Here is a 144,179-nt window from a genome sequence, read left to right on the forward strand (position 1 = left end):
GGGCGCGAGGAACTCAATGTTCCACGGGTCGATATCGCTGTTGATCTTCGTTGGGCGGCGGGTCGGTGTTGAAGAGATTCAAAAATCGAATAACGGCAATCGACGGACAAAGAAATCGAAATTGGACGATGGGATCGGTTAATCAGAGCAACAACAATTAAAAAAAATAATTGAGGCGTGCACTTCTAATCCAGCAACGGTTTATTCAACAACAAATATATTCTGTCGGCAATGTCGCATTAATAACAAAAATTATTTTAACGCAAAAATAATTCTAACGCAAAACTAGTGCTAACGCAATGATTCAGCATTTCAAAATAAAACAAATTACAAAAAAAAAGTATTCGAGTAACCAAAAAAAATTACAAAGTCTTTTCTTTAAAAAAAAATATTAATTAATTCAACTCGCCAAATTTATTCAAAAATTTTTAAAACAAATAATTAATTCAACTCGCCAAATTTATTCAAAAATTTTCAAAACAAATAATTAATTCAACTCGCCAAATTTATTCAAAAATTGAAAAGGAAATAATTATTTCAATCGCAAAATTTTATCAAAAATTTCAATCGCCAAATTTAATAACAAAATCTCAATCGCAAAACTTTATCAAAAATCGCAACCGCAAAATTTATTTAAGAAGTTTTCTTTTTTTTTTTTTTTTTTTAAAAATAATAATTTCAATCGCAAAATTCAGCCAATAATTTCAATCGCAAAATTTTTAATACACAAATTTCTAGAGAATATAATAAATTCAATCGCAAAAACCTAATAAAGATCTCAAAATTATCCAAAAATAATTCAAATCGCCAAATTGTTCAACAATGACAAGAAAAAAAAATCAAATTATGCGAAGTCTTCAAATTAGTCAACTTATTTTCCAAAGCAATTTACTAAGCCGCTTTGTCGGGTATTTGAAGCTCGAGGTAGGTAAACAGTACTTATAATCCCGACCAAAAATTCCACACACACAAACACGTGACTCAACGGTACCGTGCCGCAAAGTGTCGTCACTAAGCTTCAAAAATACCGCACGGAATTTATTTAATTCCGTGCAACTCGAATTATAAACAAATTATTTTAACACGACGAAATTCGCGGTGATGACACCCTGGGGCTAATAAAGACAGCGACCAGACTTACCCTGCAGCTACCGTAGACGTCTCGGGCGATGCTGGCTAAGTAGGCGAAGTTGGCGGCAAAACTGACGGAAGAGCGTCGATATTTCGGCGGTGGCGTGTCCGGGGTCGTAGTGTCCAAAACAATTCGGCGAAATATTGCACAATAATGTACACAATTGTACTCACGTCAGCGACAAATTTTAAAAAAAAAATTAAACAGCAAAAAATAACCAAAAGAGAACTGCACGATGCCACAGTCACGGCGTCCAGATCAGAATTGCATGTTAATATGGCTGCCTCCTCGGCAACACATGCTCTTTTTCTTTTCGGTTCGTTCCAAAAACTCGCATCCAATCAGCTCACAGCTTCTTCTAGCCGGCCGTTGTATTACGGGATGCGTCCAGTATTCCGTTGCGATCGATGATTGGTCGATACTTCGATTAGTGATCAGCCTCGTGTTCAGATGGCGCCTCGCATACTTGTTGTTGATCGCTCTCCGTCGTCATTGGTCCATTCAAATTTTTTCGTCGTTCCATCCTCGCGGCCAGATGTCGCGTTGATCGTCGATGGCTCGTAGAAATTCGCGAGTCATCTGATCGCTATAGTCTAGTCTCACTCACTCATGCATTCAACAATAGTTCACACTCATTCCGGTATTCTTTTTATTCAAATTTTTAATTTAAATTCGGCGCGTTTTCTTTTACTAATTTTACCTCGAGCTTGTCATTCTGATCGGGAGGCTGCTTGGGGCGACACAGGCGCGTCGAATCTCTGCTTTTCCTCAGCTTAGCCAACCTAATAATTTTTAAACTCGGAATTTCAAATTTTGAAAAGTTTTTCCCATGTCACAATATACATATATATATATATATATATATATATATATATATATATATATATATATATATATATATGATATATATATATATATATATATATATATATATATTAGGGTGGGTCAAAAAAATCAACTATTTTTTTTTTACAATTAATACGGAAAAATGGGTTACTAGGCACCTTAAAAAAATTCTCACCAAATATGAACTCTTAATTATAATAGGAAGATCCTCCGCGTCGCAGTTTTTCATTTTTTTCTCAGTCCAATAGAAAAAAATTCATTCCTCATCATTAATTGGTCGTACAGAAAAAATTTTTTTAAGAATTTTGTAGGAAATTTAATGCTCTACAAAAAAGGTATCTTATGTTTTTTCCGTAAACCTCACCATTTCACTAATATTGAAGATTTAAGATTGATTATTTTAAGTCAAATGTCACTTTTGTTTATGAATTTTATAACTCGACAAGAAATGGCTATTATTGAATGGGCAATAAAAATTTTTGTAGCAAATTAACTGCTCTATAAAAATGGTATCTTATGTTTTGGCGATTAAATTAAGCGTTCAAAAGATATTCATCATCAAACTTTCATGTATACCGATTTTAAGAGTTTTTGATTAAATAATCGAAAAATTTCAATTTAATCTATCAGTTTTGAGAAAATTTAAACGAAAAAAATTTTTTTTTATCAACTGAGAAACTTCAAAATGTTTTTCAAGCTTTTTTTTATGTGTAAGTATTTTTATCTACATTTAAAAAAATAAATTGTACATTATTTATCGCTTAGTTAATCATTTATAAATAAAAAAAGCAAAGATTTCATTATAAATATATTTTGATTTCAGTTTTAGAGAAAAAATGTCCAATTAGTTATAAGAAAGTTTTTATTTCAATTTTCAACTGAGCTATTTATTTTCAAACAATTTTTTGTTGCAAGTAGGGTAGTTTTTTCGATGCTCTTTCACAACTTGCAATAAAAATTGAAATTGCTCTTCGTCTTTCGTTAAGCATTGGTTATATTCACTTACTAATGCGACACCTCGCTCTGCCACATCATTAACAACTTTCAATTGTGCGAAAAATTCTTTATTTTCATTATAACTCTCATCAGTAGACCATAAATCAATATTTTTGTCAAGAAAACCATACGGCAGATCAAAGATCTCAAAAAGTTTTAATGACTTCTTAGAAACAAAGTCACTTATATTTTTTTGCAGAATTAAATGTAAATTTTTTCTATCAATAATAAATCTTCTTGCTTTAGAATCTGTACCTTCGCGAGTCTTAACAGCTTCGACAATATTCTTCTTTATGTTTAATGGAACGGTATCATCAAAAAGTGATAAAATAGCAAGTTCATCACTTAAGTACCATAAATGTGAAGTCATTTTTTCACATGTAGCCGAGGAAATTAAAGAATTAATTTTACTGTACTCAATTAAATTTTTCATAAACTCTAAGTCGTAATTAGCAGCAGAAGTCGCAGAAGTTGATGAAAACCAAGCTTTTACATACACCATAACTATAAAAATACAAAATTGTCGGACCATCCAATTCTTTCTTAGAAAGGTCAAATTCATCTCTAAAAATAAACATTTTTAGGCAATAAATTGCCTTTGCCATCCATCTTGCATGATGAACTGCACCAGGACGCTTGAAGAAAACTTGCTCTCGTGGCATTTCTCCCAGAAAAATTAATGACAATTCCAATATTTCTTTATAGTCATCTCGGGGTTGCGATAACTACCAAAAGTAATCAATTATTCGTAAAAAATCAAAAATTATCCTCTACACTTAAAATTGTATTTAAATAATACCTGTAAGTATCGCTTAATAAATGAAGATAGATTATTTTTTTCATTCGTAATAATATTAGCAACAATACTATCTTCAACACCAGATTTATACTTCGTTTTATCGAATGTGTCCCAAAATTTTTTGAATCTGCCAAATATTGGAACATTTGGTCCGGATGATACTGGCCAATAGACTTCGAATGCACTCCTTAAAATGATCTCATAAATATGATGGCGACATGGTAACCAAATTAATTCTTTTCCTAAGGCCTTTTCAATTTCTTTACATGTACCATGATGGATTCCTGTATAGTAAAAATAGATAATTACACTTTAAGTTCTGTATTTAATAAAAATTGTAACGCATATTTAAAATCTATAAATAAATAAAGAATTATAACTAATGGGCACGTGTCGAAAATTTAATTAATGTATGAAAACAATTCAACTAGAACGATGAAAATAAAATTTTCTTTTAAATATTTTATCATTGATTAGTTACCCGTATTAACCGCAGTCGTGTCAAAACACATCGCCTTGATGTAACTAATAATACCCCATTGATTTAACGTTGACAAGATGGTTGCTGTTTGATTTTCTGCCGATCCACTATTCATTTTTGGAACTCCAAGTAACTGCTCAGTACCAAAAGCAGTCAAAATAATCGGTAATCGATCCACAAATTTCGATTCAGAAATGTCATTCAGTATTTTCCCATCCCAATGCACGACGTATTTATCATGAGCTTTGAAGTTATCTTTTAGTCCTATAGCAATGTCTTTTCGTAAGAGCATGCGAGTTCGTTGAATTGTTCGTTAACTAAGAGTTGTATCTTCTACATTAACACCAACACTTGATAGAACTGGAGCAATAATGAACATCGCATTTCTACTACTAACATTAGCTCTGACGAGTGCTGAGATAAGCTCTGGAGTTAGAATATTTATTTTTGCTCGTGTTGTCGGTATTTGAGGCACATACTCTAAATCTGAACCGAAATTTGTAGCTTGACTTAATGTAAGGGTTGAAGATGACTCTGATTCCTCACTTCGAACAATCTCATGGCTGGTTGAGGGTTGATTCAAATCTAAAATAAGCGTTGTTATTTAATTAATGGAAGCAAAAATATGGAACTCATTCATTTTGACATCAAATAAGGAACACAAAGAGTTTTTTATTTATCATCTACGAACATATTGACATTTATGATATAATTAATTAGAAAAACAATAATATACTTTATTATTCATAATTTATAATCAATTTAATTTATTTTCAATTCTGATTAAAATTTATAATAATTAAATGTTGTAAATACTCACGACTTTCATCTACTTCCATCGTATTCATAGTACTGTTTAATTTATTTGGGTTATTTGAAAGAATTTCTTTCCGGGTATCACTTTTTTGATTTAAATATAGTTCACGAATATCATTATCAAGCAGTTTTATTGATTTATGATCTACAATATCAAATAATGCTTTGATTTCATTCTGAAATATTATTACATTTTTGTTTTGGGCTGATGATTTTTTTCGCACAAAAGATTTTTGCAATTTCAACCATCGGTTATGATAGCGAAGAATTTTTTGTATTACATTAGTTGATCCACTAGTCGGAATCTGGTTGTTTTTCCATAGTTCAATAACTTGATCAGTTGCATTTTTAGCACTTTGTTTGATAGAACATTTTGACACTTTGAGCTGATAAAAAAAAACACTCATAACCTCTTTCACTGTTGGCAACTTACGTTCTGAAATTTTTTGCATGGGTTTTCCGATCAAATGAATTTCCTTATCCATATTTTCGATAAATATATAAATTTATGTAGTGACCGCAAAATTTGTAAATATTTAATCGTTTTATCACATATACAAGATCATAACTTGTGGAAACACTAGAAATGCTGTAGAAAATGTAAACAAATAAAAACAATATAACTATAAAGAAAAATGTAGGTGGCGCTAGTTCACAAGGGAAACAGAGTAAATAGAATACAAAACAAAAATTCTCTACAGAAGAAATTTTCCCAAGGACAATATACAGCTGTAGTGGAAAAATTTTTTAAGACGTTTTGAAGACGTTATAAAAAAACAACATGATCGTGATTTCTAATGATGAAAAATAAAAAGTTTGGAATTATTGAATAAAAATTTTGAAAACAAAATTCAAATAATACTTACATTAAAGACAAAAAATGAAATTTTCTCAAAACTGATAGATTAAATTGAAATTTTTCGATTATTTAATCAAAAACTCTTAAAATCGGTATACATGAAAGTTTGATGATGAATATCTTTTGAACGCTTAATTTAATCGCCAAAACATAAGATACCATTTTTATAGAGCAGTTAATTTGCTACAAAAATTTTTATTGCCCATTCAATAATAGCCATTTCTTGTCGAGTTATAAAATTCATAAACAAAAGTGACATTTGACTTAAAATAATCAATCTTAAATCTTCAATATTAGTGAAATGGTGAGGTTTACGGAAAAAACATAAGATACCTTTTTTGTAGAGCATTAAATTTCCTACAAAATTCTTAAAAAAATTTTTTCTGTACGACCAATTAATGATGAGGAATGAATTTTTTTCTATTGGACTGAGAAAAAAATGAAAAACTGCGACGCGGAGGATCTTCCTATTAAAATTAAGAGTTCATATTTGGTGAGAATTTTTTTAAGGTGCCTAGTAACCCATTTTTCCGTATTAATTGTAAAAAAAAAAATAGTTGATTTTTTTGACCCACCCTAATGTAAATATAACATTAGATCCGGATAACCTGCCTTACGCCTTAGTAGGCAGATTATCCGAAGAAGGAGACGTTATTATGATGCTCGACTTGGGGGCTACCCCCAATCTAATTAAGCGTAGATTCATAAGAAATATTGATAATATAGATATAAATAATAAAATCAAGATACAGGGAATCGCGAATGACCCAATCTCAACTTTAGGAAACGTAAAAATTAGGCTTTTTGGTAAAAGTACTACATGTCACGTAGTTCCTGACAATTTAGCAATACCCCATGCCGGTTTAGTGGGTTTGGAATTTTTCACCGCGCACGGGGCAAAAATCGATTACAAACATCGGATGTTAGAAATCGAGGATCGAAAATACCCTTTCAAGAAACCTAATCGGGTAGGAAACGGAGTTATGTATCTCCCAAGTCGCAGCGAATCTACTTTCTTCGTGAACGTGTCAAATTCCGACTTACAAGAGGGTTTTATTCCCAAATTAAAAATTTGTAAAGGGGTTTTTGCGGGAAATTGTTTAGTAGCAATAAAAAACGGTCGCGCTTATTTACAAATATACAATACTACCGAAAATGAAGTGGGGGTGAAAATCCCTACTATTACCGGGAGGGAAATACACGAGAAACATGACCTTACATCCTTTGATCCAACAACCAAAACTACTGACACTCATCAAAGTCTTAAAATTACCAAACGAATATTTTCTATTATAACAGACTTTCACAATAACGGACATCTTGACAAAATTAAATCTTTACTTCGTTTAGATTATTTAAAGGAAAATGAGAAATTACACGTTGAACAACTTGTAAAAAAGTGCACGGATCGATTTTACTTTTCAGGGGAACCCCTAAGTTCTTCTAAAAATTATCAACACCGAATTCCCACGCATAGCGACAGACCGATAGCTATAAAACAGTACAGAATACCTCAAGCTCTTAAGCCAGAATTAGAGAGACAAATCAAGGAAGGACTCGATACAGGCATTTTACAGCCTTCAGGGTCCCCCTATAATAGTCCAGTCTGGATCGTTCCCGAAAAGTCAGACTCTCAGGGAAACAAAAGATGGCGTGTTGTAATAGATTTTCGATTATTAAACGAAGAAACAATTACAGACGCGTACCCGTTACCTAACATAACTGACATACTGGATCAATTAGGTGGGTCTACGTACTTCTCGGTTTTCGACTTAGCATCCGGTTACAACCAGATAGAAATGGACCCAAGAGACCGTCACAAAACGGCCTTTTCGACCCCTCAAGAACACTGGGAGTACCTCCGAATGCCCTTCGGACTAAAAAATGCTCCGGAAACTTTCCAACGGTTAATGGACTCAGTATTAACGGGATTACAAGGGATCGCTCTGTTCGTATATTTAGATGACATAATAATATTCGCTAGAAATTTAGAAGAACACGAACGAAAGTTAAATGATTTAATAATTTAATTAAAACACTCAAATCTTAAATTGCAGCCCGATAAAGGCGAGTTTTTAAGGCCGGAAGTAAATTATTTAGGTCACGTAATTGGTAGGGAAGGTTTGAAACCTGACCCTACGAAACTAATATCAGTCCGAAACTTCCCTGTACCCAAAATACAGAGAAACATCCGGGAATTTCTAGGACTAACCGGTTACTATCGGCGATTCATTAAAGGTTACTCTTCGGTCGCTAAACCTTTAATGCGGTTATTAGAAAAGGAAATAGAATTTAATTGGTCCGAACCTGCTCACATCACGTTCGACAAACTCAAAGAGGCTTTATGTACAGCACCTAATTTACAATATCCAAATTTCGAAAAACCCTTTATAATAACCACCGACGCGTCAGGGTTCGCTATCGGGGCAGTTCTATCACAGAGTGAAATTGGGAAAGATCAACCAATCGCGTATTATTCTCGTGTCCTTCGGGGACCCGAATTGCGATATGATACATATGAGAAGGAAGCACTTGCGATCGTTCAGGCTGTCAAACACTTCCGACCATATGTATATATGAGAAAATTTACAGTGGTCACTGATCACAAACCACTAGTATGGTTCAAAACTGCTAAAGACGAAAACGCGCGAATTCTCAAATGGCGGTTACGCTTAGCGGAATATGACTACACAGTAATTTATAAACCGGGTGAGATTAATTTAAACGCCGACGCGTTATCTAGAAATCCGGTTGAAAAGGTAACGGTGACCACTCGAACTCAAAGGGCAAGGGAAGGGTTACCAAAAATTTACGAGTCTAACACAGAAGTTCCTAACACTTCTATACAGTCTAACACAGAAGTTCCGAACACTTCTATAAGGTCCGATAAACGTCGGGAAGCACCCCGTCGGAAAAGGGGTAGACCCCCAAAACTCCGCGAAAGACATACGAGGAAACTGATCCTGTCGACCCTGAAGACTCCGACGTGTCTTCAGAAGATATTTTATCTTCCGATGACTCGGATTATGTAGTTGAGGACGAACTCGATCAAGAAAACGCGAACAAACCCGCGCGAAATATTATCACCGTAAAGGACTTATTCCAATATCGAGAAGATAATTTAGTTTATTTTTTAAGAGAGGATGGTAATCCTTGCGACGAGGGCTCCCAAGCTCTACAGACTTTAAACAAATTACCAAGAATCGGGTTCATGGACACCAGACAGGTGTATTGGACCAAACGGGGATTTAAAAACTATTTCGGCTTAATTATACGTAGTAATATCGGGGAATAAGCAATACGCATTAAATGTAACAATGCCAAGTGCCTAGTGAAGTTAAAAGGAATCTCGAGGGATAAGGGAATTAATTCTTTATCAATAGCTTTTTCAGAAAACATTGAGAATGTCCCATATGCAGAAATTCTCTCATTAATTTACGATATATATGAAACCGAACCGATAAAAATTATAATTTGCCTTGGAACCATTCGTTACGTTCCCCGCGAAGAACGCGATCTTATATTTTTTGAAGCAGACACGTCTCCTATCGGCGGGCATAAAGGGGTTTCTAAAACGTTCAATAGAATACGGGCAAATTATTTTTGGGAAAATCTTAAAACCGATATACAACGGCGTATTCAACAATGTTTAGAATGTCAACTAAAAAAGTTAGTACGAGTCAAAACGCGTCAACCCATGCTTATTACCGACACACCCGGAACGGTGTTTGATAAAATCGCAATGGATATCGTGGGCCCGTTGCTTCGTACTGAGCGAAATAATGAATATATCTTGACTATTCAAGATCAATTATCAAAATTCTGTATCGCGGTCCCGTTACAAGATATGTTAGCTATAACAGTCGCGGACAAATTCATTAAAAACGTCATATGCACGTTCGGGGCTCCCAAGGTTCTTTTAACCGATCAAGGTAGGAATTTTGTTAGCACATTTATGCAGCGCATTAGTAAAAGATTTCGAATAAAGAAAATTCAGACAACCGCCTTCAGGCCACAATCAAACGGATCTCTAGAACGCTCTCACCACGTATTGGAAGAGTATTTAAAACAATTCGTAAATAAAGATAATGAATGGGATGACTGGCTCGATTTAGCCATGTTTTTCTATAATAAATGCGTCCACGAAGGGACGAATTTTACTCCTTACGAGTTATTATTCGGGAGACCTGCTCGAGTACCCACTAACGAACCTTTACACGAATTAGATCGACTGCCAACATATAATAATTACATTACTAAACTAGTAGAGAGACTAACTGTCATCTGCGAATTAGCTCGCGAAAATTTAATACACTCTAAGGAAAAATCCAAAGAGTTGTACGACCGAAAACTGAAACCAGTAGAATTCAAGGTTGAGGATAACGTCTTTCTCTTAAAAGGTCCCAAACCTCACAAATTCGGAGATCACTATGATGGTCCATACAAAATCGAAGAAGTACTCCCAAATGGGAACATTAGAATAAAAATCGGTAGTAAAACCAAACTTGTACACCTAAATCGTTTGAAGAAAACAAATATCAAGGTTTCACAACCCAAGGCCAAGGGTACTAAAGTCGTGGTCCCCGACCCCGACTTTAGGCCGTAATAAATTTTTTTACAGAACTATGGATCCCATCATCTTTCTCATAATGGCTATATGCTGGGGACCAACCGAGGCAATCATAGGTTATGATTGCGGCAATAAAATTTTAAATATGACGACCATTTCCTTGGTGGATATTGATGAGTGTGATCTCAACGCCGACCCTATTGAGACCACACTAACTGAAATTGCATTATTACAATTAAATGAGTATGAACATACTCAAATTATACAATGTAAGATTGAAATCCACAGAGTAATTCAACACTGTGGGTGGCAATCTTATAACTCGATCGTAAATAACGGAATTAACGAATACATACTTCCGATAAGTCACGAGATGTGCCAGATCGCGCACGACCATGGCACGTTGCGTATCGGAAGCACTTATATTGACGGACTTCTTCCAAATATTACGACAACTCGAAGTATTACACTTGCGGGAAGTGTAAACAGTAACGCGGATTGCACTAACGCCCAGTACAGTGACCCTTTTGGCACCTGGGACAACGTGTTCGTTATCGGTACAGCTAAAATCACAATAAAGTCTCAATTAGCTCGCGTTAAGGTTACTGGTAACAAAATTCTTCTGTCATCCGGAACCCCTTGTAAATTGAGTAAGGGATCTTGCATTGACCCCGTAGGTGGTTATACTTTCTGGCATGCATTGCCCCGTAAGTATTGCATTCCGGAAACCTATACGATATTATACAGTGGCTCAGCCATTAAACTAACGACTAAGAAAGAAACGGTATACTCACTAAGTGTAAGAGATACCAGTTTCTCCCTTAGCACGACTGGAACTGAGACCTCATGTGGAATCACGTTAACTAAAACGGAACATCCCAGGTTATCCATAATAGCAAGTAAAGATTTAGACATATTAAAGAAAAATATCGTAGTAGGTCCTAATTCTGATAATATGGATCTTTTTCTTTATGCAAACGCAAAATTTATATACGTAGAACGGTACATAAGGACTCAGGTTCAGTCGTTATATAAAGATGTAATTTTAAAACGATGTAAATTAGAAAAGGAAGTGTTGAAGAGCACTCTCTCAATAGCCTCAACACAACTAGACAAATTCGCCTTCCGGTATATGGAGGGACCAGGATACATGGCTGTGGTAGCGGGGGAAGTAGTACACATTGTCTAATGTGTACCCGTCGAGGTCAAAATTCAACACAAGGAAACTTGCTATAATCGGATATCAGTCCAACGGGGGAACCAAAGTATGTTACTCACCCCCCGGACACACGTCATCACCAATTACGCCACCGAGCTGCCGTGTAATTCCCCTCTTTTACAATATTACAAATTAGGAAACTTTTAGTATAAATTTATGCCAAAGCCGGTCGAGACTCTACCACCAAAGGTACTGAAGCCCAGTACCAGGATGAGTTAGAAGTACCAAAATCCAGCCAACCTGACCACCGGAGGAATCTATTCCGAGAAAGACCTTGATGCAATAAGGGGCAGAATAATGTTTACCATGGAACAAACCGTGGTGATGGAAACCATGGCGCAACAATTTACTAATTATTCCAGGGGATATCTATCCTTGATCAATGCTCTCAACGAGGAAGTCCTAGAACATCTGGCGGAAAGCGCTTGGTCCAAGACGTGAGGGAAATTTACTGGTTTCAGCACCTACTGTGCCGGAATCATAGGAATCGTAATGTGCTTTCGAGCAATAAAATTAATTGCAGATACCATGGTTCATGGATACGCCTTACACATGGTGTACGGATGGTCCTTATGTCTACTTGGAGCCGTTTGGGACTCGCTAACTCACCTTCTACTACATCTGGGTAGACAACGACGACCCCAATCAGAAAACTCCTCATCAACTATTGAACAGGCCACCGGGAAGGGAGATGCACCGGTACCAACAGCACCGGAGATTTATCCACTTCTATCAAAGACTACAACATCAACTAACAATCAACCAACAGAGGTCGCCCTACTACGAGAATCTTCGTTTGAGAGAACGTTCTTCACATTACTTTTAAAGTAAACTAGTAATATACAAAAAGATAAAATTTTGACGTCGCACTCGTTTATTATATTTCATTTTTAACTTGCTCGTGCTTCCGTCTAACAATGGGGGTGTTACGTCCAAGAAAAATTAATAATTTTATCTGTATTTTTTTTTTATTCATTGGATAAATATTTCACTTTTACGACAAAATTTTATCTTGGGAATTTCCGGGACCATTGCTAGGTAATAAGTTATTTTTAAGCTTTAAGTTTTTTCTATCTCGAATTTCAAAAAGGTTCTTTAATTTTAACATTATCCAGATGCATTTTCTCTTTTTCTTAGAACTATAAGACTAAAAATAAAAATAAATAGTAAAACCTTTTTAAAAAATGCATCGAACCTAAGCCTTAGCCTACCAGGGCAATAAAATACTCATTAAGAGACCCATAAAAAGGGACTAAAATTTTATGACCTTTTGAAACTCTACACTTTATTATATCTAGATGTGTGTTTAAGATAACAAAATTTATTTTTAATCTTCGTTCTTTTCTTTGACAAACATTTATTTAACAAAAATTTTATTAAGCAGACAACTTATAATATTCTTAAATATCATCAACAAAAAATTATCAGCATCAAAATTATTTTTCGATAAATTAAACAAATGAATTTCAAAGAAATATCTATTACTCTCAAAACTTTTTAATCTCTAACGGCAAATAAATTTATCAAAAAAATAAAATCTAATATTGAGATAAAGTAAATAAATAATCACTATCAATTAAATAATATAAAATAACGAGTTTTTGTTTTATAACGGTACTGGTCACAACAGTTTAAACAAATTAAAATTTAGAGTCAAATCATCTTTTCGATGATTATATGTAATCAATTTTACAACCTGTTGTTGTAAAATTGCAATAAATGAGAGAAGTTTTAAAATACTATTAATAATCAAATAATGGATCCATAACTACGAACAATCAGGTGTATTTTCGACCACGTGTTAAATATCTAAAGTTTCCTGATTTAATTCACATTATCATCTCAGTTTAATGATTAACAATTTTCTATTAATTTGAAAAAATAATATATATTAAAAATTATTAACAATAATAATTTTAAAATAACAAATAATGAATATTATTCAACTTTGGACCACCACGCGGTATTTGTCCAAAGATTCTAAACATTTTCCACGTTTTAACTAAAAAAATTACATACAATAATAATAAGAATTTTTCCTATTCTTTAAGTAAAAATAAATTGTTAAACATAGTTTTATGAATGAATGTAATTTTCAATGTACATGTTAGTGTATGTGTGGGTGCGTACGCACATAGGCTAACATTTTGGGCGGGACTAGCCGCTTTTTTTTCAGAAAATAGATTAAGAAAGGGAACAGACCCCGGAAAACTGTTTCCTGATTGGATGCAGTTTTCCCCCAAAAATTATGTCCACTTCGAAACAATCGTGGACATAAAAGGGCCTTGTTCACCCGAAAAATTGGAGTTCGTCTTCAGAAGTCACAAGTGTTCTCACACTTATTTTACCTACCGACGTTAGTCCCGACTAACAATTAGTACAGTGTCCTCACACTTAAAGTAAATTTTCAGCAATAAAATTTAAATTTAGTTTTAAAAGTTAGAGTCAGTGAAAATCAAATACCAAAGCTGAAATCTTATAATTATAGACCAGGTACCGTAATTCTAATATTATATTCTTAATTTGATTTCCAATCTTATAAAGAAAAAACCTATTTTGTATCAGAATTTGTAAGTTGAAATCATTAATATACTTTATAATTAAAAAAGAAAACGCTAATCCGTATTCTTTCACTTTAAAACCTAATACTCAACACGATCCCGGTCTATAGGCTGAGAAGCTTGGACCAAAAATAAATTTAATTAATTTGTCCAAATTCTGGACGTAACAAAATAAAAAAAAATTTTTGGGGTGAACACCCCTTATCACTTAGAGGTTAGAAAAATAGATAGTAGCCGATTCTCAGGCTTACTGAATAGGCATAAAAAATTTCATGAGAATCGGTCAAGCCGTTTCGGAGGAGTATGGGAACGAACATTATGACACGAGAATTTTATATATTAGATATATAGGAGACTTTCTATAGATATAGTCACTCATCACGATATCTCTGGAACTATAAGACCTAGAGACTTGAAATTTGGTACACGGAGAAAATAAAACAGCAATGATTACTGTTTCGTACAAATATTAGAAAAATTTTCATAGTCAGTAGTGAGTGCTGTATGAAACACGACTGGTTAGTGCCAGAACACGACTCAGTATTGTGCAGACAATAGTCAGTAGTTTTTATGTAGCGCTCTCTACTGTCCCAAACATTCTAACCTCATTTTCTTCCAAAGCAGTACTGAGTTCTGCACAAAATAGTAATCAGAGTTATTTTTTTTTCTCCTTGTAGGAATATTCCTTTCGCCGAGTGGAGCTCAGCTAAGAACGGATTTTACAAAATTCCACCCACAAGGGGGGGTGCTGGGGCGTTAACAATGAAAAATACCTGTTTTTGAACTATAGCTCCTATCGACTCAAAATTTGGTAGGAATCTTCTGTAAGAGATGTAGATATAGTCTATAAACAAATATTACAATATCTCATCCTACAGAGGGGCGGGGGTGGGTAATAATAATAAAAATTTTTAATTTTTACGCTATAGCTCCTACAGACTCCAAATTTTGTAGGAATTTTCTGTAAGTGATGTAAAAATAATTAATGAACGAATTTTACGATATCCTACGCTAAAAGAGGATTGCGGAGGTGTTAACAACAAAAAATCCCCTTTTTCAAACAAGAGCTCCTATAGACTCCAAATTTGGTAGGAATCTCCTGTAAGAGCTATAGAAATAATATACGAACGAATTTCACGATGCTCACCTCACAGGGGTTTGCAGTGGTGGGTGCTAACAATAAAAAATCTTAATTTCGAAATATATCTTCTGAAAACTCTAAAATTGGTAGGAATTTTCTATTTCTCATGTAGAGATCATCTCAAAATGGATTTCCTGTCGCAAGACTACTTCCAACAGGAATTGCAAGGGTGGGTGTTAACAACAAAAAATCTTAATTTCCAACATGAAACTTCTAAAAGCTGTAAATTTTGTAGGAATCTTCTATTTGTCATCTAGAGATTATCTCAGAATGGATTTTAATAAATTCTACTTCCGACAGGGATTACAGGAATGGGTGTTAGAATTTCAAGTTTCCATTTCCAAACTGTAACTTTTACAGAATCGAAATTAGGTAGGAATTTTTTATTTGTCATGACGAGATAATCTTAAAAGAGATTATCCTCCGATGTCACGGAGGAAATTTTAATGACAAATTTCGTCGGACTTTAAGCTAGGCAGATTTCAACTTCACTTATGAGACCTGCAATTACTTTAACTGAAACTTTCAATGCTCATGTCAAATTTTTTTCTTTGTGTCAATTATTATTCATTTTTGAAAGGAAGCCACGGAAATATTATAGTGACTGCACATTAAAAGTTACAATGAATTTTAGCTGGAATAATCACATGGATATAAGATACAGGCCAATTCGATAGAATTTAGAATCTGTGCAATTGAAAACAATACTCCAATTAAATTTCAAGTCTAGATCTAAAAATACAATTCTATAAAGTGCTCAGCGGAGCGGGCGGGTAACAGTTAGTAGTTTATATTATTATAAGAGATTCCTATCTATATAGTCACTCATCACGATATCTCGGAAACCATCAGACCTAGAAACTTAAAATTCAGTAGGAATATTACTTATGCTATATAGATGTTAGCTAAAAACGGATTTTAAGAAATTCTTCTCCCAAAGGGGTTTGCGAGGGCGTTAACAATGAAAAATGTCCGTTTTTAAACTATAGTTCATATCGACTTAAAATTTGTTAGGAATCTTCCGTAAGAGATGTAGAAATAGTATATGAACGAATTTTACGATATAGCTCACCTGACAGGGGATTGCGGGGATGGGTGTTAACAATAAAAATTTTTAATTTCCAAGTTATAGCTCCCATAAGCTTCAAATTTAGTAAGAATCTGCTACATATGAGGTATAAATGATCTATGAGCGGATTTAATGACAACCTTATCCAAATATGAATTGCAGGGGTGGGTGTTAACAATGAAATATTTCAATTTCCAAGCTATAGTTCTTATAGGTTTCAAATTTGGTAAGAATCTGCTATATGTGTGGTAGAAATGATTTAAGAGTGGATTTTATGACAACTTACTCCAAATATGGATTGAGGGGGTGGGTGTTGAATAAAAAAAATTTTTATTTTCAAAATATAGCTCCTATATGCTCCAAATTTAGTAGGAGTCTTCTATATGTAATATAGAAATGATCTAAGAGCGGATTTTACAACGAATCACCTCCAATGAGGATCGCGGGAGTGAGTGTTAACAATAAAAAAATCTTAATTTCCAAAATATAGCTTGTGAAAGCTATATATTTGGTAGGGATCTTTCATTTGTCATGTAGAGATTATCTCAAAACGGATTTCAAAAAATTATACTTCCGATAAATTTCTATTTCCAAACTGTAATTTCTACAGACTTCAAATTTGGTACGAATCTTCGCGTATGATATCAAGTTCAGCTAAAAATGGGTTTTCTCGAATTCCAACTCCAAAAGGGATTGCGGGTGCGTAAACAATGAAAATCTCTTATTTTCAAACAATAGTTTTCAAACAAAATTAAAATGGTAAATTGTGTCTGATGTATCTTCTCTAAAATTTCACAACGATATCGTTAAATTATTATAAAAAAACGGTCGAATTAAGTTAATTCTTAATATAATGAATAAATTTTTCAATACCACTTAATTTGTGATGAATTTCTCGATAACAAAGATTAAAAATATTCATTTTTATATTCATAAGCAGAAATAAATTTATTCATTAACTTATCGAGGTTAATTTTCAGTCAAAATAATATAATAACATTGTTGTTTATATTCTCAATTAATATGTGATTTATTTTATAATCTTGATTACTTATATTCATATTTTTATAAAAAATGGCGCTGAGATAAGAAATAATAATCTGAATTAACAATCTTAATAACGTTATTGAAGTTGGCGCTCAGACAAAAGAATAATAACATATTTATTTATGTAATTTATTAACAAATTCATAGCTGTAAAAACAATTATTTTATAGATAAAAAGCGATATAATTTCGTTAAGATTGATGAAATTAATCATTTTGTTTATATTTTTCGTCTAGGTTACACAATAAAATTTTATTGCATGCCCAGCGAAGTTGGCGGGTATCAGCTAGTAATTATATAGGGCCATTTATCTTATATAATTATTGTTCGGTGAACAAGGCCCAGTAGCGATTAACTCGCTCCTGGGGGACTCCCAAATTCAAGAGACGCACCTGTCCACCGCTAGTTCCCGCAAAATCGAACCGTCAATGGAAAATCAACCTCTCGATCACGCCATGGATCGACCGCTTTATTGGCTGATCGCTTCCGCTAGACATGCGCAATAGCCTTCTTCCCCAAGTCAACGAGGACAAAGACGAACTATTATTATCTTTCGCTTCCACGCTTTTAGTTGCAACAAGTCGCCATAAATTCCGCTTTGCTTTCGCTTATTGTTAATTAACCGCATTTCGCTATTTTTATAATTTAAATTGCTTAAATTAACCGCTAAAAATTCGCTTTAGTTTGTTACAGATAAATTGTGTTATTTGTGCATTATTTTCACCGCTTTTTTCAGTGCCGGTAGAGTGTTCAACCACGTGTCAACCGGCTTCGCTTTCGCTAACCACGCTGTATGTTTTAAATCCGCTTTTATGGAAACAATCCGCTATTGAATATATTAAATATTAAGTGTATTTATTGTAAATAAATTCTTAGTGTTAATTTTAATAATAATTTACGCGTTTTAATTGAAATATCCAGACCCAAACCTAATCACCGTGTCGAGTCGAGTCGTACCTATACGATAGACCATGAACGTGTGTGTGTGCAGAGTAGAATCATGCATGTATTGTACTATACAATTACATCTATATCTGTTGAGAGAGAGCGTGGGCGTACGAAATCAGATGACTATATCTATATATTAGCTCTAGCTTCAACGAGAATTTTCTCGAACAATTTCGGGAGACATCGTAGGCGACAAGTTGCGGCGGATGCGCAGAACGGTATAGCGCCGATCGGGGCCGTATAGGAAAAACCAAATTTACTCGTGCGGTGGCCAGTACCACCAGTTGCTCTGAGGCCCTCGAATCAGCAATAATTTTTACGCAATCGCTCTCGCATATTACGCATCATACAGTACAATTGAGATATTCTCAAAAATCACATCGTTTAACATCATTTTACTTATTATCATTCGAACCATATTCATTGAATTCAATTACTTTCGGTAAAACGCAATTTTATAGAAGTTACACGGTAATTCGGACTAACGCCATACATCCGAGCTCTCTCTCACTCTTTTGGGTATTGACGGCCCGTGGTTTTGATCGTGCCTCCTTGGCTTTGATCGTTTCTCTCTCACACACACACACATACAATCTAAAAGCACTCTCCAGAAGAGTCATCAGTATTCGCCTACATTTGGCAATACGCATTAAACTATTCTCACCAAGAGATATTTTATTAACAAAGGCTCAGGTCCTTCCTGACGAAATAACAAAAGCTCAGGTCCTTCCTGACGAAATAACAATAGCTCAGGTCCTTCCTGACGAAATAACAATAGCTCAGGCCAGATCCTGACTAAACAACAATTACACATTCATACACATTTATTTCTTGTAATTATCATCGAGGAGGTTTTTTATCTGATCATCAGATTTTTCCTCCTCTGGGACAATAAATTTCTTCCTGTTGTCCCAAACATCGAGTGGAATTTATTTAAATTTCCTATCCATCTACACTAATAATCAAAATTGAATTTTAAAAACTGAAGCACGAAATCTCGGCACTTTGACGAGGTTTCGACAAAACATTTGGTGCCTCCTGTGAGGTAGAGGTTCACGACACCGTGGTTTTACGAAATTATAACAGTGAAGTGTATTGTTCAACCAACAATTCCAACTTCAACATCGCAATTCATCGCAGCACGACCACGACATCCCAGTTGCCGCCAGCATCGTTGGAGAAAATTCCAAAAAAAAAAAATAAAGATAAGTCTTTTTTATTAATCCAACAATAATTAATTATTATTTACTATTTGGTTTTTTTTATCATTCAATCTTCATTGATTGACTATTTATTCATTCTCATTCAATTTTTCATTCAAATTTCATTGCTGATTATTAATAACTAATTACTTAAGTTATTATTTAATCTCAATTGAAAAATTATTCTCAACTATTTATCTAAATTACTAGTTGATCCCATTCAAAGAGTAATTTTAATTTAATTTAATTTAGTATTCAAACTTACGTAATACTTAATACTTGTTTAAATTATCGTTTAATTTCTATACAGTAATTATTATCATTTATTTATTTAACGACTGTTTAATTTTTTGATAATTTATTTTTATTAATTAGTAAAATTCTTCAACATATTTTATGAAAATTATTTAATTCTATTATTATTAAAGTTCATTTATCATTTATTCAATTTATTAACAATATTTAATTTCATTGTTATTAGCTATCAATTGATCTTTTATTCAGTTAGTTATTAGACTATTTATTTATGCTGATTTCTTAATATTAATCATATACTGCTTAACAGTTCTGAATTTATCAATATTTAAAGTATTATAAATTATTTTAGTTACGGTTATTATTTAAAAACGTTATTTTATTTTCTCTTCTGAGAAATTCACATCTGGAAAAGATTTTGTTTTGTTTACTTCGCACAGCCAAACATATGTAGTATTACCGGGTTACTTTTTCTTGCAACACGTTGAGGAACAAAGAACGACCGTTACAGAAAATCTCAAGTGTCAAATAAAATTTAATTTATTATTTTTCCTTTATGTTTTTTCTTCGCTCAATATTTATGTTTTAAATATTTAACGGTTTAACATTAAACATAAATAAAGTTTTAGAACTTAATATCTCTCAAGTTACGTAAGATTTTATTTGTTTTTTAATTTTTTTTATTTTTTTATTTATTATTTTTTTTTCTCTTTCAACGTATCATTAAAAAATTCATTCAATTTATTTTCACTTAAATTTATTGCATATTTAATATATAGTATCTAAATATTATTGATTAACTCACATTTTTATTGTGCAATTCAATTCATATTAATTTATTATTAATTGTTAATTATCATACCATCTGCTGTGCAATTTTATTTTATTCTTTAACCTAAACATTTAACTCCGTGTCAATTCATTATTGTCAATCAACATGTCGGGCGAAGCATTAAAACGTAAACGTACTGTAATTAAAACAAGGATGACGACATTACAGACCGCGTTATCGAATGAGAAAATCGATAATATTGAAGCATCCTTGCGTTTAGATCGATTGACTGAATTATTCAAAGAATACGATGATCTGACTGACGAACTTTCTGTGACAGAACCAGATAACGAAGAACTTATTCAAGCAGAAGAAGTTCGCAATCGTTATTACGCGATTGCTAGCAAAATAAAAACCTTGAATCCACCCGGCGGTTCCGGCGATCATTCACAAATGAACAGTTCGAGATTTAACGATTCCACCATGACTGAAAGACAAAAACTCGTAAAGCTGCCAACTACAGAATTACCCAAATTTAACGGAAATTTCGAAAATTGGCTTTCATTTAAAAACACTTTCGTGAGCATGATCGACAAACGAACCGACATAGACGATCTTAATAAATTCTTGTATTTGCGTGGTTCACTAACCGGCGCTGCTGCTGACTTATTGAATTTCTTTGACACTAGTGCAGAAAACTACAAACGAGCATGGGAATTATTAACTGAAACTTATGAAAAGAAACGCGCTCTTATTGCAAAGCATTACGATGCGATCATTGACTGTCCTAACATGACAAACCCGACTTCGCAAAATATAAACAAATTTGTGAGTTGTTTACGTCAAAATACAGCGACTTTAGACAGTTTAGCAGCTCTTAAGAGCGGCGGTGTGATGGTGCGACTATTTGAGAAAAAATTACCGACAGAACTCAGGAAAAAGTGGGAGGAAACTTTAAGTAACGACGAATTTCCGACAGTTGACAATTTTTGTAAATTTTTGACTGACTATTCATTCAAGGCTAGCACACTTAATCAATTTACATTTCATGACAAACATCACTCCTCAAAAAGACGTCACTCTGAACGCCAGGGAAATACAAACAAATTTCAGAAGACAGAAACTGAAGTAAAATCATTTATGACAACACACTCGACGAAATGTTCGTGCTGTGGTAACGATCACCCTCTTTATAAATGCCCAACCTTTCAAGCATTCTCGATAGACAAACGACTAGCTTTTGTTAAGGCAAAAGGATTATGTAGAAATTGCCTTCGAATACATAAGGAACCGTGTCGGTCTAATACCAGATGTAAGACCTGCAAGAAATTCCATCATACCTTATTACATATTAAATCCTTCTCAACTTCACAATCATCAACTCAGCATCCTCCAAGAGGACATGCTGCAAATTCAACGACTACTAGCAAACCAGAATCAGTTGAAAAAGAAACAGCAGCATGACTAGTCAACCACACTTTCGCGACCACTTTACGAGCACCGCGATGTCAACTAATGATGAGCGCTCTCATTCAGATGCGTAATTCGGCTGGACACTTTATACAAACTCGTGCACTTCTCGATACATGTGCTACAGCCAACTTTATTACCGACGAACTAGCAAATAAATTAAAACTTCCGATGCAAACATGTTCAATTCCTATCGGAGCCGTTAACGGTATGCAAACTTTTTCGAGACACATTGTACAAATAGACTGCAAATCCACTAACGATAAATTTAAAAGATCATTATCTTTCTTAACTATTTCAAAAATTGCAGACTTAAGTCCAAACGAAGTTTTCCCACGAGAATCTATTCAAATACCGAAAACATTAAAATTAGCCGACCCTCAATTTCATCTACCAAAACCAGTTGACGTACTTATTGGCTCAGGCACGACTTTATCACTTTTATCGATAGGACAGATTAACTTGTCACGCAACGACTGCGACTTAATATTACAAAAAATTCAACTTGGTTGGGTTGTTGCGGGGGGAGTCAATGATGAAAATCATAATCAATCTGTAGCTTGTCAATTAACAGATCTATCAAATCAATTAACGCGTTTTTGGATCATTGAAGATGCCGGGTCTCAAAATTCAAAATCGTTCGAAGAGTCTTCATGCGAAGCTCATTATCAACTTCACACGACACGCGAGACAAGTGGGCGCTATGTAGTACGACTACCCTTTCGCGTAGATAAGGTCGATTTTGGAGATTCAAAAACTCAGGCTTATAGACGTTTTTTATCTTTACAGAAGAGATTAAATGCAGATCCTCACCTTAAAACAGAATACTTTAAGGTAATGCAGGAATATATAAATTTGGGACACATGGTACCGGTATCAGATGAACAAATATCCGGTTATTACATGCCACATCACCCAGTGATCAAGGCTTCAAGCAACACTACTAAAGTGCGTGTTGTTTTTGATGCTTCTGCCAAATCTGACAAAGGTATCTCTTTAAACGGCGCTCTATTAACAGGGCCCACTATCCAAGACAAACTTTTTACTCATCTACTCCGTTTCCGAACGCACACATACGTCATGACCGCCGATATCGCGCAAATGTATCGACAAATTCTTATCCACCCGGATGATCGTCGTTATCAGCGAATACTCTGGTATGCTGATGACAAGATTGCAACATTCGAGATCAATAGAGTCACTTTCGGAGTTTCGTCCGCTCCTTACTTAGCTATACGTACATTAAAACAACTTGCAGATGATGAAAGGAGTAATTTTCCAAACGCTGCTAAAATTTTAACACGGGACTTATACGTAGATGATCTTTTATCCGGGGCCAATACTCTATCCGAAGTTTTACAATTACGAGATGAAATTATTTTATTGTTAAGACGCGGGGGTTTTGACATACGTCAATGGGCATCGAACCATCGACACGCTCTTGATAACTTTGATGAAAGAACTTTAGATTTAGATTGTGCTATCGAGGACAATCCAATTTCAAAAACTCTCGGAATTGTTTGGAATTCGGGTAGAGATACATTCTTATACACAGTCAATTCAATTGATTTATCTCAAAAAATAACAAAACGAAACATTTTATCTAATATTGCAAAAATTTTCGATCCTTTGGGATTATTGGGGCCAGTCGTGTTAGCTGCAAAAATTATCATTCAAGAATGTTGGAAATTTAAAATTCATTGGGACGAATCGGTACCGCAAGAGTTACACTCGCGTTGGATCAAATTTTCTGAACAATTAAATCTCATTAAAGACTTTTCTATCGAACGTCATATTTCTGTTCCCGATGCAGCGAACATACAATTACACGGATTTTGTGACGCGAGTAAAGTCGGTTACGGAGCATGTTTATACATACGATCGACTGATCAACAAGGACGAGTATTGATACGATTAGCATGCGCGAAATCGAGAGTTTCTCCTCTTAAAGAAGTAACGATCCCAAGATTAGAATTATGCGCCGCACAATTACTTTCACGTCTTTACAACGAATCGGTGTCGGCATTCGATTTTCCAATTTCTCAAATTATATTTTGGACGGATTCAACCATCGTCCTTCAATGGTTGAAGCGGTCACCACAATCTCTCAAGGTCTTTGAGGCTAATCGAGTCATGGAAATCCAATCATTAGGTGATAAAGTCGAATGGCGGCATGTTCGTACTAAAGACAATCCGGCTGACGCTTTATCCAGGGGACAACTTCCTGCGGAATTTTTAACTAACAAATTATGGTTTAAGGGTCCTCATTGGCTCAAACTTGACCACAAGGAATGGCCTATCTCCATTTCGACAATTCCATCTGAATTACCCGGTCTTAGAAAAAACACTTGCCTATTTGCCACCTGCACAGACATGTTTCAACGTTTCTCTTCTTACACAACTCTTATACATTCAATCGCATACTGTTTGCGCATGCGTAAATCTAACAAGTTTAAGGGCAAGGGCTTAGAGGTTACAGAAAAATTACAAGCAGAAACGAAAATACTGCTTTTGATTCAAAACGAACAATACAGTTATGAAATTGAACAAATAAGGGAGACAGGGGAAACAAAAAACCTCCGGTTAAGGGGTCTTAATCCTTTCATAGACCAGCATGGTCTTCTTCGAGGATTGGTGGACGTCTAAAACACGCTCCTATTTCCTTTACTGAAAAACATCCTATCTTGTTACCTTCTACTCACCATGTGACAGATCTAATAATTCGTGAAACGCACACGAAAACTTATCATTCTGGTATTCAGAGTACACTTTATAATATCCGACATAGGTTCTGGTTGCTCGATGGAAAAAATCAAGTCCGTCGAATAGTAAGGCGATGTGTCGACTGTATTCGACATCGCCCAGTTTTATTGCATGGTAAAATGGCAGACTTACCAAGTGCACGTGTCACTGATTCAGCTGCATTTTCTCATGTAGGAGTGGATTATTTTGGACCTGTATCTATTAAGGAAAAGAAATTTAGAAATCGGACTATTATTAAGGCGTATGGTTGTGTCTTTATTTGCATGGCTACCAAAGCTGTACATCTCGAAATCGTAAGCGATATGACGACTGAGGGATTTTTGGGTGCCTTCGGACGATTTATCGGTCGTCGAGGCGTTCCATCTCATGTTTATTCAGATAATGGAACTAATTTTGTAGGCGCAAACAATGAACTCCGAGAACTATATTATTTACTTGAATCTGAACAGCATCAGGGCAGAGTTAAGGAATATGCCGTACGTAAAAACATTACTTGGCAATTTAACCCACCATTGTCTCCACACTTTGGAGGCATTTGGGAGGCTGCCGTCAAATCTTTCAAACATCATTTTAGACGAGTTGTAAAAAATCAAATTCTTACATTCGAAGAATTAAACACTCTTGCAGTGCAAATCGAGTCAATCCTTAACTCTCGATCTTATGCTCCTTATCTAGTGATCCTAACGATCCACTAGCATTGACACCTGCTCATGTTTTAATTGGTCGCCCTCTCACCATGCTACCTGAAAATGATCTTTCTGATGTTCCAGATAATCGTCTCAACGCTTGGCAATTTATTACCAAGGCTCGCCAGCATTTTTGGCAACGCTGGTACTTGGAGTACCTCAGCGAACTTCAAAAACGTCAAAAATGGCATTCGTCCCAAGGAGAACTGAAACCCGACCAGGTCGTTCTCATCATGGACAAAAATCAACCTTGCATGCGGTGGCAACTGGGAGTGGTCGTCGAGGTCCATCCAGGCGAGGATGGAGTTACCCGAGTCGCAACTGTTCGAACAGCACACGGACTCTATAAAAGAAATATTACTGTCTTATGTCCTCTACCGGACAATACATGATTTAATATATTGTAATTGTCATTAATTTAACTGATTGTAATTGCCATTGAGTCAATTAATCTATAACTGTTATTAATCAATTTATTTGTAACATATCAAACATTGTAAAACACCATACATTTACACAACAACATTTTTGCTCATCCCTTCGCAACGGGGGGAGGATGTCGAGTCGAGTCGTACCTATACGATAGACCATGAACGTGTGTGTGTGCAGAGTAGAATCATGCATGTATTGTACTATACAATTACATCTATATCTGTTGAGAGAGAGCGTGGGCGTACGAAATCAGATGACTATATCTATATATTAGCTCTAGCTTCAACGAGAATTTTCTCGAACAATTTCGGGAGACATCGTAGGCGACAAGTTGCGGCGGATGCGCAGAACGGTATAGCGCCGATCGGGGCCGTATAGGAAAAACCAAATTTACTCGTGCGGTGGCCAGTACCACCAGTTGCTCTGAGGCCCTCGAATCAGCAATAATTTTTACGCAATCGCTCTCGCATATTACGCATCATACAGTACAATTGAGATATTCTCAAAAATCACATCGTTTAACATCATTTTACTTATTATCATTCGAACCATATTCATTGAATTCAATTACTTTCGGTAAAACGCAATTTTATAGAAGTTACACGGTAATTCGGACTAACGCCATACATCCGAGCTCTCTCTCACTCTTTTGGGTATTGACGGCCCGTGGTTTTGATCGTGCCTCCTTGGCTTTGATCGTTTCTCTCTCACACACACACACATACAATCTAAAAGCACTCTCCAGAAGAGTCATCAGTATTCGCCTACATTTGGCAATACGCATTAAACTATTCTCACCAAGAGATATTTTATTAACAAAGGCTCAGGTCCTTCCTGACGAAATAACAAAAGCTCAGGTCCTTCCTGACGAAATAACAATAGCTCAGGTCCTTCCTGACGAAATAACAATAGCTCAGGCCAGATCCTGACTAAACAACAATTACACATTCATACACATTTATTTCTTGTAATTATCATCGAGGAGGTTTTTTATCTGATCATCAGATTTTTCCTCCTCTGGGACAATAAATTTCTTCCTGTTGTCCCAAACATCGAGTGGAATTTATTTAAATTTCCTATCCATCTACACTAATAATCAAAATTGAATTTTAATAACTGAAGCACGAAATCTCGGCACTTTGACGAGGTTTCGACAAAACACACCGCTTTTCCGCTCTTTCAGCATTTTACAATTATGAATAAGTATATATAATTATATATAATCTTTTTTACCCGGGTTGTTAAACCAACAAGACAGTTTCTTGTTAATAAATTATCTGTTCAGTGTAAAAAAACTTCCGTCTTCACTACAGGAGTGCTGCGGCACGATGCTTATAGCTTGAAGGTTCAACTAAGACTAGACTCATTCTTTACCTGTTTACCTATGAGGCTTACTCGAAAAGCAGAGTTTGTAACATTTACAAGTAATGAAAATCGTATATATGATCGATGCGTAATGAACAAAATTTTTTATCAAATTTGTAAATTATTAATTATCAATATACACTGATAGAAAGATTTATTTACTACTAGCTGATCCGTTGAACTTCGTATCACCTACAATATATTTTATTACACCTTTCGATCAGCGATTATCAATCTTTAAACTCTAATCTACTTCGATAAAGAATAAATGCTGGCTGTATGAAGTGCGATTAGAATTTTCTCAAGTTATTAAATGAAACTCACTTCTTATTATCGCCTGAAAATCAAGATCCCAAAAAATGAACACTGAAATTATGAAATTTTTTTTTATCCATATATACAGAAGATAAACGATTAAAAATTTTAGATCTGTTGATTTCCTTAGCTGAACTTTCGGATTTTCCAACAATTTTATTCTTTCGAAAACATCCCTGAACTATAGCAAACAAAAAAAAAGAAAATTGTTGAAATTGATCTAGACGTTTTGGAGTTTTAGCGAGACTAATGCACAGCTCTTCATTTTTATATATATAGAAATATAGACTTATATAGGTGACAAATGAAATACTGCTGTGAAGCAGGAAACAATTGATGTTACTTGATATTTTAAATTTTTTAATATTAATTGAATTATTATCATGTATTTCAGCTATCGGGTGATAAAAAGTGTCAAAAGCAAATGGCTATTTTTGCTTTTTATGTTAAATAAATATTTATTAACAGTTTACAAATATTCCTTAACCATTAATAAATATTTACTAATAGTTAATAAATTACTTATTAACTATTCATAAATATTTGTTATCTGTTAATAAATATTTATTACATCCTATGATGTTAAAAAATCATTTGTTAACAGTTAATAAAGCTTATTAAATGTCAACAAACCCTTCTATCAGTATATATGTAATAATGAGATATCTATATATAAATTTATAAAATTATCTATGTATACATAAAATAGCAAAAATGATCTACGAAATTTTTAAGGTGCTCCGTTGCTTTAGAATATATAATTATTTCAAAATTAAGAAAATAATAGAGGTAGAATCAGAATTAAAAGATAAAATTATAATGGAATTATGTATTTAGTATATGAACTATATATTGCTGGAGGGCCTGGGTAACAATTTTTAAACTTGACAAAACTATTAAGTTTTGTAGAATTCAATTTTTTTATAAGTTAATACAGTTCCTATTATTTCAGCCGCTAAATACTGTAGATTAAAATATTATTAACTATTAGAGTACCAGATTTTAGGTAGAAAAAGAGAATGTTCTATAAGTAATCACAAAATACCCACTGAAGTAAAAAAAATTATATACAATTATATATAATTCACATGTAACTAAACATAATTATATATGATTGTATATAATTATATATAATTGTATATCTATATCTATATCTATATATATATATATATATATATATATATATATATATAATTGTATATATATATATACTAGCTGATACCCGCCCGCTTCGCTGGGCATACAATAAAATTTTATGTTGTAACCTAGATGAAAAATATAAACAAAATGATTAATTTCAAAAAGATAATTAATATAAATTTTGAATTAGAGAAAAGTGATTGTTTATGATAACCGGTGTTAGCGAGTATTAAATATATGAGAAAAGTATTTTATTATTAATAATCAATCAATCAATGGGTCAGTTAGTCAGTAAATCTGTCATTAGACAGATTTCCGCATCACCATGACGTACTGTGTAGTGAGATGCGTTCCCATTATAATAATGTTATCCTAAACATTTAGTCTAGACCGGATAAGTCAAATGGTAGAGTAGCCGACATGTCACCGGAAGGTTCTGGGTTCGAATCCCTGTCCGAGCTATCTGAATTTTTTCTCGCATATTCTGTAAACTCTTATTAAGAAGGTCCTTCCTATTTCTTTCTCAATCTCTTCCTCCTCCAATTATTCTGTTACGTGAATGTTGGAACGATTCACGTAATAATTATCCGTAACTCCTATTCTTTTCCGCTTCATAGTATTATTTAATTTTAAAAAATGTCAATAATTTTTTTAATTTTAAAAAAATGTTAATAATAAAATACTTTTCTCATATATTTAATACTCGCTAACACCGGTCATCACAAACAATCACTTTTCTCTAATTCAAAATTTATATTCATTATCTTTTTGAAATTAACCATTTTGTTTATATTTTTCATCTAGGTTACACCATAAAAATTTATTGTATTCCTATCGAAGCGGGCGGGTATCAGCTAGTTATTAATAAATTCATAACAAATTAAGTGGTATTAAAAAATATATTTATTATTACTCATTTTATTAGAAATTATCTTAAATCGACCGTTTTTTATAATAATTTAACGATATCGTTGTGAAATTTTAGAGAAGACGCATCAGACACAATTTACCATTTTAATTTTAATCATTAAAATCAGTATAATCATTTAACAATATCAACTTGATAATATTTATGTTTAATTTATCTGTGTTATGATATAATCGAGTTCATCCTTCATGATTATTCCAATACATATAAGTTATTTCAGTTATTAATGATTTAGCTATTCTTTCTTAAAAAACGTATGATTATGAATTCCTACTGTCCCAACAGTCAATCGATAAAATTTAAAATCAATCATTTTGACAGTTATTATAGCAACGGTAACCATGATAACGATAACCATGGTAACGGCAACCATGGTAACGGCAACCATGGTAACGGTAACCATGGCAACGGTAACCACGGCAACGGTAACCATAGCAACGGTAACCATGGCAACGGTAACCATAGCAACGGTAACCATGGCAACGATAACCATGACAATGGTAACCATGGCAACGGTTGATTAGCGTGGGTGGTTGTAGGGGGGTTGAGTTCGATAATTTACGGGTGCCACTGATGGTTTCTTAGATTAGAGGGTCAAAATGATATTTCGCTCCCAAAAAAAGAGAGAGATATAGGGAAGGGGAAAGATTATAGGGCACGGGAGGGAGGAGAAAGAATGAGAGGAGGGAGGGGAGGGCATATGTGATGGTAGACGAAAAATTCATTTTGGCTAGGAATTGCGTAAAATCCGTTCTTAGTGAGCGTCTACATCACGAATGGAGTAACTATGCTAAATTTCAAGTCAATCGGGCGAATAGTTTCGGAGATCTCGTGATGAGTGAGTGGTATTTCGCTTATATATATATAGATATATAGATATATAGATATAGAATATAGATATAGATATATATATATATATATATATGCTGCTATATATATATATATATATATATATATATATATATATAGATATATAAGAGATTTCCACCTATATATTGACTCATCACGATATCTCTGGAACCATAAGGCGTAGAGATTTGAAATTTTGTACGAATATTCCTTTCGCCCAGTAGAGGTCAGCTAAGAACGGATTTTATGAAATTTCACCTACAAGGGGGGTTGCGGGGGTGCTGACAATGGAAAATTCCCATTTTTAAACTATAGCTTCTATCGACTCCAAATTTAGTAGGAATCTCCTATATGTGATGTAGAAATGATCTACGAGCGGATTTTATGACAATCTACTCCCAATATAGATTGCGGGGGTGGGCGTTAACAATGAAAATTAAAAGTTTCCAAACTATAGCTCCTACAGACTCCAAATTTTGTAGGAATTTTCTGTAAGTGATGTAAAAATAATTTATAAACGAATTTTAGGATATCTCAACCCACAGGGGGTTGCGGTGGGGGGTATTAACGATGAAAATTTTTAATTTTCAATCTATAGCTCCTACAGACTCCAATTGGGTAGGAATTTTCGCTAAGAGATGTAGAAATAATATACGAACGAACTTTAAGATACCTCACAGGAGTTCGCGGGGGTGGGTGTTAACAATTAAAATTTTTAATTTCCAAGCTATAGATCCTATAAACTCCAAATTTAGTAGAGGTCTTTTATTATGTAGAAATAATCTAAGAGCGGATTTAACGACGAATCATCCCCAATAAGGATTGCGAGGGTGGATGTTAACAAAAAAAAATCAGTTCCCAAAATATAGCTTCTAAAAGCTGCAAATTTTGTAAGAATCTTTTATTTGTTATGTAGAGATCATCTCAAAACGGATTTCAATAAATTCTACTTCCGACAGGGATTGCGGGGCTGGGTGTTAGAATTTCAAATTTCCATTTTCAAACTGTAACTTTTACAAACTCGAAATTAGGTCGGAATCTTTCATTTGTCATGAGGAGATCATCTCAAAACGGATTCCAAAAAATTCTACTTCCGATAGGGATGGCGGGGGTGGGTATTAAAATCTAAAATTTTTTTTTCCAAACTGTAACTGCTGCAGATTCTAAATTTGGTAAGAATCTTCGTGTACAATGTCAAGTTGAGCTGAAAATGGATTTTCTCGAATTCTCACCCCAAAAGGGATTGTAGGGGCGTTAACAATGAAAATTTCTCATTTCCAATCGATAGTTTTTATAGACTCGAAGTTTTGTTGGAATCTTTTATTTATAATGTAAAAATCATCTCGAATAGGATCTTACGAAGTTCCTCCCCCACATAGGAGTGCGGGAATGAAAATTGTCAAAAAATTCATATTCTTCAAATACAGTTCCTACAAATATAAAATTTGATAGAATCTCAAGAGAAACAGACAAATACCGGGATGGCCTCCAAGGTCAACGGATTTAAATATTTTTCTTACTTTATAGTGATATTTTCTTAAAACAATCGTCTTTTTGGCAGCGGCAAAAAAGTCATTGTAACGTTTCCAAAATTTAACATTACATATAGCTATTTAGTCAACGGACTAAGAATTTTACATACATTTTATTTTTGCTGATCACATAATCGATGAATTGTTCTCATTACGGGATTGCAAAAATGTAACAGATTAAAAGCATTGCATTTTCTAAACACATGAGATATAGAAAAGAAATTTGAGATATAGAAAATATGAAAAAAAATAAATAAAAATAAAACATAAAATTTCATTTATTTCCTTTTCAATTCGCCCAGCGAAGCGGGCGGGAAACCGCTATTGATTATATATAATTATTAGAAAAATGCTGCATCTAATTATATATTATTATTAATTAGGGCCAGGACTTTCACAGTTGTTTAAATGAGCATTTGTATGTTTAACCTCAAATTTGAATAAAGAAAAAACGCCAACTTCCTGGCCCTAATGATCATATATAATTATATATGATTGTATGGGGTATTCCATGCCAAATCGACCATTTTTTAACCCGACCCCTTTAGATTTAGCTGAAACTTTTCTATTCTTTTCTACTCTTCGAAAGACATTTTAGAGAATTTTTTCAAATTTTTTTATCCAACCCAAAAAAAGTTATGAATTTAAAAAAAAAATGCGTTTTTTTTTTTCAAATGACCATAAGTTTTTTAGACATTGACTTTTGGGTACCTTTTTTTTTAAAATAAATTTTGTTTTTGAATGAACTTTTCGAAAAAATACACAAAAAAAATTAAATATGATCAATTCTATAAAATAATCGGTTTTTTTTTTTTTAGCAAAATCGTTGTGACGGGTGGGCCTACCCTCCCGTCAATATTATGATATTCTATATATATTTTCTATAAATCGATGGGCCAACTTGCCCACCTGAATTAGACACCGAATTTCCGTTGTATTTCTAGCCTGACTCTGGTTACCGAGAATCGCTGCTTGCACGTGTTGCTGAGGAGACGCTTTCTCATGGGAACCGAGCGAACAGGTACTCTAGCACAGGGAACCGCTTTCGGCGCCTTGATACCATTTTCTGCTGACTAGGGAACTTGACAATAACCACCTAGTTCTTCAGGGCGGAATAATCTGAGTTCAACCGCGGAATAATACAAGTTCCGTGCAGTGATACAGGTGTTTGGCGGCATCCGCGACCGAGGTTACTTAAACCTGGGACCTTCAGGAGGAGCGGCCTCTTGTAATCAGTCAGTCGTTTAGTCTGTCCGAATCTATGTCGAGTCCGAGTTGTCTTGCATCGTGATTAATTGTCTCCTAAGACTCTCATTCTCGTTGCTGTCCCATCTCTCTCTCAGTTATAGAATCAAAAGTATTGCATCAAATGGATTATTGTACTGGATTAGATTTGCTTTCATAAATAGAATTAGTTTGTAAAAGAGACTCTCAGGGCCATTTCGGGCAACTCCCATGCTTTGGGGACGCCCAATAAACAATTAGTACCGTAATTCATGAGTATTCTTCATTCACTGCGCGACCCACCCTCTTATCAACATCTAAATATTTTTCAGTGAGACGCTGAGCTAGTCCGGAGGTCTGTTTACGTGACAGGTAAATAACCAGGTGTAGGCTCACACGTAACATCGTTATTTTTTCAAAGTTCATCACTTTTTTTTTTATTTTTTTTTTCTCAAAAAAAAAACTTTAATCGATTTTGACAACTATTCCCGCCATCCCGGACAGGGCCGTTTTTTCATTTTTTTTTTATTGAATTGAAAAAAAATTGTCAAATTTTCTAAAATAAAAAAAATTCTTTTTTTTTGGTAAACTTTATTTCAATCATAAAATAAATGTAATTCAACTATTTTATGGCATGATATTCTCAATTTATAGACTTAATTTACGAATGTAATGTAATTAAGTAGCCATAATTTGATTTTTCTTGGAATTTTAAAAATGGCCAACTAGCTTCCTGACGTGTTCTTTTCGGTCCTTATTTTATCATTAAATGCGAAAGTTTAAAATTATTGTTTGCTACCAATTATATTGAAGTGAATCCAGCTAAGGTCCTGTTACTCAGTGTCATATTATTTTCAATGACAACTCTCGTTAATTTATGTTGTATAGCTTTTTCTAGTTCGCTAATTCGGCTCTAACCTCAAGAAAATTTATTTCCATCTCTCTTCCCCTCACCGTTTTCACTCTCTCTCTGTAAGCATGTCTGAACTCGAAAATGCTACCAATACAACATCACAGAAGCAGGCAGTAAAATGCGATAGTGGGAGCCACTTATCTCAAAGTACGAGCTCTCTCAAAGGTAGACGAAGGATTACTGACAGCTGGGACAAACTTAACATTGAGGTGTTAGGAAATCCGATTGAATTACTAAACAATAAAAAACGACTATTAGAAAGTAAGTCGATGGATGATGACATTATTAATAATCCGCCGAAAAGAAGATTATCTCTAGATCCAGCGACACTGTTGGTGCTGAAAGAAGGGATCGTGGAAGCGTTTACAGGTAGCATTGAAAAGATATTAAACGAAAAATTAGCTTGCATTGACGAACTAAGTGCTGAATTTGATCAGCTAAAGGAATCTAATGCAAATAAATTTTTAAAGCTCGATGAAGTTGTTAACTCTAAACATGAAGCAGTGAACAACCAACTGAATGCTTTTGAACTTCGCTTGTCGTGCCTAGAATCGTCCACTACAATCGTCTCTTCCTCATCATCTCTGTTAAACAACTCTGATCCTACAAACCTTGTACAAAATAACGCTTTTACAATGTACATGGAACAAATGAACAGCAAGTTCCTATCTTAAAATTTTGGCGTTTTTAACTGTGTGGACCACGTCGGCTTGGTTAGTAGAGATAATAATATCATCAAGGCCAAAATTAATTCTCTCCAGATCAAAAACGAGATAATAAAGAAGAAAAAATCGCTGGGTCAAAGAAAAGTTGACATAGACCACGACCTGTCATCTGAAGAGCGGAAGATCAATGATACTACAAGAAAAAAAGCCAAAAAATTAAGAGAAATGGGCTTTCGTTTTGAAATTGGCAATAAACAACTCCAGATAAATGGTTTCTGGCATCACTGGGATTCCAACATCGAACATCTCCTGATCAACGCAGAGGAACACCTCTGTCCCATGGACGTCGCCGCAGCTGGTGGTTCTTCTTTGATCTCTCCCAAGAATAATTAGCAGGACATGAGAATAGACTTCTGGAATTGTTGTGGTCTCAGTAAAATTCACAGTAATCAGTCACTATGTGACTCCGACATATTGTGTTTGACAGAAGCCTGGGTAATAGACAATGTTATTAATCTTAATAATGAATTTCGTAATATTAATTATATATGTTCACAGGCTCTCAGATGTCATAGTGCGGGCGAGCTAGTGGAGGACTCCTAATAGGATATAACAAAAAATATAAATGTGAAGTAATTGACAGATCACCTTGGTGGATTTTTGTAAGACAATATACTAGCAACTGGAGCTTGGTTTTAGGCACTGTGTATTTTAAACCAACCTCTGATCTTAACTCCCATTTGGAACTTCTGCAAGACGTCATTATTGACTTACAAACTAAATTACCGGCAGAAGCAGTCTTTATTGAGGGGGGGGGGGGATTTTAATGCGCGTATGGGTGTTAGTGATTTTGCACACGAAGACGCCCTAACTGGTAGTGTTTTGAGCCCAACGCGACTATCCCAAGACCTAGAACTAAATAGCAGAGGTTCTAAACTAATAAAGTTTTTTCAATCTAACTGCTTCGTCATGACCAATGGTAGAACTGTTGGAGATATTCCAGCTCAATTCACGTATTGTTCAGCTCGTGGTAAATTGGTAATTGACTTAGTATGAGTAAATCTCATAGGTATTAACTACATCTCTCAGTTTTCAGTGAGAGTCAAGCCCACTTTGTCGGATCACTTTTCCGTCTCTTTAAGTCTTTCCTGTCCCTCTTTAAAGGGTAAACTGAAGTCTCTTGGATCCTCATCAACCTCACAGAAGCTTCTCTGGGACCATAATAAGCGCACTGAGTTTACTTCGGCTATGCTTTGGTCAAGTAACTTAAAAATAAATTTTGAACTCGCTTCCCCTAACTATATGCACCAAAACTTAATTGTAGCATTAACTGAAGCTTCTGATAAGATTGGCTTGCTTAAAATATGTAAACCAAGTCTAGCTCAGTGCAAATCAGATAAACCCTGGTACGATAATGAGTGTAAAGACTTAAAAAAAACAATTGAGAACTGCCCTGAGTAAGGCCAAGTTCGCAAATTTCAAAGACCCTGAACTCTCTTTTTATATCGAATCAAAAAAGCTTTACTAACACATTAATTCTAAGCTAATAAACTATAAGCTAGAGGTTGCTAGTAAATTCGCTAATGTAAAAGACTCCTCTCAATTTTGGAGTGTCTACAATAACTTCAACAGAAAAAAATCTAGCCCCCCTGCCGTGACATTGGAAGCCTGGAACACTTTTTATGAGCGAATATATCCGCCTAGAGTCATTGACGACTCCCGGTACTTTGGAGTTCTCGACCCCCTTTTGAATAACTATATCACGCAGGAAGAAATAATTAAAAGTATCTCTGGCTTAAAAAATAGAAAAGCGCCGGGTCCTGACATGGTAACTGGTGAATTTTTTAAAAATTTACCTAATAATTGGCTCTTGTACTTGCAAACAATGTTTAACAAGATACTTGATCTAGAAATAATTTCCAACGAATGGGCTCGTGTAGCTCTCTTCATGATGTACAAAAAGGGAGATAAAACTGACCCTTCAAATTACCGGGGTATTGCCATGATTAATGTCATCACAGATTTTTAGCATGATACTTAAAAACAGGCTAACTCGTTGGCTCAACATGACTGGGATCCTCCCTGAATAACAAGCTAGCTTTACTCCAAAAAAAAAGTTGTGCTGACAATATGTTCGCTCTATTAGCTACGATTCAATCCGTTTTGTGCAGCAAAGGGGGAGAGCTGTACGGGCTATTCATTGATTTTAAAAGGACTTTCGATTTGATGCCCCATAACCTTCTCTGGCTTAAATTTTTCAACTTAAGCATTAGTCCTAAAATAATACGCATATTAAATAAACTTTATGATTTAGCCACTTTTCAAGTAAAATCAGGAAATCTCTTATCAAAGGAGTTTGATGTAACTGAGGACGTCCTACAGGGAGAAATCCTTAGTCTGATCCTCTTTATTTTATACTTGCATGACATCGTAGATTTTTTTAGAGCCAGAGGAGTCAAGGGCATCGATGTTGCTGACTCTTGTGATCTTTTAATGCTGCTTTATGCGGACGACCTTATTATTCTAGCAAAGACAGTCGCTGATTTGCGCGAAAAATTGCTAATATTAGAGGAATATTGTAGGATTAATTCTTTAAAAGTTAATACTCAGAAAACTTAAGCTATGTATTTTAGAAGGCGTGGCCCCGGGGAGAAGGCGAAGTTACGCTACTTGAATCAATCCATTGATTGGACAGATCAATATGTATACCTTGGTGTCCCATTTACTACTTCATCTCTGGGCCAAATACCGTCAATCACAGCCTCACAAAAGGCTAAATCTGCCATGGGTGCAGTGCAAGCAACATTAGCAGCCATTAAGGCCGACCACTGGGCCAGCTTCGTAAAAATTTTTAACAGTATTGTGGCCAGTACCCTCCTGTATGCTTCACATATATGGGGACTCAGGTACTTAGACACTCTGGAAAAGACACAACTTCGTTTCTTCAAACGTCTTCTCCTTCTCCTTGGTTGGTTATCAATCAAGAGTCGACGCATCTATTACTTATCTTGTTATTTTTATAAATTGTTGGATATTTGTAAGCCTTCCTACTTACGTGATTTATTTATAGAAGATACAGATACTAGACGATCTGAAAGATTAGCTGCAAAGAAAAACAATGTAAATTTTAAGATACCAAATTTCGCAACTACTTATTTTGAATTCTCTTTTTTAGTTACATGTATCCGATTATGGGAGGAGCTACCCTCCAACATAGTAAACTCGATGAGCATTGATATTTTCAAGAACCAAATTTATGATCACTTACTCAATCTGGATCTCTAGTATATTATCTTATTAATCTTATTAATATTCTTATCTATAAATCATTCATTAGTTGTACTTCTTGCATACTTGTGATCTCATTTAGAAGTTCTCAGTTAAATCTAAGTTAAATCTAAGACAAATCTGTGTTATAATATATAAAATATAAAATATAAGAAATATAAATGTACCATCAATCTCGTATATACTCATCTAAGATATTCATAGATTATAAAGATATGTAAAATGTCTTATAAGTTAAACAAGAACAAAAGTAATAATAAGATTCAACCAAAATAAATTAATTAGTTAATAAGTTGGTTACTGTAAAGTCTTTGTATTTTATTATTGTATTGCCATCTGGCCAGAGGCTTTGGCATAAATAAACATATCTATCTATCTATCTATCTCCCTCTCGGTACACCTAGCGCTGATCTGAGGCTTGAATTAAACCTAAAAAGTGTAAAGGTACAGGTTTTGAAGATGGCTCTCAATTGGATTTGTAAGTTGTTAGACATGCCAAACTATCGACTTCCCAAGTTGTGTCTCTTACAACTGATAAGACTGGCTAAGAAAAGCAATATTAACACTAAGTACAATTGCGTTTTGCAACTGAAAGATATCTTAGCCTTGACTGAAGCCCCGACTTTGCTGTGGGACAATCTCACAAGTGATTTCTGAGAAAAACACATAGATATAATATTAAGGTAGTAGTCTGGTAACTTATGCCTATTTTCATGACTTCTTTGGAGGGTGGTTTTTTATAGGAAAATAAAAATACATATTAAAAATATAAAAAAAAATTTATTTGAAAAAATGTAATAGTTTATTACTATTATTATTGTCACTCGAAGTTGGAACCTCAAAAAAAATGCACGTGGGTGGCCCGGGTGATTTTGGCTCTTGATGTTATCTGAAATCAAATATTCGTGATTATTCTTAATCTATAGACATGTCATTCTGGTCGGAACTACTGAAGTTAAATTTCAAGGGTAAATAACAAAATGGCGGACTTTGAAAAAAAAAGTCCTTTTACTTTAGCAAAGAAAGGGTTGTAAAATAAAAAGTTAGGGGTGAAAAAAATTCTCGTTAGTACCGACGAGAACTATAAGTGTGTAGAACAGCCTGTTAAAATTTGAAAGCAATCGGTTCAGTAGAAAAAAAGTTAGGACCCGGGCCACCCACGTGCATTTTTTTTGAGGTTCCAACTTCGAGTGACAATAATAATAGCAATAAACTATTAAATTTTTTCAAATAAATTTTTTTTTATATTTTCAATATGTAAATAAAAACACTCTAAATATTCAAGATAATTCATTTTTATTTTCCTATAAAAAACCACCCTCCAAAGAAGTCATGAAAATAGGCATAAGTTACCAGACTACTACCTTAAGATCCTATTGAGCTTATCTTAAAAACCTGAACCTAGAAATATCTCAAAGTAAACACTCTTGTCAGATAATTATTTCAAGATCTATTAACTTGGGTGTAGCTGACTATTTAGTAACTTGTCCTCTGTATACTGCTAGAATAATACCACAAATCAGACTTGCTAATAATCACTTCTTCAAACTCAGTTCGAAGCACATACACAATGTAATTTACCCTACTTAATTATATACTATTTGTAATTTGAACGAGCCTGAAAATTTAGCATATGTGTTTCTGAAATGTCCTATACACAAACCGTTCAGAGAATATTACTTAGCACAACTGTTGGACAGTTCTGATTTTACTGATTGTGATGAAGCAGCCACTCTGTATATGCTGTTCAATAGTACAGACGGAGGAAAATTTAAAAACATATATTTGTATGTCACGAGAACGCTAAAACTAAGAGCCTTTTGCTTGAATATTTGATTGCCTGATGTTAGTTTCACCCTATTCTTCCAGAGGCCTATTCTCATACACTCTTTATATTTGTATTTATATAATTTTATTCTTTTGTATCCGTTTTATACGTATAACTCTTAGCCAAAAAATGAGGAGACCTTTTTAAGAAAGATCTCTAATTATTTATATAGTCTTGCTATGTTAAGCTCTGATAATTATTAAGAGTACAAAATAGTATCCATCCAACTTACTACCCTGAAAAAAAAAGTATTGAAACAATGAATTAAGTATTGAAAAGAATTGGATTGACTAGAAAACCAATTCTTTTCAATACTTTTTCCTTTGTCTCAATACTTTTTTTTAATCAGGGTAATGCAATATCTATTGGGGTTTTTCCTTTTAAACTGTATCAGACTGCTGTAATTATAATTAAATAATGTATACTAATATTTTACTAACTATCAAAATTGACAATACAAAGCTGTGATATGTAAATCATATATTTATAAACCGTTGTTTAATCTTTTTGTATATCTGATGTTCTAAATCTCTTGTTAAATTGTAATCCAGTTAATTTGTTAAATTACTGTAAGCTAAGCTTGAAGAGTAATAAATATAATTATTAATTAATTATATTAATTTGAAAAAGGCGCGCAGTAGCCCTATCGGGTCCGGCCCTTACTTACCAAAGCATTGGACTAGGTTCGAGTCCGGCGTACACCAATGAATATTTTCAATATTTAAGTGTATTGTTCTGCTCAGCCCAAAAAAATAAAACGAGTTCCAATCTCAAAAAGTTTACCCCCTACCGTAATCGCTCATGACCTTAGTAGTTTATGCGACTTTAAACAAATAGAAAAAAAAAAAAAAAAATTAATTTGATTTTTCTTTCATATAAATGTAAAAAATATTAAAAATAAATCATTTTTAACAGTAAAACTACACATTTGTTTACTCAAAAATTACTTCAAAACAGTAAAACTTTGTTATTGTTTAGAAATAATCAATTAAGCAAAAATAAATTTTTATTTATTGTGAAAATTATATATTTGTGTAATAATATAATTAGAATAATGATAAATATCGAGAGATTTTTTATAAATAATGCTTAATGATGGTTGAAATAGTTAATTTGTTCCGTTAAGTGAAAAAAATTGAGTTAAGAACGAAAAACTTGATATTTTAATTTTTTCTTCCATTTTAATCGTCAATAACTTTTGAAGAAGTGAATTGAGGCTAAAATATTAAGAGACCTTTTTTGTAGAGCATTAAATTTCCTTTAAAAATCTGTCATGCTCTTTTTTGGATATTTATTGATTCGTTAGTTACAAAATTCAAAAGTAAACATGTTAAATTGAAAAAACACATCAATTTATTAAGCTTAATTAATCGGAAAATGCTTGTCGGACGAAAATTTTCAATCAGACCTTTTTTGTAGGAAATTTAATTTTACATAAGAATAAGTGGGAATAAATTTTTTTTACTTCAATTTTTTAGCAGTTCTGACGTAAACATCAAATTATGAATTAAAATTAAAAATAGCGATGATAGACCTCTTAAAATTAATATTAAGGACCCAAACTTTCACGAAATTTTTTTTTGTCATTCTGAATAATATTGCCGATATAGCTAAGAAAAAAAATTGTCAATTTTTTGGCCCAGTCTAATATATATAGATATACAAAAAAGACTATTCACTCTTAATGAATTTATTCATTTTTAGGTAGATTTCTTTAGACAATTTGCACCAAATACCAATGTAACGTTTCCAATTTTTGGGTATTAATTAAAAATAATCTAAGTTGACATTATTAGAGAATCAATTGACCTCAGGTGTGTCGTCACAAATAATTTAGGTTATACGTCTCAAAATTATTGGATTCGAAGCCCAATCGATTCTATTGGAGAAATTAGACCCCTTCTGGAGGATGATAATCTACCAATCTGCAGTTGACCGTCGAAGAAGATGGCTTCTGAAGCTTTGAAACCCTTGCTGTATTGGTCAGTTTGACCTTTTGACCACTTACGAGGCAGAATTAAGATGATTTGGTGAACAGCAATTGAGGACCAGAAAGAACGAATGATTGTTTAGGAAGAGAGAATGGCTAATGAGCACTCATATCCAATAGAAATGAATAACCAATAAGTTAAAAATAATGCTATTTAATAATGATAATAAAAACTGCAGCAGGATCAGGTGAGCATGGAGCAGAGCTCTACAAGGATTCTGGATTGCTTGACTTTCCTGACTGCTTTAAATAAGGTATAATCTTTTAATTGTCAGCCACTGTTGGTCTGAGGTGACACCTAGGGAACGTCGTTGAGCCACGGGTCCCATGCTGAATTGCATATTTAGGCTACCTGTGAGCAACCACGACTCTAATCATTAGAGATTTCTATTACTTCGTTGGTAATGAATTTTTATCACCTACGAAGCCGTAATATTTATAAGAATAATAAAATTTAATGAAATTAATTAATTTCTTACGAAAACGATACACCAAAATTATTAAAACAAAAATCAAAAACTAAATATGACAATCACCTAAGAATTATGAGAAAATTTTCGGAAGACCCATACACATTTTTATTTGCTGAAAGGCGAGTCAAATACGTTTCACTTTGAAAATTGTTTAACTACTGACTAATTTTCATTATGTAGAGAATCAAATCGAGATCATGGGTTCACTGGGTATTGATAGAAAATTTGACACCTTATATTCATATCTTATGTAGTTTTTTCAAGTAATAAAAAATATGCCATCGTTAGGTTGTGATAACTGTAATTTGTTGTTAAATATCCAATTCAAATTATAAAATAACATATATTTACGTTACTACTATGATGAGTTGTGAATTTCGGACGATATTCCATTATTTAACCCTCTGAGACTTCTGAGTGTTTCCTCCACTTGCAGTTTTAGTCTATATCTTTGAACGCTGCTCACTATGAAGTCTTCGAAAATGAGAAATGTTCTTTAAAAAGGCATCCACTGAACACGCCAAACGACTGAAAATCGGTGCTAAGCGAGCTCAGGGTTGGTAAACTACGGTAGTAGAAGTCTTTAAAGACTTATTATAGGTGATCTCTACTCCTGTACTTCAAGGCCGGGTTGGTCAGAGTTTTAAGTGAGAGGGTTAATCATTGACTAAAATAGATTCAGAACCTAAAAAAAAAATCGTATAAATACAATTCAAAAACAAACAGAAACCCATATAAATGAGATAATTTTGCAAAAATAGACTTTTTTTTTAATGTAAAAAATTTTTTTTTAAATGCATCTTCTTTATCGAAATGGTGAAAAATTAAGAAAAAAACATCACGTTTTACTGTCACTCCTACACAAGTATACTGAAATTGGTAAATATAACATTTAGTATTACTCTCATAGGAGGGTGAGTAGACGTATACTACTAATGAGGTCTACTAATGAGGGTATTAAAACGTGTACTGAATACATAACCGTATATACATTAGGGTGCTTTTTTTTTGCAACTATTTTTTTTTCGCTCTCATCCCGAAATTTTCTTGGAAACACCCCCAAAAAATTCCCTGAAAGTTTGAGCCCTTAAGGGCGGGGTAAGGGTTTTCACTTTCGAAAAATCGATTTTTTTTGTTTTATCTTATTGTTTAACATTTCAAGAATATGTCCTCAAAATTTTAATCCGATCTAAGCAATATTCTTGAAGTTATTGTTTAATTAGTCTCGGGGCATTTAACGCTCTAACTCTAACAGCTACGGGCGGTTGGGATTGCAGTGCAGCTGTCGAGCAGGTATACAAGTTATTCATTGCTATTGTCCTGATCCCATATCCAGTTTTAGAAATATTTCATTTAGTAAAGCCAGGTAACTAAAACCATATAGATATATTTTATATTTGTATGTTTACTATACACTACATTATTTTAAAAAAAGAAACGAGCTTCATTTAGTGGTCAGACGTTCGACCGTGCACTTGTAATTTTATTTTTTCAAAAAATTTTCTGAGCAAAAATGCCGAGAGTAAGTAAAATTTTGCGAGAAGACCGTCAAAGTGGAAGGACCTATTTGTGTCGATCAAAAAAAAGATCAAACCCGAATAAAAAAATAAAAGATGAGGCTACCATCAAAAGTGCTTCGGCGAAGAAAATAAAACTAAATACGAGTGCTAGTGTACCGGAAGATATTGAAAAACATTTTAGAATCATAGATTTTTTGCTTGTGTTTTCAACCATCGCAAGTTTAGTAAAATGTGCTCAGTGTGATGGTTCAATCGAGTTCAAGAGCTGTAAAATAGAAGGACTTGTCTTCCAAATCCAAGTCAAATGTACAAATTGTGGTCCACGCTTTATACCGTCGAGTGAGAAAACTGGTCATCGCTATGAAATCAACACTCGTTTTGCCTTTGTAATGCGTACATTAGGTTTGGGTTTAGCAGGCTGCAATAAATTTTGCGGGCTCATGGACATAGCAAGTAGTTTTCTATCAAAACAATCTTATTTGGATCTCATGAAATCTATTTGCTGCAGCATCGAAACGACTGCTGAGAAATTTCTTGTCTCCGCCGCAGACGAAGAAAAACAGCTAACACGTGCAAATTCGGAGTCAGACACTTTGACCGTTTCTGGTAAATTTGCATCTTATGTAGCTGCATGCACATTCAATGAAGGTGCTGGTGCTCTTCTTACTTTTCTGTCTGACATGGACGGCAGTGTCGGCCCAAGCGCTCACGAGTATGCATCATCTACGGACAGCAATCGCATTGATAGGGCCGAGTTTCAAGCTGTGCAGCAGAGCAAAGAAGCCAGAATAAAACGAAGACTTAAAAAAAAAAACAGGCTGAAGACATCGACAATGCTGAAGGATGTATGCTGTATGGAGCTGGAATTGATGATTCTGTGTAAGTTTAAAAAAAAAATTTTTTTCTTCACTTTTTTGCTTCATAAACTTTAAACGCGTTTTTCTCAAAACTACTTTTTCAAAGTCCGTGTTCACTGCCATTTGAAAACTACTCGACCGATTCATTTCAAACTTTGTACACATTTTCTTCATATAAAATACCTCCCCCCTACGTTTAGTAAAAATTTTTTTTTTAACACTAAGGGTGTTTCCCACCCACAAAATGGCGGAAATTTTAGTCGAAAATAACGGTTCACACTTTAGATGGCCGCCAAAAATTTTTAAATTAAAAAAAAAATAATCAGAGAACGTTGGGGGGAAGATTTGTTTATAATTTAACTAAATTTTTATGGTTTTTCATTTTCAGATAATTTCCGGCCGAGTTACAGTGAACACCGCAAATTGTTTTTTTTTCAAGACGTCCTGGGGGAAGCTCTGTCACGGGCTAATGGTTTAATATTTTTGCATGAAAAATTTACAGCACGTAGTCAAAACTATGCTCAATAATGTATAGAAGGTTTGAATAAAATTGCTCAATCGATATTTGAGATAAAAAATCACAAAAAAAGTGTTTTTTTTTACGCTGAAACCCTTACCCCTGCCTTAATGTTAAAATTAAGTACTCGACCGCAGCGTGTGAAGATTTCCCATTTTAAATACACAGGATCTTTGATTTTTAACTTCCCGCTAAGAAAATCGAAAATTTTCGAAAAATCGTGAAGTTATTGGTTTCACCCCGTTTTGCAAAAATCGAGGTTTCAACAGATCTCGACGTTTTGAAGCCCTAAGAAGCTTTCCTAACTATTTTCACGATAATTTCCGTGCGTCTGTATGGATGAATGTGTGTGTGTGTGTGTGTGTGTGTGTGTGTGTGTGTGTGTGTGTGTGTGTGTGTGTGTGTGTGTGTGTGTGTGTATGTAAACCTCTTATAACTTCTGAACGGCTTAACCGATTTAATCGCAGTTGGTGTCATTCGAAAGGTCTTTGCCAAACGTAGATTTTCTGAAGGTTGGAACCGATTCGGACCAGTAGATTTCGAGAAATTGCAAAAAAAGTGAAAAAAAGTTTTTTTTTTTTTTTCATTTTTTTTTTAATATCTCCGAATTGGCTGAACCGATCGATCTTAAAAACTAATCAGCTCTTAACCTTGAAAACCCGCATCGATCACCATCTAGAGCGTCAGAATCGGTTGATGCGTTCATGAGATATCGTTGTCGAAAAAAATAGAAAAAAGTGTTTTTTTGTAATAACTCCGAAACGTTTCATCAGATCAATTTTTTTTGTTCCAAATTTTTCGTAGAGCTCAAAAAACTATATCGATCGCCATCAACCGCGTGAAAATCGGTTGATTTAATCAAAAAGTACAGCAGTTTGAAAATTAAAAACATCGTGTTTCATCGAATTTTGATAAAACTTTTGAGCTCGAAGAGCTCAAAAGCATAGGAAAGCTATCTCTTTGAGCTTGGAGAGCTCTAAATAACACATAAATTGTAATTTTGAGCTCGAAGAGCTCAGAAACGTCATAAGTGCAATTTTAACCGCTTAGGTATGAAATTAGCGGGAAGTTACAGGGATGGCCTTCAGGGTCAACCGTTTTTCTAATTTTAAACTTCCCGCTACGAGAATCGAAGATTTTCAAAAATCGGGAAGTTATTGTTTTCACCCCGTTTTGCAAAAATCGAGTTTTCATCAGATCTCGACGTTTAAAGGTCACAGGAAGCTTCCCTGACTATCCCCGCAAGGTTGTCACGGCGTCTGTATGTATGTGTGTGTGTGTGTGTGTGTGTGTGTGTGTGTGTGTGTGTGTGTGTGTGTGTGTGTGTGTGTGTGTGTGTGTGTGTGTGTGAAAGTATGTGAATCGCTTATAACTTTTGAATGGCTTGACCGATTTCATTGCCGTTGGTGCCATTCGAAAGGGCTTGACCAAACTTAGATTTTGAAAACTATTTGGACCGATTCAGATCAATAGATTTTGAGAAATCTTCAAAAAACTGAAAAAAAAAATTTTTTCAAATGTGGTTTTTTTGGAATAACTTTTAAACGACTTAATAGTTCACTTCCAAAAACTAATCAGCTCTTAACCTCAAAAAACCACGTCGATCGCCACCGGTCCGGTCAAAATCGGTTGATTCATTCGAGAGATATCGTGAACGAAAGAAAACCGAAAAAAGTGTTTTTTCGGAATAACTCCAAATTTCCTAGCGCGATCAATTCAAAATTTGAGATTCTTCGTGAGGCTTGAAAAACTGCGTCGAATGCTTCTAACCGCGTAAAAATCGGTTTATTCATTCAAAAGTTATTGTGGTTTAAAAATTAAAAAAATAGTGTCTTATCAAATCTCTATCAGACTTTTGAGCTCGAAGAGCTTTAAAGGATAGGAAAGCAATCTCTTTGAGCTCGGAGAGCTCAAAATAACCCATAAATTGTATTTTTGAGCTCGAAGAGCTCAAAAACGTCATTGGTGCAATTTTAAGCGCCTAAGTATGAAATTAGCGGGAAGTTGCAGGGATGGCCTTCAGGGTCAACCGTTTTCCTAATTTTTTTTTCTTTAGAATTTACCAATTAAGAGGCATTTCATGGCATAATCTCAACGATCAATAAGTTTTGTTCAGAATTGAACGTTCTACAAAAGTGCCCATTACGGCAAAGTCGTAACTCATACGGGCGAGGTAGTACGGCTCACTAAACTCAATTTTTTGATAAAATTGACGTTTTTTTGACTCTATTTTGTGAAGAAGTAGAGATACATAAAAAACGTAAATAAACAACTTGTAGGAAATTTAATTTGCTACAAAAATGTTACTGTGAACAAAATCGCTAACTTTGATATTTCGTGAGATATTGGGCTTTTTGGTTAAGATACTATGGAATTTTTTTGGTTTATTGAGCTAAATTGTCAGAGAAGCTTTCTTGGACCTCGAAACGTTGAGATCTGATAAAAACTCGATTTTCAAAAAACGGGGTAAAACCAATAACTTCCCGATTTTTGAAAATTTTCAATTTTCTTAGCGGGAAGTTAAAAATTAAAATAATCAGAATTTATAAGAAAATAGAAAAAAAAAGGCCATTCGGCCATACCCGACATGAATAGGTAGATTTCTTGTTTGAATATTGAAATTAACACGTTATTGAAAGGCAATAATGTCCTAAAATTATTTTTTATTATATTTTTGCAAATAATGATATGAGGCCGACTACAACGAATAGATAGTCAAAGACATCTACCTAAAAAATAGGAATTGTAACAGATGAAAGTCATTTCATGATAGAAGCTAAATATTAATTTATTTTTGATTTTGTTTTAATTTTCCAAACTCCGAAATAAATTGAAAAAAGTATCGAAAGATGACGAATAATAGCTCAAATTGAAGATAATTATGTGAATTTTAACATAAATTCTATAAATTCAAGCTATCTTTTACGGCTTAAAAATTATTTAAAGAAAAAAGAGTGAAATACCTTCATTGAAAAATTTTTGAAAATTTTTAAATTCAAGGAATTAATTAAAAAAATCATAAAAACTAGACAAATTATAGTTAAAATTGAGGGTAACTAAATAAAGTTTAAGATAAATTTGATAGATTTTATCTATCTTTTATATTTGGAAGATTATTTTCATAAAAAATACAAAATTCAAAATTTTTTGAAAATGAAAAAAATTTTCAAACACCCGCAACTTGTAAAGTTACCAGCCGATTTTACTCATCTTCGCACTTGATCTTGGTATTAATCCAGAGAATGAGCCCACAAAATTTCATAAAGATCGGTAGAGAACTGTGTGCAATCCTGCTGACATGGTGCGTTACATCATATATATATATATATATATATATATATATATATATATATATATATATATATATATATATACAGGGTGTCCCAAAAGTCACGGACGCCATTGTAGCATCTGATGAAAAAAATTATTCTGAGACGAAAAGTCCTTAGCCATTTTTCAATTAACCGCATATATAATTAATTATTAATTAAAAATAATGTCTCTTTATTTGTTAGAGAAAGAGCGCCAGTGTCCAGTAAAGTATGTGCCAAACAAAGACACAACTAACTGTATAACTAACTAGTTTCTATAGCTAACGTAGTCACACATATTTACTTACACATTCACGTGTAAGCGTCTTCGTTGGAACGCACTTGACTTGACACTAGCGCTCTCTCTCTAACGCATAAAAGGACGTTATTTTAATTAATAATTAATTATCTATGTGTCTGATTAAAAAATGGCTAAGGACTTTTCGTCTCAGAATTATTTTGTTTATCAGATGCTACAATGGTGTCCGTTACTTCTGGGACACCCTGTATATATATATATATATATATGTGCTTCATCGTCATGACCGGTGCCTGCGGAGCGGTGGTGGAGTTGCTCTCTATGTCAGGGATGACCTGATGTCTAAGTGTGTATAATAGGAGGAGTGATGTAAGGGAGGATTATTTACGCCTGCCTAGATCTAATTGTCGGATATTTGAGAACTCTTTTCTTATCCGCGGGATACGCATTTGGAATGCGCTACCCCCAGAAGTAACTAAAGCTGAAAATTATGAACTGTTTTGTAGTGCGTGCTATAATTGTTATTTGCTAAAGTATTAATTTATGATATTGAGCTTCGATTGTCATTATTGTATGCTGCTGTGCCTTGAGTGATATTGAATGATATTAGTTTTGCTTAACTGTGCTATTACCAGGTTTTCTGGCAACTTGTCTCATATCTACCACGATTATAATTTATAATTTATAATTCACGTTATTATTTCATTATAATATGTTATTATTTTATTATTTTCAATTTATGTAATTACATGCTCTGTATTTTACACTGATTATAATGTATAATTATGATGGTCCTGAGGGAGCTAAGGCTCTAGGGTCAATAAAGTTTATTATCTATCTATCTATCTATATTTTAGGGTGTGCCAAAATGTAACTCTCGTGAAAAACCTTTTAAAATTGGAATTTTGAGTTCCGCTTTTAACAGGGGCTGTGTTTGGGCATTTCCTAAGATATTTTAGGGGGAGACGATGTATTTGATTTTCATAGAATTTTTTAACAGGAGATTTAATTGTGTACTTCCGGCTGAATTTTGAATTTTCACCGGAAATGCCCAAACTAAGCTTCTGTTAAAAAATTCTATGAAAATCAAATACATCGTCTCACACCAAAATATCTCAGGAAATGCCCAAACGCAGCCCCTGTTAAAAGCGGAACTCAAAATTCCAATTTTCAAATGTTCTTCACGGAAGTTACATTTTGGCACACCCTTATGTATGGGTCATTCCACCAAATAAGAACATTTTTACGGGGCGACCCTCACGAATTATGTTTAAAATTTATGGAGGTATTCTCTATCATAAGACGAAAATTCCCTGAGAGTTTTAGCTCTTAATACGCAGCGGTCTTGAAGTTATGATTTTTTGTAATTTTGGAAAAAATTTTTTTTCAACTTTTTCGTCAATTTTTCTGATATGAAAAACATTTTTAAACAAAATTGACAAACATTGTATTTTGTAGGAAAAATTTTCAGCTTTTGAATGAAAATATTTATTTTTTCATAAACTCATCAGAAGGCCTTTAAAAATCAAATTGAAGTGGAGAAATTGATTTTTTTCGGTGTGCAGCCCAAAATTCTTCAAATTTGAATTTTTTTTCTGAAAGCTGAGAGTTTTTTACACAAAATAAAGCGTTTTGCCGATGTGCATATTTTTTGTTTCATCACAATTAAATTAAATGTTAGATTCACTATGCAGTAATATAATTCAGAATAGTAATATAATTTTCTCTTTAATACTAAAATTATAGTACTCAGAAATTTTGAACCACCTGCTTAAAAGATGAGTCTATACTTCGTCACTTATCATGCAGATGGCGCTCACAACTCTCTCTATTTACTTTCATTTTGTGATTCTTTCTTGAGCGATTTATTTTCGGATCGTTTGTTCTTAACTGTCAGAAATAGTTTACTTTCTTCATACATGAGGCACCATCTATTAGACGTTTAAAGTAATTACTAAGCCTCTAGAGTAGTCTCTTACATTGTGACATACTCACTCTTGACTATAGCTCTGTACCGATCACACGTACATCTAGAAGTTCTGTGTACAAGACATAATAAAGCTGCAACTACATATAGACGTATATATAATCAAAGTGTTATATTATTACTAGAATAGCCATCCTTCCTATTTTCCACAAATTATTATAAAAGTCCTTCAGGTTAAGGACCCATCACGCATAGGACGTGTTTTCTTATCTCGAAAGGGATTAGAAAAAGAATTGGCTTTGTGTAGTGCAACGAATTGTGCATAAAGAGTTTTTTTTTTTTAAAGGCTTAAGCTTTTTAAAATTTGAAGAAAATCAAATAAACTGGTAAGTTTTTGATTTTTTATCCTAAGAAGTGCATTTTGGATGCTAAATTTAGATGAAATTAAAACTAAAAGAAATTAAAATTTAGAAGATTTTTAATTTAAAAGAAGTTGAAATTTTAGAAGAAAATAAATTTAGATGAAATTAAATTTAAAGGAAATTAAAATTTAGAAGATTTTTAATTTAAAAGAAGTTGAAATTTTAGAAGAAAATAAATTTAGATGAAAATTAAATTTAATAGAAATTAAATTTTAGAAGAATTTTAATTTAAAAGGAGTTGAAATTTAAAAAAAAAAAAAAAAAAAGAAAATAAATTTAGATGAAATTGATTTTAGAAGAAATTAAAAAAAAATTATTTTTCTTTGTCAAGTTTAAACTTGTTGAAGCCGCCCGGCTCGAGTAATATTATATAGCTATACACATTGTGTTAGTTGTATATATCATAGAACAAAAGCGCGCTTGTCGCGTACAAGTTAGACGGTTTACGACTCTCAGATTCTGAGAATCGGATATCGATGTATATATTTTAGACGAAAAATAATATTGCTCTCAAGAAAATAAATAGAGTAATACAATTGAAGTAGTTGACTTGTTTAAGATATAGTTGGTTTTGTAATATTGATAATAATTATAGTTTAAAATTATAATTATTTTAAGATAAGAAGGAAATTTTAGAAGTTTAAACTTGAAATAAATATTTACCGAAATAAATATTTATAAACTATTTCTCGACATTAAATTTAGTTATTACGTAGTCTTTTTAAAAGACTGCAAATATATAAATAAAGATAATAACTAATTCAATAATTGTCTCAAAGTAAAGTCTGTAGTACAGCACTAAGCTTTGTTTCAATTTAATCGGTTGTTACTCTGGTGTGTGATTTGTGTGTCGCACGTGTACGTACGACCATCCCTGAACGTTTCAACGAGCTGTGTCGTTTGTCACGAGGTGGAAGGAAGCACGTGTGCCATGCTGTTGCATGCGGGAGCTACAGCTGATTTCACTTTTTATTTACAACTTGCAGTGCAGTTGTGAATAGGGGTGAAATATCAGTCTCTGATAAGGTTGGTATATTTCAGATTGTTCATAATTAGAAGTTTACTGATATCTAGAAGATATTTACAAAGAAACAATGAATGAGCAGAACGATAAACATATGCTCGATAATAATGAGACTGAAGATACTCCATCTGAGACGTCAGACAAAAATTTAAAAACAGATAATTTTGTTTTTAAATTTATTTTAGAAGTTGTAACGGGTGGTTTTCCGCTCATTGGCCCCTTAATTAATTTAATAGAAATAAAACAATACCTAGCGAAAATGATTCTAAATTAACAAGGGCGCCACCAGGATTTTGTATCTCGGTTCCTGGAACCGGAAACCAGATCTGAGCTTATAATCTACAGGGAGAGAGAGTGGAGGAAGGTGGTCTGAAAGAAATAAATTTTTATTTAACAAAAATGACCGGTATTTATTTAATAACAAAATATGATAACAACTCGTGCCCTTGCACGTACACCGCTCACTTACAGCTAATTTACTTACAACTAATTTACTTCACGTTTTCCCCCGGAAAGTCGCTACTACAACTTATATGTAACGGAGGATTTCGGGCTAAAACCGGTGACTCTGACTTATCAACAAGTCACCTCGTACAAAGACATCAGTGTACGAGGGCTTATCAACAACGCCTGGCTACAGAAGCAACAGCCTAGTGACTGCAACGTAAGCCAAGAAGCCTCTACAGCTCACGCACACACTCCACACTATCCTTACGTCGCGCTGTCCACCAGACCCTCACGCTCTATCAAAATTCTTAATCCTGACGGTACCCACTTATGGAGCGTCTATACCGCAGTTTCTAACTAAGTCGCGCTGTACACCGGACCCTCACGCTCTATGCCAGCGAAACACCTCGCAAACGGACTGCTCGCTTGCGAAGGAACGCTGGTAGCATTCACACACACATAACCCACGTGTCTCACACACACACTGACTCTACTTTACTTTTATTTTCTGGATTACAAAATTAAACTCCAAAAAAGTCAACGTTCAATTCTTCTAAAAACCGACGCTTGAATTTATTCCAAATTATCCACGAGTTTAATACTCAGCATTAAATAAAATTTTAGGAACAATATTGACGTAAAATTTTACTCCAATTTCAACTCGTAATTTTATTTCTTAAATTTTGAATAAATTCTTAAGAATAATTCTTTGTAAAATTCTAACTAAATTTTCTCGGACGTAATCCACACTGACAAATAGTTTTTATAAATAATTCCAATAATAATTTTAGTCTTCCATAGTTCAATATATAAATGACCACGTGGAATTTTTCGATTTATAAATAATTAATAAAACAATTTGTCTCAATATAAAATAAATTCATGAAAAATTATCCACGGTTAATTCGATCTTAATTGCGTCGAAACTCAGTAGCCGATTCTCAATACTTAATTTTCCAAATAATAAAATAGTTTCCAAAATTAATACGATATCAATATTTAATTCAAGATAATAAATAGTCTTAATAAAAGATAATTCCATTGTTGTAAATAGTAATAATGATCCAGTTGTTAATTTTACGATTTATTGCGTAATAAAATTCACACGGAATTTGCGCGCTCAAAATGGATGCCAGCGTTCGTTACCGCGTAGCACGTTTTGACCTCGGGTACCGAATACTATGTCGTGTCGATTGAAACCTTCTCGGTGTTCAGAATTTAATTAATATAAAATATATTTATTTAAACCAATCTCAAGATGTTAATAATTATTAACCAACTGTATTAATAAAATTAATTATAATTAATTATAATTATTAATTATTCACGACTTGCAAACCCAAGAGGTCTAGAACATTCCTCGGGTATAAACCCCCAGGAGGAACGCTCCCAGCAATTAACGAATCAATTCAATTAAATAATTAATTATTATTGAGCATTATTGAGCATTTGCAGATTTGCAAAAATTTATTCTATTCAAAATAAAAATGAAGCTGCTAGTTGTTTAGAAAGCTTCATAAATACAACTAGAAATTTATTAGGTAAAAATGATAAAGTGTGCTATATCAGAACTGATAATGCTAGGGAGTTTACGGGAGGTGATTTTGTAGATGTTATGCATAAAGAAAAAATAGAATCAGATTATGCACCATCGTATACTCCAGAGTTAAATGGTACAGCCGAGAGATTTAATAAAACAATACAACAGAAAATTAAAGTGTTATTGTTTGACTCTGGCCTGCCTAAATCGATGTGGATATTGGCAGCTGAAACAGCTGTTAATATGTACAATCGAACACCTCACAAAATCAATGGTTTTGTATCACCATTGAATAAACTCAATGCAAAGATTAGCACACATATGAATAAAATTAGAAGGTTTGGATGTTTAGCTTATGTTAAACTTCCAATATCAGAAAATAAATTTTCTGAAAGAACAATAAGATCCATACTGGTAGGTTACTCACGTACTGGTTATGTATTGTGGGAGCCGACCTCTGGAAAATTCTTAAATTCAAGACATGTCAGATTTAATGAAAAACTAGTTTATAAGGATATTTACAAAACAAAAGATTTAGAAGTTGAAGATTCTCCAACAATTCAAAAACAAAAAGATGTAGAAGTAGATGATAATTCAATTGATGGGAAAATAGATTCTGAATCTTCTGATGCAAATACTCCTGTAACAATAAACTCTAAAGATAAACTAGTTAATTCAGACAAATCTAAAAAGCGTAAATTAGATGATAATGTATCAATTGATACCAAATTTAAGAAGTTGAGAGCTTCAAAAAGAAAACCAAAACCCAAGATAGATGATAACTTCGTTTATGCCAAAACAATAAAAAAGTTCACGATTGTAGAAGAAGAAGATTTTATACATGCTATGCTTTCTTCTATCAACAAGGATCCCAGTAATTACAAAGAGTGTTTACTGCGGGAAGACTGTGTTGATTGGATAAAAGCAGTTAAAGAAGAATTAAAATCAATAGATGATAACAAAGTCTACAATCTAGTTAAAAGACCTGTAGATGCTAATGTAGTGAACTCTAGATGGGTTTTTAAAACCAAAATTGGCAAAACTGGAGAAACCATCTATAAAGCTAGAGTGGTTGTAAGAGGTTTTCTAGATGTAAACGTGTATGAGGTGAAAGAAACTTATGCTCCAGTCACTAGCAATCATAAATAAACTTGATTTAGACGCAAGACAAATGGATGTAAAAACTGCCTTTCTGTATGGGACTCTGGAAAAAGCAATTTTTATAGAGATTCCAGAAGGCTATGATTGCAGTGATGAAATGAGAGAAAAGATGGTCTGGAAGCTTGAAAAATCTCTTAATGGATTGAAGATCAGTCCTAAGAGATGGAACAAAAAGTTCACTGAAGAAGCACTGAAACTAGGTTTGGAGAATGATCTAAACGAGCCATGCTTATTTACTTGGAGAAAAGATGGAAAAATTGCCATCGTAATCCTATACGTAGATGATATGATTGCAGCTAGCAATGTACCCGAAAAATGAGATGAAATTATAAATCATTTCAGTAAAGTTTTCGAAATGAAAATTTTGGGAGAACCGGAGAATTTTCTTGGGATGAAAATTCACCGTGATAGAAATGAATGTGAAATGTCTATTACATAGCCTGAGTACACTGAAAAGATCCTAGAACGTTTCGATCTGAAAGAATGTAATTCTCAAGACACACCCATGATAACTAGACAAGTCAAAAATAGAAACAATAAAAATATAGGAAAATTAGATGATTCCAATGTTCCAGCTAATGCAGCTTATAGAAAGGCTATAGGGAGTCTGTTGTATCTTGCTGGTGCAACCAGACCAGACATAGCATATGCTGTAAATTTATTGTCTAGAAGACAGAATAATCCAATTAAAGGAGATTGGACTGAAGTCAAAAGAATTTTCAGATATCTTAGAGGAACAACTGATTTGGGTTTATACTATAGAGGTAAAACCGAAATTATGGAAGCTATGACTGACACTAGCTTCAGAGATCGTGAAAATTCGACTTCGACAAGTGGTTACATCATCCAAGTGTACGGTGATACAGTAGCTTGGAGAAGCCACAAACAGTCCTCTCCTGCTACATCAACTTGCCAAGCAGAATATCTTGCCATGAGCGAATCTTGTAAGGAATTAATTTCCTTGGATAAAGCGATTAGAGATATAATAGGTAAAACTATGTATCCAGTCACTATTAGATGTGATAATAAATCAGCCTGTGACTGTACTCAAATGGAGGGAAGTCACAAATTGAAAGATTTTGATGATGACATTGAGCTTATCAAATCCAATCTGGCTGAAAGAGAAAGAACAGGCAAGAAACCTCAAATGGCTGAAACTCATGGTGATTTTGTTAAATCATATGTCTTGGCGGGCAAAATAAAGGTCAAATAGATATCCACTAAAGAAAATATTGCGGATATTATGACTAAACCTTTACCCTTTACATCACATCAAACTCAGAAATAAAATGATGAATATTTAGATGATAAAATTTTAGATGATATAGATGTTAAATGTAGATGTCGAATTTAGATGTTAAATATAGATGTTGATTTTAGATGTTAAATATAGATGTTATATAGAAGATTTAAACTAATAAGTTTAATCATATAATTAATTGATATTTACAGAAGTTAATATTCAATCTTAGCAGAGTGCGCAGCGGAGAAAAACAAAGAAGTTCAAGGACCTTGTTCTTAATTGGAACTACAGATAAAGACTTTACCTTCTTTTATTAATATTTGAATAATTACTGAAAGAGCGGAAAAGCGGGGATCAGGTTGAGGTCTGGATATCTCAATTAAAACGCGTAAATTATTATCAAAAATAACACTAGGAATTTATTTACATTAAATACACTCAATATTTAATATGTTTAATAGCGGATTGTTAAGATAAAAGCGGATTTATAAATTACAGCGTGGTTAGCAAAAGCAAAGCCGGTTGACACGTGGTTGAACACTTTGTCGGCACTAAAAAAGCGGTGAAAAAAATGCACAAATAACACAACTTATCTGAAACAAACTAAAGCGAATTATTAACAATTAATTTAAGCAAATTAAATTATTAAATAAGCGAAATGCGGTTTATTAACGAAAAGCGAAAGTAAAAAGAAATACTAATGGCGACTTGATGCAGCGAAAGCGTAGAAACGAAAGATAATAACAGTAGTCCGTCTTCTTCCTCGTTGAGTTGGGGAAGAAGGCTATTGCGCATGTCTAGTGGGAGCGATCAGCCAATAAAGCGGTCGATTCATGGCGTGATCGAGAGGCTGATTTTCTATTGGCGGTTCGATTTTTGCGGGAACTAGCGGTGGACAGGTGCGTCTCTTGAATTTGGGTGTCCCCCAGGAGCGAGTTAATCGCTACTGGGCCTTGTTCACCGAACATTCTTCCCCGGGTTGGCGGCTGCGTCGACAAGATCATCTTCTTCATGCGTTAGCGGCAGGACACAGAGCTTTGTAATTGGACGTACCACCTCTGTGTTAACTGTCTTAACAGTTACTACGCGGATTTGTCCATCTTCACCTGGATGGACAGCAATTACTTTGGCTAATGGCCACTTGGTTGGCGGGAGATCCTCAGTGGTGATCAGTACAACTGAACCCACCTTGATCTGGTTGCGTCGATGATGCCACTTTGAAATGGCCTGGTAGCGGTGGATGCAGTCCTGGTAGTAGCGTTTCCAGAAATGTTGAACCATTTGTTGGACTTGTTCCCAGTGCGAGAGCCGAGCAGGTTGTAAATCTGTCAGCGATGGCTCTGGGACAGCGGTCAGTGACTGTCCGATTAGGAAGTGATCTGGAGTCAGTACAGCAAGGTCAGCAGGATCTTCATTCAGCGGTGTGAGCGGTCTGGAATTCAATATGGCTTCAATTTGAGCCAGTAGCGTTGAATATTGCTCAAGCGTCAACAGCGAGTCTCCGATTGTTCTTCGAAGGTGAAATTTGATAGATTTCACAGCGGCTTCCCATTTTCCTCCAAAATGTGGAGCTCCAGGCGGATTGAATTTCCAGTTCGTGCCATCTTGAGCGATCAAGGTTGATAATTCTCGTAATGTGCGGGATCCTGCAGCGAATAGTCGTTTCAGCTCTTTATCTGCTCCTACAAAATTGGTTCCACAGTCTGAATATAGCGTGTGGCAGATACCTCGGCGACTGGTGAAGCGGCGATAAGCGGCGATGAAAGCGGCAGCGGTGTAGTCAGTTAATAGCTCTAAATGTACAGCTGAACTGAACATGCATACAAAGACTGCAATCCAGCCTTTGTATGTTTTTGCTCCACGTCCTTGAAACGTTTTCAGCGTGATAGGTCCAGCGTAGTCGAGTCCTGTATGCAAGAAGGCTCAAGTTGGCTGTACTCGTGCGGTGGGTAGTTGACCCATCAACTGTTGAGCGCGTTCTCCACTGTGTCTCGTGCAGATAACGCAGCGTAAAATAAATGATCTGACTGGAACACGGCCTCCAATGATCCAGACACTCTTGCGTAAGTCAGGGAGCGTAAGCTGAGTACCTCCGTGAAGCGTTTTGCGGTGCGAAACATCAATCAAAATTGATGTAAGCGGTGATTGTCGCGGTAGAATCGCTGGATGCCTCTCTTCTGGGTCCAGCAATGCGTTTTTCAAGCGGCCACCGACTCTCAAGACCCCCTGATGGTCGATGAACGGAGTCAGCTTAGTGATGCTGTTATTTTTAGGCAGACCATCACCATCTTGTAGCGTGTGAATCTCTCTAGCGAAGTATTGTCCTTGAGTGAACTTAATCAAGGTCAATTTAGCGTGCTCCAGGTCTGATGGAGTAAGCGGGTAGGCCAGCGAAGATTGTGGAACTCTTTTAAAGCGGTCGATGGCACGATGCCAGATGCTAAGCTTCCGTAGCAGTGGAAACAGCTGCGTGTAATGCGACAGTAATTGTTGGAGCAGGCAATTTTCTGCTTTCCAAGTTACTAGTGTCAGACCTTGGCGTTCTTCTCGATGCGTTGCGTTGTCGGTTGGAGGCTCCAGAGTGGGCCAAGAGGATTCTGGTTCATGAAGCCAAGTTGGTCCATGCCACCAGAGAGCGTGTTGTTTCAGTTTTAGCGTAGGTATACCTCTTGAAGCGCAGTCAGCGGGGTTTTGTTTTCCTGGAATAAATTTCCAGGAGACATCTCGAAGCGTTTCTTGGATTTTTCCCACTCTATTGCGGACGAATGTCTTCCAGCGGATTGCTGGACTTTTAATCCATGCGAGAGTCACGGCGGAGTCAGTCCAGAGATTGATCCTGACATTTTCAAGCGACTGAACTTCTTTAACATGAAGTATCAGTTGTGTTAGCAATCATGCGGCAGATAATTCCAAGCGTGGGATTGTCATGGTCTTCAGCGGTGCTACTTGCGTTTTTGAACACAGAAGTGAGACCTTTGTGTTCCCATCAGCGTCAGTGACTTTCAAATAAACAGCGGCAGCCATAGCGTTTTGCGAAGCGTCTGAGAACCCGTGCAATTCCATAGTTGCTCCAGGTGCTATATTATTCCAGCGTGGAATGCGGATGGATTCGATGTTTCGAAGATCCTCGCGGTATCCAGTCCATTTGTGAATGAGTGATGGTGACAATTGTTCATCCCATGACACTCTATCTAGCCACAGATCTTGCATAAAGATCTTGGCTTTGACGACTATTGGTGCGAGAAGTCCTAGTGGGTCATACAGTTTAGCGATTTCAGACAAAATAGCTCTCTTTGTCTTAGGCGTATCTGGCGGTAGCGTGTACTTGAACTGGAGAGCGTCAGTGCGTGAATTCCAGTACATGCCCAGGACTTTTACTGGTGCATCACTGATTTCTTTAAGCGGTGTATCCAGCTGCTTTTCTGGAGCGACTTCAGCGAGTAACCGTGGGCTATTGCTAGCCCATTTGGCAAGCGGGAAGCAGCCTGCTGCACACAGAGCTTTTGTTTGTACTGCAGCCTTGATAGCGTCTTCTTCGTTGTCTGCTCCACCGTAGATGTCATCTACGTAGCGTGTTTTCAACATTGGAGCAACAGCTAGCGGAAAGCGGTGTCCTTCATCCTTTACTAGTTGGATAAGCACACGTACAGCGTCAAAAGGTGCACTAGCGGTTCCGTATGTGACTGTCTTGAGACAGTAAGCGTCTATTGAGTCATTCTCATCTATCCAGAGAATGCACTGAAGCGGCCAATCAAGCGAGTCGACCTCAATCTGTCTGAACATCTTGGTAATGTCAGTAGCGAATAGAATCCTGCTGCAACGGATTCTCAACATCACATCAAAAATGTCAATTTGCGTTTTGGGTCCTGCGTGGAGAATGTCGTTCAATGAAATTCCTGTAGATGTTGCACAGGAACCATTGAACACTGTGCGGAGCTTCGTAGTGGCACTATCAAGCTTCAATACCCCATGGTGAGGCAAGAAGTAAGCGTTTGCGGGCAATTCGTTGACTGGTACTCGTACCATGTGTCCTAGTTGAATGTATTCTGCCATGAATGCACGATACATGTCAGAATATTCTCTTTCTCACGACAAGCGAGTTATTAATTTGCGGAGTGACCCCATGGCTGCGTTGATAGAGTCGCCAAGTTGACTCTCAAGGGCCTTAAGCGGTAATCTCACTACGTAGCGTCCATCAGGCTGTCGATAATGCGTTTGACGAAAGTGAATTTCACATTCGTCTTCTTCAGCGGTGTTGAGCGGTGAATTTCCTGATGGAACTTCTTCCTGTTCCCAAAACTTAGCGATAGCGTCTTGTAATTCAGTATCTACTGACGCATGTAGTGCTGCGTGTGATGTTGAAGCGTGTTTAGCGGTGACAGCTCCATAGACAATCCAACCAAGCGTTGTGGATTGTGCAATAGGAGCATTGCGAGGTCCTCGTTGAATCTCTGCGTTCATGATCTGTGCGGCTGGTGATGCACCTAGAATAATATCTACAGGGCGTGGCTGTAGATACTGCGGGTCAGCGAGCTTGAGATTCTCAAGATGCGGCCATTTCGGATCAGCGATCACGAGCGATGGAAGATCTACAGTCAGTGGTAGTAGAATATGCATGCTGACATGCATTGAAGCGGGTGTACACTGCAAATGAAGTTCAATTGTGCTCACACCTAGTGAACTTCCTGCGGAGACATTGCCAATGCCCTTGAGCATGACCATGTCGCGTTGTAGCGGTTGTCCAAGCTTCTTGAAGAGCGTCTGTCTCATAAATGAGAGCTCTGAGCCTTGATCAATCAGAACTTTAGTGGTGATTGGATTACCATGATGCGGACTGACCTGGACTAAAGCGGTAGCTAGCAAAACTTGAGCGGAAAGCGAATCTGAAATAATCAACAGTTAATTTCAAGTTGTAAACGGTCTAAAGGGAACGAATAGTTGCCTGTGCGGAAGATGTAGACTGCGGTGAAGCTGGTTTCGTTGGTGCATCCAAAATGGATGGACATGTGGTGACGTTGACCACATTTTCGGCAATCTTGAGCGGTCTTGCAATCTGCGGCGCGGTGCGGAACACGAAAGTTGAAGCACAAATTGCATTTTTTAACTATCTTGTGTAATTCTCCATAGCGAGGATATTTAAGGCCCGAAGTCGAGTTTTCAGTCTTAATAAACGGAAAGTTCAGCGTACCGGTGTACGAATGACTATCAGGAGCAGCACCCGATGTGCTCTGCGATGCTCCTGACACTCGACCTTTCCTAGCGGTATTACACTTCACTTAACACAGCACAATTTTTAAGCGGAATAATAAATTAATTTAATTGAGATAGAGCCAGCCTGATCCGGCTCGAGGGACCAATGAATAATTACTGAAAGAGCGGAAAAGCGGGGATCAGGTTTAGGTCTGGATATCTCAATTAAAATGCGTAAATTATTATCAAAAATAACACTAGGAATTTATTTACATTAAATACACTCAATATTTAATATGTTTAATAGCGGATTGTTAAGATAAAAGCGGATTTATAAATTACAGCGTGGTTAGCAAAAGCGAAGCCGATTGACACGTGGTTGAACACTTTGTCGGCACTAAAAAAGCGGTGAAAAAAATGCACAGATAACACAACTTATCTGAAACAAACTAAAGCGAATTATTAACAATTAATTTAAGCAAATTAAATTATTAAATGAGCGAAATGCGGTTTATTAACGAAAAGCGAAAGTAAAAAGAAACACTAATGGCGACTTGATGCAGCGAAAGCGTAGAAGCGAAAGATAATAACAATAGTCCGTCTTCTTCCTCGTTGAGTTGGGGAAGAAGGCTATTGCGCATGTCTAGTGGGAACGATCAGCCAATAAAGCGGTCGATTCATGGCGTGATCGAGAGGCTGATTTTCTATTGGCGGTTCGATTTTTGCGGGAATTAGCGGTGGACAGGTGCGTCTCTTGAATTTGGGTGTCCCCCAGGAGCGAGTTAATCGCTACTGGGCCTTGTTCACCGAACAATATTTAATATTAGATGTGTTCATGATCGTTAATCGATTTTAGATGTAATTTTTAAAATTATATGTTATTCATTATATTTAAAATATGTATGTGCAAAGGGAGGGAGTGTCAGAAATAGTTTACTTTGCTCATACATGAGGCAACATCTATTAGACGTTTGAAGTAATTACTAAGCCTCTAGAGTAGTCTCTTACATTGTGACATACTCACTCTTGACTATAGCTCTGTACCGATCACACGTACATCTAGAAGTTCTGTGTAAAAAACATAATAAAGCTGCAACTACATATAGACGTATATATAATCAAAGTGTTATATTATTACTAGAATAGCCATCCTTCCTATTTTCCACAAATTATTATAATAGTCCTTCATTAACAAAAATATAATTGCTCAAGTTTTTAAGTAATAATTATTGCGTTACTTTGATATTTTATCGCCATAAGTAAACGTATACGGTCAGTAAATTGTTGTAATTCATTCAATGAGTCACGTAAGTAACTAATACAGTGCACTTGACCTCTTATGTATAACCTCTACGTAGAACCAATTAAATTAATGGCCTTGTGTTTAATATTGACTTTTGACATCTAATTAAACGAATTTTTTAGATAAAAAAGGAGTTAAAGATTTAAGAAAATTTCCCGACGAAGATCGTTGGAAATTTCCTGACTCAGATGACACTTCAATGTTATGTGTGCGTTGTCGATTCCGTGTCAAAGAATATATTTCGCCGGCATCAGAGGAAGAGGAAATCCGAACAAAAACAGTTTCACTGTAAAAAAATTGCGCCAAGTCCACGTTCATAAGACTATCAAGAAAAAAAAAAATTTCTTTTTTCTTTACAAAAAGATATAAAATAAAAAAATTAAAAAATCCAAGTAACCGATATGATTGTATTTGATTTTCGGAAATTGTAAATTTGAAAATTAAAAAAAACATTTTGGAACGTATTCAGTGTTCGTGGTTGCAAAATATTTTACTTTTAATAAAATTCGTAAAATCTATTTACTACGACTTTAAAAAAATTGAAATACACAATGACGCACACCAAGTACGTTCCAAAATTTTTTTTTTAATTTTCAAATTTACGATAAAATTTTTTTTAATTTCCGAAAATCAAATACAATCATATCGGTTACTTGGATTTTTTAATTTTTTTATTTTATATCTTTTTGTAAAGAAAAAAGAAATTTTTTTTTTCTTGATAGTCTTATGAACGTGGACTTGGCGCAATTTTTTTACAGTAAAACTGTTTTTGTTCAGATTTTAGTATTTTTTGTAATTATAATAAAAATTTACAATAGGTACCAACTTAAATCTCGCGTTGGCTGCATTTTTTATAGCAAACTATCCCATTGAAGCTACAGTTTATGAAAAAACAATTCCAGCGCACCCTGGCGGATGTAGATGCAAGCTGTGAAATGTATTTTTATAACTGTAGTTTCCCATTTATTGGAATATTATCATGCATTCTCGAATTATTTAGTCTGTGGCATGTCACTTTTTACATAGAAAAAAAGTCAGGATTGAAATTTTTGAGCTTGCTATAGTTTGTGCTGATAAAATTTAATAATTTCAAGTAGATTAATTGTTATAATTGAATATAATTAATTAATATCAGTAAAATAAAGCATGAATTACAGTTATAATATAAAATTTAGGAACAAGAATTACCGTAGAATTAAATAAAATTTTGCAACCTCAAAATACCGTTCTGCTTACAGTGAACACAGTCGGTAGTCTGGCGCTCCGTTTACAACGGATTTGAACGGAACTTGACGCCAGATTCTACCGAATCTGTGGATTATTTCAAGTCAAATTAGTGTTGAAAGTCTGAGTATATCAGCTGAAATTTGTACTCAAGGAAGCAGTTTATCTCGAACTGTCAGTAATTTTAGCGACAATGTATGTGATTACAATGATCATTCTTTAGAGCGATTTTTGAAAATTCCTCTTATTGAAAAAGACAGGTAAAAATTTTCTACTGATTAAGTTTTTCATTTACTGAGTGAAAACTTACTTAATTATTTTTCTATGCGTTTAATTTAAGGTTATATTCTGAAAAAAATTATGAAGTAAAAAAACTTGATGAGAGCTATGCTGCCCTAGAGAATAAGTTCCAATCACAATTAGGAATAGTACCATTTTAAAATATCTTCATTTTTTCATATTAATACCATCGATCGTTTGCTTTACAGATCAATAAAAAAGAAGCTGCTTTCAATCTTACCCGACAGTTGGGAAGTCAGTCGTATAGCATCTGAATTTAACTGTTCTCGAAAAATGGTACTGAATCTTAAAAATGATATCAGTGAATCTGAGAATGTTGATTTAGACTCTGGTGAAATGACTACTAATACTTTGAATCCCACAAAAGTTCCAGGCAATCAGCCGCTTAAGTTAGATGTAAAAAAACTTGTCATTGATTTTTATGAAAGCGAAGAAAACTCAAAACAATTAGCGGGCATGAAAGATTTTAAATCTGTGAAGGATTGTGATGGAAATCGAACTAGGGTACAAAAAAAAGTTGATTCTTTGTAATTTAAAAGAATTGTACCAAAGCTTCAAAGCGCAATTTAATTCAGTGGCAATCGGATTTTCTAAATTCGCTAGTTTAAGGCCTACTTATTGTATTATTGCTGGAAGTAGTGGTACACATGTCGTATGTGTTTGTACTATTCATCAAAATGTAAAATTGATGTTAGAAGGTATTTGTGTATTTGACATTCTCTATAATTGTACTAAAACTAGTTATTAATTTTATTACATTTATTCGATTTAGGATGTAATTTTCCAAAATTTTCGAAAAACACCGATTGGGTTGTAGAATCTCAGCCAATTTACAAAAATTTATTAAATAAATTAGTTTGTAACAATCCAAAAGAATCGTGCTTTTCCAGAATGTGCAATAGTTGTCCAAATAATGAAGAAATCGCTGATTATTTTCGTTTGTCATTTAATGAATCTGATGTTAATGAAATCCAATATAAAATGTGGACAATCAACAGACCGTTGTACTATTGTGAATGTTACTTCAGATTCCGAAGACTTCATCGAGACTTTAGTGACGCAACTTGATAAGCTTTTGAAAAATGATTTTATTGCGAAAACACAAAGTCGATTTTTTTCTGATACAAAACTAAATTTAAAGAGCGGGGAATTTGCCGTAGTATTTGACTTTGCGGAAAATTATGCATTCGTTGTGCAGGAAGCAGCTTAAGGCTTCCATTGGAATAATGATCAAGCTACTATATTTCCAATGGTGATTTATTATAACGAAAATGATACTATTAAGCATTTGAGCTTTGTTGGTATTTCAGATTGTCTTAAGCACGACACATATTAATTTATTTATTTCAAGAACAATTGATTGCCTTTCTTAAAAAGAAGTTTGCTGTCATCAATACGATTTTTTACTTCTCTGATGGAGCTCGACAACAATTCAAAAACAAGAAAGCATTTACAAACTTATGTTATCATTATGCTGACTTCGAAATCAACGCTGAGTGGCATTTTTTTGCAACTGCCCATGGCAAAGGACCATGCGATGGTCTTGCGGGTTCATTAAAACGATATGCTGCTAGAGCTTCATTACAAATGAACAATAAAGAGCATATACTGAAACCACAAGATTTGTTTTCCTGGGGAACAAAAAATTTTACAAGCGTTGACTTTACTTTTATAGCTAATGACGATTATTTAATAAAAAAAAATGTGTTAGACGTACAATATTCTCAATCGAAAACGGTGAAAGGTACACAGTCATTACACACTTTTGTGCCTTTAAAAGATGAAATTGGTTATGCTTTCATTAAAACTGTGTCCACATCTCAAAAAAGTTCAAAAATAAAAGTATTTTAATTATAATGAATTTGCGTTCAATTTAATTGTGACGAAACAAAAAATATGCACATCGGCAAAACGCTATATTTTATATAAAAAACTCTTAGCTTTCAGAAAAAAAATTCAAATTTGAAGAATTTTGGGCTGCACACCGAAAAAAATCAATTTTTCCAGTTTAATTCGATTTTTAAGGGTCTTCTGATGAGTTTATGAAAAAATAAATATTTTCATTCAAAAGCTGAGAATTTTTCCTACAAAATACAATGTTTGTCGATTTTGATTAAAAATGTTTTTCATATCAGAAAAATTGACGAAAAAGTTGAAAAAAAATTTTTTCCAAAATTTCAAAAAATCATCATAACTTCAAGACAAAAAATCATCATAACTTCAAGACCACTGCGTATTAAGAGCTAAAACTCTCAGGGAATTTTTGTCTTATGATAAAGAACACCTCCATAAATTTTAAACATAATCCGCGAGGTTCGCCCCGTAAAAATGTTCTTATTTGGTGGAATGACCCATATATATATTAGGGTGGTTCATTTCCGCAAAATTTTTTTTTTTATGTGAAACATCTATAGCTGCACGTAAAACCGATTTCTGGCGTGGCGATGCATGCCGTGGTGACGCATCGCCACGCTATATGATGGTATATATTTTGATGGAATATATACAGTCATATGCAGCAGTGTGTACGGTGTGGCGACGCATCGTCATGCGCAATCAACTGTGCGATTCTCTCCCACTCGATCCGGCGTTAAGCCATCTCTCTCGCTACACTAAGCTCGGATACCTATAGTGTATACTCCGTAGTCTATACAGTGTTTTTAACTACAGTACGCATAACCTGTGTTTTACTTGAAAACAAATTATTTTTCTGATAATAAAATGTCTGACCGTGATAATTTAGAGAGTGAAAGTGATCAGCCTCCTGCAAAGAAAGCAAAATCACACTATGACACTATCAAGTCATCAGTAAGTTAATTATATTTTTATAATCAAAGTATGCATTTATCTGTGCCTTAAGCACGCGTATATTTGGTGTGTTTTGAGCGCCAGTAAATGTAAAATCTACTCTCTTGGTAGATTAAAATTCACATAAATTTAATTGCATATAATGTTTTAAATTAATTATTAATTTTAATTTCATTCTTATTGAAATTAATGCATTAAAACAATTGCTTAGAGAATAAATTTATTAAGACTGACAGAATTGCATTTCAAAATCAGCTGATGGCGTGCAGCGCACGAATGTTTTTCTTATTTGTTATTAATATGAACATTAAAAAATTAATTAATTTTTCTAATCATAGTGGAATTTATAGTGAAACATTCATTATTGATATTTATAATTTACGATCTTTAGTAATCCGAACAAAAACAGTTTCACTGTAAAAAAATCGCGCCAAGTCAATGTTCATAAGACTATTAAGAAAAAAAAATTTTGTTTTTTCTTTAAAAAAAGATACAAAATAAAAAAATTAAAAAATCCAAGTAACCGATATGATTGTATATGATTTTCGGAAATTAAAAAAAATTTTGTTGTAAATTTAAAAATTAAAAAAAAAATTTTGGAACGTATTTAGTGTGCGTGGTTGCAAAATATTTTACTTTTAATGAAATTCGTAAAATCTATTTACTAGGACTTAAAAAAAATTGAAATACACAATGACGCACACCAAGTACGTTCCAAAATTTTTTTCTTAATTTTTAAATTTACAACAAAATTTTTTTTAATTTCCGAAAATCATATACAATCATATCGGTTACTTGGATTTTTTAATTTTTCTATTTTATATCTTTTTGTACAGAAAAAAAAAATTTTTTTTTTTCTTAATAGTGTTATATCCGAAAAATAAAATCTTAAAATGCGGTAGCTGGATTAACGGAGGTTCGGATAACAGATGAATTTCCCTAACGAAAGAATCGTTAAGTTTATATTTTATGGGTTCGTGAAGGTGAAAACCCCGGAGAGGGCCCCTTGAATATGACAATCGACCTCGGAAATAATAAAATATCCTCCACTTACTATTGCGAATCCTAATTCCAACGATGATTCGGCCTTTGATTGGACGTTGTACCTTTGAGTTCCGCTGCTTGGCTTCTCGCTTCCTCCTGCTGACTGGAGATTAAAGGTTGAAGGTTCTTAACTTAAGAATGATGATACACTTCGATTCGGGTTTTTAGTTTATATATTCTGTTTAACTGGCCCTATGGGCAAACACGTCTTAACTTACACTATTCACTTATTAACTAATAACAATATAAAAACAAAGGTTGAAAGTTAATATGAGTTCGTAACCGGAGTAATGACTCCGGCAAACAAAGTTCGCCGATTATAAATTTACAGAAGAAGAAAATAATAATTTGAGAGTGGGACCAGGTCACTGGAACTGTGGGAATCTCGATTATCGTCAAAACAAATCGTGGCTCGAAGAATCGCTATCACAGAACTTAGAAATACCGTTAAGGAAATCGAAATGAATAATTAGGGAAAAGATGACTAATTAATTTAATAATTGAAGTCTGCCTATACGTGTCGGGGTATAGGACTCACCCGGGCTCTAAGGCAGAACTGTTACCTTGTAAATGAGCTCTCGAATTATGGTGTTCGTGTCTTTTATCACCTCGGTTGAGATTCATTAAGTGGGGCTACTAATTAAACAATTGGTTCCAGCGATAAGGTGACAATGCGCGGTAATGTGTATTCTTCGGCAACGACTGAGTTGTCGCGCAGTCCAGGTTGATGTTCCCTAAATATGTAAGCGCTGCACTTTTCGGCTGCAATGGGAGGCCCTGTATTATAGACGGCACGCCGGATATAACAGCATCCCCCCCCCGAAAGGAAGGGTGCTAACAGCATCTTTTCTTTCGCGAACTCAGGCGTCTCATTTTGACGAAAAGTTCATGCTTGCTTACAATTTTGTTTAAATAATTTTGAATTACATAAATTTTGTTACTGAAATATTAAATACGTGTTTACCCGTTACATGTATTAAAATTAATTTATAAGAATATAAATTTATTTCCCTGGTTTTACAATATAATACTTAAGATATGGGATACATGATTACTTTATTTAAATTCAATTGGTTCAATAAGGTTATTTCATCATGTTATTATAGAAAAAAAATTTATGCAATTTCATTAAGGAGAGGAAGAAAACAGGATTTGAGAAAAATTTGGGAATTGAAAATCGAAAATTTTCGTTCTAATAAATTTGAAAATTTAAAATGTAAAAATTGAAAACTTTCATTCTAATAAATTTTGAAAATTTGAAATATAAAAATTGAAAATTTTCGTTTTAATAAATTTTGAAAATTTTCATTCTAATAAATTTTGAAAATTTGAAATTTAATAATTGAAAATTTTCCTTTTAATTAATTTTGAAAATTTGAAATCTAAAAATTGAAAATTTTCGTTTTAATAAATTATGAAAATTTGAGAGGTAAAACTCGAAAACTTTCGTTTTAATAAATTTTGATATCCTCTTTCTTTCTCTCAGAACTAATTTTAAAATACTCAGAATACTAGTACGATTTCTCAAATATACATATACTTATATATAAATATACATATACTCATATACATATACACATATATATATATATATATATATATATATATATATATATATATATATATATATACACATTTATATATATATAAATAACACACATATATACATATATACATATACACATATACATATATACATATATATACACATATACATATATATATATATATATATATATATATATGTATATATATATATATATATATTATATATATATATATATATATATATATATATATATATATATATATATATATATATATTGTGACATGGGAAAAATTTTCTAAAATTTGAAATTACGAGTTTTAAAATTATTAGGTTGGCTAAGCTGAGGAAAAGCACAGATTCGACGCGCCTGTGTTGCCCCAAGCAGCCACCCGATCAGAATGACAAGCTCGAGGTAAAATTAGTAAAAGAAAACGCGCCAAATTTAAATTAAAAATTTAAATAAAAAGAATACCGGAATGAGTGTGAACTATTGTTGAATGCATGAGTGAGTGAGACTAGACTATAGCGATCAGACGACCCGCGAATTTCTACGAGCCATCAACGATCAACGCGACATCTGGCCGCGAGGATGGAACGACGAGAAAATTTGAATGGACCAATGACGACGGAGAGCGATCAACAACAAGTATGCGAGGCGCCATCTGAACACGAGGCTGATCACTAATCGAAGTATCGACCAATCATCGATCGCAACGGAATACTGGACGCATCCCGTAATACAACGGCCGGCTAGAAGAAGCTGTGAGCTGATTGGATGCGAGTTTTTAGAACGAACCGAAAAGAAAAGAGCATATGTTGCCGAGGAGGCAGCCATATTAACAATCTATTCTGATCTGGACGCCGTGACTGTGGCATCGTGCAGTTCTCTTTTTGATTAATTTTTGCTGTTTATTTTTTTAAAAATTTATCGCTGACGTGAGTACAATTGTGTACATTATTGTGCAATATTTCGCCGAGTTATTTTGGACACTACGACCCCGGACACGCCATCGCCGAGACATCGACGCTCTTCCGTCAGTTTTGCCGCCAACTTCGCCTACTTAGCCAGCATCGCCCGAGACGTCTACGGTAGCTGCAGGGTAAGTCTGGTCGCTGTCTTTATTAGCCCCAGGGTGTCATCACCGCGAATTTCGTCGTGTTAAAATAATTTGTTTATAATTCGAGTTGCACGGAATTAGATGAATTCCGTGCGGTATTTTTGAAGCTTAGTGACGACACTCTGCGGCACGGTACCGTTGAGTCGCGTGTTTGTGTGTGTGGAATTTTTGGTCGGGATTATAAGTACTGTTTCCCTACCTCGAGCTTCAAATACCCGATAAAGCGGCTTAGTAAATTGCTCTGTAAAATAAGTTGACTAATTCGAATTCTTCGCATAATTTGATTTTTTCTTGTCATTGTTGAACAATTTGGCGATTTGAATCATTTTTGGATAATTTTGAGATCTTTATTAGGTTTTTGCGATTGAATTTATTATATTCTCTAGAAATTTATGTATTAAAACTTTTGCGATTGAAATTATTGGTAGAATTTTGCGATTGAAATTATTATTTTTTTTTAAGAAAAAAAAAAAAAAAACTTCTTAAATAAATTTTGCGGTTGCGATTTTTGATAAAGTTTTGCGATTGAGATTTTGTTATTAAATTTGGCGATTGAAATTTTTGATAAAATTTTGCGATTGAAATAATTATTTCCTTTTTAATTTTTGAATAAATTTGGCGAGTTGAATTAATTATTTGTTTTGAAAATTTTTGAATAAATTTGGCGAGTTGAATTAATTATTTGTTTTTTTTTTAAGAAAAGACTTTGTCATTTTTTTTGGTTACTCGAATACTTTTTTTTTGTAATTTGTTTTATTTTGAAATGTTGAATCATTGCGTTAGCACTAGTTTTGCGTTAGAATTATTTTGCGTTAAAATAATTTTTGTTATTAATGCGACATTGCCGACAGAATATATTTGTTGTTGAATAAACCGTTGCTGGATTAGAAGTGCACGCCTCTATTATTTTGTTTAATTGTTGTTGCTCTGATTAACCGATCCCATCGTCCAATTTCGATTTCTTTGTCCGTCGATTGCCGTTATTCGATTTTTGAATCTCTTCAACACCGACCCGCCGCCCAACGAAGATCAACAGCGAGATCGACCCGTGGAACATTGAGTTCCTGGCGCCCAACCAAATCTACGAACCAGGTAGGCCAATTAATTTTTGTTGACCTGATCCGGTCCTGTCGACGCCAGTGCCGGAAAAGGCATCACAATATATATATATATATATATATATATATATATATATATATATATATATATATATATATATAAAATCTTTATTATTATTATTATTTTTTTTTATCTACTATTTTTGTTTAATATGGTTATATTCTAATCATGTTATGGAATTTTGTGACTTAATTCTATGATTCTATAATTTCAGAGAAAAATTCTATCTTTATAGCAAAGAGAAATTCATTATTTATATAAATTTTTATAATTTTAACGATTTATCAGAGAAATTTCGAAAATTTCTCTCTTTTCTGAAAGAAAGAAAACAAACAAACAACAAACAAAAATTAATATTTTTACTGTTTACTCATTGCGTACGCGTTTTTAAATGCCCACATTGCTGAGTTTGCAGAATTCTTCGTTAGTCAACTAGCAGCAGCGTTACTTCCAGTTATACTGTGGTTCTCGTGCAATTTTTACGTTTACGTCTCCACGATGATAGTAACCCCCATTGACTCCATCTGGCATTGTGTCAAGGACTGAATTTTCTTCCCCCCCCTTCTTTTTTTTTCAAATTTCGTTAACAACTGATGGTGAATCGTATAACCGGGCCCTGGTTGAATACGTTCAAGGTTTACGAATGAATTTTAACCCATTCGAGATCAGGTTGGTGACGGGAAGCGTATCTTCTTGTGTTTTAAAAACTTTCTGTTCCAAGAAGTTTCCTTTGGTGTAGTGGGTTAGGAACTCGTAAGCCCCATGGAAACTCAATAATCGCATGCCATTAAGGAGTTTTCTGTGGATACTATCAACGTTACTGGTAGAGGTACTGTTGATGTAGTTGCTCATATTATTGCTGCAGGAAGACTGATGGAAAGTTTGACCAGATGACACGAAGATTACTTATACTGTTGGTCGTGATACTTCGCAATGACATTTAAAAACAATTTTAATTTACTTTGAAATTTTTAAAATTACTCCGTAGTCGTTTCTCTAAACAAATATGCTAAATTTTAAAATAATGTAATTCATTTACTTATTTTCTTCCTAACAAAAATCGTATTAAATTAAATTTCAATGAATTCAGTTATGTCGATTGAATTTTTAACACTTTTCTAAAAAGTTTACAAGCTTATTTAATATAATAAAAGATAATATATTATTTAGCTTTTTTTTTCTCATACTTTTATTTTTAATAAAAAAAAAAAAATTTTTTTTTTTTTTTTTTTTTTTTTTGAGCAAAATTTTGTAGAAAATTAAAAATTTTTATGATCATCAGAGATTATATTCACATAATATAACCATTGCTGTAATTCTCTCTCCAGAAAGAAAAAATTACGTCGTTTTTTAAATTTAACAGATTTCTCTCTGGAGAAAAAAAAATGAGCGAATTTGTAGTAAGTTTTCTTTCTTTTTCAGATTTAAAATTGTTTTCCATAGAAATTTTCCTATTATTGAATTTAAAATTTAAATCGAATGATTTTATTTATTTTCTCTCTGAAATGAGAAAATTCTTTATTTTAAAAGATATTCCAAATTCTGATTTTGAAACTTTTGAGATTCTATTTATTTATTCCTAAACAATTTTATTTACTCATCCCCCCCTTTTTTTTTCAATTTTTTTTTTTAACTTGCCTTCATTTTTAATTGAATTTTCGACGCAGAGAATCGAACAAATGCAAATAAACTCTCCTAATACTAGTCGGAACCTACACGGCTCCACACTATTTAGGCTCACGGAAGTAGCCATGTCAATGGTGATTAACCTTACCTCATAAGTATTCTTACCTTATTAAAAGGCTTGAGAAAGATTAATAACCCTTGCTTGATTCTGTTAATTATAATAATTATGAAGCAGTATTGAAGATCTTAAGAGCGTTTATTCCGTACTGGAAGGAATTCTCATTCAAAATTTCAGTAGAAAATGGTTCATTTCTGGAATGAAAATTTTATCTTGGAGGGAAGTGAGGAAAGGAAAGGAAAAATCTATCGAGAGGAGTGATTTTTAACAAAGAAGACATGTCAGGAGGTGTTTTAATTCAAACCTTCGGTGGTTTTGAAGATGCTAACAGTAGAGCGAAGATGTGAAATTTAAATTTAGTATTTTTGTTGACATCAGTTTTTCTTCGTAAGATGTAGAGTTTAAAATTTTTGGGCTTCTTCGAATAAAACAACTGTAGGATGTTTGGAACTCGGAGAGGGTCAATACCATAAGATTTGATTTCGTCAAAGGAGGATTGAATGGAACGTTTTTAAGAAATTTTTGGTTCAGGCACAAATTTCAAATCGGTTAAAAAGTCATTTGGGTTAATTGCTGGTTCGGAGCTTTCATAGATAATTTTGGGATTCCGAAAAGGGTATGCAGTTTCTTGACTCGAGTTTTTCAATGTCAAGTTCACTAACTGTGTCACAATATGGTTCCAAGCATATAACAGGAGTGAAGACGGTAACAATAGAAATTTCACAATTGTCCCAGAAATTTTCAAAAATGGGCTCCACTTCGGTTTGAGTTGCTTCTTGATTATTTATCAGTTCCTGACAATTTATTTCCTCAGCGTTCTCTTCAGGCTGTTCTTCTACTGATATCTGAGCAGCTTGAATTTTTTGTTCCTGTTGAATCGATGGTGGAGAAGTTGATGCCGAGGTTACCTGCTTAAATGCAAGGTAGGTTTCGTCCAAAGTTTTTGGATTAAATTTTGAAACTTGGCCCTGCAGATCCGGAGGGAAAAATGATAAAAAGTGTCGACCAAGATTCTGATGGAGTGTCCGTACTATTACTTCACGAGTTAAGGGAGATGCACATTCTCCAAGCTGTATAATTTGACCTCGTAAATAATAGTAAAAACTTTCTGGAGATTCTCCTGCATATGGTTCAGAATCGGCTAACTCTCTTCGGAGCTCTCCGAAGTAGAATTTTCGGTATTCTTCGTCATATGACATTTTAATCAGTTAGCAAGTCGCAGTTGTTGTGGTACGTAGTCGAAAAATTGAGATGTTGTTAAGCATCGTCAATTTTAAATCGGTAGATCCACGACATTTCGAATGGATGCACGTCGATTATGACTACTTCCGTGGATGAAGGTGATATTCTTATTTCCGATTCTGGCTGTGCATTCAAAGGCCGACCTCTCCGGTTTTTAAATAATTGAGCAGGTTTTCGAGGGCCAAACCATTACTAAGAATTTTGGGAATTTCTTTCTTAACTCCTAGGGTAGGCGGAAAGAAAGAAAAAGAATAGGGAAAAAAAATCTTGAGAAAACGATAAAGGAAAAAAAAAAAAAATTTGCTTATTTTGATTTGAGAGATACTTATAATTTAGATTTTACCGGTAATTAGGTCAGTAAGTTACAGCTGTAGAGTACAATAACCGGACTACGAGGTTAGTTATCATACGTGTTAGGTTTCAGATGTCGAGTAAGACAAAAATAAGAAGTAGGAAGCGATAGTAAAGAATGAAACGATGAATAATGAAAAAGAATAATTAAGAAAAAAAAAGGATTACCATATAGTAATAAAAAAAAAAGAGTATATAGAATCAACCAACCAATTAAATAAAATTGAACATCAGTGACTTATGTGAATGCGATACGTTCGTCTGCTTAGAAAGTCCTTGTCAGCAGCAAGGTGCTAGGATTACAGCACACCAGGCTGGCAGTGAGCAATCTATGAAGATGTGCTTGCATACAGCACAATCTAAGTAGTCGAATTAATATAAATTCACATACAAAATAATCAATAATTATTTAATGAAAATCAGATTTAAAATCAAAGTAAAGTTGAAAACAGAAAGGAGAAAAACAAAATTAAAAATAATTTATTATTAGCAATTAAAAAGAAAAATAGAGAAAGAAAGAGATTCGAATAGAATCGAATATCCTAATCAAATAATAAAGATAGAAGAAAAAGAAATTTTTAATAATTGTCAGCAAATTTGGTTTAAATAAAATTAAGTTTTAATCTAAATAAAAGAAGTTATTATTAGTCAGCAAAAATAAATAAAAAAAGAAAAGAAATTTAAATAGTTTAGCTGATGGCTAATTTCAAGCGTCAGCAAAAAAAAATTTTTTTTAATTTTATTATTGAATTTATATAAAGTTTTAAAATAAAATTAGAGTTGAATTACGCCGGATTTATCAAGTGACGAATCGAAGTTAAATTTAACTTTTGCTTAGCTAGCGGAATGTAAAATAACGAAATAAAATATTAAAGTAATGAAAAAAAAAATTTTTGAAATTCTGGGTGTGGTTATTGATTTGAAAAATTTTTGGGAATTTTGGAGGAGTTAAGAAGGAAATACCTCTTTTTCATTAAATTTTGAATCGGGGTGGTTTGTTGAATACGAGGGATCACCATTCGAATCCCACCGCTGCCACCAAAAATTCAGGTCTGTAATGTCCGAAAAATAAGATCTTAAAATGCGGTAGCTGGATTAACGGAGGTTCGGATAACAGATGAATTTCCCTAACGAAAGAATCGTTAAGTTTATATTTTATGGGTTCGTGAAGGTGAAAACCCCGGAGAGGGCCCCTTGAATATGACAATCGACCTCGGAAATAATAAAATATCCTCCACTTACTATTGCGAATCCTAATTCCAACGATGATTCGGCCTTTGATTGGACGTTGTACCTTTGAGTTCCGCTGCCTGGCTTCTCGCTTCCTCCTGCTGACTGGAGATTAAAGGTTGAAGGTTCTTAACTTAAGAATGATGATACACTTCGATTCGGGTTTTTAGTTTATATATTCTGTTCAACTGGCCCTATGGGCAAACACGTCTTAACTTACACTATTCACTTATTAACTAATAACAATATAAAAACAAAGGTTGAAAGTTAATATGAGTTCGTAACCGGAGTAATGACTCCGGCAAACAAAGTTCGCCGATTATAAATTTACAGAAGAAGAAAATAATAATTTGAGAGTGGGACCAGGTCACTGGAACTGTGGGAATCTCGATTATCGTCAAAACGAATCGTGGCTCGAAGAATCGCTATCACAGAACTTAGAAATACCGTTAAGGAAATCGAAATGAATAATTAGGGAAAAGATGACTAATTAATTTAATAATTGAAGTCTGCCTATACGTGTCGGGGTATAGGACTCACCCGGGCTCTAAGGCAGAACTGTTACCTTATAAATGAGCTCTCGAATTATGGTGTTCGTGTCTTTTATCACCTCGGTTGCGATTCATTAAGTGGGGCTACTAATTAAACAATTGGTTCCAGCGATAAGGTGACAATGCGCGGTAATGTGTATTCTTCGGCAACGAGTGAGTTGTCGCGCAGTCCAGGTTGATGTTCCCTAAATATGCAAGCGCTGCACTTTTCGGCTGGAATGGGAGGCCCTGTATTATAGATGATACGCCGGATATAACAATAGTCTTATGAACGTGGACTTGGCGCGATTTTTTTACAGTGAAACTGTTTTTGTTCGGATTTCAGTATTTTTTGTAATTATAATAAAAATTTGCAATTGGTACTAACTTAAATCTCAAGTTGGCTGCATTTTTTATAGCAAACTATCCCCTTGAAGCTACAGTTTATGTAAAAATAATTGCAGCGCACCCTGGCGGGTGTAGATGCAAGCTGTGAAATTTATTTTTTTAACTGTAGTTTCCCATCTATTGGAGGATTACCATGCATTCTCGAATTACTTAGTCTGTGGCATGTCACTTTTTACATCGAAAAAAAGTCAGGATCGAAATTTTTGAGCTTGCTATAGTTTGTGCTGATAAAATTTAATAATTTCAAGTAAATTAATGGTTATAATTGAATATAATCAATTGATATCAGTAAAATAAAGTATGAATTACTGTTATAATATAAAATTTAGGAACAAGAAGTACCGTCGAATTAAATAAAATTTTGCAACCTCGAAATACCGTTCTGCTTACAGTGAACACACTCGGTAGTCTGGCGCTTCGTTTACAACGGATTTGAACGGAACTTGGCGCCAGATTCTACCGAATCTGTGGATATATTGAAATAACTAGCTAAGATTCTTGAGTTTACTAATATATTGAAGCCAATTTAAATTTTTCTGTATATTTTAATGATATATTTTTTATAAATATTTCAGAACCCAACAATCATCACAGGGGTCACAAAATATTATTATTAGAACTGGACATCACCAAGATCAGTTAAACGCAAGACATACTATTAATGTTGTGTAAGATTTTATTAATCTAATAGTACCAGAATATACTAATTTTTATTTAAGCTTCTTTTAACACTTATATATTTTTTTTAGAGTAAATAATAATAAAAAAGAACGTCAAAACGATACAGGGAGAAGAACAGAGACAAATTGAAGCAGCGTGAAGCGGAAAGAAGAGAACGTATACAATATTCACAAAGTATTGCCGGACCATCTACCTCTTCAAACACGAATAGAATAGAACTGAATAATGAAGAAATAATTACTGCTCAAAGTTCATCTGGTTCGGAAAAAATACAACCATCATCCATTCAAAGAAATGATCAAGGTAATGAACTAAATGCTCTCCAAAAAAAAAGAGAACGTCAACAAAGATACAGGGAGCAGAACAGAGATAAATTGAAACAACGTGAAGCGGAAAGAAGGAGGCGTCTGCAAAATGCAGATGTAGTTACAGAATTATCTACTTCTCCAAACATCGAATTTACAGAAATAATTAACGATCCAATAATAAATGAAATAAGTACAAATTCTCGAAATGTAGCTGGTTTAAAAGAAATGCAGCATGTAGTAGTTGAAGTATCTCAGCAAATTGGATGAAGTCAATCAAGTGCAAATACTACGGAAATTCCGAATAACTACAGTCAATTTAGATACCATAAAATTTTATTGCGTCGGAACTAAGTTTTATCCAAAAAAGTTCATTAAGTAACAACGATGCTGTAACATGTGCTATTTATTTTAACAAGTTAGTTTATGTAATAATGACAATTTTACAATCAAAGACGTTCAGTCCTTTTGGTAAGTTTAGAGTTATTAACTACTTTTTGAGGATTGAATTTAAACATCGAGAAAGTCCACATGCGCATTTTCTTTTATGGCTGGATAATGCTCCCACAGATATTCTTGGAGAAGAGCAAAAACAAGCAATAGAAATGATTAACAGTTTAGTATCAGTATCAACGTCGGAAGCATCGGAAAACATAAAATTACTTACGCATAAGCATACCTTCACGTGCTACAAAAAAATTGGCTCTAATTCTGTGCAAAAGTGCCGATTTGAAGCACCATTCATGCCTTGTAAATCTACAATGATTTTAATACCGATGGAAAAAACGAATCCACTTTACAAAGAACCCTTGAAAAGTTATAATGAAATTAGAATTAACTTTGAAAATAATGACTACGATAGTATTGATGATTATTATAAAAGTAATAATATCAGGTCAGATGAAGAATACAAAGATATACTAAGATCTGGTATTAGTAGACCAAGAATATTCTATAAACGACATCCGTCCGAAAAATGGCACAATACTTTCAATCCATTTGTTTTTAATGTCTTAAAGTCAAATATGGATTTTCAGATAATTACTGAAGAATATTCTAGCGCGGCATATGTCGTCGAATATGTCAATAAAACCAACAGAGGCATTAGCAATTTACAACGCAAAATAATAGAAGTTATGAATAAGAATCCAGAATTCGATATTGTTGAAATAACTCATAAAATGAGCGTTGACATGCTGAATACTATTGAGATGAGTAGTCAAGAAGCTGCTTGGTATCTTTCAAGGTTACCAATGTCTAAATCGTCAGTAGCGGTTTAGTCAGTATATTAACACTTGTTGGCCTATTGAACAACAGAGGATAAGAAAAACACAAAAACAAATTGATGAACTTGATGACGACTCTACTGATACTTGGAAGGAAGATTGGCATGACAAGTATCAAAAACGGCCAGAAGAATTGGTTAAATTACTTCTTGAATACTTGGCCGTTACTTCTTGAATCCTTGGCTGTTTGAAAGGAATTTCTTTAGCCCAATTTGTTTCAAACTATACTAAAAACAGAAAGGGAGAGTACATTAGAAAGAAGCAGCCTCAAGTTATTCGTTATAGAAATTATGACATGACTCAGGATTAAAATGAGTACAGAAGAGAAATGGTGACCTTACATATACCATTTAGAAATGAAGACACAGAAATATTAGCAGATATGAAATTCACAACTATATATGATGAACACGAAAACAAAATTTTAGAAAAAAGAAAAGAATTTGAGTCAAATATTGATATTCAAAAGACAATTGATATATGCCGACAATTATGTCATGAAGGTAAGCTAATAGATGACGAATCAGAAGATCGAGACATTGCTACAAGATTTCCAGAGCCAAACCCCTTTGAAGAATTGTACAGAAATCCGAATGCTGCGGTTAATGAAGATTTACGTATAGCTACGTATAGCTAGGCTTAAAAACTTGGGAGCAATAGCCAAAAGAAGAGAAAATATCATGAGTAATGATCGTTTTTGCGAACTCATGAGAAGCGCTATTGAAAAACAGAAAGATTTGCAGCTACACGTCATTAATCACAATTTATCTGCAGAGAGATCACCTTTACAATTATTTTTTACTGGGCCAGTTGGATGTGGAAAAATCTTTGTAATAAAATTGATAATGGAAGTATATAACAGATTTTCTGATAATGATGGGTTCTGCAATTCATACATTACGTGTGCTTCGACTGATAAAGCTGCAGTAGCTATTAACGGAACTACTGTTCATACTGCATTGAAAATATCATTGTCAAAACTAATTCCGTTGTCAATAGAAACAGCACAACAATATCGATGCTTATTTAAATATGTCAAAGTTTTAATAATTGACGAAATCAGTATGATTGGTGCCGAGCTCTTGAACCAAATAGACGCAAGACTAAAGCAAATAACCGGAAATTTTGATGAAAATTTTGGTGGTCTAGACATTATTTTTATTGGAGATTTGCGACAATTACCTCCAGTCCGTGCAACTCCAATCTATAAGCAGTCTAAACAACGGATGATTGGACCCTTACTTTGGCGAGGATTAAAATTCTACGAATTAACTCAAATAATGCGTCAAGATAACGAAATGTTTGCTTCTATTCTCACAAAAATTGGCAGTGGTATTATTTTAAATGATGATGAATTAGCCGTTATCGAGTCTAGATTTTTTACGAAGGAAGAAGCCTTGCGCCTGTGTCCAAGTGGTGTACGATTATTTCATGATAATGCATCATTTAACGCATATAACGTACTAGCTTTACAAACTAAAAATAAAATAGATTCAATTGCAATGGACATTATTTCTGGTTGTACTAATCATGAGCAAGAAGCAAACATGAGACAAAAATTACACAAGTTGTCAGTGATTGATACTGGAGGTTTGCCATACGAAATCATTTTTGTTATTGGAAAACCTTATATTATTACAACTAACATAGACGTGGTAGACGGTTTAGCTAACGGCGCCGTTGGAAAGCTGGTTCATATAGAACAAAATGATGAAAATCAAGTAACTCGCATATGGCTCGTTTTTCCAGATAAAAACACTGGTATGGTGGCTAGAAGAAAAGCCGCTGCCTTTCTTGTGGAACATAATATCGATAGACGTGCAGTACCTATCGTACGTCGAACTTCAAATGTACCACTCAATAATAATAAAACCATTGTAGGAAAAAGAAATCATTTTCCATTGATATCAGGATGTGCTATGACTATTCACAAGTCTCAAGGAGGTACATATGACGAGGTGGTCTATGAGTATAGTAAAAGTCATTCTATTTCATTACTTTACGTAGCTTTAACACGAATAACAAGTCTTGAAGGGTTGTTTATATGTAACAGTCAGGATAATTTAAGATTTTATCATGGAAGAAGAGTAGATCCATCAGTTTCAGCAAGAATTTAAAAGATTATCTCTAAACAAACTTACTACATTGCAAGGACTGATCACTGAATTTATAAACTCCAGAAATAAATTAACCATTTATACTTTAAACTGCCAAAGTCTCAGAAAACATATTACTGATTTACAAGATTCTATTTGTCAAAGGAGTAACTTTTTATTACTAACTGAAACATGGCTTCCTGCAGATGAATCAGTTGACTTACCTAATTTTCATTGTATAGCTAAATTTAAGAGACAAAATTTTAGAGCCCCTGGAGTTGCCATTTATAAAAACAACAATACTTCACATATTACTACATTCAACATGGATTTAGTAATTCAAAATGCTACGGAAGTTCATGTCTCCCAAACATCTATTGGCGATATATGTGCTTCACACGTTAAACTATAAGATGGAAGTGAATTGATGATGATTGTTGTGTACATTTCTCCTAATAAAAAAATAAATGACATCATTTCATTGTTACACGAGAGATTATTTCCGTACAGTCACAGAAGTTCAATAACTTTCAAAACCAATGAAGACAAACTACCATTGATTTTAGCTGGGGGTTTCAATGTATATTTTGCAAAAGATGAATTAACGCCATTAATTACGTTTCTCCAAGAAGAATTTCAATTGCAAATTAATAACAATCCAAGAGAACCTACCACCAGATACGGAACAACAATAGATGCTGTATTTATTAGATATCTTGATAATGTTATGTCCAATACTTTTGTAACATACTTCAGTTACCATCGACCAATTGTCACAGTAATACCGTCCTCAGAGGCTACATCGAATATAACTATTACCGAAGTCACTGATTAAACGAATTAAGTAGTCACGATTTGAAATAAATTCGTAAATTTTTGTATTTAATGAAAATAAATGTTTATTCAATAAATAGTCATCGTTATCTGGAAAAAAAAATCGTAATATTTTATTTTATCATTATGACATATTTAGTTCCTATCACAATCTGTTCATTTCTGCATATTACTTTTACAAAATAATGTCGATGTTTCACATCTGCCAGGCGTCCCGTGACGGCTCACATTTTTTTTTTTTTTCAGTGCTCATGCAAAATATTAATCTACATAAAGAAAAAAAAATTCTTACCAAGTTTAAGCTCTTAATAATAATTTTAAGTACTTACAATAAAAATTTAAAGTTTTACCATTTAAAATGCCTGTAAAAAAATTTTTTTTTTTTTTTTAATTTCTAATGCTTACCCGGCTTTGACAATATTGCAAATCGGTTTGTTGGACCTTGTGAGGAATTTCACGCTCTTCAAAATAGTTTTTGAGTTTTTTGTGTAACTCACACTGGTTCACCAGTAGGAGTCGTCAAAGTACAGTTTTTGAAAAAAATATATTTTTTTTTTAATTTTTCGAGCAAACCGCCAAAAGTAGGAAGAAAAAAAGGACTGACTCATAAAAAAAAAGTTATCCAACCAATATTTAATGAATTTACAGCCATTTTTATACCGAAAAATGTAAGAAATTGATAAATACTAACTCAAAATGTTATTTAGATTCATTTTTTCTATTTATTACCATTATATTTCCCTACAATAAGAACTTTTTTAAAATTATTATGATTTTTTACTCATAATGAATACAAAAACAACACATGAATTCATAAAAAAGCAACAAAAATTTAATCAAAATATACAGAAGGTTACGTTATTATGTAAAATGCTTGAAATGTGATAAACATCTAAATAGTTATAAAAAACAAGTTAATAAATTTCAAATAATTACTAATGTTATTGAAAACACATCAAGATTTTAAAGCTGAATATAGTTTTTTGGCGCACGTTGGAAAGTCTTTTCTACATTGTTGAACCATTAATAATAAATATTGTTTCTGATCTTCATCATATGTACCAAACTCGTTAAATTTTTCAATCAGTGCAACACATCGTTTGGCAGTATCATTAACAACACATAGTTTTTTGAAAGTTTCGCAGCAAGTAATGTATTCTTGATCTGTTTCCCACAAATAAGGGTCGATGTCTAGAAATTCACACGTCAAATTAAACTTATCAAAAGTAGTGAGAGATTCTTGAGTCACAAAATCACTTATACTTTTAGACGACATTATTTCAAGCTTTTTCCTGTCTAAAGTAAATCGAGGATATTTACTATTGCTCGATTTTTTGTTTTTAATAGAATCAACTATTTTTAATTTTTCTTCTCGGGATAGTTTTTGATCAAAAAGCGCCAAGCCTGTAAGATTCTCGTTTAAGTACCACAAATGCTTGGAAAGTTTCTCTAAAGCAGCTTCTGCAACTTTTGGGTGATCTTTTTTATATTCTAATAAATTTTGAAATAGTTTTAAGTCATGATACGGAGCATCAATAGCACTTGTTGCTACAAACCATGCTTCAACATAAAAAAAAAACAATAAATAAGCAAACTTTAGTCCGGTTAATTTAGACCAAAAAATGAGAGTGAAGTTACATAAAGTCCCAACAAGCTGAATTTCAGTGAAATTGTTCAAAATATAATTATAAACAATGTCTAGAAGTTCCCCATCATTCCCCTGTAAGGAAAAAATTTAATTCAAGGTCAAAGGTAAAAAAAAATGAGTTTTTCGCGATTTTCAGCAAAACGGTAAGTTTTATCATAAAATTACCTCAGACAAAAATTGTAGATCATAAAATTATTTATAAAAAACTATTTTTTCTTAAAACCAGGAAAAGCTCAGCATCAATCAGATATATATTCATCAAAAAGTTTATTTACTTTAGTAAAGTGTAAAGATCATGTACTATTTTTACACGCAATAACTGGCTGTGATACGACATCTGCATTTTACAGGAGGGGTAAAACAGCAGTTTTCAAAATGTTTGAAAAACAAGATTTAATTCAATGTGCTGAAGTTTTTAAAAAGAGTAATTCAACTCAACAAGAAGTTATTACCAACGGCATCCGCTTTCTTCTTTCTATGTACGGAGCTCCTAAAAAAACTACCTGTTTAGATAAGCATCGATATGGATGTTTCGTTAAAAATACTAAAAATAAAAAACAAGTTCAATTAGCTTGTCTTCCTCCAACCTCAGTTGCTGCTCACCAACATCTTTTTCGAGTATATTACCAAGTTCAAGTGTGGCTTGGTTATCAGCTAGACCCTACAGACTGGGGTTGGAAGTTGGTCAACAATATATTAGAGCCAGTTCAAACTTTACTTCCACCTGCGCCGGAAAAACTGCTGAACACTATTTTTTGCAACTGCAAAAAGGGATGCAGTGCTAAATGTGGTTGCAAAAAAGTCGGACTGTCTTGTTCTTTGGCATGCACAAATTGTCAAGGCCGGTCGTGCTCTAATATTGAATCACAAACAATGGAGGATTCGTTTGACTCCGACGAAGTATCATGCGATACATCGCTATTAACGCAATTTACTTGCATCCAAAATGAAGATGAAGAAGAAGCAGGAAAAGAAGAACAAGAAGAAGATCAAGAAGAAGAACAAGAATTTGAAACTTACGAATAAGACGAATAAACTTCAACACTTTTTTTTCATTTACATCGCTTTTATCTTTCCCAATCTTTGAAAATTTCCGTTATTTTGCAATAGTTTTGCATTAAACAGGATCACAACTGACCCATGGAGTAGGTCTACTGGGGAAACCACGTTAAAAAAAACGCGCTAAGTACACTACCTCATAGGTGGCGTGGAAACGTGTGCATATTATGACAATAACAACTTTTATAATTTTTTGAATCGTTATATCTCAGAAACGGTGGCTCGTAAGAAAAAAAGTATTGATAGATTTTTTATAGATAATTTTATGATCTACAATTGTTGTTTAAAGTACTTTTATGATAAAACTTACCGTTTTGCTGAAAATCGCGAAAAACTCATTTTTTTTACCTTTGACCTTGAATTAAATTTTTTCCTTACAGGAGAATGATGGGGAACTTCTAGACATTGTTTATAATTATGTTTTGAACAACTTCAGAGAAATTCAGCTTGTTGGGACTTTATGTAACTTCGAATGTCTAAATTGACCGGACTACAGAGTTACCTGGAATCTAGTAACTCGGTCAGTTTTATGACCCTTTTGTATCCTCAGTACATGGGTCTTACTAAAAGGGAAGGAACCACAGTTAGTGTCTTTCTGACATTCGTGCTGACCACTTGTGTGTATCATTGTTAACTTACATACTTGTAATTTGTATCTTTTTATCTCAATACTTTAAATAAAGCACTCGTGCTATTCTTTGACTTCAAATATACTCTTATTAATTAAACTAAATCATCTTCATATTGTTGAGTTTCTCCTTCTGAATATCCTGATTCTAACAGGTTATGGGCCCAGACCCACAGAGAATTCAATAATTTAATATAAAGTCTCCATCTGAGAAGTCAGTTTTTAAGTTGTGAAATGAAGAAATTAAATCGTGAAGTAAAGAACTTAAGTTGTGAAGTGAAGTAATCAAGAAATTTGGTTGTGAAAAAAAAAAAAGAAAATAAAATAAAATAAAAATTCGTGTTCGGGTAATTTTTTTTTGAGTGAAAATAAACGGTTTATTGAAAAATGGCAGAAAAATTCTTTGTTGAAAAATTTACCAACGACAATTATGATACTTGGAAATATCGTATGGAACTGTTATTAATGAAAAATAAAGTGTGGTCAGTGATTCGGGATGAAGCTCCCGCGGAAATCTCAGCGGCATGGACTGAGAAAGACGAAGCATTATATAAGCTCGTGCGCTTATCGGATTGTCTGTTGATGATAATCAGTTATCGCACATTCGAAACCTTGCTACAGCAAAAGAAGCGTGGCACGCATTAATGAATTATCACCAAAAGGCAACGCTGTCAAGTAAAATATATTTATTAACGAGAATCTGCAGGATGACAGTAATGGAAGACGGTGATGTTGAGACTCATATCTCTCAGATGCAGGATCTGGTAAACAGATTAATTGGACTCGGAGAAACATTGAAAGACAATATGGTTGCAGCATTGATGCTCGGCAGCTTACCGGACTCATATGGAACACTTATCACCAGTTTAGAAAGTAGACCAGAAGACGATCTTACGTTGAGTCTCGTAAAAGGAAAAATTATTGATGAGTACAAGAGACGTAAAAACTGTGGAGTGTATACCGCGGAAAATGAAGCGGCCATGAGAGTGCAAATGAATAACCTTGGAAATGGATTTCTTTGTTATTTTTGCAAGAAAACCGGACACATGAAAAGGAACTGCCTAGACTACCTTCGGTGGAAAAAAAGAAAGGAAGCGTCACCAAGGGTCAATCAAGTTACGGATACAGACACAGGGGATTTGTGCAACATTATTCAAGCGCATATGGAATCGTCGCCAGAAGATAAAGATAAAGAAGGAAAAAAGGATAAGTGTTTCAAGGTCAAGAATCAAGAAAAGGAAAAGGTTTGGATTTTGGATTCAGGAGCAACCAGCCATATGGCGTGTAGTGAAGATTCTTTCGTTTCTATTGACTACAAGAAAAAGGGGTACGTAAGCCTAGCAGATGAAGACGTTAGGAGAGAAATGCAAGGAACCGGCAACTGCGTCATTAAGTGCATCTTGAACGATGGAAAAATTCAAGAAATCACACTCGACAATGTGCTGTATGTACCTCGACTCAGCTCAAATCTAATCTCCATGAAGAAGCTAGCAAAAGGTGGTCATAAAATTATACTGGAAGACATAAGCTGCAATATTTACAAGGACGGAGTACTCAAGGCTATCGTCAAACCCTACGGAGATCTTTATAAGTTGATAACAGCTGAAAAAGCTTTAGTGACAACAGTGAATACTAAAAATTGCAGTGACAATTGTATACATTTATGGCATAGACGATTTGGACACAGGGGTTTAAGTGCAATAAAAGGCTTAGTGGAAAAAAGGCTAGCTACGGGAATAATAATTAAAGACTGCGGAAATATTACAGATATTTGTGAGTGTTGTGTGAAAGGAAAAATAACCAGGAAACCTTTTCCAAGTGAGTCGAACAACAAGACCAAAGAACTGCTTGACCTAGTACATACCGATGTCTGCGGGCCTATGCAAACAATCACCCCAGGTAATAAGAGATACGTTTTAACCATAATAGACGAGTTCAGTAGGTTTACAAAGATATATCTGATGGAAACTAAAGACCAGGTAACAGGCTTAATAATGAATTACGTGGAGACCGCCAAAACGCAATTTTCGAAGAAACCAAAAATAATTCGTTCGGACCGCGGAAAAGAGTATGTAAACAATGCACTTCAAAATTATTTAAGAAGCCAGAGTATCGAGATACAATTGACTGTGGCATACTCACTGCAACAAAATGGGGTTGCAGAAAGGAAAAACAGGTCACTCATGGAAATGACTAGATGCATGTTAATCGATGCAGGTATGCACAAGAAGTATTGGGGTGAGGCAGTTGGCACTGCCAATTACCTGCAAAATAGACTACCAACAAAGACGACGAAAAAGACGCCATTTGAATAATGGTATTCAAAAGTACCAGATGTTGGTGATCTAAAGGTTTTTGGATGTGAGGTGTACATTCATATACCTAAAGAAAAGAGAAGAAAACTTGATGAAAAGGCCAGCAAGTTGATCTTTGTGGGTTACTCTAAGGAATCAAAAGCTTTTCGTCTCTTAGATAAGAATACGGACAAGATAATAATTAGTCGGGATGTCGTATTCTTAAGTGAAAAATTTGGTGATTTCAATGATGAAATATCTAGTTTACCGGTGACAGACGTAAAAGGAAAAAACGACGAGAGAATAAGCGTGAAAGAAAAAAGAGTAAAGAAAAAGGATGCAGGACACATCGAAGTATATTTCAATGCAGCGAAAGACAAAGTGAATAGTGAGATACGCGAGATCGGTGGCCGTTCATCACATGAAGATTAAGAAGAAGTTCTGCAAGAAGGTCAAGAAGAAGTTCTACAAGGAGGTCAAGAAGAAGTACGCAGTATCGAAGTGACGAATGAGAGTTCGTTGAACAACGGTGATAATAAGTAGCCAGTCAGACGATCTGAAAGAAGTGACAAAGATGTGCCACCAGATATGTTTATAGCAAGAGCAAAACTAGCTGCTGAAGAACCCAGAACTAGAGAGGAAGCTCTATCCGGACCAGATAATGTTAAATGGCAAGAAGCGATGGACGAGGAAATAGATTCTTTATTAAAAAACAACACATGGGAGATAGTGCCAGTACCACAGGACAGAGACGTTGTTAGTAACAAATAGGTGTTTAAAATCAAGAGGGATGCTCAAGGCCAAGTGGAAAGATACAAAGCCAGACTAGTAGCACGTGGCTTCTCACAAAAATACGGTACGGATTACGATCAGGTATTCGCTCCGGTAGTACGACAAACGACCTTTCGAACAGTCTTAACTATTGCTGGACAATTAAATATGGCTGTAAAGCACTATAATGCTAAAACAGCATTTCTCAACGGAGAACTAAAGGAAATTGTCTTCATGCAACAACCAGAGGGATATACGGTGCCAGGTAAAGAAGGTATGGTTTGCAGACTTATAAAAAGTTTATACGGTTTAAAGCAAGCGGCAAGAGTATGGAACGATCATCTGAACGAAGTTCTTCAATTTTATGGATTCATCCAAAGCCTTGCAGATTCTTGCCTGTATATAAAAATTAATAAAGAAGGAACAGTCTATATCGTTGTTTACGTTGATGATCTTCTTATCGCCGATAAAACAGTTAACCAAGTTGAATCAATCGTCGGAGAATTGAATAAGCATTTTTTGTTGAAAGATCTTGATAACTTAAAACATTACCTCGGGATACAAATAGAAAGAGATGGAAAAATTCTTTCAATTTGTCAAGAAAATTATATAGAACAAGTTCTACAAAATACTGGGTTACAAGATGCAAAAATATCCAAGATACCACTCGATACAGGATACGTAAAAACAAGGACAGAGAACGGACTGATGCCGGACAGCGGCAGATATCAAAAACTTATCGGGGCTCTCTTGTATATTGCTGTTAATACTCGCCCAGACATTGCAGCCTCAGTGACAATATTGAGTCAGTTTAATAAGCAACCATCGCCTACAGACTGGACTGAAGCAAAGAGGGTTCTTTGCTACCTGAAGGGAACAAAAGGAAAGAGATTAAAGCTGGGTAGCAACGACACAATGGATCAGCTAATTGCATACGCTGATGCCAATTGGGCTGAAAATAGATCAGACAGAAAATCAAACAGTGGATACATATTTCAATTATATGGAGGCGCTATCAGCTGGGGATGCAGAAAACAAACCTGCGTCTCATTGTCTTCGACCGAAGCAGAGTATGTTGCATTGGCTGAGACATGTCAAGAGGGAGTTTGGATTATTCGTTTATTGAATGATCTAAATCATAAAAATTCATTGCCTATTACAATTTTTGAAGATAATCAAAGTTGTTTGAAGATGATCCAGAACAGAAAATATAGCCACAGAACAAAACATATTGACACTAAATATTATTATGTCAATGACCTATATGAAAACAAGATCATGTCTTTTAACTATTACCCAACGGAAGATATGTTAGCTGACCTGATGACAAAGCCACTGAAAGAAGTCAAACTCGAGATTATGATGAAGAGGTGTAGATTATTAGACTAATAATAATTTTCAATGGGGTATCGTTGAGGAGGGGTGTTGGAATATAACAACGATACATAACAGCATCGAAGATGCGTACAGAGTTACCTGGAATCTAGTAACTCGGTCGGTTTTATGACCCTTTTGTATCCTCAGTACATGGTCTTACCAGAAGGGAAGGAACCACAGTTAGTGTCTTTCTGACATTCGTGCTGACCACTTGTGCAGATCATTGTTAACTTACATACTTGTAATTTGTATCTTTTTATCTCAATACTTTAAATAAAGCACTCGTGCCATTCTTTGACTTTAAATATACTCTTATAAATTAAACTAAATAATCTTTATATTGTTGAGTTTCTCCTTCCGAATATCCTGATTCTAACAATTTTGAATCATCTTACAAATATTATAATAAATATAGTTGTTACATAGAATATATCCAAAATATATAGTCATACATAACTCCAGCTCACAAAAAAAAAGTGGTATGTACTTTGGACTGGACCTACCTATTGAAATGAATATTGATTCACTGAATCCGAATTTCAAGTCCGTTTGACCCGGTCTACCTCCAATTTTGAGTATAATGCAAAAAACCCCAAAAAATTGCAAAAAACTGCAGTCACAGCAATGACGAAATTCTTGTGGACCCGGATCAAGCATGATTTTTATGTATCCCAATTTACTGAAACTAAATCTGAACGTTAATTAGCCTGGTGAGCCGACCAAATTTGCAAAAAAAAAAAACAAAATATCCAAAAAAATTGTAATAAATCATGAAAAATTGCAGTTATCGAGATAAAAATTTTCTTTGACTCAGATTGAGTATGATTTTCATGTATTATGTTCCACTGAATTTGAATCTGAAGTTTTCTTGCCCCGTTAACGTTTTAAAATTAAAAAAAATCTCAAAAAACTTAAAAAATCGGGAAAATTGCAGCTATAAATATGAGAAAAAATCTATAAAACATGTTTAAATACGTTTCTTGTATTTTTTCGCGGATAAAATACAAATTAAGAATCTAAAAATATAAAAAATTTTAATATCTATAAAAAATGACGTATAACTAGAATAAAGAAAACGATTTTCTCGAATTTCAAACTGTTCTTCATTGGTATCGAACTCTTTTGTTCTCAAACGATCTACGCAGTAAATTTTTCTTCTGTTTGTTATTATCTCTTGTATTTCATGCGTGAAAAAATACAAGAAAAGTATTTAATCATGTTTTATAGATTGTTTTTTTATATTTGTAACTGCAATTTTCCTGATTTTTTTGGTTTTTTGAGATTTTTTTAATTTTAAAACTTTAACGTGGCACTGGGCTAATTAACGTAATATATATATATATATATATATATATATATATGCTATATATATATATATATATATATATATATATATATATATATATACTACCTGTTACCCGCCCGCTCCGCTGGGCACTTTGTAGAATTGTATTTTGAGATCTAGACTTGAAATTCAATTGGAGTATTGTTCTGACGCACAGATTCAAAATTCTATCGGGTTGGCCTGTACCTTTTATCCATGTCATAATTCTAGCGAATAACCATTTTAACTTTCAATGTGCAATCACTATAACATTCCCGTGGCTTTCTCCAAAAATGAATAATCATTTTTGGATTTACGATTTTAATTTTTGATTTTACGAAATCTCTTAAAATGAATAGCCAAATTTCTTTTCCACATCTCAAGTGTTTAGAGAATGTTTTCATTTTAATCTGTTACATTCCCGCGATCCCGTAATAAGAACAATTCATTGGTTATGTGATCAGCAAAAATAAAATGTATGCAAAATACTTAGTCCGTTGACTATATAGCTACATGTAAAGTTAAATTTTAGAAACCTTACAATGACTTTTTTACCGCTGCCAAAGAGACGAATGTGGTAAGAAAATATAATTATTAAAAAAGGAAAATATTTTAATCCGTTGACCTTGGAGGCCATCCCTGTAATTACCTGTTTCTCTTAGGATTCTATCAAATTTTATATCTCTAGGAAATATATTTGAAGAATATGAATTTTTTGACAATTATCACTCCCGCACTCTTATGTGAGAGAGAAATTTCGTAAGATCCTATTCGAGATGATTTTTACATTAAAAATAAAATATTCCAACAAAACTTCAAGTCCATAGAAACTATTGTTTTGAAAAGAAAGATTTTCATTGTTAACGCCTCCGCAGTCCCTTTGGGGTTGGAATTTGATAAAATTCATTCTTAGCTGAACTTGACATGATACATGAAGACTCCCACCAAATTTGAAGTCTGTCGAAGTTACAGTTTGGAAATTAAAATTTTAGATTTCAACACCCACCCCCGCAATTCCTATCGGAAGTAAACTTTATTGAAATCCATTTTGAGATGATCTCTACAGGAGAAATAAAAGATTTCTACCAAATTTAGAGTTTTCAGAAGCTATATTTTGGAAATGAACATTTTTTATTGTCAACACCCACTCTCGCGATCCTTATTGGAGGTGATTCGTTGTAAAATCCGTTCTTAGATCATTTCTATATCACATATAGAAGACTCCTATCAAATTTGGTCTATAGGAGCTATAGCTTTGAAATTAAAAATTTTAATTGTAAATACCCACCCCCGCAAACTCCTGTGGGGTGAGCTATCGTAAAATTCGTTCCTATATTATTTCTACATCTCTTACAGAAAATTCCTACCCAGTTTGGAGTCTATTGGAGCTATAGTTTGAAAACGGGAATTTTTTATTGTTAACGCCCCCGCAATCCTCTTTGGGGTAGGATATCGTAAAATTAGTTCATAAATTATTTTTACATCACGTACAGAAATTTCCTATAAAATTTGGAATCTGTAGGAGCTATAGCTTGAAAATTACAAATCTTAATTGTTAACACCAACCCCCGCAACCCTCTGTGGGGTGGGATATCATAAAATTCGTTTATAAATTATTTTTACATAACTTATAAAAAATTCCTACCAAATTTGGAGTCTGCAGGAGCTATAGCTTGAAAATTTAAAAATTTCATTGTTAATACCCACCCCCGCAATCCTCTGTGGGGTGTAATATCGTAAAGTTAGTTCATAGATTATTTCTAGATCTCTTACAGAAGATTCTTACTAAATTTGGAGTCGATAGGAGCTATAGTTTAAAAATGGGAATTTTTGATTGTTAATGCCCCCGCAACCCCTTTTGTGGGTGGAATTTCGTTAAATCTGTTCTTAGCTGACCTCTACTCGGCAAAAGAAATATTCCTACCAAATTTCAAGTCAATCGACCTAATAGTTTCTGAGATTTCGTGATGAGTGAGTTCAAAAATGGGATCTCCTATATATGTATAGAAGATAGGAGTGTATGGATGGATGCGTGAGAGTGCGTGGGTGGATGCGTGAGAGTGCGTGGGTGGATGCGTGGGAGTGCGTGGGTGGATGCGTGGGAGTGGGGTTGGATGCGTGGAATGGTGTGGATGGAGAAGCATTGAAAGCGTAGAGTTGATGTTATACATTTTTCCGACTTCTTTATACGCTAGAAAAAAAAAAGAATGACGAAAAATCGATCGTCTTTTGTTTTATTGACGGAAACAAAAAACAAATGACTACACACATAAATTAATAAAAAAAATGGGAATTTTCTATTGTTAACTCCCCCGCAAGACCCCTTGTGGGTGAAATTTCGTAAAATCCGTTCTTAGCTGACCTCGACTCGGCAAAAGGAATATTGCTACCAAATTTCAAGTCAATCGACCTAATAGTTTTTGAGATTTCGTGATGAGTGAGTTCAAAAATGGGATCTCTTATATATATATAGATTATTTTATTTTAGTATTCCAACTTGATAGTTAATCTATATTTCAATCTATAACGCTAGTAAATACTTTCTTCGACTTTGGGTCGTTTCCTTAGTTTCAGTTTATCGCATATTGCAGATTCTTTTCAAATTTGGAGCTTATAGGAGCTACAGCTCGAAAATTTAAAATTTTAATTGTTAAAACCCACCCCCGCGACCCCCTGTGGGGAGGGATATCGTAAAATTCGTTCATAAATTATTTTTACATTACTTACCGAAAATTCATACAAAATTATGAGTCTGTCGGAGCTGTAGCTCGGAAATTTAAAATTTTCATTGTTAACGTCTACCCTCGCAATCCATATTGGGGGTAGGCTGTCATTAAATCCGCTCTTGAATCATTTCTACATCCCATAGAACAGATTCTTACCAAATTTGGAGCCTATAGGAGCTACAGCTCGGAAATTTAAAATTTTCATTGTTAAGACCCACCCCCGCACTCCTCTGTGGAGTGGAATATCGTAAAATTCGTTCATAAATTATTTTTACATCACTTACACAAAATTCATACAAAATTAGGAGTCTGTAGGAGCTAAAGGTCGAAAATTTTTAATTTTCATTGTTAACGTCCACCCCCGCAATCCATATTGGGAGTAGACTGTCGTAAAATCCGCTCTTAGACTATTTCTACCTTGCATATAGCAGATACTTATTAAATTTTGAGCCTTTAGGAGCTACAGCTAAAAAATTTAAAATTTTCATTGTTAAGACCCACCCCCGTATTCCTTTATGGAGTGGGATATCGTAAAATTCGTTCATAAATTATTTTTACATCACTTACACAAAATTCATACAAAATTAGGAGTCTGTAGGAGCTAGAAGTCGGAAATTTTTAATTTTCGTTGTTAACGTCCACCCCCGCAATCCATATTGGGAGTAGATTGTCGTAAAATCCACTCTTAGTTCATTTCTACATCACATATAGGAGATTCCTACCAAATTTAAAGTCGATAGGAGCTATAGGTTGAAAATGGGAATTTTCTATTGTTAACGCCCCCGCAACCCCCCTTGTGGGTGGAATTTTGTAAAATCCGTTCTTAGCTGACCTCTACTCGGGGAAAGGAATATTCCTACCAAATTTCAAGTCGCTACGCCTTATGGTTCCAGAAATATCGTGATGAGTCAATATATAGGTGGGAATCTCTTATATATATATATATATATATATATATATATATATATATATATATATATATATATATATATATATATATATATATATATATATATATATATATATATATATATATGTATATATTAGGGTGTGTCATTTTGAGGCGACTTTTTTTTTTCAACGAAAAAAAAGGCTAAAAACTTGCATGAAGGTGAGAACAGAAGCCTGTTAAAATCGGAGCTCTCAATATTAATATTTAGAGGTGTCTGTCCCAAATTTTCCATTTTCCATTTAAATAACATAGGAAAAAAATTTCTTTTTTTTTGTTTATTTTTCTAGCTTGGCATACGCACCTCATATAAATAAGTCCATAGCATATTCTTGTAGAGAATTTAACGCTCTACAAAAAAAGGTCTCTTACATTTTTATCATAGAGATAGCCGTTCTAAAGATATTCAAACGTAAACTTCTAAATGTATGAAATTTTGACTATTCAAGTATTAAACTGATACAAACTAATTTTTTACTGTCTTAAAAATTATTTTTGAAGGTAAAATTGGTTCTGATGCGCTAACATTTTCATAAAGCTAAAAGAACAATTACTCATGTATCAAATTTTTTTCTTCTTTATTTTATTTACTGTAAGAAAATCATGACCTGAGTTGAATGAATTTAATCTTCAAAAAGTTTCATGGAATTATCAATTTATAACTCTACACGGAAAGAAAAGAAAAGTTTGGAAAATCCAAAAGTGCACGTTTCATAACGCTCATTTATTACAAAAAAATCTGGAAAATAGTTGACCTTAAAGGCCATCCCTGCAACTTACGCTAATTCCATATCTAAGCGCTTAAAATTGCAATTATGATGTTTTTGAGCTCTTCAAAAGTTTCAAAGAACACTATTTTTTGAACTTTCAAACCGATCAATTAACCAACCAACCCATTTTCACGTTCTTAGCAACGATCGACATGGTTTTCTAGGCACCGAAAATTATTTTATTTCATCAAAAACAATCCAAAAGAAATGTAGACGTTATGTAAGAAAAACATTTTTTTCGATTATTTGTTAAATTATTCAAGAGTTATTGCGGTTCAAAAGTTCAAAAAATAGTGTTGTATAAAACTCTTATCTGACTTTTGACTTGAAGAGCTCAAAAAACTCATAAGTGCAATTTTAAGCGCTTAGATAGGGAATTAGCGGGTTCCAGGGATGGCCTTTAGGGTCAACCGGTTTCCAGATTTTTTTGTGATAAAAGAGCGTTATGAGACGTGCACTTTTCTGATTTTCCAAACTTTTCTTTTTTCTCCGTGTAGAGTAATAAATTGATAATTCCGTGAAACTTTTTAAAAATTTAATTCATTCAACTCGGGTCATGATTTTCTTACAGTAAATTAAATAAAGAAGAACCAATTTTACATATAAAAATAATTTTTAAAATAGTAATAAGTTCATTTGTATCAATTTAATACTTGAAAAATCAGAATTTTATACATTTAGAAGTTTACGTTTGAATATCTTTAGAACGGCTGTCTTTATGATAAAAGTGTAAGAGACCTATCTTGTAGAGCGTTGAATTCTCTACAAGAATATGCTATGGACTTATTTATGTGAGGTGCATATGCCGAGCTAGAAAAATAAACAAAAAAAAGAATTTTCAACTTCCCGCTAAGAAAATCGAAGATTTTCGAAAAATCGGGAAGTTATTGGTTTTACCTCGTTTTGCAAAAATCGAGGTTTTAACAGATCTCGACGTTTTGAAGCCCTAAGAAGCTTTCCTGACTACTTTTACGATGATGTCCATACGTTTGTATGTATGTATGTGTGTGTGTGTGTTTTTTTTTTTTAAGGGGGGGGGGAATCCTTTTTACGGATTCTAGGCATAGCTGTTTGGCCTGGATATGTGGCGACTCGACGCAGTGTCATACTAAAACTCGACGCTAGTGCCCCTACCCACTAAACCCTAAACCCCTTTTCCTCTTTCCCCTAATCCCTCATGGAAACCACCGTCAGCCATTACTTCGTGAGGGAAGGATCTAGCTACTGCTCTTTCTTCTGGTGGCTAAGGTGTTATTCTTTCCTCCTTCTAATTGGCGTCATTCGCTCTTCTTCTTTCTATGGACCGCAGGTCTGAGAGAACTCCCGTGACAAACGTGTTTGTGGCGTTCCAGGCAGCCTCTGATGACAGCATTGCTTCTACTATTGTCTCTGGTTGAATTTTCCTCTTCAGGATATTCTCCAGCTCATCTCGCTGTAGATAAAAACGTGGGCACTCAAAGAAGACGTGCTCTGCATCTTCATTGACTCCTGGGCAGGACGGGCACTCTGTATGTGTGTGTGTGTGTGTGTGTGTGTGTGTGTGTGTGTGTGTGTGTGTGTGTGTTTTTTGAGGGGGGGGGGGAATCCTTTTTACGGATTCTAGGCATAGCTGTTTGGCCTGGATATGTGGCGACTCGACGCAGCGTCATACTAACTCGACACTAACGCCCCTACCCACTAAACCCTAAACCCCTTTCTCTTCTATCCTCTGATCCCCCATGGTACCGCCGTAAGGCATTTCTTCGCGGGGGGAGGAATTAGCTGCCGCTCTTCCTTCTGGTGGCTAAGATGTTTTTTATTTCTATCTCCCTTCTAGTTTCTGTTTTCTGCTCTTTTTCTCTCGATGGACCGCAACTCTGTAAGCACTTCAGTGGCAGAGGTGCTCGTGGCGTTCCAGACAGCTTCTGATGACAGCATTTCTTCTACTATTGTCTCCGGTTGAATTCTCTTTTTTAGAATCTTCTCTAATTCATCGCGCTGTTGGTTAAAACGAGGACATGCAAAGATCACGTGCTCCACGTCTTCAGCGACACCTGGGCAGGATGGGCACTCCGGAGAATCGTCGTGCTTAAAGCGGTGAAGATAGGCTCGGAAGCAGCCGTGTCCTGACAACATCTGCGTAAGGTAGTAGTTAACCTCTCCATGACTCCGGTTCAGCCAGTCGTCGATCCTCGGTATAAGACGATACGTCCATCTTCCTTTTTCTGCAGCGTCCCACTGGAGCTGCCATCGGTCGAAGCTGTTTTGCCGTTCTTCAGTTCTGAGCTCTTCAGCGCTTAGTGTAGTTGACCTTTTACGATGATAAAGGTTCCGTCTTTCCTCAGCGAGGACTCTGAGAGGCAGAGTTCCGGAAATAACGCACACTGCTTCCTCGGATATTGTGCGGAAGGCGCTGGCGACTCTTAAGGCACACCGTCGGTATACTGGTCCAGCCTTCCTCCATGATTCTTGCATCTCGAGAGCGTTGGTCCAAATAGATATACCATATGTAAGCACCGATGTGACTACAGATGATAACAGTACCCTTCTGCTCTGCTTTGGCCCTCCGATGTTCGGCATCAGTCGTGCTAGACTTGTTCCCACTGCTGACGCCTTGGCACTGACGTGTTCTACCTGCTGCTTAAAGTTGAGTCGGGCATCAAGCATCACTCCTAAATATCGAATATAAGGTTGTGATGTGATTTCTTGTTCGGCGACTTTCAGCTTAATTGTCTCTACCACTTTCCTGCTGGTAATAAGCACTGCCTCAGTTTTGTGTTGCGCCAGTTGCAGGTTCACTGCGTCCATCCACCGGTTAACGCGCTCGAAAGTGAGATCGAACACATGGTTTATCTCGTCAAGATGTTTGGCAACGATCACTACGGCTACGTCGTCTGCATATGCTACGAGTTTGACGTTTCTTGGCAGAGTTAGTCTTAATAGGCCGTCATACATAATATTCCACAGGAGCGGGCCTAGAACTGAACCTTGTGGTACACCTCCAGAAATAGCATATTCCCTTGGACCGTTCTTCGTGTCATACTTCAGGACCCTGTTTTCAAAGTAGCTTGCTACGATCTTAAGAAGGTATTCTGGTACATTCTTCTCTTGGAGGGCCTGCATGATGCATTCCCAATTGGCGGAGTTGAAGGCATTTCTGATGTCTAGGGTCGCCACCAGGCAATACTTCTTCGTTCCACCCTTCCATCTGGTTCCTGCGATTGCTTCCTTGGCCGTATCAACAACCAGTTTGATTGCGTCCAGGGTTGATCGTCCTTTCCGGAATCCATACTGATTGTCTGCCAGGAGTGGGTCGACTACTGCTTCAATTCTCTGGTGAATTATGCGTTCGAATATCTTACCCGCTGTATCTAGCATGCAAAGTGGGCGGTAAGATGACGGTTCATCCGGTGGCTTTTTCCCTTTAGGAAGCAGCACTAACCGTTGCTGTTTCCACTTTCGAGGAAAAATCCCTTCTTTGAGGCAGGTGTTGTAAACATCCAGGAATAATGCCGGTGCTGCCTTTATAGCTGTTTTTAAGGCAATGTTAGGGATTCCGTCTAATCCCGGTGCTTTATTATTCCCTACGCGGTTGCAAGCCTCCGTCAGTTCTTCTTCCGTGACAGTTGGAATGTCCTCCAGTTCTCCTTGAGCTAGCTGGTAGTGAAGCTCGCGTTGCTGCGGAAACAGCGCGGTAACGATTCTCTGCAGAAGTTGTGGGCATGTGGGTGCCGGCATTTGTTTGACTTTTAGGTGATTCATGACCACCTTGTACGGCCTACCCCACAGGTCTTTGTCCACCTCGTTGATGAGCTCTTTCCAGCATTGCCTCTTACTATCCTTGATGGCTTGTGTGTGTGTGTGTGTGTATGTGTGTGTGTGTGTGTGTGTGTGTGTGTGTGTGTATGTGTGTGTTTGTAAACCTCTTATATTTTCTGAACGGCTTGACCGATTTGCTCGCAGTTGATGTCATCTGGAAGGCCTTCGCCAAACTTAGATTTCCTGTAAGTTGGAACCGATTTGGACCAGTAGATTTCGAGAAATTGCAAAAAAAAGTGAAAAAAAAAGTTTTTTTTTTTCATTTCTTTTAAATATCTCCGAATTGGCTGAACCTATCGACCGCAAAAACTACTCAGCTCTTAACCTTGAAAACCCGTATCGATCGCCACCAAAAGCGTCAGAATCGGTTGATGCGTTCGTGAGATATCGTTGTCGGAAAAAATCGAAAAAAGTGTTTGATTTAATCAAAAGTTACAGCAGTTTGAAAATTAAAAACATCGTGTTTCATCGAATTTTGATAAAATTTTTCAGCTCGAAGAGCTCAAAATAACACATAAATTGTATTTTTAAATACATCATAAATGCAATTTTAAGTGCTCAGCTACGAAATGAGCGCGAAGTTGCAGGGATGGCCTTCAGGGTCAACCGTTTTCCTAATTTTTTTCCCATGTTATTTAAATGGAAAATGGAAAATTAGGGACAGACACCTTTAAATATTATATTACCAACCTCTAAATATTAATATTAAGAGGTCCGCTTTGAACAGGCTTCTGTTCTCACCTTCATGCAAGTTTTCAGCCTGTTTTTTCGTTGAAAACAAAACTGCCTCAAATTGACACACCCTAATATATATATATATATATATATATATATATATATATATATATATATATATATATATATATATATATATATATATATATATATATATTAGTGTGTGCCAAAATGTAACTTCCGTAGAGCACCTTTCAAAATTGGAATTTTGAGTTCCGTTTTTAACAGCAGCTGTGTTTCGGCATTTCCTGCGATATTCCGGGGTGAGAGGATTCATTTAATTATTTATAGGATTTTTAACAGTAGATTTAATTGGGCACTTCCGGCCAAATTTTGAATTTTCGCCGGAAATGCCCAAACTAAGCTTCTGTTAAAAAATTCTATGAAAATCAAATACATCGTCTCACACCAAAATATCTCAGGAAATGCCCAAACGCAGCCCCTGTTAAAAGCGGAACTTAAAATTCCAATTTTAAAAGGTTCTCCACGGGAGTTACATTTTGGCACACCCTAATATATATATATATATATATATATATATATATATATATATATATATATATATATATATATATACAGGGTGTCCCAGAAGTCGCGCACCCTATTATAGGGATCGAAAGAGAAAAATATTCTGAGACGAAAAGTCCTGAGCCATTTTTCAATCAGACGCATAGATAATTAATTATTAATTAATGAAAGTGACCAATCAGGAGCGCGCGACAGAAGAATAAAAAGTGAGTGAAAAGGCAGTAAAAGACGCGAGAGTGAGATGCCAGAGCGACTGCCGGCTTCTCGAGCAGTAGACCGAGAGTGGGGACGGACCGACCGCGGACGGCGGACGTACGTGATGCTAGGTGGATGTGTGAGATCGTGTACTAGTGTGAGTGTATCGGTAACAATGCACGTATGAATGTGAGTGAGGATATTTTTATTGCACGCCTCATAGCGCGAAGCGCGTGAGGTTGTGCTTTATACTCGACTCATCAAGGTCAAGCAATTTTGTGATCTTTAAATGCCTCTATCACAACCATATTACACTTATACAATGATATAAGTAGATCTGCACCGAAAAAAACACTTAAATTAAACCATCTTTTACTTTTTAAAATCATTTCATGTTGCTATTTTGAAAAAAAAACGTTTTGAAAAAAATTTTACGTGGACGTCCGGATGTCACCCCATTTTGAATGTACCAACGATTACTACCGAACTAATTGATATTTCAAGACCGGACTTTTTTTATTAGTTTAAGAATTCGATGAAGTGGGTCCGTATTTCATATCAGTAGCCTAGTTTACGTATTTTTTTTTTTTCAAATTGAATTTTTATTAAAATTCACTACGATACAACCGTACAAAGCCAAACGAACTTTTTTTTTTTGTCACGTAAAAACTATGGCGCCCCTTAATCAAGCTAGATTTTTTTAGATTGCGTGGGCATATGACAAGAAAAAAGGGCGCCGATATTTATAAAAAAAATAAAAAATACTCTCTAAGAAATTACTTAATTATAATTTTTTTTTTAAATCAATTATACAATTAATTTTTTTCTTAAAAAATGAATGAGCGTTATGGAGGTATGTACTTTTTGATTTTCCAAACTTTTTTTTTTATAACAGGCACAAGATTTTACGAATTCAAAGGGAAAAACAGAAGATTTTGATAAATTAAATCGGCTATGACAGAATTTTGATTTTGAATTAAAATAATTGAAGTAATTTTGAATAAAAAGCTCAGTAGCGGGGCTCAGGCAGAGGCACAGGGCAGAAGTTACTGGATTTTTTTATTTATGAGAAAAAATTGGAGTAATTTTTAATTAAAAAATTAGTAGCAAGGCACTTGGCAGCGGTGACTGAATTTTTTTTTAATTTGAAGTAGTTAAACGAATTTTTAATTAAAAAATAAGTATGGCGGGTCGATGAGAAGCACTAGGCGGCCATGGCAGAATTTGTATTATTATTTAAAATGATGACAGTAATTTTCAGACAAAAAATAAGTAGCGAAGGTCAGTTGGAGGCACAGAGCGACTATGATTAAATTTTGATTTTTATTTAAATGAATTAAATTAATTTTTAAATAAAAAATAAGTAGCGACGGTCAGTCAGGGGCTCTGAACGGCTATGACTGAGTTTTTATTTTTTTTTCGAATAATTAAAATTATTTTTAATTAAAAAATAATTGGCGATGGTCAGTTAAATGCAATGGGCGGCTATCAATGAATTTTTAATTTAATTTTGAATGGTTAGATTATTTTCAATCAAAAAATGAGTAGCGAATGTCACGTAGAGGCACTGGGAGCTATGAATGAATTATTTTTTTTATTTAGAATACTTATAGTAATTTTTTCTTGAAAACCAAGTAGTGATGGTCAGTAAAAGGCACTGGGCGGCTATTACTGAATTTTTATTTTTATTTAGAATGATTTAAGTAATTTCTAATTGAAAAATAAATGGCAAGGGTCAGTCCGAGGCACTGGGCGGCTATGAATGAAGTTTTGTTTTTATTTTGAATAAATAAAGTAATTTTCAATTGATAAATTTGTGGTAAGTGTCAAGTAGGGGCACTGGACGGCTACGAATAGTGTAAGAACTGAGCTTTGTCGATACGCTCGTATTTTACATATAAGAGTGGCGCTGCCAGCGCTGGGGACTTGCCGCGAGCACGGTGGTGGTGTGAGGCTGTTGCCTCAGACGTCTTTGTGCAGGCTAAGAGCGCGGATCGCAAGATCAACCTTTACGTACTGTATAAGAGAGTTAAAGTTTAAATAAAGTTGAAAGTTAAATATCATCAGTGAACAACTTAATTATTTATATATTTGTCACCTAAACCTCTGGACTTGATAATTGATTGCGTTAACTCCTACATGGTAGCAGAGCTGCAACGTGAAACGTAAAATAGACGCCGTCTTCCAAAGAAGGCGCCATCTTGGACGGTAGCGTCACAAAGGAAAATAAGACGAAGGTTTGTTTTTGTGTAAGTGTGAGTTAAGTACGTGAAGCGTCTTACGAGTGTTCGGTGAGCTAAAGGGGGCAAGTGTGTGCGGGGTGACCACCTTGTGACGAGTCCGAGTGCCTTGTACACGGTAAGTCATAAGTTGGTTCGACCGTTTTGATCGCGACAAGTTTCAACACGTCGTGCATCACATACTGCCTTTTCATAAACTGAACCTGCGTTTATAATAAACGGAGGGAGTTTACACGGCTCTCACGAACATCTCAGGCTGGTGTGTAAAATGGTGAATGTCACTCAGCTTTAATTTGATGAAAATATTTATTACAAAATTGATGTAATTAAGAGGAGTATAACATAGAGGTTATACTATAAAATATGTGATGAGTTGTGGTTGTATTAGAAAATAGTTAATTCTCTCTCATCTTATTGACTAATAAAAGGGCTATAAATTAAAAAATTTAAAAGAACTGGGTCAATGGGACTAACAAAAACCTATTCAGAGTGTAATTAAATTTTTTTTACAAATTTAAGTAAAATTATTCAGAGGTTTGAGAATCAATTTTTGTTCTATAATAAAATAAAATAAAAAATTTAATTAAATAATAACAAAAAAAAAAAAAAAAAAAATTTACTAATTAATTAATTAAATAAATAAATTCTTATCACTCAAGGAGACATTTGAATTATGTGAACATTCAGAAGGAGATCAAGAGCGATGAGAGAATTTAAGATGTTATGAGATAGAAGAAATTTTAGTCAAATTCAGAATTTAGCTCAATAAAAAGGGAATCGAATGTCAAAAAGCGGACTGAAAATATTTGCTTAAGTTTGGTGTCTCGTTCTGGCTTGTTTTGCGGTCAGATACTGGACTACTGGCTTATGTGGGTATTTTTTGTTAATTGTGCAAATTTAAGATTTAAAGTAAATAAATAAAATTAAACTGTGAGCAAATTCTGAAAATTCTGGGGTCAATGTTCAACTGAAACTTGTGTTCAGTGTAGGTTGCTCATTGACTAAGAAAATTCAGTTGGATCTCATTCGGGACCCACGTGTGTGCTTGCGCAACCCAAAACTGACTAACTTTCTCGGTAACACGGGAAGTTGAATACCGGTAGGGGTGTGCATGCGTGGTATGCTTGATGAGAGAATCTGACTTTTCGCTTCGGATTAAATTAACTTGTGTTTTTTTTTGGTTCGAAGCAAGAAACATCATTCAGTTGGTTAAAATTCAGAGATTACCTGGTACCGAAAGGTATATGAAGAGCTTTAAATATAAAAAAAAAGTAATAAGGAATGAATCTGGATGTTGAAAGAGACTATACGATAGTAAACTAACATAAATAATCGACATATAACTAACTAATTGATAATGTTTCATAACCCCAGAACAGATGGGTCCTACCAGACTGGAAAGAGCTAATGTAGACAAGCATCAAGAGTATGCTAAGTACATGAGAACAAGACTTACAGAAGAGGCTTCTGTTTCTAATCCGGTTAAACCAAGTAAGAAATCTGTTATCATTAAATATTTTTATTTGACTAAAAATTCAGAGTACTGTGAATAATAAAGAAGTGCAAAGGTTGGGTCTTATTGAGATCAGAATCTATATGCTGTAACAGGCCGCTTTTAGCGCCACCTGTTAAGACGTTTGTTTATTATTTAGTTTCTTTTTATGATAATTTTATTTTGAATTTAAATTTTAAAAGAAAATTTAAATTGGGCTCTTAAATTTATTTAATGTCCGTTGATTGAATTCGCCGCGACCGAGTCGCCCTCGCGTGGGAAAAAATTTGACCGAAGCTCGATTGCGCTCGAAACAAAATTTATTGCGAATAGGAATTTAATTTAGCGAATAAGTTAGTTAAGTATTGTATTATTGAGAATGGTACTACCAGCCACAAACCCGCGAAGAGAGACCAACGAGGATCAACGACGTGGATCATCTGCAAGATTATCAACGACGGGCGGATGTCTGTCTCGGGAACGAGCAACTGTTCCAGCCAATATATATCACTCAATAAACGTCGATATTGGTAAATTGGACTTGCGGCGCCATCTCTGGAGTTCAAAGCTAACGACGGACCCAGAAAGGGGGAAGAGACGAGGAATGCGACATGTGCTAATTTTTCCTTCTTCCACGTTTTCCACTTGCCACGTGCGGATGTAATTTCGATTCGGAGGATTTTTGTTGGTTATTTTTTTTAATATTGTCTGATTTTGAGATTTATTAGAAAGACTATCGTGAAATTTCTCGCGTTTGAAATCTGATGATTTCAGTTAATTAGCCACGACGTGGTGTGCTGCATGTATTGATTATTGTGTTTAGCTGCGAATTTGTTTGCCAAAAATTTATTACGGCATTACGACGATAATTGGCTGTCGCCAATTATTTATTTAATAGAAGCGATCTATTACGACGTTTTTTTTTTTTGTTGGGTGATCGCTGGTTGACGTGTGCAAGTGACGAACAAAATCACCACGTATCCTCGCCGAGGAGGTTCATTGTCCGATATAGTTCGACGTGGAAGCCGAGTACGACCTGGTGTGGCCAATCGACGGACGGGATTAAGCGACGTCTTCGACCAGGGTGAGTGCCACGAGTTTCGTAAATAAATAGCTCGTGGGATTTATATTCATCAAGTAATATTTTTTTTTCATTAAATTTGTCGATGAGGAATTTTAAGGTTGTGTTGACTCAGCCAGTAACCGAGTAATCCCACGAGGTATTTCGGTACCGCCATTGTTGTTATTTTTTTTTGTGTACTGATGTATGAAAGTTACAATTAATACTGTTATTATCATTTTTTTGTAATTTCGACGTTTACTCCCGGGATAATCGACGAGGTCGATTATCCATTGATCGAGCTTCGGATTCGTGCTGAATAATTAATTTAACTATTATTTAACTGCGGTGAATGAATTTTTGTTTATTATTATTAGTACCAAAAATTCGGCGAAATTTTAGAAAGTAAAATTTAAAATTAATTATGATGAATTAGTTATTTGACTGCTATAAATTTGAATCTAGTGAATTTTATAAATCTTTTTGTGTTAATTTACTGAACGTAATTGAATTGAGCGATAATTTATGAACAAGTAATTTTTTTTTGGGTTAGTTAATAACAACTGACTTGAGCGACGATTTATATTTAACTATTTCAATTAATTGTTATTAATTGAATTTCAAGGACGTTATTTTATTATTATTATTAGTATTATTTAATTAAGGGATTTCAATTAAATTAAGCGAAGATTCAATTTTTTTGGTTATTTAGTTAATCAATTGCGATTGAGTGAATTGCGGGGAGCTTTATTTTGTTGCGGTCGTTAACTGACTAAATTAACTGAGTGAGCGACGACAAAATTATTTTTTTGAGATTGTTGAGTGAAATTTGCCGGAGTATTTTGTTTTTGAAACCGTTGAAGTTTGCTTTTCGGCGAAACTGCGTATCGACGGCGTATCGACGAGATCGTCGACGATTATTATTATTTTTTTCGCGTTTAATTCTTGTATTTTGTTAATTTTGAACAACTATTTGAATTTATTGTCAATAAATTGATAATTTATTTTTTTTTTAATTAATTGCGAATTAATGCGAATAGCCCGAATACTTTCCTCGTTCCTCTATAATTAAGTCGTACCCTTGAGGCCCGCCACCCGACGAAAGGAGTCCCGAACCGGAGTAGCCGGACATCGACGTGATTGGAGCAAGGCTCCTGGCGCCCAACAACAGGTAAAGCAGGTAGGCCAGATTATTTATTTCGGGCTTCGTTCTCGCTAACGCACGAGTACGAAAATACCCGTTATAATGCATAGAGTAGAAGAGAACAGATCTGAATTTTTATAGAAGTAAATCCAGGTAATAATTGAGACGTTTCTATTCACAGTAACAACCGCAAACAGTGGGAACTCACAGATTATGAGTGGGGCTACAAGACAAAGTTCCACAGAGGTGTCGAGCGCGGGAACAAGCTCATCAGATGCTCAAGGGAATATTGACAATTTACAGACGACGATTGCAAGTGTAAATGCGCTTGCGGCGAAACTTAACTCCAACGATGGATTGCAGAACACAACTGGAGGACTGCTAAAGGAGGTAGTAGACAGGTTGTGTAAAGTTCATTCTCACATGCTAGAGGTGGAAAAAAGTAGATTGAAGAACATGCAAACTCCAGAGCAAAGAGGATCCGGACCAAGTCAAGAAGTTTCTAATAGCAGTAACTTGGTACCGAAAATTCAGAGACAGTACAAGTTGACGTCCAAGTCCAATTATGAAGTATGGATTGACTGTCTGAACACAGAGCTGACAAGTTGGGGGTTGCTTGATCTGATTGATCCAAACCAATCAGTGCTGACTGGACTATCAGAGTTGGAGATTAAGCTGAGGAAGAACTCAGTGAAAGATATCATCATAAATCATACAGACGAAGAATATCATAAGAGGATCCTGGGCTTGACAGAACCTTTAGATATCTTGAAGAAATTAAGAGACTGTAGAAAAGGAGAAGTCAGCTCAACACCAACCTCTATTAGGACTCAACTGTACAATCTGAGAATGAATAAAGATGAACGTGTACACAAGTTCTGTGAGAGATTTGATCAGATTATCATAGAACATGAGATGAGTGACGACCCCAATAAACTAACTGACCAAGAGAAGCGCTCAACATTTTATCAAGCCATTATAGGAGCCATGCCTGAAGTCAGGCGTACGGATTCTGCTGTCATCTCAACCACTGGTAAAGAGATGGACATGGAGGCATTGAGAAAGACTATGTATCGTATACAAGAAGACAACGATGCAAGTAAAGGAAGAGGCGTTGATAAAAGTGTTGCAGCGTCAAGAGTACGAGTACAAAAAAGTAAAAACAACGGTGACAAGTGCTTCAGATGCAACCGAACAGGACATTGGCAAGACAAGTGTCCATTAAATGGGACAAATAAGTGGGCTTGCTATGTATGTAACTGCATTACTGATCATAAGAGTGAAGATTGCCCAGGTTCTTACAAGAGACGCTTTGGAGACAACAGCAACTATGAACCTCCAGTTAAAAGAAACAAGTTGAACCCACGTCAACAAACACGAGGAAGCAACTCTAGAAGCAGAGGCAGCAACTTCAGAGGTAATCCTAGAGGAAACATTAGAGGAGCGTCTAATGGAAACTTCAGAGGTCGAGGACATATTAAAGCAAATTTTTTTTTTTTTTAAGGGAGTTGGGAAAGAACGGATAGGGGAAAGGGGGGACCTACTCAGTGGGAATTTTTCCGTAATTGAAAAAATAATCAGACAGCCCAGACTGGGAATCGAACCCAGATCTCTCGGTTACGCGCCAAGGGCTCTACCAGTTAAGCTATCCGAGACAACTACTGACTACTTTATTCAGTCACGTATATAAGACCCACTGAGCAAACAACGCCACCGTCCATCTTACGGTAAAGAGCCATATTAAAGCAAATTTTTTTTTTTTTTTTAAGGGAGTTGGGAAATTTGCAAAAGGTGTGATTAAGAGCGCGAACAAAAATGAAATCGCTGATATTGTAATAGATGGGAGAGGCAATCTACTACTTAAAAATAATCAAATAGACGGTAATTGTATTAAATTAAAAAATGTTATTGCAGCAAAAGACATTTCAGAGAACTTGTTGTCTTTACGTAAGTTGGCAGATGCAGGATTTTGCATATATCTAGATGACAAAACATTCAGAGTGTATGATAGAGAAAATAATAAGACCCTATTTAAAGGGGTTTATGAACGGCCAAACTGGGTTGTTAGATTCGAGGTGGTTAAACCTAGGTGCGCTGAAAACAATCTGATGAGTGAGCTTGAAAAGTACAGTTGTACAGCGTGCCTAACAGCTGACAATGAGGTTTCCAAACAATCGCAAACCGGTCAGGACAATGAGTTGTCCAGGTCGGAGGGAGTCAATTCAGAGTCCAATGATGCATCTATGACAGATGTTGGGTCTGCGATTGGGAGGGAGAGTCTGGAGTACCTCATTGTCTTAGATGATTCAGAGAAAGCAAATTCAGAGAAGTTAAAATTGGATGAACAAAATTCAGAGGGTCAAACCAACCAAACACCGTACAAGACAGTTAAAATTGATGACTTAAAGAGTATAGAGAGCTTAGAAGATATAATAAACGAAAATCCATCAGAAAATCCAATCTCAACTAACATTCTGAGTGAAGCGATGCTATGGCATCAGAGGCTAGGGCATGCTTCGTTAAACTACTTGAAAATGATACAAAAGAAAGATAAGAGATTGGAACACGTGAAGTTTGATGATATAATTAAAGAGTGTGAAGTGTGTATCTTGTCAAAAATGGAAAAAATTCCATTTAAACAAAACAGAAGTAGAGCTGACAGGCCACTTCAATTAATTCATTCAGATGTGATGGGACCAATCAAACCTACTTCGTGGCCTGGGCAAAAGAGATACATAATAGTATTTATAGATGATTATTCCAGATATGCAAACATATACTGTCTAAAATCCAAAGATGAATCTGGTCAAGCGTTTGAAAAATTTCTGAGCTCTGCTCGAAATTTATTAGGTACTAACGCGAAAGTGTGCTATGTTAGATCAGATAGAGGTACAGAGTTTACAGGAGGAAAATTTGCAGAAATAATGAAGAAGGAAAAGATTGAGTCAAATAGTGGTCCACCATATACTCCTGAACTTAATGGCACAGCTGAGAGATTCAATAAAACTATTCAGAGAACGATAAGAGCGTATCTGTGTGATTCAGGTCTACCACAAAGCATGTGGGAGTTCGCTGCAAATACAGCTATCCACACTTATAATAGAACGCCACATAAGTCAATTAATTATGAAGTTCCATTAGTTAAAATTTCACCAAACATAAACTGTCACTTAGAGAAAATAAAAAGATTTGGGTGTATAGCGTTTGTTAAATTACCTTTCGTGGAGACAAAGTTTAGCAATGTATCAATCAAAACCGTATTAGTAGAACATACACCTACAGGCTACATTTTATGGCACCCGAGCACAAGAAAGTTTTTAGAATCGAGACACGTAAGATTCATTGAGAGATTAGTGTACAAAGATGTATACTTGAAAAACTTGCAGAAAGACTCAAGTGGAGAGAGTAAACTAGACAAGATTGCTGAATTTACTGTGAGTGATGAAACGATGGAAGTAGAAAATTTAGAGGTAAAAACAATTGAGCCTAAAAAGAGAGGAAGGCCAAAGAAATCAAACCCAGATGTCAATAACAAAGTTTCAGAGAAACAAAACAAAAAGAAAATTTCGGACTTACCAACAAACAATATTGATGGTCCAGTTACGAGAAGCAAAGCCAAGAAAATTGAAGACATAAGCTTTGCTCGTCACACGAGAATTTCAGAGGACAAAGAGATAAATGAGGATGTACTTGGGCACATTTTATTAGCCTCAATTCAAAAAGATCCAATTAACTTCGAAGAAGCAATGAACTCAGGAGATGGAAAGTTATGGAAACATGCTATTAAAGAAGAGTTAGACTCCATGGAAGAAAATAAGGTCTGGGTCCTAGTAGATCGACCTAAAGAAGACAGTCGGGGTAAGAAGCCTAATATAATTGACTCAAAGTGGGTTTTCAAAAAGAAATTTGAATGTAATGGATCAATTAAATATAAGGCGCGACTTGTCTCAAGAGGATTTAAAGACAAAAATGTGTATGAGCTCAAAGAAACGTATGCTCCGGTATCAAGGTTGTCTTTGATTCGAGCTGTATTATCCATAATCAATAAAGAAGACTTAGAAGCATGTCAAATGGATGTTAAAACAGCGTTTCTAAATGGGGAACTGGAAGAAGAAGTATACATGGAAATACCAAAGGGTTTAGAGGTACCAGAGAATAGTCTACATGAGAAAGTATGTAAACTAAAGAAGTCTATATATGGTCTAAGAATAAGTCCTAAGCGATGGAATAAAAAGTTTTCAGACGAGGCAAAGAAACTTGGCCTAGAGAATGATCTTCATGAGCCTTGTCTATTCAGTTGGAGGCTGGAAGGAAAATTAGCTATAGTAGTATTGTACGTAGACGATATGCTGATAGCTAGTAATGATTCAGAAAAACTTGATCAAATAAAAACACACCTGGCGCGTGCATTCCAGATGAAAGATTTGGGGGAACCCAAACAATTTTTAGGCATGACAATACAGAGAGATAGAAAAGAGAAGAAGATCACTATACACCAAGCAGCATACACAGAAAGAGTGTTAGAAAAATTTAATATGCACGAGTCAAAGCCACAAAGCACTCCAATGGTAACCCGTCAAGTCGATCATAGAAACAAAAAGTTCAAGTGCAATTCAGAGAGTTCAGATAAGCCAAAAGAAGTTAAAAGAGTACCATTTAGAGAAGCGATAGGCAGTTTAATGTATCTGGCAAACGCGACTCGTCCGGATATAGCTTACGCTGTTAATTATCTAGCTAGAAAGCAGATAGACCCGACTGAAGACGACTGGATGGAAGTAAAAAGAGTCTTGAGATACCTGAGAGGTACAACTGAAATAGGAATTAAGTTTCTATCCAACACTGAAAATCTGGAAGCTTATTCAGACTCAAGCTTCAGAGACTGTGAGGGCTCAAAAACTACAGGAGGGTACATAATAAAGTTATTTGGAGACACCATAGCTTGGAGAAGTCATAAACAGTCTACGGTCACTACTTCCACATGTCAAGCAGAGTACTTAGCGATGAGTGACGCATGTCAAGAGTTAATATCTTTAGATAAATCTATCAGATATATAATTGGACATACTTTCTACCCAATTACAGTGTGGTGTGACAATAAATCTGCCAAAGACTGTACTGAAAAGGATGGATGCCATAAACTTAAAACATTTGATCAGAGTGTAGAAGAAATAAAAATTGATCTAGCATTTAGAGAGAAAACTGGGAGCAGAAAGAGTATGGCAATCACTCATGGAGATTTTGTAAAACAATGTGTGGTAGAAAGGAAAGTCAAAGTCATCTGGGTACACACTGGCGAAAACTTGGCCGACATAATGACTAAGCCCTTACCTCAGAGCAGCCATAATTGTCTAAGAGATAAAATTACTAATGCTATATCAGAATAAACATTCAGAGAAAATATTTAAATATACTGATTTAGTTTTACACAATATTTTAATCTGTTTTTATATGTTCACAGGTCAATAAACCCGATTTTAGACAGCATAAGGATGAGGAATAATAATTCAAACTTCAGTACAATTACTTAATTATTTCACATTATTATTATACTTTACTTATTACTTATTTTCATTATCTATGTAACCATTTAGTAACTAGAATATTAATTGAGGTATTCGACAAAGGGAGGGAGTGTAAGAACTGAGCTTTGTCGATACGCTCGTATTTTACATATAAGAGTGGCGCTGCCAGCGCTGGGGACTTGCCGCGAGCACGGTGGTGGTGTGAGACTGTTGCCTCAGACGTCTTTGTGCAGGCTAAGAGCGCGGATCGCAAGATCAACCTTTACGTACTGTATAAGAGAGTTAAAGTTTAAATAAAGTTGAAAGTTAAATATCATCAGTGAACAACTTAATTATTTATATATTTGTCACCTAAACCTCTGGACTTGATAATTGATTACGTTAACTCCTACAAATAGATTTTCATTTTTATTTAGAATGATTAAAGTAATTTTTAATTGATAAATTAGAGGTGAGTCTCAAGTAGAGGCACTGTGCGGCTATAACAAAATTTTGATTTTTAATTAAAATAAATAAAGAAATTTTTAAATGAAAAACAAGTAGCAAGGGTGAGTAAAAGGCACTAGGCATTTATGAATGTATTTTTATTTTTATTCAGAATAATAAGAGTAATTTCTAATTGAAAAATAAGTAGCGTTGGTCAGTTAGAGGCACTGGGCGTCTATGAATGAATTTTTATTTTTGTTTAGAACAATTAATGTAATTTTCAATTAAAAATTTAGTACTGACTGTGAGTATCAAAAAGAGGCACTGGGCGGCTATGAATGAATTTTTTATTTTATTTTGAATGATTAAAGTAATTTTCAATTAAAAAATCAGTAGTGATAGTCAGTTAGAGGCACTAAGCGACCATGAATGAATTTTTATTTTTATTTAAATGAATTAAAATAATATTTAAATAGAAAATAAGGAGTGACGGTCAGTCAGGGGCTCTAGGCGGCTATGACTGAGTTTTCAATTTTTATTCGGAATAATTAAGGCCAATTCGAATTAAAAAATTAGTAGCGAGGCTCAGTTACTGGTACTGGACGGCCATAAATGAATTTTGATTTTTATTCAAAATAATTAAAGCCATTTTAAATCGAAAAATAAGTAGCGAGTGTCAGTTAGAGGCTCTGGGCTGCTATGACTGAGTTTTTATTATTTTTCAAAATCGTTGAGGCAATTTTAGATCAAAAATCAGTAACAAGGGTCAGTTAAAAACACTTAGTAGCTATAAACGAACTTTTATTTTCATTTAGAATAATTAAAGTAATTTCTAATTAAAAAATCAGTAGCGATGGTTAATTAGAGGCACTGGGCGGCCATGAATGAATTTTTATTTTTATTAAAATGAATTAAAGTAATTTTTAAATGAAAAATAAGTAGCAACGGTCAATTTGAGGCCCTGGGCAGCTATTACAGAAATTTTTTTTTATTTAGAATGATTCGAGTATTTTTTACTTGAAAAACTAGTAGTGAGGATGAGTAAGGGACACTTAGCGGCTAGAAATAAAGTTTTATTTTTATGAGGAATAATAAGAGTAATTTTTAATTGAAGAATAAGTAGTGAGAGTCAGTTAGAGGCACGGGGCGGCTATGAATGAATTTTTTTTTTATTTGAAATAAATAAAGTAATTTTTCATGGGAAAATTAGTGGTGAGTGTTAAGTACAGGCACTTGGCAGCTATGACTGAATTTTTATTTTTATTTGCAATTATTAAAGTAATTTTTATTCAAAGTAAATTATTCTAAATAAAAAAAAGGATTCATTTATTATTATTCAAAATTCAATATTTATTATTCAAAAAGTTCATTAATTATTGTAAATTAGAGTAAAAATTCGTTCATAGCTGCTCATTGCCTCTTACTGACCCTTGCTACTTGTTTTACATTCAAAAATGACTTTATTTATTGACAATGAAAATAAAAATTTATTGATAGCCACACAGTGCCTCTACTCGACACTCGCTACTAATTTATTAATTGAAAATTACATTAATTATTCTAAATAAAGATGAAAATTTTGTCACAGCCACCCCGTGCCTTTCACTGACTCTCACTACTTATTTTTCAATTGAAAATTACTTTAATTATTCAAAATAAAAATAAAAATCCATACGAAGCCTCCCAGAGCCTCGACTAAAGACAAGCTACTAATTTTTTATTTGAAAATAACATTAATTATTCTAAATAAAAATAAAAATTTTGTGATAGTCGCCCAGTGCTTTTTACTGAGCCTCACTACTTATTTTTCTATTAAAAATTACTTCAATCATTCAAAGTATAATTAAAAATTCATTCATGACCGCCCAGAGCCTCTAACTGACCCTCGCCACTTATTCTTCAGTTAAAAACTATTCTTATTATTCCGAGAAAAATAAAAATTTATTTCTAGCCGCCCTGTACTTCTTACTGCCCCTCGCTACTTGTTTTTTAATTGAAAATTACTTTAATCAATTAAAATAATAATAAAAATTTATTTATAGCTACCCAAGGCCTCTGACTGACTCTTGCTGTTGATTTTTCATTTAAAAATTACATTAAATGTTCGAAATAAAAAAAAAAATCATTCATAGCTGCTCAGAGTATCTTACCCATCCTCGCTACTAATTTTTCAACAAAAAATTACTTAAATCGTTCTAAATAAAAATAAAAATTCAGTCATGGCTGCCCAGTTCCTCTTACTCACCTTCGCTACTTGTTTTTCAATTAGAAAGTACTCTAATAATTCAAAATAAAAACAAAATTCAGTCAAAGCCTCTCAGGGCCTCTGACTCTCGCTACTTATTTTTCAATTTGAAAATTACTTAAATTATTCAAAAAAAAAAATAAAAATCGATTTATAGTTACCCAGAGCCTCTACTTGACACTCGCTACTGACGTTTTTTAATTGAAAATTACTTTAATTATTCTAAATAAAAATAAAAATTTATTCATGGCCGCCTAGTGCCTCTAACTTACTATCTCTACTGATTTTTTAATCAAAAATTACTTTAATCGTTCTAAATGAGAATAAAAATTTATTCATAGCTACCCATTGCCTGTAACTGACCCTAATCACTAAGTTTTTGAACAAAATTAATTTAGTTATTCTCAATAAAAATAAAAATTCATTTATGGCCGCCCAGTCCCTCTAACTGATCCTCGCTAGCGATTTTTTAATTCAAAATTGTCTCAATTATTCCAAATGAAAATCAAAAACTCAGTCATAGCCGCCTGGAGCCCCTGACTGACTGTCACTCCTTATTGTTTATTTTAAAATTATTTTAATTCATTTAAATAAAAATCAAAATTTAATCATAGTCACCCTGTGCCTCCAACTGACCCTCGCTACTTATTTTTTGTCTGAAAATTACTGTCATCATTTTAAATAATAATTCAAATTCTGCCATTGCCGCCTAGTGCTTCTAATCGACCCACCATACTTATTTTTTAATTAAAAATTCGTTTAACTACTTCAATTTAAACAAAAATTCAGTCACCGCCGTCAAGTGCCTTGCTACTAATTTTTTAATAAAAAATTACTCCAATTTTTTCTCATAAATAAAAAAATCCAGTAACTTTTGCCCTGCGCCTCTGCCTGAGCCCTGCTACTGAGCTTTTCATTCAAAATTACTTCAATTATTTCAATTTAAAATCAAAATTCTGTCATAGCCGATTTAATTTATCAAAATCTTCTGTTTTTCCCTTTGAATTCATCAAATCTTGTGCCTATAATAAAAAAAATTAAAATATCCTCACTTACATTCATACGTGCATTGTTACCGATACACTCACACTAGTAAACGATCTCACACATCCACCTAGCATCACGTACGTCCGCCGTCCGCGGTCGGTCCGTCCCCACTCTCGGTCTACTGCTCGAGAAGCCGGCAGTCGCTCTGGCATTTCACTCTCGCGTCTCTTACTGCCTTTTCACTTACTTTTTATTCTTCTGTCGCGCGCTCCTGATTGGTCACTTTCATTAATTAATAATTAATTATCTATGCATCTGATTGAAAAATGGCTCAGGACTTTTCGTCTCAGAATATTTTTCTCTTTCGATCTCTACAATGGGGTGCGCGACTTCTGGGACACCCTGTATATATATATATATATATATATATATATATATATATATATATATATATATATATATATATATATATATATTAGGGTGTGCCAAAAGAAGACGATATTTTTTTTTTTTTGCTCTTAATACAAAATATCTTAGAAGATGTCCCAACAAAGCTCCTGTTAAAAGCGGAGCTCAAAATTCCGATTCTAAGATGTCCTCCATCGAACTTAAAGTTTTTCCGTTTAAATAACATGGGAAACATGATTTTTCATTAGTTTTTTGTCCTGCACAATATGATGAAATTATTTAAAAAAAAAAAAAAAAAACGAATGAATGGACCTTGTTTATTATTAAATTTACTTCAAAAAATTCTTCTGAGTCGAATTTCTATCTTCAATATTTGATTTGTTACATAGCTTTGAAATTCAAATTTCCGGTTTTTTGCATTTTTTATCTAAACTGTAAGAGTTAGACAAAAATGTTAAATGGCAAATTTGTAGTACTTTTAATATTCTATAAAAAAGTTTCCGTCAATTTTTCCATATCATCTATAACAACGAAGTTACAGGCATATATATATATATATATATATATTGTAACGGAGTGTTACAGTCCCTGTATTACCCATGTGTGGTTCCTGGCCTGCGCCAGTTAGTTTATCGACGGATCACAGGGCGCTCTACTCCGAAGTGTTCGCGCCTCTAGCTATAAGTAATAAATAAGTCCCCGAGGGGGAAGCGCCGGCGCTGAGAGAGAGAGAGTGGGGAAAACAGAGTGAAGAAAGAACTACAACGACAAGACCACGAAGATTCATTGTGACCGAACAGTCTCACTGGACGCATCGCAAATTTTTGTAAGAACGCAGAGCACAGGTAATTATTTTATTTCGCTCACCTTTAAGTGGAACGAAGCGATAAAAACTCAATTAATTTATTGCTTGCTAGGCCGCCTGCCAGCTTGCGTAAATTAATTCTAAATTGTAATAATTTCTAATGCTGATTTGCGGTTACAGGCTTGAGAAAATACCCAGAGCACGAGTGACGGTGACCAGAGTTTTGCCACCAAGCAGATCGATCCGAGGAGGTATTTGCCGAGGATTTATCCGAGGAGAAAGTTACACCACCCTGGACAAAAGGAGTCGCAGCTCTTCGAGGGAGTGCACGAGTATTTAGAATATAAAAACGAAAAAAAAAACTCCAGGTACAAATATCATGTCTGATTTTAATTCTCGGGTCTGCGGCGTCAGCCAGGCAACACGTCGGCTGAAGGTCACCGCCATTTCGCGTTCGGTCACAATCGCTAGTCAATAAATTAATTAATTAAATTTAATATTAAAATTGGAGAAAATCATAAAACAATTAATTAATAATACCAGGACAGGTTTCGGGTTATTGATTAATTTGTTAGGGAAATAATTTGTCTTGGTCATTACTAATTTTACACGTAGGCCTGTCGGGGTTAATAATACTAGGCATTTAGTTCGGGTTATTAATTCCAGATCTTTACGCCATGTGTAAAATTTATTAATTGAAAATCTTTGAATAATAATTTGGCTTAAGCCAATAGCAATGAAACTGAGTAAACCGCTAAATTAAAATTATTTAAGACTACAATTTATTCCGATCTAAAATTATTTGTAATAAATTATTTTGCGCATTATTTAATATTTGTCATAATTTAAATAAATCTAGAGTCAGGAAATAATCATTAAAATCAATAGAATTTGTTAATCTAAATTATTTAGTAAAAAAAGGTAGAAAATAAAAATTGTAAAAATTCGTCAAAAAAAAAAATTACACTAAAAACTTGCGACAGAGACGCAAGACCGAGCGAGAGCGTCAGCCATCTTGTCCCGCGCGAGAACGCTGAGTAGAGGACATTCAAGGTCGAAACAAAATTGTCTCCGTTCGTTTGAAATAAAATAAACTCAAGTAAAATGAAATATTAAGTTTTAAGCAACACATAATAAAATACAATAGAATAATCTTTTGCCAAATTTCACTTTTGCGTTGGAAAATAAATTTAGTAAAATTTACTGCTGATTAGTGGATTAAATAAAATAGCTCGGAACAAAATAATTTGGATTAAATTAAATAATATGAAAGATTTAAGTTTACTCGATTATAGGAATTTATTTAATTTTGTTAAAATAAAGATTAAAATTTATTTAGTAATTTCTCGGACACAATGAATATATTTAATCCTCGATGAATTGGAATTTTAATTTGGATAATTATTGTTGTAGAAATTGAAGAAACGTATCAATTAGTTACAGACTATTAGAAATTAATCTGAGAATCACTTACTTGCTTCAGTAGTGAGGGTAGAATTTAGAAAAAGGAAAATGTCTTGAAATTTTTAATAATCAATCTAATGATAATTATATAGTTTTAAACGCATGAAAATATTTTCTTTTTATTTTTTAGAGTAAGCAGTTACAAGTATATTTTTGCTAAAGTTAGGAAGTCTTTTACGATGCTCTTCGACCACTTGCAGTAAATATTGCTTCTGTTCCTCACTTCGTGTCAAACAATCATTGTACTCCTGGATCAATGCAAGACCTCTTTCAGCGAGATCATTAACAACTTTTAAGTCTGACAGGACAAATTTGCATTATTGATAATTTTGATCGAAAGTCCAGAGCTCTGGATCCTTGTCCATAAAATCATGCTCCAGTTCAAACTGTTCAAATAAAAGTAACGACCGCTTTCTCACTAAATCGCTGATGTTCATCGATAATAATAAGCTTATATCTGTGACAGTAAACTTTTTGAAGTTCGATTGATCACTTTTGCGCATTTTCATGGCACTTACGGTCTGTCTTTTACTTTCTAAAGAAACTGCATCATCAAACAAAGCTAAACCAATCAATTCTTCCGATAAGTACCATAAATATCTTGATATTCTCGAAGTTGCTGCATCAGAAATTCGCTTATGAACAGAACGGAATATATTTATATATATAAAATCTTTATAAAGATTTTTAACCATGTTCAAATCTTGATAGGATGACTTAATAGCAAGAGGTGCACTGAACTATGAGACAACATAAAAATTTATCAGAAATATACAGATATATCTAAGTCCATTAACTTCGGTTGCATTTATCTTGAACTGTTTTTTAAACATGAAGAGTTTAAAGGCGTAAAGAGCTTTCGACATCCATCTTGCATGGTGGTTTGCTCCTGGAGCTCTGAATTTTATGCCATTTGTCGGAGTACCGCCCAAAAATATCAAGGCCAATTCCAAAAACTCTTTATAGTCGTCTCTGTCATGTTTTTCCTGAAATATAAAATTTATTAATTCATGAAGCTGTAAGGATTTATTTCGAGAATTATCACTGAATAATAGATTAACAACATGATCTCGTAAATGTCATTCGACAACTATGATTTGTAATCTGAATTTGGAAATAAATAATTATTAGTTAATGTTAACTATATTGTGCCGAAAAAATGAAAAATCAAAGAATTTCCTAAGATTTTATAATGACGAGTGAAAGATTGCTTATTCATCAATAACTGTTGTAACGAGAGACAAAAAATACTACTGAAATATTAAGTTGTGAAACCCCGATGCGTAAATTTTTTTCAAGTAGTATAGGATTTAATCATCAGTATCAAAACAAAAAATTTATTGAATAAACAATTTGAAAATTCACTTCATTAACTATTCCCGATAAAAACGTTTTGATCGAAACAGCGTTTAAAATTTGACTAAAATATTTTATAATTCTTCTATTCTTCAAAATTTCTTATTAGCAAACTGCTCTCAAGTGGCGATTATGCTCTTTCAGTAAATTTGCAAAAATTAATAGATAAATAAGATAATTATAACTACCTGAAATTTATTAATGATGAAACTTATTATTTCATCTTTTTTTCCTTGAACTTGGTTCATTATCAGGAAATCTTGAGTTCCAGTTTCATATTTTGTTTGGTCTATATTCTTGCAAAAATTTTGGAAGCGTACAAAAATTGCTACATTGGGAGAATTCACTCCTGGCCAAACAACTTCAACAACGCTCCTCAAGATTAATTCATAAATGTGATGTCGACATGCCAAGTATAATAATGGTTTTTTTAACATTTTCTCTAGTCGAACACATGTTCCTTTATCAACTCCTGCACGGAGAAAAAAATTTTGCCATAGGAACTCTAGAATAGTTAGTTAGTCGTAAAAAGTTCCAGTAGGTTAACGTTTTCTTATGGTAACAATACCGTTTGGCTCCTGCAACTCTACATCGTTGAGCTCTGAGAGCTAAACGTTATTTACCTCTTACAACTCTACAGGATCGTTCTAAGACTATAACAAATTTTTGGCACTCTGATTAATAATTTTTTTTACGATTTAGCATTGATAATTTGATAAATAAATGCGACAGAACGAATTTATATTTCCAACAATAATTGTATATGACAAATAAGAATAGTATTATAATAGAAATAAAGTAATAATAGAACTTATATTACAAATAAAAATTATTTGTAAAATAAGAATATGGTCGTCACAAAATTATCTTATTTTCTTGATTATATTAATAAATATTGGACATAAAATCACTACCGTATATTCACAAGGAAAGATAAATAAACGAAAACGAATTTTATTTTGTGTTAAATGGGGTCTTTTGAATGTATTCCGATAACTTATTACTTATCACAATATATTCAACTAATAAATTTAATTAACAGTCACTGCAAATGAACCTTGAAAAACCACAAATACTAAACTGTTCTAACGAAATTCAATTTGACAAAAAAAAAAAAACCTATTTCCTTAAATAAATAAACTGGTAACTTAATTGTCTTCAGTAGTTAAACAGGGGGGGTGCGTCTCCGTCGGTAAAACAGATTTGTGGGTTCGTGTCCATGCTAAGTACCCTCCGTCGATATGGAGGGGGTCTGTTTTACCGACAGTAGGTATTACTGTCGATATGGATGACATGTTTTACCACATTTTTGAGGTTATGGACGAGATTGTAGGTATTACCATCGATGTGGAGGGGATCTGTTTTACCGACAGTAGGTATCACGATCGATATGGATGACATGTTTTACCACATTTTTGAGGTTATGGACGAGGTTTTTATCGACTTGGGTGTAGGTGGCGCTGGTGGTGAATTCTGCCGCCATTTTTAAATCTATCCGCCATTTTACCGCCATTTTGAGTCTGACTTCCGGCATTTTGAATCTGATATCCGCCATTTGAATCCGCCATCTGCTATCCGTCATCCGCTATCTGAAATCCGCCATTTTGAGTCTGACTTCCGCCATTTTGAATCTGAACTCCGCCATTTGAATCTGCTATCTGAAATCCGCCATTTTGAATCCGCCATCTGGTGGGTGCTATCTGAGTCTGAAATCCGCCATTTTCCCGCCATTTTGAATTTAAGTTCAACATTTTGAGGTTAGAAAAAAGCATCCTCAACTATTAACCTGCTTTAGGCTTGCCATTACAGATCAATAGTTCAGGATTATGCATTTGGAATATGATGTATCCATTTTTTATATATTCAAAATGAAGTTATGACAACTACTTGCGAGAAGGATTTCACGCAGCGCCATCTGGTGGTAGCTTTCATTACTTGTAACTGCGTAGTAGATGACGTCATCTGACAGGTCTGAACCTGTTCAAGGTCATGGTAACTGCGTAGTAGATGACGTCATCAAACAGGTTTAGACTTGTTTTGTGAAAGGGGTGGGGGAAATTTCCACGGATCAGATGACTCATACCATTCTAGAATTTTCTTACTGCGTAGAAGATGACGTCATCAAACCGGTTTTTAGGTAGAGGAGTGGGGGTAACTGCGCAGTAGATGACTCATTCTGTTCTAGAATTTTCTTACTGCGCAGTAGATGACGTCATCAAACCGTTTTTGAGGTAGAGGAGTGGGGGTAACTGCGCAGTAGATGACTCATTCTGTTCTAGAATTTTCTTACTGCGCAGTAGATGACGTCATCAAACCGTTTTTGAGGTAGAGGAGTGGGGGTAACTGCGCAGTATTTTCTGCCTATATAAGCAGCTCGCCGAGAGTGTACTTCACAAAAACGAAGTACAAGTCTCCAGTGAAACATCTCTCGTGATTAAACAGTATTCAGTGTTATAAAATATAGTGAAGTGTTGTGAAGTACGCGAGTATAGTCCAGTGTGCAAAAACTATTGTGTAGTGTACATAACCTATAAACAGTGACATAACCTATAAACAGTGTATATAACCTGGAAACAGTGCATATAACCTATAAACAGTGTATATAACCTATAAACAGTGACATAACCTATAAACAGTGTAAATAGCCTATAAACAGTGTATATAACCTATAAACAGTGTACATAACCTACAAACAGTGTGCATAACTTCAATATTGTGTAAATAGACAGTAGTGCGTATCTTCCCAAAAAATGGCACAACATAACCTCATCGAGGCTCTCAAAAACTTGGTAGACACTATTGCCGTCTCATATGCTGATCTATTGGGAGAGCAGCTCACTGATGAACATCGTCAAAGGTGTTCACGAGTGTGTGAGGAGACCATTGAATACTTCAACACTATATTACTGGATCCTGGGACAACAATTCAAGTGAGACGAAGTGTTCAAGCACACATCAACCAACTCAACTGGTTTGCTGATCAGTTCTCCAGACTCGGCAACCAAGTAGTTGGTGGAGATCTCAACCAAGGAGTCAAATGGCAGGACTTGGAGAATGCTTTTGCTGGTAACATCCAGACTGGATGTGTTATCAACCAGAGTCACAAAGATCCAGCATCATTTCTCCAGGCCTCACGGGACATCATCATCAACAAGGTGCAGAGTGCCTTAAAAGATCTGGCAGGGTTGAAAGTTAATGTTGAGTTATTCTGCACATTCCGAAAGCTACCAGAAGATATCGAAGAGAGGAAATCATTTGTCACCAAAAGCCGTGAGATTCTCCCTGCTATATCTCTTCAGGAATGGTACAGTGAACATGTCCATGATAAACTGCGTCAAAGAATTGAAGATTTTGAGCACGAGGGTTCCGGATGGAGTCTACTTGGACCGAACAGTTTAATGGTGACCATGTCAAGATTTACACCAACTCAAGTTGGAAACGCTACCTTCGTCAGATTACCGAAGGATATCATCGATAGGCAAGCGGTTACGAATATCCAAAACAATGATGAGTTCTGCTTCCTGTGGTGTGTTAATGCTGCGTTACATCCACCTGTTCTCTGTCCTGACCAACCAGATCAATACCGGCACTTCAGCATCAGATTGAACTATGAAGGTATAGAGTTTCCAATTAAACTTAATGATGTGTCAAAATTTGAAAAGATGAATAATCTTAGCATCAACGTATATGGTATAGAGTCAGAATTTACGGGTAAAAAGTATGAAAAAAGTATTGTTATCCCATTGTATTTAAGTAACTTTGAGTCAAAAATACCAACAATTCATTTATTAATGATTAAAAAAAGTGTAAATTATACAGATAATTTAGATAGTATTGAGTCAATCCATCATTTTACATGGATACATAATCTTTCTGGATTAATTAAAAGTCAAATATCTCTAGGTAAACACAAATTGTACTTTTGCGATCGTTGCTTGAATCATTTTAAACTTAAAAAATGTTATGAAGATCACCGAGTAGATTGTTTCAAATCTAACAAAGTTCGTATGAACTTTCCTAATGAAAAAAATCGAATTTTAAAATTCAAAGATTTTAATTCTAAAGATACTGTACCGTTTGTAGTTTACGCGGATCTAGAATGCATACTCGAACCCCCGGGAGATGATGAAAAGATAGTTCATAAACATGTTCCACACAGTATTGCTTACTATGTACATTGTAGCTATAATAACACACTATCAAGATTTGAATTAAACCGTTCTCCTGATTGCATCAACTGGTTTGTTAAACAATTAGAGTCATTAGCTCTAGACTTTGAAAAAATTCTAAAGAACCCTATCAAAATGAAACCTCTTACCAAAGAGCAACAAGATAGGCATAATCAGTCAACTGTTTGTCATATCTGTGAAAAACCGATTACTTCCGCTTCTGATAAAGTCTATGATCACTGCCATTTTACAGGTAATTACAGAAATGCAGCTCATAAGTCATGTAACGTTAACTATCAGAAATCCACTATTATTCCCATTGTCTTTCATAATTTATCCGGTTACGATTCACACTTCATTATTAAATCTCTAGCCACACTATTTGAAGGAGAAGTTTCATTATTACCTATTAATAAAGAGCGATACATTTCGTTCACAAAAAACGTTAAAAATACTTCAGTCTCTTTAAGATTTATTGATTCATTCAGATTTATGGCTACAAGTCTAGAAAAATTAGCTTCATACCTTGATGATACCGATAAGAAAATTACACAATCTCACTACCCTGACCCTAGCAAATTCAAATTAGCAACACGTAAGGGTGTATTCCCATATGAATACATCGATAGTATTGAAAGACTTGATGAAAAACAGTTACCTGATCAAGATTCATTTTTTTCAAAATTAACCAACTCTACTATTTCCGATGATGATTATACGTTTGCTCAAGTAGTCTGGAATGAGTTTAATATCAACACGCTTGGAGAGTATTCAGATCTATATTTAAAACAGATGTACTTCTCTTGGCTGATGTTTTTGAAAACTTTAGACACAGTTGCTTCAAAACATACAATCTAGATGCACTTCATTTTTATACGGTTCCCGGTCTATCAAACTCAGCAATGTTAAAACATACCGGTGTGGAACTTGAACTATTGACTGATCCCGAAATGCTTCTTTTCATTGAAAAGGGTGTTCGCGGAGGGGTATCGATGTGTGCTAATAGGTATGCCGAAGCTAACAACCGGTACATGGGTAGAGATTTTGATTCAAGCAACCCTGAAACCTATTTAATGTACTATGATGTAAATAATTTGTATGGTGCAGCAATGAGTATGTCACTGCCAAAGGGTAAATTTGAATGGGTTGAAGAGGTAGATAATGTAGATCAGTTTTTCAATGATGATGAAAGTGTAGGCTACATCCTTGAAGTAGACCTACACTATCCTGAGAAATTACATGATCTACATAAAGATTTGCCTCTCTGCCCTGAACATTTTATACCACCCGGTAGCAAGCAACAAAAACTAACAACAACATTGTATGATAAAAATAATTATGTAATACATTATAAAAACTTAAAACAATGTTTAGATTTAGGTCTAGAACTTAAGAAAATACACAGAGCCTTGAAATTTGAGCAGTCAGACTGGCTCAAATCATATATTGATAAAAATACTGAGTGTCGAAAGCTTGCTAAAAATGATTTTGAGAAAAATTTTTACAAGTTGATGAACAACGTGGTATTCGGAAAAACAATGGAAAATGTTCGTAAATACAAAGAAGTTTGGTTAAGAACAAAGTGGGAGGGGCGTTATCAGGTATCAGACCTGATTTGTAAGCCAACTTTCCACAGTGTTACTATATTTGATGAGGATATGGCTATAATTGAAATGAAAAAAGCTAAAGTTTTATTTAATAAGCCAATCTATGTAGGCTTCAGTATATTAGACTTATCCAAGACTTTTATCTACGACTTCCATTATAATTATGTAATGAAAAATTATGAAACGACATCTAAATTATTGTATACTGATACAGATAGTCTTATTTACCAATTTAATGTACCGAATGTATATGAAGACATCAAACGTGATATCTCAAGGTTTGATACCTCCGACTACCCGCCCCAAAATGTCTTCAACATGCCGTTGGCAAACAAAAAGGTCCTGGGGCTCATGAAGGACGAGAACAACGGAAAAATCATGTCCGAATTCGTGGGTCTCAGGGCCAAGCTGTATGCCTTCGAGATTTATAATCCTGAAAAGGAAAAGGACAGGATCAACGGGCAAAGGGTGTTGGAGGATCAGCCTTGAAGACAATTACGTTTGATGACTTCAAACGGTGTCTGTTTGAAAACGTATTGTTAAGAAAAGAGCTGTACATGATAAAAAGTAAAAAACATCAAGTACATACAATAAAGCAGGAGAAACTTGCTCTCAGTTGGGCTGATGATAAGCGCCAATTAATCGAGGCCAGCACAGACACTGTACCTTGGGGGTACAAAGGCCCAATAGTATTTAAGAAAAGAAAGATTGTGCAAGATAATAATAATAATAAGAAGCAAAAATTATAGTAAAATTAGTTTTAAGGTATTGAAACATTGTAAATATAGTTATAAGATTTATTGAATAAAAAAACAATGTACATATAATGTGTTTTACATATCAGATTTATTAACCCAACTATTATGCTTGGTATCAAAACCTAGCCATTTAACATAGTATTTATTTCCACGTTTCTTAATTATTTTTTCAACAAGATATACATCTGGATATTTGACTTTACTGAGTTCTTCGTTGTAAAATCCTCCTTCGATAGGTTGATCCTGGTAGTCCACGAGCTTGTACGTCGTTGGACTTGTATTCTGCACTGTCTTGATGGTGAAAATCTCGGTTGTCCAGTTTGGTGTGTATCCCTTGTCAAACACATGCTTGTACTTGCTGATTCGGACTTTGTCTCCAACTTTAAACTTCTTCTGTTGTGATTTGACTTGCAGTGGTTGATATATGTTTTCCAACAGTTGTTTCTCTTGAGCAGCGGTGACATCAGCGGGTTTCATTTTGATAGTGCGATGTTTGGTGTGGTTGTAAGTATTCACCAAGTCATCAAGTATATCAGTCCACTTGTAGCTACCACGAGCTGTGAACTCTCCACATTTTAGTTTTAAGTGTTCTATTGAAGCGTTCACATATAGATGCTTTGAGGTTGCTGAATGTAGAGTAAAGATTGATGCTATGCTGCTTCATCAGATCTTTAAATTCTTTGTTGTAGAACTCTTTACCCTGATCAACATGAAGATTTTTAGGAATACGCCCTTGCTGAAGTACTGATTTCATTGCACTTGTGACATCAGCACCACTTTTTGATTTGATTGGAATTGCCCAGGCGTACTTTGAAAATATATCTATGATTGTAAGCAAATATTTGTAGCCTTTATTGACTGTTGCGTATGGAATCATCTCAACCAAGTCAGCTTGCCAAGTCTCATCGAGACCACGGATATCAACATGACGACGTTTATAGTTCCTGCGGGCTGGTTTGTGAAGCTCATTTGCTATCACCACTTTTTTATCCTCCATGATTTAATCGTCTTCCTTCCTTTTAAGTTCTTTCTTCAATTCTTCTACAGCAGTTCGTAGAGTTACTATTTCAGAGTGCAAGTGTGAAATAATCTCTTTCTGTTCGCTATCTATGCTTTCATGTAGTGAAGATATTTGTCTGACAACAAATTGCACTGTTGCAGAGTCAAAATCATTTGAAGGATTACCAAGATTGCACAGTCTTTTATTGCTCATGTCATAGTTTCCATCGGAAGTTATATTAAAACCTCTGCCAGCTGGTCCTTGTAATCCTAAGTTTTTGTCCAGTGGACGTCCAAATATATCGATGCTCATAGTTGTGAACACTTTGACAGTTAGCTCATAAATGAGATCATTTTCAAGAGTTTCTAGTATATAACGCCTGCCTCCCTTAGCTCTTCAATGATTGACATGATTTCGTTTGTATGACTTGGATTTCCAGCAGCTTGTGATGCCATCAATAGTTTGAGCCGATCGACCAACTCATTTGGGTCATTCCAGTATACATAATCCATTGGTGCTTTTCTTGCAATCATAAATTTAGGCAATTGTCCACCATGCTTGATGACAAAATCAGTGATATATTTGTTATATTTGACTGATGAATCTTTGTAAATACTTTTGCTTGGATCATAATTTTTTCTATGAGTATTTGTACGTTGAACAATATCCAAGTACTTTTTCTTATCATCCTGCGTAACAAGCGCATCCTGAGGTGACTTTTTAAACAATAATTCAAGCAAACCCTGAGTTATTGGATAATTCTTGCCTTTAACTGTAACTGTATCATTTGCGAATGAAATATTTGAATCACCTATATACAATTCACCGTGTTTTCTGCGTACGCCATACCTCATATCATTATCTTTGTGTTTCATACTTAAGCGTTGTAAATGATTGGTGAGTAGAGGGTTTTTTCGGGCTGGAGTACTTGTTGATGATGGTGCTATAGCCAGTGGCGTGTCATTGAACGAGGAACTTCGATCCTCAGATATTAAACTGTTAAACGCATCTGGATCACCGTATTCAGATTTTTCAATCAAAGCCTCTTCTTTTTCCTCTTTTTTAATATCTTTTAGCTTTGAAGATTCAACTAGACTCTGCAGCGGTGTGACAATAGGCTTGAGCATTTCATCCATGGCTTTTTCAGCTGTATCTTTGCCCAGCTTCAGCAATTTATGTTTTCGTCGGATAGCATCACTGGCTTGTGATATCTGATGCAGAATATCTTTCTGCTTTGCAATTTCTTCGAGCTTCATGTTGACTGGTTAAAGTCTACAGCATGTATGACTATCGTTTAGGAAAAGTACCTCAATTTATACTAATGAAGCAGTCGAATCCTTTACGATACCTGCCACTGTTCAACTCGCTGTCTTTGTCTATTACTAAAAATCCATATTTATTCCAACATACTGAGCACAAATCTCTGAATGAGTTGTATGACATGTCTGTATTCACATGATCATTATATATGTGCTTCAAATTCATCTCATCTTGTCTGAAGAGAACGAGAAAATTTGCGTTGTCTCGTATTAAATGCTTAGGTATTCGTGTATAAGTTTGACACAGATAAAAACTATCCACATCCTTGTGTCGGCCCATACAGAAATAAGCTCTGATGTGATCCTGTTTCTCACACGCAACATCATCAAATATCATCAGTGAGTTAGGTTTGGCTTCATCGAGCTTAATTACAGTTTCATGTTCGCTGAAAGTGAAAAATCCAATACCTTCAATCTGTTTAAGCAGTGTCTCCAGAAACTGATACTTTGGTTGGTTTAGAGACTTTGAATATAGGTATATATTCTCAAATCTCAAACCGTTTAGGTGTATGATGAGAGTCAGTAGAGCATTTGTCTTTCCACAGTTGGATGGCCCACAAAACACAGCACGTACGCTGTTTGAAAGCAAAGCACCGTGTCGTTTGATTTTGATACCAGTCCCTTGCACAATTTGATCAAAGTTGATAACTGGTAACTGAGAATTTTTAAACTCCATCGCTCACGACTGTTGAACAGATTCTGAGGCTTGAGGGGTATAAATACCGGTTTATATAGAACACCAGTCATTCTTCAATCTGACATGTCTGAGAGCAGACGTGGCCGAGGTTTATTTAACAATATAATCAACAAGCTTCCGATTGAACTTCACATTCCAGGATATCAGTACTGTGGTCCTGGCACAAAGTTGACTAAGAGGTTAGTTCGAGGTGATCCAGGTATAAATCCTTTGGACTCTGCGTGTAAGGAACACGATATAGCTTACTCAAAAAATCGTGAGAATTTGGAAGCCCGTCACGCGGCTGATAAAATCCTTGCTGAGAAAGCCTGGCAACGATTTCAAGCGAAAGACGCTGGTATTGGTGAAAAAGCTGCTGCTTGGAGTGTGAACAAAATTATGAAGTTGAAAAGACGTTTCGGTATGGGACTTGAGAAAAAAACTATCAAGAAGACAACTAAGCGCAAAACAGTCAAAAGAAAGACCGCTAAGCGCAAAACTGTTAAAAGAAAGGTAGCTAAGCGTAAGACTACTGAGAGTACGACTACCAAGCGTAAGACTACCAAAAAAGATGTAGCTCTAAGACAAATTGTTGATGAAGCCAAAAAATCAATGAAACCTGGCGGAGATCCAGTTAAAACAGCTCTGGAAGGCGCTCGCAAAGCTGTCAAAAAATCTGGTGGTAGAAAAAATATCCGCTTGCCTCGTATTCTACCAGTACCCTCAAAGATTGGTGGAGTACTTCCATTCCTGATTCCCCTGTTTGCTGGGTTATCAGCTGTTGGCGCTCTCAGTGGTGGAGCTGCTGGCATTGCAAAAGCTGTGAATGATGCAAGTGCAGCCAAACATCAACTTGCTGAAAAGAAGCGTCATAACTTGAAGATGGAGGAAATAACTGTGGGTAAAGGCTTATACCTTAAACCTTACCGCAGTGGTATGGGGCTATATCTTAGGCCATACCCAGAGGGAGCTGGCTGCAAGTCAAAAAACCAGTAGAGCTACCACATCGAGCACTGACTAACATCGATTTACAGAAATATGCTAAGCAGCTTAAAATTCCGAATTTCCGTGGTGTTTTTATGAGAAATGATTTACCAAAATCTGGACCAAAGAAAAATGAATCAGCAATTATTAATTTGGATGATAAACGTGGACCTGGCACTCACTGGGTTGCGTACAAGAAGATTAATGATCAAGTAATTTACTTTGACAGTTTTGGTAATCTACAACCTCCACAAGATTTGATGGAATATCTCGATGTTGGTAGCGTAAAATACAACCACAAAAGGTATCAAGACTTTGATACAATCATATGTGGTCATTTATGTTTAAAATTCTTGACTGGACAACTATAGCAATTGAATGACTCGAGACCACAAGGATCAGTCATGGCCGAGTCATTCACGCTGACACTATCTGGGACCTCCTATGTGTTGGAGACGAATTATTTCGCACCGATTGAGTTATCGCCAACAAAAAATTATGTCCTTGGACTTGTTAAATTTTTGTCATTTAATTCAATACCAAATATAGATGATGGTGCTAATAAATTGTATGTGATTGGGGGTAGATCCAAGAGAAGTGTAATCAAGAGATTTCCAGATAATCAAAAAGTAATAACAATACCAACAGGCAGTTATGAAATAAAAGATATTGAAAATTATATTAACACGGCATTGCCCAAACTGAGTTTTACATTGAAAGCAAACAACAATGAGCTGAAAAGTGAAATAAAATGTAATCAGTTCATAAATTTTGAACCTGAAGATTCTATTGGTTCAATACTTGGATTCACAAAACGTGTGCTCGAACCTAATATAACGCACACATCTGATTTACCAGTCAAGATATTGAAAATCAATGCTCTGAGAGTTGAGTGCAATATAACTACAGGAGCATACATCAACGGAGAGAAAAATCACACAATCCACGAATTTTCACCGAGAGTTCCACCAGGATATAAGATACTGGAAGTACCATCAACCATCATTTACTTGCCAGTCGCCGTACAAGCAATACATAACTTGAGACGCCGCATTGTTGATCAAGACGGTAGAATAGCAAATTTCCGTGGTGAGACTATAACGATAAGGCTGCATATAAAGAGTCTGTAATGGGTATCGTTTTTGAGACAAAGACTGGGTATAAAAAGACTGCATCATGGCCGAAGAGCATCAATCATCATCCAGCTCTGAAGGTGTTGACACGTCAGAACGCAGAGTTCCTAAAAAGTCTAGGACTAAAATTACGTGGAAAATTCACAAGATAAAAATAAATTTTTGTTGTCTTACTTGTAAAATACCTAGAAATAATGGCTGAGATTTTAAATATCAACAAATCAATTATTTTTGATGAGGCTATTGCAAGCTGTCAAGCACATTCACATCTACCATATGCATCATCAACACTCAACAACAGTGATGAAATTCGAATCGCTGTCCAACATCAAGACTTATGCTTACTCCCAAGTAAAAGCACATTACATCTATATGGAAGAATGAGGAAAGCTGATGGGGCTGCTGTAAGTGCTACTACAAAGATGGTTAACATGGCTGTCTGTCATATGTTTGAAGAGATACGTTATGAGCTCAATGGCGTAGAAATCGACCGATGCAAGAATGTTGGCATAACCAGTCTTATGAAAGGATACGCCTCTCTGAGTCCAGGTCAGCAAAATATCCTGGAAAATGCTGGTTGGATCGTCAATGAAGATGATAACAAATTGACAGATAATAGTGGAAACTTTGATGTCTCAATACCTCTGAGTTTTATTCTTGGATTTGCTGAAGATTATCACCGAATTATCATGAATGCCAAGCATGAATTGATACTGATTAGATCAAATACAGATCTTAACGCGTATATTGTTACTGCTGCAGCAGCTGATGATGTAGCGATTACAATCCAAAAAATTGAGTGGATTGTACCATACATAACAATGTCTGACAAGCAAAAAATTGAAGCTTTGAAATACATAACTTCTGATCCAGCCATACCAATCAGTTTCCGATCTTGGGAATTGTACGAGTATCCACTGTTACCGGCTACCTCTAAGCACATTTGGGCAATCAAGACAGCAAATCAACTCGAGAAACCTCGTTTCGTAATCCTTGGATTCCAAACAGCAAGAAAAATCAATCGGATCAAAATGCCAGCGAGTTTGAACACTGCAATATCAGGGATGTTAAGCTGTTCTTGAACTCTCAAAGTTATCCGTATGGAAATTTGAACCTTAATATTGCAAATAATCAGTATGCTCTGATGTATGATATGTACAAAAATTTTCAAAGTGCTTACTATGGAAAAGAAGCTGAACCTCTACAGACAAAGAAAAAATTCCTGTCAATAGCACCTCTGTATGTAATCGATTGCTCTAAGCAAAACGAGTCAATTAAGTCTGGACCTGTGGATATACGTCTAGAGTTTGAGTCAACAGCACAGTTTGCTAATCATACATCAGCTTACTGTTTGATAATACACGATCGAATAGTGGAATATAACCCAATAAGCAGCAGTGTGAGAAAACTCACTTAGAATGCCAGTTCAGTTCAACCTCGAGCCTACCATACATCACATGTATGTGTGGGACTTTGCATCCAGACAGGCCAGAAAAGGTCCATGGGAGTAAGCAGCGAGAGATCGAGATCGATTTCAACGAAGAATCCAGCAAATAAATAAAATTATTGTACCTATACTTATCAATAAACTTAATGTAATTAAAAATAGTAAATAAAAGAACTAAATGTAATTTGATGTTTTTTTAATTTTAAACCTTACTAGTATAAAATATTATTTAGTATACAAGTTAAGTATAAAAGTTAAGTATAAAAAATAAGTATAAAAGTTAAGTATAAAAGTTAAGTACACATATTAAAACACAATTCTCTTACAATTTCTGTCATTGATTTTCCGGAATGATTAATGAGCCTGAATTTATTGTAGTTGGTCCCAATGTAGTGTAGATCCAAAGTGTTGCATAAGATCAAAAATTTCATTTTAAATATCAGATCAGGGTTGTTGAGATATTTCTGGTTGGTGGTGGCAGGGAAGAACGTTGAAAAGCAGTTTTCCAGATCGATTTCAACGTTGAGACCATGATCTGCCATAACCGTTCTAATCCCAGTTAGCTTGTAAGTCTTTCCATCCTCAAGTTCGCACATTCTCTTGAACATCAGCGGGCTTGGAGTTTTATCCTCAACTTTAACACGTTTGAAAGTTGTTGATCTCTCAATTTCATACATTGTATCAGCAACAGGATGTTTACGGTACGGCGCCATGATTGATATTCCGTCAACACTTTCCAAGTAACAGATTTCAACAGCAGACAGCAGATTCCAGCAGCAGATTCCAGCAGCAGATTTTAACAGCAGGCAGCAGATTCCAGCACCAGGCAGCAGATTCCAGCACCAGGTAGCAGATTCCAGCAGCAGGTAGCAGATTCCAGCAGCAGGCAGCAGATATATGCACCAGGTAGCAGATTTCAACAGCAGATATCAGATATATGCACCAGATAGCGACTTTCAGCAGCAGACTGCAGATTTTTTGACACACAACACTATGGTACTTCACTCGTACTTCACTTTGATGAAGTATGCTCGCAGCGCGCTGCTTTTATAGCCAGAGAATGACGTCATCTATTGCGCAGTTAGAATGAGTCATAATCTAAAAATAGAAATGACTCATTCAAACTGCGCAGTTATTATAGATGGCGCACCAAAAAAATTAACATAACCCTAAAAAATAGGCGGGAAAGGCATCAACATAACCTAGAAATCATAATAAATAGGCGGGAAAACAAACTATTTCGTGTAAAGATGGCGCTGTGAACAAAAGAAACTACGCAGTTAGAGAACTACGCAGTTGAACAGGTTCAAACCTGTCAAATAATGTACTACGCAATTCATATTCTCGGATAATATACTACGCAGTTCATATTCTCGAAAAATCTACTACGCAGTTCGAATGCCCAATAAAATAATTAGCCAATAAAAATTATTGAGTGGTGGGGGAAGAGTTATAAAAGGCTGAATTGGCTTCAAGAGTCATCATTCAGTCTCTTCCCGTTGTCCAGAGCAGTCAAAATGGAGATCATCCTGGATGTTCAAGGATTTCGCGGTTCCGATAATTACTTCATTGTTAAGGAACTAGCTTCAATAACAATTCAACATGCAATTGATGGTGTGGAAGAATTAACATGTACATTATTCGAACCACCATATCATTGGAAATTATTGTCTGAGAAATATCAACATCAGAATACTTGGCTGACAAGAAATTATCATGGAATCGGTTGGAACGCTGGAACAACTTCATACTACAACCTCAGAAATCTTATAAATTATTTAACTAAGAATAAGAAAATAATTTATGTAAAAGGTGCTGAGAAAAAGTTATGGATTCAAGATTACATTGAATGTAACAAAATTGTAATTGATCTTGATGATTTTAAATGTCCATCACTGAAAAGCATGAAAATATGTAATAATAATTTCTGTAAATATCATAATTATTTAACTGATTCATGCGCACTGGAAAATGTAAAAAATTTAAAAGATTGGTTTATTAATAATCAATAAATTTATTAAAACATGAATTTAATCTTTTTATTATCCCTAATAAAATAGTTTTAAGATTAAATTAATTTTTCAAAATAATTCTAAGTTGATTTTAATCCCTTGAGATGTCGCTGATTTGGTATTATATCTTACGAAGTAATTTTACCTCATAAATAACGTTTAGGATTGAAACTATAGCGAGAGAGAAAGAATTAATAATATTTATCGTTGAAAAAGCGCGGATGTTGCGAAAACAACTTTTCCAAATGCAATCAAAATACACCACAGTTGATGCTTATTTGACACTAGAGATGGCGTGAGTGTATAAGTCTTGGCATCGATAAGGCATTAACTGTAGTGTATATGAAAACTTTACCGACTATAATAACATTAAATAAATTTGATAAAATTTCAATAACTTTCTAATTTATTTATAATATCAATAATAAAATATATTTTTAAGTACAAAATTGAATACAAAATCGCTCTAACAGTTAGGAGAAAAAAATTTTTTTTATTATTCGAACTGGCTGCTTCCGCGCGCCAAAAGTTAACCGGTAGCAGAATTTTGATAGGCTGATATTTTATTGAAAAAATAAATTAACTTTGAAAAAAATTTGAATTTAGGTATACTGAAAAATTATTATCATATATATCCAATCATTTCTACATGATAATGTTTATTATCAATTTTTTTATTAACATCAAAATGCCGACTTGCCGGTTGTGTATAGTGTGTTTTTACGTAAAAGGCCAATCAGCATCATGCGTTTTGGGACTAAGAGTTTCTATTGGTTGATGCCACAGAACTTTCTTCTAATAGGAAGAAAGAAATAATGCGTAGATAAAAATTATGTGAAGATAGACATGTTAAAACTTGTAAAGCGTTAGTTTTGTAAAACAAAAGTGCCAGCAAGTGCGTTGTAAGTTATTTTTCTACTAATGAATACTTATTATTATTATTATTTCTATCATAAATATATTGACACAAAATAATTATTAAACGAATAAACATTTTATTTTTTTAAATTAAAATTTTTAATCACAAAACTTGAGTGTTGGTTTAAAGATAATAATTTCTTAACATTATTCGTAATTTTTAAACTTTTTTATTAATTTTATCAACCGTGATTTATTATAATTCTTATAACCCGTTATCACCTATTCGGTCATTTTTATGCTAGTATAAATCTAATTTCAAGTGGATGGAAATTTCCATCTTCACTAACGATTTGAGACAATTCGTCTTCGGATAGTTAGGTCGATGGGTAACCATCGAACTTGAACACTAGTTAGCTGGTGAATGCTAGTATCTGTTCGACTATATGTTAAGTATTAACGATGGAAAGCTACTGAGAATAAAGGGCAACTTTTTGAAAAAAATCCATGAAAAATTAACCAAGCCAGGAATCGAACCTGGATCTCCCCGATTACATGTCAGGATGCTTTTACCAGTTAAGCTACCGGGTCATTCTCCACTTACTTTCTCTCAGTATACACTTAACTCTCAGTAGTTGTTAATACTATGCTACCTCCTCCCTTTAAACTCCATACTACGATATAAACTGTAGTACTTCTGTTTCCATTTTCTAGGCGCTTTTATATTTTTAAACTTTTTTATTAATTTTATCAACCGTGATTTATTATAATTCTTATAACCCGTTATCACCTATTCGGTCATTTTTATGCTAGTATAAATCTAATTTCAAGTGGATGGAAATTTCCATCTTCACTAACGATTTGAGACAATTCGTCTTCGGATAGTTAGGTCGATGGGTAACCATCGAACTTGAACACTAGTTAGCTGGTGAATGCTAGTATCTGTTCGACTATATGTTAAGTATTAACGATGGAAAGCTACTGAGAATAAAGGGCAACTTTTTGAAAAAAATCCATGAAAAATTAACCAAGCCAGGAATCGAACCTGGATCTCCCCGATTACATGTCAGGATGCTTTTACCAGTTAAGCTACCGGGTCATTCTCCACTTACTTTCTCTCAGTATACACTTAACTCTCAGTAGTTGTTAATACTATGCTACCTCCTCCCTTTAAACTCCATACTACGATATAAACTGTAGTACTTCTGTTTCCATTTTCTAGGCGCTTTTATATTTTTAAACTTTTTTATTAATTTTATCAACCGTGATTTATTATAATTCTTATAACCCGTTATCACCTATTCGGTCATTTTTATGCTAGTATAAATCTAATTTCAAGTGGATGGAAATTTCCATCTTCACTAACGATTTGAGACAATTCGTCTTCGGATAGTTAGGTCGATGGGTAACCATCGAACTTGAACACTAGTTAGCTGGTGAATGCTAGTATCTGTTCGACTATATGTTAAGTATTAACGATGGAAAGCTACTGAGAATAAAGGGCAACTTTTTGAAAAATCCATGAAAAATTAACCAAGCCAGGAATCGAACCTGGATCTCCCCGATTACATGTCAGGATGCTTTTACCAGTTAAGCTACCGGGTCATTCTCCACTTACTTTCTCTCAGTATACACTTAACTCTCAGTAGTTGTTCTTTATTCTCAGTAGCTTTCCATCGTTAATACTTAACATATAGTCAAACAGATACTAGCATTCACCAGCTAACTAGTGTTCAAGTTCGATGGTTACCCATCGACCTAACTATCCGAAGACGAATTGTCTCAAATCGTTAGTGAAGATGGAAATTTCCATCCACTTGAAATTAGATTTATACTAGCATAAAAATGACCGAATAGGTGATAACGGGTTATAAGAATTATTCGTAATGTTTTATTATTGTAGATTTAATAATTATCTATAAGTTAATTAATTTATATGGTATATTTAGAAACATTTGAGGCATCAACAACGACTACAACTGAATGATAAACGATTATCGACGGAAAATAAGGTAAAAAATTTTAATGTATTTGAGGAACTAAATTTCAAAAGATATTCTTTTTAATAGAATTTAAATAAAATAATTTTTTCAATTACTTAGATGGGTTCAGTCATGAGTTACGAGATGATTATACCGGAGGACTGGTACATGAATTTTAGTAAGCACCAAATTTTCAATGAAATTTTACACCGAATAAAGTATCTACAACAAAATGGCAAAGAATTTGAGGGTTCAGAGTTTACAATTGGTGAATTCAAAACAAATTTATCAATATTTGATGTAGAATCATGTTGGTGTTTTACTCGAAAAGATGATATCAGTATTAATGCTCAAAATTACTTCTTCAGTGGCAATTTGATAAATGAAATGTTTCCTGATGTTCGATCAATTTACGCGATCAATCAACAACGGAGAAACCTTCAAATTATGAGTTTTAATTTAACTAATATGAATTTAATTAATGATGATGATGGTTTTTATGAAGAAAATAGACTTGACTACTTGAATAGCTCTGAAGGTATACTTCAGTATAATGCAATAATTCCAAAGGAATGGCTAGCACGATGGACCTTAGCTGAAATAGTTCAAGAAGTAAATCTCAGAATAGCTACTATAATGAGAAATGAAGGTGATTTAGATAATGCTATGTTTACAATTGCTGGACAAACGACAATTTTGAAGATCGTAAATGATAGATTCTACTGGTGGTTTAAAAAATGGAATCATGACTACCCGAAAATAGACGAGTACCATTTCACAGATAACGTTTTGATAAATTATTTTCATGAATTGATTATTGAAAAAATGGATACATAATTGAAACGTTTATTATAAGAAAAAATTTTTTATATAAATATATATTATATTTTTTTTAAAAGAAACAATTACTTTAATAATGTTTAGTACTAATTATTATTATTATTATTATTATGAAAAAATAAATATTATTATTGAATGGAATAAAGAATAATTTTTTTATATCAGCATAGTTTATATTTTGTTAGAAAAATATTGATTTTTTGATGAGGTTTATTATTATTATTATTATTATTATTATTATTATTATTATTATTTTTATTATTATTATTGTTATTATTATTATTATTTTTATTATTATTGTTATTATTATTATGAATCCAATTTAGACTTGAGGTAACTTAGAATATTAATTATTTTTAAAGATATAGCTTAAATATTAAGACGCGCCAGTGTCTGATAGATGATTGCGAAGTGGGGAGTATAGCCCGATAGTAGCAGCATGCTGTTGCTGCTGGAAGACAACTTCATTACTCTCCTAAAGGTGGCGTGGTAAAAGGTAGCGGCGGACTAGGTGGTTTGAACCACTCTCATTCCCCGCTATAAATAAGCTTATAGTATATATGACTGCCGCAAGGCGAGTAGGATGTAAACTAATAGTAGATGTCACTACTGTAAGAGGCGCGGAATTTTAATTAAAAATATAATCTCTGACATATCTACATTAACATTTGAATTATAAATAAATATCTTAAATTTAAAAATGTGTGGAATTAAAAATAATAACAATGAATTATTTATATTAAAATAGAATATTTTTATTGATTTAAATAGGTTTACTGGTGCTTTTTACATCAAGACTAGAGTTAATAAATTCAAATTTATTGTATTTTCCACCATGGTAACGCATAAATAAGTGGTTTGATTCTGATAAATCATTCAACATCTCCATGACACCATCCCCCTTTAATCATACTGCAGCTCTAGCCGGTAAATAGATGTTGAACTCGTTATCAATATTTGCAACAATCCTTATTCCATACTGTGTTGAGACTTGGTTTAACCCTTTGATTTTGTACTCCCGATTTAACTCCAACTCAGTCATTTTCTTGATGGGTAAGAGTCCCACCAAACAATTAACCTCATTCAGCTTGGAAAGATCCATAGTTGAAAGCTGTAAAATATTATTAATTTAAAAATTAATCAGTTGCTTAATTATAGTTAATTGATAAGACAATTGAAAATTAATTAGTGATGACTTACAATTGATAGTACTCGATGAACTTTGGGTATACTCGTACTTCAATGATAACTTTTACACACCAGGAGCTCGTACTTCACTGGAGACGTGTACTTCGTTTTTGTGAAGTATGGGCAGAGCGCGCTGCTTTTATAGCCAGAGGATACTACGCAGTTACCCCCACTCTTCCACCTCAAAACCGGTTTGATGACGTCATCTATTGCGCAGTAAGAACAGTATGAGTCATCTACTACGCAGTTACATAACCTTGAACAGGTTTAAACCAATCAGATGACGTCATCAACTACGCAGTTAGTGATAGAACAAAGGAAACTGCGCAGTTACGTGACCTTGAACAGGCTTAGACTTGTTTAGAGGTAGACAGAAACCCCAGCAGATGGCGTATCTTCTCGCCTGTACTTGTTATACATGCAGTTTGAATATATATACAATTTCTTGGGAGATATATGAAAAGGTACTAGTGATTCCAACAGCGACTGGGTCAGGTTTGAATCACTAGTACCTTTTTTTAACAAAATGTCGGATTCAAAATGATAGATATCGACATCAAGATGGCGGACATCTACATAGAAATGGCGGATTCAAGATGGCGGATTCAAAATGGCGGATATCTGCACCAAATGGCGGATTCAAGATGGCGGATATCTGCACCAAACTGCGCAGTAAAGATGGCGGATTCAAAATGGCGGATTCAAGATGGCGGGTGTCTGCATCAAAATGGTGGATATCGGCATCAAATGGCGGATATCGGATATCGGATTCAAGATAGCGGCAATCGGATAGCGGCTATCGGATGGCGGATAGCGGCCACCAGATAGCGGATTCAAAATGGCAGATATCGGATTCAAAATGGCGGATATCAGATAGCAGCCACCAGATGGGGGGCATAAAAAATGGCGGTAAAATGGCGGATAGATTTAAAAATGGCGGCAGAATTCACCACCAGCGCCACCTACACCCAAGTCGATAAAAACCTCGTCCATAACCTCAAAAATGTGGTAAAACATGTCATCCATATCGATCGTGATACCTACTGTCGGTAAAACAGATCCCCTCCACATCGATGGTAATACCTACAACCTCGTCCATAACCTCAAAAATGTGGTAAAACATGTCATCCATATCGACAGTAATACCTACTGTCGGTAAAACAGACCCCCTCCATATCGACGGAGGGTACTTAGCATGGACACGAACCCACAAATCTGTTTTACCGACGGAGACGCACCCCCCCTGTTTAACTACTGTCTTCATATATTTTTAATAATATGGATGAGTAACAAAATAATTCTGTTTGTCATTTTAAAAGGTTATGAAATATGTCAGCGCACTCCACTACTGCGCAACGTAGGGCGCTCTCAACTATACCGTTTTGCTCTGAGAACAATCCCGTAGAGCTCTGAGAGCTCAACAACATTGAGTTATCAGAACTAAATAACATTATGTTACTGTAACTCTACAACGAATAGTAAACTGTGTATAGTTGTGGTAACTCTACAGTTAGGTTACCAGAACGAAATTTTTTTTTCCGTGTGCAATGAAATTGATTAAAATTTTTATAAAATTATTTATAAATCGACGTTGACAAGAATAACAACACAAATTTCACAATTTCGGACCCTATAGTACTAACAATAAGTCATATGCCATATGTCTAAAAGAAATAAACCAAAATTATTTCGTAGCTTGTATTATTTTCTCAAAATTTTAACTCAGAAAAAATGAAAAATGTGGCATTTCAGAAAATTACGACTTTAACTTTTAAAATGTCATATAATGAAGATAACAAAAGCAAAATTCTTTAAGGTAAAATTAACTATACATAAATTTACTTTATAGTGACATTATCAATAATTTTCAATAATTATTGAATAAAACTAATTCGAGTCCATGAGCTTTTTCAAAGTTAAGCAAAGATTTAGAATTTTTTTTTTTTATAATCGTTTTAGTCAAAAAAACCGCTTGCACTAGAGAATTTTGAAATTCAGATTCAAAGAATCAGATACTTAAAGCTACAATTTACTATCTTTAAATTTGCTATACGATTATTTTTATCAAAAAGTTGGATTTTTATTTAAATACTGTAACCTTAGGGACTAGTGAATTCACCTGTATTTGTAACACATGTATCAAAACACATAGCTTTGATACGGTCGGAAACGTTCCATTCATTAATGGTGTCTTTAATAGCGGTAGCTTGATTTAAGCCAGTCCCTCGTTAAAATTTTGGTAACAATTGTTGAGTATTAACACCTGATAAAATTATGGGAAGTCTTTCCACTTTCTCCCGACCAGTGATATCAGGCAGCATCTTTCCATCCCAATGGATAACAGTGGAATCAGCGATTCGTAAGTCAGCTTTTAAATCTTGCGCAATCTTTCGTCTAACTATCTCTCGATTTCGATAAATTGAACGGTGACTAGCAGTGATATTATTTAAATCTTTATATCCTAAAGCCGATGCAATTGCATAGATAAGAGGTGCTGCTCGACTACTGCTAATGTTACTTCTATCTAATGCTGCAACAACTTCTGTTGTCATTAATTTCAACCTCTTAGGTTTTGGTTCAAGATGTAGTTCATCAGAAAAGTTAGATGTATTAGAACATTTAGAGTGATGGGATACAATAGAAACAGCGGAGAAAGAGGCAATACACAGTCTATAAATGAAAAATTTTAAAAATGCAGCATAGAGAAAGATAAGAAAATACACTAGTCACAAATAGTAAGGGATATAAAAAAATGCTAAATTTTTGGGTGATTTTCAACGAACTGCAATTTCGAGTAAAATGATTGTACAACAAACAAAAGCAATTGTAGCTCTAAGTATCTAGTTTTCAGGTATGACCTTGAAAATTTTTTTATCGTGTTTGGTTTTGGAGAAATCCTAAGGAAACGACAAAAAAAAAAATTTCCAATTTTTTTCTCGTCTAAAAAAAGGTTTACGGGCTTCAAGAAATTTTTTTTTCCATTATTTCACTCAAAAGCTCTTTTAGAATATTCAATTTTCTTCGATTTGACGTAATTAAAAAGCCTGCACGATGATTTGCCGCGGAGTTAAAGTCAATCAAAGCAAAAAAG

The 144,179-nt window shown here is 34.5% G+C and overlaps 11 protein-coding genes across 11 annotated transcripts; 7 read left to right on the forward strand and 4 right to left on the reverse strand.

Annotated features, from left to right (window-relative positions):
- Positions 1–4,567: 4,567 nt before the first annotated feature.
- LOC123259001 lies at positions 4,568–5,886 on the reverse strand. The gene is made up of 2 exons (XM_044719258.1): positions 5,075–5,886; positions 4,568–4,839 (listed from the first exon to the last, which is right to left on the reverse strand). Exons 1-2 carry the CDS (start codon positions 5,553–5,555, stop codon positions 4,568–4,570), a joined length of 753 nt encoding a protein of 250 aa, XP_044575193.1. The 5' UTR covers positions 5,556–5,886.
- Positions 5,887–20,878: 14,992 nt separating this feature from the next.
- On the forward strand, positions 20,879–22,177 carry LOC123259003. Its single transcript, XM_044719259.1, has one exon. It carries the CDS (start codon positions 20,879–20,881, stop codon positions 22,175–22,177), a length of 1,299 nt encoding a protein of 432 aa, XP_044575194.1.
- A 54-nt stretch (positions 22,178–22,231) lies between these two features.
- LOC123259004 lies at positions 22,232–24,829 on the forward strand. The gene is made up of 3 exons (XM_044719260.1): positions 22,232–22,391; positions 22,494–23,714; positions 23,958–24,829. Exons 1-3 carry the CDS (start codon positions 22,232–22,234, stop codon positions 24,827–24,829), a joined length of 2,253 nt encoding a protein of 750 aa, XP_044575195.1.
- A 43-nt stretch (positions 24,830–24,872) lies between these two features.
- LOC123259005 lies at positions 24,873–25,641 on the forward strand. The gene has a single exon (XM_044719262.1). It carries the CDS (start codon positions 25,066–25,068, stop codon positions 25,639–25,641), a length of 576 nt encoding a protein of 191 aa, XP_044575197.1. The 5' UTR covers positions 24,873–25,065.
- An 18,241-nt stretch (positions 25,642–43,882) lies between these two features.
- On the forward strand, positions 43,883–45,479 carry LOC123259006. The gene is made up of 3 exons (XM_044719263.1): positions 43,883–43,940; positions 44,603–44,973; positions 45,340–45,479. Exons 2-3 carry the CDS (start codon positions 44,775–44,777, stop codon positions 45,477–45,479), a joined length of 339 nt encoding a protein of 112 aa, XP_044575198.1. The 5' UTR covers positions 43,883–43,940; positions 44,603–44,774.
- A 12,280-nt stretch (positions 45,480–57,759) lies between these two features.
- Positions 57,760–58,620, reverse strand: LOC123259007. The gene has a single exon (XM_044719264.1). The coding sequence runs from the start codon at positions 58,618–58,620 to the stop codon at positions 57,760–57,762; it is 861 nt and encodes a 286-aa protein (XP_044575199.1).
- A 105-nt stretch (positions 58,621–58,725) lies between these two features.
- Positions 58,726–60,870, reverse strand: LOC123259008. Its single transcript, XM_044719265.1, has 2 exons — positions 59,763–60,870; positions 58,726–59,660 (listed from the first exon to the last, which is right to left on the reverse strand). The coding sequence occupies exons 1-2, from the start codon at positions 60,868–60,870 to the stop codon at positions 58,726–58,728; spliced, it is 2,043 nt and encodes a 680-aa protein (XP_044575200.1).
- Positions 60,871–60,888: 18 nt separating this feature from the next.
- Positions 60,889–63,010, reverse strand: LOC123259009. Its single transcript, XM_044719266.1, has 2 exons — positions 63,001–63,010; positions 60,889–61,685 (listed from the first exon to the last, which is right to left on the reverse strand). Exons 1-2 carry the CDS (start codon positions 63,008–63,010, stop codon positions 60,889–60,891), a joined length of 807 nt encoding a protein of 268 aa, XP_044575201.1.
- A 1,998-nt stretch (positions 63,011–65,008) lies between these two features.
- On the forward strand, positions 65,009–66,196 carry LOC123258891. Its single transcript, XM_044719158.1, has 2 exons — positions 65,009–65,517; positions 65,592–66,196. The coding sequence occupies exons 1-2, from the start codon at positions 65,307–65,309 to the stop codon at positions 65,885–65,887; spliced, it is 507 nt and encodes a 168-aa protein (XP_044575093.1). The 5' UTR covers positions 65,009–65,306; the 3' UTR covers positions 65,888–66,196.
- A 4,894-nt stretch (positions 66,197–71,090) lies between these two features.
- On the forward strand, positions 71,091–80,351 carry LOC123258884. Its single transcript, XM_044719149.1, has 3 exons — positions 71,091–71,320; positions 78,538–78,630; positions 78,712–80,351. Exon 3 carries the CDS (start codon positions 79,383–79,385, stop codon positions 80,226–80,228), a length of 846 nt encoding a protein of 281 aa, XP_044575084.1. The 5' UTR covers positions 71,091–71,320; positions 78,538–78,630; positions 78,712–79,382; the 3' UTR covers positions 80,229–80,351.
- Positions 80,352–80,914: 563 nt separating this feature from the next.
- LOC123259011 (ATP-dependent DNA helicase pfh1-like) lies at positions 80,915–82,351 on the forward strand. Its single transcript, XM_044719267.1, has one exon. The coding sequence runs from the start codon at positions 80,915–80,917 to the stop codon at positions 82,349–82,351; it is 1,437 nt and encodes a 478-aa protein (XP_044575202.1).
- Positions 82,352–144,179: the final 61,828 nt, after the last annotated feature.

Source organism: Cotesia glomerata, linkage group LG2 (genome assembly GCF_020080835.1).
Source record: "Cotesia glomerata isolate CgM1 linkage group LG2, MPM_Cglom_v2.3, whole genome shotgun sequence".
Taxonomy (NCBI): domain Eukaryota; kingdom Metazoa; phylum Arthropoda; class Insecta; order Hymenoptera; family Braconidae; genus Cotesia; species Cotesia glomerata.

Coding starts and splice junctions, on each gene's coding strand:
- LOC123258884 (XM_044719149.1), top strand. CDS start 79,383: ATGACAATTTTACAATCAAAGACGTTCAGTCCTTTTGGTAAGTTTAGA.
- LOC123259006 (XM_044719263.1), top strand. CDS start 44,775: ATGGACGGCAGTGTCGGCCCAAGCGCTCACGAGTATGCATCATCTACG. Junction 44,974..45,339: donor GCTGGAATTGATGATTCTGT/GTAAGTTTAAAA, acceptor TTTCATTTTCAG/ATAATTTCCGGCCGAGTTAC.
- LOC123259004 (XM_044719260.1), top strand. CDS start 22,232: ATGAGCGCTCTCATTCAGATGCGTAATTCGGCTGGACACTTTATACAA. Junction 22,392..22,493: donor TCCTATCGGAGCCGTTAACG/GTATGCAAACTT, acceptor CAAAAATTGCAG/ACTTAAGTCCAAACGAAGTT. Junction 23,715..23,957: donor CGGAATTGTTTGGAATTCGG/GTAGAGATACAT, acceptor ATCTCATTAAAG/ACTTTTCTATCGAACGTCAT.
- LOC123259011 (XM_044719267.1), top strand. CDS start 80,915: ATGAGTAATGATCGTTTTTGCGAACTCATGAGAAGCGCTATTGAAAAA.
- LOC123258891 (XM_044719158.1), top strand. CDS start 65,307: ATGGAAATCGAACTAGGGTACAAAAAAAAGTTGATTCTTTGTAATTTA. Junction 65,518..65,591: donor TGTAAAATTGATGTTAGAAG/GTATTTGTGTAT, acceptor TATTCGATTTAG/GATGTAATTTTCCAAAATTT.
- LOC123259008 (XM_044719265.1), bottom strand. CDS start 60,870: ATGTATCGTGCATTCATGGCAGAATACATTCAACTAGGACACATGGTA. Junction 59,661..59,762: donor CACAAAGGTCTCACTTCTGT/GTTCAAAAACGC, acceptor ATGTTAAAGAAG/TTCAGTCGCTTGAAAATGTC.
- LOC123259005 (XM_044719262.1), top strand. CDS start 25,066: ATGGCAGACTTACCAAGTGCACGTGTCACTGATTCAGCTGCATTTTCT.
- LOC123259001 (XM_044719258.1), bottom strand. CDS start 5,555: ATGGATAAGGAAATTCATTTGATCGGAAAACCCATGCAAAAAATTTCA. Junction 4,840..5,074: donor GATGGAAGTAGATGAAAGTC/GTGAGTATTTAC, acceptor CGCTTATTTTAG/ATTTGAATCAACCCTCAACC.
- LOC123259003 (XM_044719259.1), top strand. CDS start 20,879: ATGTCGGGCGAAGCATTAAAACGTAAACGTACTGTAATTAAAACAAGG.
- LOC123259007 (XM_044719264.1), bottom strand. CDS start 58,620: ATGTTCAGTTCAGCTGTACATTTAGAGCTATTAACTGACTACACCGCT.